This window comes from Hyperoodon ampullatus (assembly GCF_949752795.1).
Source record: "Hyperoodon ampullatus genome assembly, chromosome: X".
Classification (NCBI taxonomy): domain Eukaryota; kingdom Metazoa; phylum Chordata; class Mammalia; order Artiodactyla; family Ziphiidae; genus Hyperoodon; species Hyperoodon ampullatus.
Genome location: NC_136913.1, coordinates 68,581,179 through 68,725,357, shown reverse-complemented (window position 1 = coordinate 68,725,357; position 144,179 = coordinate 68,581,179). Strand labels below are relative to the sequence as shown.

The 144,179-nt window shown below is 36.4% G+C and overlaps 1 protein-coding gene across 1 annotated transcript; it reads right to left on the bottom strand.

The window, feature by feature from the left end:
• Positions 1-140,434: 140,434 nt before the first annotated feature.
• Positions 140,435-141,334, bottom strand: LOC307069728 (TLR adapter interacting with SLC15A4 on the lysosome-like; the record flags this gene model as incomplete). Its single annotated transcript, XM_079728062.1, has 1 exon — positions 140,435-141,334. One exon carries the CDS (start codon positions 141,332-141,334, stop codon positions 140,435-140,437), a length of 900 nt encoding a protein of 299 aa, XP_079584188.1.
• Positions 141,335-144,179: the final 2,845 nt, after the last annotated feature.

Below are 144,179 nucleotides of genomic sequence, written 5' to 3'. Positions count from 1 at the left end.
CGTATATTAACACATATATGTGCAATCTGGAAAATGCTATAGATGATCTTATTTGCATAGCAGAAATAGAGACACAGACATAGTGAGCAAACGTATGGATACCAAGGTGGGAAGGGGGGGTGGGATGAATTTGGAGATTAGGTTTGACATATATACACTACTGTGTATAAAATAGATAACTAATGAGAACTTACCATATAGCACAGGGAACTCCACTCAGTGCTCTGTGTTGACCTAAGTGGGAAGGAAATCTAGAAAAGAGGGGATATATGTATAGTTATAGCTTATTCACTTTGCTGTATAGCAGAAACTGACACAGCAGTGTAAAACAACTATACTCCCTTCTGCCCCTCCTTGTTATTAATCTCCCACTTTGTCAAAGAAAACCACTTTCCTGATTTCTAGCCTCATTTTTTTTATGGTTTGTGAATTTTATGTACATAGAAGCATGCAGTATGTACTGTTTTGTGTTTGCCTTCTTTTGCTTAATATTATGTTTGTGAGATTCATCCACACTTTTGAATATAGCTTTAGTTATTTGTTTTCATTTCTATAGAGTATTTCTTCTTATAACAGTAATGCAATGTATTAATTTATTTGAATGGCTTTGAATATTTTGTTATTATGAAAAATGTCTTTATGAACATTCCTTTTTTTTCCTTTGGCATATAGTTGCTTTACAATTTATTTAATGAAATAAATTTTGTTAAACACGTTAACCAAACAGGGGATGAATGCAAATGTACACTTATCTGATTATTTCCTAAAATTCCTACATCTTTAAATTTTTTTTTTCTTCCAGTTTTGCTAATATAATTGACATACAGCTCTGTTCAAGTTCAAGTTCTACAGAATAAAGATTTGAAAAATTTTATTTCATAATGTGGATAGTTGTGAGAGTATTTACTTGGTGAAAATACATTAAACTAAGCAATCATGATTTATGCACTTTTTCTGAAAGCATGTTGTACTTAAATAAAATAATCATTTTCAAATATATAATACATGGAGTAAGGATAGCAGTTTTCTTGTTGGAAGGGAGAACAAATGGTGCTTCTGGGATGCTTAGCAGTGTTCTGTTCCCTTATTTAGGTGCTTGTTACATAGGTATGTTCAGTTTATGGAAATTTATTGTGTTTTAAGCATTAAAAATGATTGCAATCACATTATATCATACAGACCACATTCTCTACCTACAGTAGGTATCAGTTACAAAGCAGCCATAACTTTCCTTAGGATACTAAAAAATATCCATTACTAAATAATTCAGGTTTAAGAAAATATCATAATGGAAATTATAAAATACATGGAACTAAATAGTCCCTCAAAATTCATAAAGATAACCATCCCTCACGTGTGTTTCTTACAAATTTACAGTACCTTTGTGGTTATAAAAGTCTCTAGTGTAGAATTTAAAGTTGTCTCAGATGGGTAGTGTCCCCATCAGAATAAAATGCAAAGCTTTCAGGAATAACACATTTTTACTCAAGGTCACACAGAATTTCAAAAGATGAAATTCCAAAGAAAATATGTAACTCATATTTCAAAATATCAAAACAAACAAATAAATGAGGTGCCATAAGGGAGAGCCAGCTGAAAAAAAAAGGTTAACAGACATAACAATAATGATTTTAGATTTAGTATTGACTAGGTCAGAATATAATAAGTATGATTAAAATATTAAATAGATAAAAGGAAAACTTGCAAACATTACTGAGGAATGAATAGACTAAGTTGAAAATGAACAAAACACAATATCTAGAAATAAAAAAAATAAACACTGAAATTTAGCCAGTGGATTAAACAACATTTTATGCACATCTAAAGGAGAATTAGTGAACTGAAAAATACTTCCTAAGAAATTATCTCAAATAAAATCCACAGATACAAAAAGTGGAAAATATAAAAGAGAAGTGAAAAGACATGGAGGATAAAGTGAGACAGTCTAACATATATCTAACCCAAATTCTAGAAGGATATTAAAGTGAGAATGGGAAAAGTGAAATATTCAATATATAAAAACATAATGGCTGAGAATTTTTCATAACTGTTGAAGAATAAAAATCCTTAGATCAATGAAGCCCCAGAAACCTTAACAAAAGTATACAAAAATTATAAACTACTTTATTCCTAAATATTTAAAAAACCTAGTGGTAGAAAAATAAAGTTTTCTAAAACTGACTTATGAGGAAACATAAAGCCTAATTAGTCTTACAGCGATGACAAATTGAATCAGGGATTTAAAATCTGTCTGTTAGAAAAACAGTACATCCAGGTGGATTTGAAGGTGGTATATTTGTTAACTGAAATATTATATTCAGTAAAAATGATTGAACTAGATTTACATGCAACAATATAGATGAATTTTACAAACACTGTTTTGAATAAATGAAGCAAGTTGGGAAAATATGTATGATATCATTCCATTTACATGAAGTACAAAAGCAGGCAAAACTAAATAACATGTTGTTCAAGGAAATCTGCATAGAGGCTATAGCTGTACAGGAAAGCAAGAGAGAAATATTCATACAAACTTAAGAGTGCTTACTTCATCTGAGAGGGAAGAAAGGGGTTTCAATTAGATAGAGGCATATGAGGAACTTCTAGGTACTTGTAATATTCTATTTCTTAACTAGATGGTGGGTACATTATTGCTCCTTTTATTATTATTCTCCATCTTTTGTATCTAAAATGTAGTTCATGATATTTTAACGTAAAAATGTATATTTAAAGAAGTAAGTTGGGTGACATTCTAAGCCCAAGAAACAGCATGAATAAAGACATGAAGGCATGTCTTCCCTGTCAAAGTAAAAAGCATTGAAAACAATAGCCTCACAAGGGAAGGAATACTCACTTGTAGCATAGTTCAAGAGGACTGACTAAAGCCAAAAGTTTGCATTATTTTCTGATTCAAAGACTTCATTAAGACCCTCATTTAAAAAGATAGCCAATTTCACTTTTATTCCTACTAAAACTATAGTGATGTAACATAATCACCATATTTTGAACATTTTACCTTGCTTTATTTTACTTCTAATAAATGATACTAAAGTGCCCCACAGGCCATCACCCATAACTTAGATGAGGTGAGAAAATAATGGAAACATATTCCAGGTCCAGCTGCATTTTCCTTTAAGTGCTTTGAGACACAATTTTGAAATGTTAGAATAGTGTAACTTTCTTTCCAAGCTTTAAATGTACAAGAGACTCAATAAAGTATTTTATCATTTGTAAGATGAATTATCCTTATTAAAATCTTATATGTGTATTGAAAACTGTTAATTACACATTTCTAGTTCCAGGTTAGTAGGTACTGTGTACTGAGGAAGAGTAATTAAAACTTTAAAACTTTAATATTATTAGCATACCTTCTGAAGAAATCTGATAAGAAATTATTGACATGCAACAAAATGCCATTATCCAATGCTTACTCTCAGACTTTTTTTTTTTTTTGCGGTACGTGGGCCTCTCACTGTTGCGGCCACTCCCATTGTGGAGCACAGGCTCCGGACGTGCAGGCTCAGGGGACATGGCTCACGGGCCTAGCCGCTCCGTGGCATGTGGGATCCTCCTGGACCGGGGCATGAACCCGTGTCCCCTGCATTGGCAGGTGGACCCTCAACCACTGCAACACCAGGGAAGCCCCCACTCTCAGACTTTTTATAGGTGACTTTACATCTATAAATCTCATCCATCTGAAGTATAGATGAAGTTTCTCTTACATAGATCTCTTTGTGTTAATTTCTTAAAATGTGATTAAGTTTTCAACATTTACTTCCAAATACACTTTTCTGATTAAAAAACTTGATATATTGCCAATGTTCTGTTGAAATTAATATTAAAAACATCAAATGTATTACTAATTCTAGGAAGATAGAGTTTACATCTAATAAGATTTATCATCCTTTATTATATTATCTCTAAAGCCATTAATAATTTTAAATGGAATGATATGGGTATTTTATCTTTCCTTTACAATTTTCCAGGTTTAAAAATGGAAACGACTAGAATACAGGGGTTAGTTTTTATTTATTTATTTATTTATTTATTTATTTATTTATTTATTTGCGGTATGCGGGCCTCTCACTGTTGTGGCCTCTCCCATTGCAGAGCACAGGCTCCGAATGTGCAGGCTCAGCGGCCATGGCTCACTGGCCCAGCCACTCTGTGGCACGTGGAATCTTCCCGGACCGGGGAACGAACTCGTGTCCCCTGCATCGGCAGGCAGACTCTCAACCACTGCGCCACTAGGGAAGCCCTGGGGGGTTAGTTTTTAATATTTATTTTTCTAATTTCACTCTGTATATTAAATTGAATCCTAATTGGCATCATATCACTTTTCAATGGCCAAATATTAGTGCTTCTTTCTACATAAATAAAGGATCCTATGTTTCCCATTATTCCACTCTTTACTTCCTAACTCTGATCAAGTTCTCAGATGTTCAAAGTCACAAAAATGACAATACCCTGAGTCCAAATATTCCCTAAGGAATGTGAGCCACACATCAGCCAACTTAAACTGGAATTCTTATAAATCAAAAAGAAGATTGGCAATTAACAATAGTCTAAGACAATAAAAAGATTAGTACAATAGCAGATAAATCAATTTCTCTGCCACAAAGGTATTTCTCCTATTCTATCCATCTTGCACATTGAGACTAGATTAATCTTCCAAAACCATACACTCATCATGGCCAACACTAGTCTTCACTCTTAGATTAAGAATTTAGAAGGATTCTTTATTGTTTATCAGATCAAGTTTATAATCTTTACTCTGGCATTCAATGCCCTCAGTCAATTTCCTCTACTTTTCTATTCCTTCAATCTCCCCCCACTCTCTCTTCCACTCTCTTTCTCCTTCTCCCTCCCTCCCACCCTCACTCCCTTTACCAATGCTCCTCTCTCCTATTGTTTGAAACAAATCTTATGCCCAAATCACACCAGACACCTTGTTGCCCCGTACACAGGCCACAGTCTTCCCATCTCTATGTCTTTATTTGATGCCATTTCTCACATATCTTGTTCCAACATGCCCAGCATTCTGCCTTCCTTCAGCACAAATCCGAATCTTACCTTTACTAGAAGAGCCAGCTCAAACCTCACAGCTTCCTGCTAATAAGCCTGGCAATCTATCTCAATTTGTCTAATGAAATTGAGGGGATAAAAAGCTATTAAATCACACAGATTGAATCCAGTACAAAAAGGTATTTTACAAATTTCTGTGTGGATATTTCTCTTAAACTGGTTTATTCTACAAACAGTAAATTCCATCTCATTTTAGGAGGAAAAATATGTGAATGGGTGGGGTGACAAGGATGGGGGAAGAAAGTTGTATAGAAAAATATTTTATTCTCAAAATATAAGGGTCCAATAATAATATGAATTACACAAACACACAGTCCACTCTGAATCTTCATACCCTGAGATTCATATGGTCATCATACTCTTTTATATGAGGAAACAATGAAGCTCACATCTCAACGTCTTTCATTCATTAACCTGTATTCCGTTTGAGGTGTTTTGGAGTCAAGCCAAAATACCTCACTGTCACTGGATGAATAAAATTGTCTAGCATCACAGAAAAGTGCATAAAGTATGACTAAAAGATTGTTTATTTAAAATGCATAAACTTTGTTGGACGCTGGTCTCAAGATGGAAATACAGAGGGATATGAGCTCACCCCTTTTATGAAAACATGAAAACCATAACTAACTGCTGAACCACCATTGACAAAAAAACGCTGGAACCTACCAAAAGAGATACCCTACATCCAAAGACAAAGAAGAAGACATAATGAGATGGTAGGAAGGGGGAAATCACGATATAATCAAATCCCATACCCACCAGGTGGACAATCCACAAACCAGAAAATAATTAAACCACAGATGTTCTCCCACAGGAGTGAAAGTCCTGAGTGCCAGGTCAGGGTTCCCAGCCTGGGGATCTGGCAACAGGAAGAGGAGACCCCAGAGAATCTGACTTTGAATGCCAGTAGGAATTGATTACAGGTATTCCACAAGACTGGGGGAAAAGTGAAACTCCACTCATGGAGGGTGCACACGAGTTCTCATGCACATCAGGACCCAGAGAAAAAAGCAGCAACCTCGTGAAACACTGGGTCAGATCTACCTGCTAATACTGAATAGTCTCCTACAGAGCGAGGGGAAACTGTGGCTCACTGTAGAGACAAAGACAAGGACAGCAGTACTTCTGGAGAGTACTCATTGTGTGAGCCCTCCTGGAGCCTGCCATTTCCTCCACAAGACCTAGCCCCAATCAACAGCCTGTAGGCTCCAGTTTTGGGATGCCTCAGGCCAAACAACCAACAGGGTGGGAACACAGCCCCACCCAACAGCAGACAGGCTGCTTAAAGTCTTCCTGAGCACAGCTCTGCTCACTGGAGGTACAAGACCCAGCTCCAACCACAAGTGGTCAGGAACTGGTCTCTCCCATCAGGAAACCCACAGAAGCCTCTTAGACAACCTCATCCACTAGAGCACAGACAGCAAGCAAAAATGACTACAATCCTGCAGCCTGCAGAAATGAGATTACAGAGGAATATGTCCCCGATGAAGGAAAAAGGTAAGACCCCAGAAGAACAACTAAATGAAGTGGACATAGGCAATCTACACAAAAAAGGATACAGAGGAATGATAGTAAAGATGATCCAACATCTTGGTAAAAGTATGGTGACACAGATTCAGAAGATACAAGAAATATTTAATAGAGACCTACCTAGAAGAACTAAAGAACAAAAAAACAGAAGTGAACAATAAAATAACTGAAATGAAAAATACACTGGAAGGAATCCAAAGCAGAACAAGTGAGGCAGAAGAATGGAGAAGTGAGCTGGAAGACAGAATGGTGGAAATCACTGCCATGGAACAGAATGAAGAAAAAAGAATGAACAGAAATGAGACAGTCTAAGAGACCTCTGGGACAACATTAAATGCATGAACATTCACATTACAGGGGTCCCAGAAGAAGAGAGAGAGAAAGGACCTGAGAAAATACTTGAAGATGTAATAGCTGTAAACTTCCCTAACTTGGGAAAGGAAACAGTCACCCAAATCCAAGAAATGTAGAGAGTCTCAGGGAGGATAAACCCAAGGAGGAACATGCCAAGACACATAGTAATCAAACCGAAAAAAAAAATTAAAGACAAAGAAAAAATATTAAATGCAACATGGGAAAGACAACAAATAACATACAAGAGGATTTCCATAAGGTTATCAGCTGATTTCTCAGCAGAAACTCTGCAGGAAAAAAGGGAGCGATATGATATATTTAAGATGATGAAAGGGAAGAACCTACAACCAAGAATACTCTACCCAGCATGGTGCTTATTCAGATTCAGTGGAGAAATCAAAAGCTTTGCATACAAGCAAAAGCTAAGAGAATTCAGCACCACCAGACCAGCTTTGCAACAAATGCTAAAGGAACGTCTCTAGGTGGAAAAGAAAAGGCCACAACAGTAAACAAGAAAATTTTGAATGGAAAAGCTCACTGTTAAAGGCAAACATACAGTCAAGGTAGGAAATCACCTGCATACAAATATGATATCAAAACCAGGAACTGTGAGAAGAGGAGAGCACCAATGCCCAATGCAGGATATTGGAAATGCATTTGAAATTAAAAGAACAGCAACTTAAAACAATATATATATACATATATATATATACATATATCAACTGTTATATCAAAACTTCATGGTAACTGCAAACTGAAAATCTACAGTAGATTCACACACAAAAAGGAAAACAGAATCCAAACACAACATTAAACTTTGTCATCAAATCAAAAGAAAAGAGAAAGGGAAGAAAAAAGACCTATAAAAACAAATCCAGGGTTTCCCTGGTGGCACAGTGGTTGAGAGTCCACCTGCCGACGTAGGGGACATGGGTTCATGATCTGGTCCGGGTAGATCCCACATGCCGCGGAGCGGCTGGGCCCATGAGTCATGGCCGCTGAGCCTGCACGTCTGGAGCCTGTACTGCATAACGGGAGAGGTCACAAGAGTGAGAGGCCCGCGCCAGCCCCCCCCAAGAAAAAAGTCCAAAACAATGAGCAAAATGGAAACAGGAGCATACATATCAATAATTACCTTAAATGTAAATGGCTTAAATGCTCCAACCAAAAGACATAGACTGGCTGAATGGATACAAAAACAAGATATATATATATATATATCTGCTGTCTACAGGAGACCTACTTCAGATCTACAGACACTTAGAGACTGAAAGTGAGGGGATGGAAAAATATTCCGTGCAAATGGAAATCAAAAGAAAGCTGGAGTAGCAATACTCATATCAGACAAAATAGACTTTTGATTTTTATTGGAGTATAATTGCCTTACAATGTTGTATTAGTTTCTGGTGTAAAACGAAGTGAATCAGCTATATGTATACATATATCCCCTCCCTTTTGGACCTCCCTCCCACCCCCACATCCCACCAATCTAGGTTATCACAGAGCACCAAGCTGAGCTCCCTGTGCTATACAGCAGGTTCCCACAACCTATCTATTTTACACATGGTAGTGTATGCATGTCAATCCTAATCTCCCAATTCATCACACCCTCCCCTTCCACCCCTGTGTCCACATGTCCGTTCTCTATGTCTGCATCTCTATTCATGCCCTGCAAATAGGTTCATCTGTAACATTTTTCTAGATTCCACATATATGCATTAATATATGACATTTGTTTTTCTCTTTCAGACTTACTTCACTCTGTATGACACACCCTTGGTACATCCATAAATCTACAAATGACCGAATTTCATTCATTTATATTGCTGAGTAAAATTCCATCGTATATATGTACCACATCTTCCTTATCATTTCATCTGTTGATGGATATTTAGGATGTTTGGCTATTGTACTGGCTATTATAAATAGTGCTGGGTATTGTAAGTAGTGCTGCAATGAACACTGGGGTACATGTGTTTTTTGAATTATTATTTTCTCTAGGTATATGCCCAGTAGTGGGATTGCTGGGTCATATGGTAGTGCTATTTTTAGTTTTTTAAGGAAGTCCATACTGTTCTCCATTGTGGCTGTATCATTTTACATACCCACAAACACAGCTAGTGGGTTCCCATTATTCCACATATTTTCCAGCATTTATTGTTTGCAGATTCTTCATGATGGCCATTTGGACTAGTGTGAGGTGATACCTCATTGGAGTTTTGATTTCAATTTTTCTAATAATTAGTGACATTGAACATCTTTTCATGTGCCTCTTGGCCATCTGTAAGTCTTTGGAGAAATGTCTATTTAGGTTTTCCATCTATTTTTTAACTAGGTTGTTTTGTTTAATATTGCATTGCATTCATTCTCTGTATATCTTGGAGATTAATCCTTTGACAGCTGCTTCATTTTCAAATATTTTCTCCCATTCTGAGGGTTGTCTTGTCATCCTGTTTATGGTTTCCTTTGTTATGAAAAAGCTTTTAATTTAATTAGGCCCCATTTGTGTAATTTTGTGTTTATTTTCATTACTCTAGGAAGTGGTAACAAAAGGAACCTTGAGAAAGAAAAACAGAGTTGGACAAATCAGGCTCCCTGATTTCAGAATATACTACAAAACTATAGTAATCAAGACAGTATGGTACTGTCATAAAAACAGAAATATAGATCTATGGTACAGGATAGAAATCCCAGAGATATACCCACACAACTATGGTAACCTAAGCTATGACAAAAGAGGCAAGAATATACAATGGAGAAAAGATAGTCTCTTCAATAAGTTGTGCTGGGAAAACTGGGCAGCTATATGTAAAAGAATGAAATTAGAACACTACCTAATACCATACACAAAAATAAACTCAAAATGGCTTAAAGACCTAATATAAGGAGAGAGCATAAAGATGGTGGCAGAGTAAGACACAGAGATCACCTTCCTCCCCACAGATACATCAGAAATACATGTACATGTGGAACTGCTCCTATAGAACACCTACTGAACGCTGGCAGAAGAACTCAGACCTCCCCAAAGACAAGAAACTCCCCACGTACCTGGGTAGGGCAAAAGAAAATAGAAAAAACAGAGACAAAAGAATAGGGATGGGACCTGCACCAGTGGGAGGGAGCTGTGAAGGAGGAAAGGTTTCCACACACTAGGGAGCCCCTTCGTGGGCGGAGACTGTGGGGGAACAGAGGGGGTAGCTTCAGAGCCACGGAGGAGGGTGCAGCAACACGGGTGAGGAGGGCAAAATGGAGAGATTCCCGCACAGAAGATCGGTGCCGACCAGCATTCACCAGCCTGAGAGGCTTGTCTGCTCACGTGCTGGGGTGGGCCGGGGCTGGGAGTTGAGGCTCAGGCTTTGGTCAGATCACAGGGAGAAGACAGGGGTTGGTGGCATGAACACAGCCTGAAGGGGTCAAATGCACCAAGGCTAGCCAGGAGGGACTCCGGGAGAAGGTCTGGAACTGTCAAAGAGCAAGAGACTTTTTCTTCCCTCTTTGTTTCCTGGTGCACGAGGAGAGGGGATAAAGAGTGCTGCTTAAAGGAGCTCCAGAGATGGGTGCAAGCCACGGCTATCAGCACGAACACCAGAGAGGGGCATGAGACGCTAAGGCTGCTACTGTAGCCACCACGAAGCCTGTGTGCAAGCACAGGTCACTATCCCCACTTCTCCTCCTGGGAGTCTATGCATCCTGCCACTGCCAGGGTCCCATGATCCAGGGACAACTTCCCCGGGAGAAAGCACGGCAAGCCTCAGGGTGGTGGAACATCATGCCAGCCTCTGCTGCTGCAGGCTCACCCCACATCCGTACCACTCTCTCCACCTGGCCTAAGAGAGCCAGAGCTCACGAATCAGCTGTTCTTTTAACCCCGTCCTGTCTGGGTGAAGAACAGACACCCTCAGGCAACCTACACGCATAGGCAGATCCAAATCCAAAGCTGAACCACGGGAGCTGTGCAAACAAAGCAGAGAAAGGGAATATTCTCCCAGCAGCCTCAGGAGCAGTGGATTAAAGCTCCACAATCAACTTGATGTACTCTGCATCTGTGGAACACCTGAATAGAAAACGAATCAACCCAAATTGAAGAGGTGGATTTTGGGAGCAAAGGTATATTATTTTTTCCACTTTTTCACCTTTTGTGACTGTGTATGTGCATGCTTCAGTGTGTGAGTTTGTCTGTATAGCTTTGCTTTCACCATTTGTCCTACAGTTCTGTCCGTCTTGTTTTTTTATTTTTTTTACTTTTTAAAATTTATTTCTTAATAATTATTTTTAATTTATTTTAATAAATTAATTTTATTTTATTTTATCCACTTTAATTCTTCCTTTCTATTTTTTCCCACTTTTATTCTGAGCTGGATGGATGAAAGGCTCTTGGTGTTCCAGCCACGAGTCAGGGCTATGCCTCTGAGGTGGGAGAACCAACTTCAGGACACTGGTCCACAAGAGAACTCCCAGCCCCATGTAATATCAAATGGAGAAAATCTCCCAGATATCTCCATCTCAACACCAAGACCCAGCTTCACTCAACGACCAGCAAGCTACAGGGCTAGACACCCTATGCCAAACAACTAGCAAGAGAGGAACACAACCCCACCAACTGTCAGAGAGGCTGCCTAAAATCATAATAAGGACACAGACACCCTAAAACACACCATCAGACGTGGAACTACCCACCTGAAAGACAAGATCCAGCCTTACCCACCAGAACTCAGGCACTAGTCCCCTCCACCAGAAAGCCTACACAGCCCACTGAACCAACCTTAGACATTGGGGACAGGCACCAAAAACAACGGTAACTACGAACCTGCAGCCTGCAAAAAGGAGACCACAAACATAGTAAGTTAAGCAAAATGAGAAGACAAAAAATAACCAAACACACAGCAGATGAAGGAGCAAGGTAAAAACCCACCAGACCTAATAAATGATGCGGAAATAGGCAGTCAACTGAAAAAAATTCAGAATGATGATAGTAAAGATGATCCAAAATCTTGGAAATAGAATAGAGAAAATACAAGAAACGTTTAACAAGGACCTAGAAGAACTAAAGAGCAAACAAAAAAATGATGAAAAACATAATAAATGAAATTAAAAATTATCTAGAAGTGATCAATAGCAGAATAAATGAGGCAGAAGAACTGATAACTGACCTGGAAGATAAAATAGTGGAAATAACTACTGCAGAGCAGAATAAAGAAAAAAGAATGAAAAGAACTGAGGACAATCTCAGAGACCTCCGGGAAAACACCAAATGCACCATCATTTGAATTATAGTGGTCCAAGAAGAAGAAGAGAAAAAGAAAGGGACTGAGAAAATATTTGAAAAGATTATAGTTGAAAACTTCCCTAATATGGGAAAGGAAATAGTTACTCAAGTCCAGGAAGCAGAGAGAGTCACATACAGGATAAATCCAAGGAGAAACATGCAGGACACACATTAATCAAACTATCAAAAATTAAATACAAAGAAAACATATTAAAAGGAACAAGGGAAAAACAACAAGTAACACACAAGGGAATCCCCAGAAGGTTAACAGCTGATCTCTCAGCCGAAACTCTACAAGCCAGAAGGGAGTGGCAGGACATAATTAAAGTGATGAAGGAGAAAAAACTGCAACCAAGATTACTCTACCCAGCAAGGATCTCGTTCAGATTTGATGGAGAAATTAAAACCTTTACAGACAAGCAAAAGCTCAGAGAGTTCAGCACCACCAAACCAGCTTTACAACAAATGCTAAAGGAACTTCTCTAGGCAGGAAATACAAGAGAAGGTAAAGACCTACAATAACAAACTCAAAACAATTAAGAAAATGGGACTAAGAACATACATATTGATAAGTACCTGAAATGTAAATGAATTAAATGTTCTCACCAAAAGACAGAGACTCGCTGAATGGCTACAAAAACAAGACCTGTGTATATGCTGTCTACAAGAGACCCACTTCAGACCTAGGGACAGATACAGACTGAAAGTGAGGGGATGGAAAGAGATATTCCATGCAAATGGAAATCAAAAGAAAGCTGGAGTAGCAATTCCCTTATCAGAAATATCGACTTTAAAATAAAGACTATTACAAGAGACAAAGAAGGACACTACATAATGTTCAAGGGATCGATCTAAGAAGAAGATACAACAATTGTAAATATTTATGCCCCCAACATAGGAGAACGTCAATACAGAAGGCAAATACTAACAGACATAAAAGAGGAAATCAACAGTAATGCAATCATAGTATGGAATTTTAGCACCTCACATTCACCAATGGACAGATCAGACAAAATGAAAATAAATAAGGAAACACAAGCTTTAAATGATACATTAAACAAGATGGACTTAATTGATATTTATAGGACATTCCATCCAAAAACAACAGAATGCACATTCTTCTCAAGTGCTCATGGAACATTCTCCAGGATAGATCATATCTGGGCCACAAATCAAGCCTTGGTAAATTTAAGAAAATTGAAATCATATGAAGTATCTTTTCTGACCACAACGCTATAAGACTAGATATCAATTACAGGAAAAGATCTGTAAAAAATACAAACACATGGAGGCAAAACAATACACGACTTAATAACCAAGTGACCACCGTAGAAATCAAAGAGGAAATCAAAAATACCTATAAACAAATGACAATGGAGACACGATGACACAAAACCTATGGATGCAGCAAAAGCAGTTCTAAGGGGGAAGTTTATAGCAATACAATCCTACCTTAAAAAATAGGAAGCATCTCAAATTAACAATGTAATTTTGCACCTAGAGCAACTAGAGAAAGAAGAACAACAACAACAAAAAAAACCAAAGTTGGGATTCCCTGGTGGTGCAGTTGTTGAGAGTCAGCCTGCCGGTCCAAGGAGTATGGGTTCGTGCCCCAGTCCGGGAAGATCCCACATGCCGCGGAGCAACTGGTCCCATGAGCTGTGGCTGCTGAGCCTTTGCATCCGGAGCCTGTGCTGCACAATGGGAGAGGCCACAACAGTAAGAGGCCCACGTACCGGAAAAAAAAGAAAAAAAGAAAAAAAACAAAGAAAAAAAAAGTTAGCAGAAGGATAGAAATCAAAAAAATCAGATCAGAAATAAATGAAAAAAATCAATGAAGGAAACGATAGCAAAGATCAATAAAACTACAAGCTGATTCTTTGAGAAGATACACAAAATTGATGAACCATTAGCCAGACTCATCAACAAAAGAAGGGAGAAGATTCAAATAAATAGAATTAGCAATGAAAAAGGAGAAGTAACAACTGACACTGCAGAAATACAAAGGATCATGAGAGATTACTACAAGCAACTCTACGCCAATAAAATGGACAACCTGGAATAAATGGACAGATTCTTACAAATACACAACCTTCCAAGACTGAATCAGTAAGAAATAGAAAATATGAACAGAACAATCACAAGCACTGAAATTGAAACTGTGATAAAAATCTTACAACAAACAAAAGCCCAGGACCAGGTGGATTCACAGACGAATTCTTTTACATATTTAGAAAAGAGCTAACACCTATGCTTCTCAAATTCTTCCAAAAAAGAGCAGAGGGAGGAACACTGCCAAACTCATTGTACGAGGCCACCATCACCCTGACACCAAAAACAGACAAAGATGTCACAAAGAAAGAAAACTAGAGGCCAATATCACTGATGAACATAGAGGCCAAAATCCTCAACAAAATACTAGCTAAAAGAATCCAACAACACATTAAAAGGATCATTCACAAATATCAAGTGGGGCTTATTCCAAGAGTGCAAGGATTCTCTATACACACAAATCAATCAATGTGATCCACCATATTAACAAATTGAAGGAGAAAAACCATATGATCATCTCAATCGATTCAGAGAAATATTTTGAAAAAATTCAACACACATTTATGATAAAAACCCTCCAGAAAGTAGGCATAGAGGGAACATTCCTCAACATAATAAAGGCCATATATGACAAAACCACAGCCAACATCGTCTTCAATGGTGAAAAACTGAGAGCATTTCCACTAAGATCATGAACAAGAGATGCCTGACCACTTTCACCATTATTATTCAAAATAGTTTTGGAAGTTTAGCCACAGCAATTGGAAAAGAAAAAGAAATAAAAGTAATCCAAATTGGAAAAGGAGAAGTAAAGCTGTCACTGTTTGCAGATGACATGATACTATACATAGAGCATCCTAAAGATGCTACCAGAAAACTACTAGAGCTAATCAATGAATTTTGTAAAGTAGCAGTATACAAAATTAATGCACAGAAATCTCTGGCATTCCTGTATACTAATGATGAAAAATCTGAAAGTGAAATCAGGAAAACACTCCCATTTACCATTCCAACAAAAATAAAATATATAGGAATAAAACTACCTAAACAGACAAAAGATTTGTATGCAGAAAATTATAAGACAGTGATGAAAGAAATTAAAGATGATACAAATAGATAGAGAGATATATCATGATGTTTGATTGCAAGAATCAACATTGTGAAAATGACTCTATTACCCAAAGCAATCTACAGTTTCAATGCAATCCCTATGAAACTACCACTGGCATTTTTCACAGAACTAGAACAAAAAATTTCACAATTTGTATGGAAACTCAAAAGACCCTAAATAGCTAAACCAATACTGAATACGAAAAATGGAGCTGGAGGAATCAGGCTCCCTGACTTCAGAATATACTACAAAGCTATAATAATCAAGACATTATGGTAGTGGCACAAAAACAGAAATATAGATCAATGGAACAGGAGAGAAAGCACAGAGGTAAACCCATGCACATATGATCAACTTATCTTTGATAAAGGAGGCAGGAATATACAATGGAGAAAAGACAGCCTCTTCAATAAGTGGTGCTAGGAAAACTGGACAGGTACATGTAAAAGTATGAAATTAGAACACTCCCTAACACCATAAACAAAAATAAACTCAAAATGGAGTAAACACCTAAACGTAAGGCCAGACACTATCAAACTCTTAGAGGAAAACATAAGCACAACACTCTATGACATAGATCAAAGCAAGATCCTTTTTAACCCACCTCCTAGAGAAATGGAAATAAAAACTAAAATAAACAAAAGGGACCTAATGAAACTTAAAAGCTTTTGCACAACAAAGGAAACCATAAACAAGACCAAAACACAACCCTCAGAATGGGAGAAAATATCTGCAAATGAAGCAACTGTGAAAGAATTAATCTCCAAAATTTACAAGCATCTCATGCAGCTCAATAACAAAAAAAAACAAACAAACAACCCAATCCAAAAATGGGCAGAAGACCTAAACAGACATTTCTCCAAGGAAGATATACAGATTGCCAAAAAAACACATGGAAGAATGCTGAACATCATTAATCATTAGAGAAATGCCAATCAAAACTACAAGGAGATATCATGTCACACCAGTCAGAATGGCCGTCATCAAAAAAATCTAGAAACAATAAATGCTGGAGAGAGTGTGGAGAAAAGGGAACCCTCTTGCACTGTTGGTGGGAATGTCACTATGGAGAACAGTGTGGAGGTTCCTTAAAATTCTAAAAATAGAACTACCTTATGACCCAGCAATCCCAGTACTGGGCATATACCCTGAGAAAACCATAATTTAAAAAGAGTCATGTACCAAAATGTTCATTGCAGCTCTATTTACAATAGCCAGGCTATTTACAATTAGCCACAACAGCCTAAGTGTCCATCAATGGATGAATGGATAAAGAAGGTTTGGCACATATATACAATGGAATATTACTCAGCCATAAAAAGAAACAATTGTTATTTGTAGTCAGGTGGATGGGCCTAGAGTCTGCCATCCAGAGTGAAGTAAGTCAGAAAGAGAAAAACAAATAACATACGCTGACACATGTATGTGGAATCTAAGAAAGATAAAAAAAGGTCATGATGAACTTAGTGGCATGATGGGAATAAAGACACAGATGTACTTGAGAATGGACTTGTAGATATGGGGAGGGGGAAGGGTAAGCTGGGATAAAGTGAGAGAGTAGCATGGACATATATACACTACCAAACATAAAATAGATAGCTAGTCGGAAGCAGCCTCATAGCTAGCAAGATGAGCTTGGTGCTTTGTAACCACCTAGAGTGGTGGGATATGGAGGGTAGGAGGGAGGGAGACACAAGTGGAAAGAGATATGGGAACCTATGTATATGTATAACTGATTCACTTTGTTATAAAACAGAAACTAACACACCATTGTAAAGCAATTATACTTGAATAAAGATGTTAAAAAAAAAAAAAGAAATGAAAATGACCTAATCTAAGACCGGACACTATAAAACTGTTATAGGAGACCATAGGAAAAACAACCTTTGACATAAATCACAGCAAGATATTTTTTGACTCAGACAAAATAGACTTTAATTTAAAGACTGTAACAAGAGACAAAGAAGGACACTACATAATGATCAAATGATCAATCCAAGAAGAAATTATAATGATTGTAAATATATATGCACCCAACATAGGAGCAAATCAATATGTAAGGCAAATACTAACAGACATAAAAGGAGAAATCAACAGTAACACAATAATAATGTGGGACTTTAAAACACCACTTTCATCAAAGTAAAGTTAATCCAGACAGAAAAATAATGTAACACAGGCCTTAATGACACATTAGTCCAGATGGACTAATTGATATTTATAGAGCATTCCATCCAATACCAGCACAATATGCATTCTTATCAAGTGCACATAAATCATTCTCCAAGATAGATCACATGCTGGGCCACAAACAGAGCCTCAGTGAATTCAAGAAAATTGAAATCATATCAAGCATCTTTTCCGACCACAATACTGTGAGATTAGAAATCAACTACATGAAAAAAACTGTAACAAACACAAACACATGGAAGCTAAACAATATGTTGCTAAACAACCAATGGATCACTGAAGAAATCAAAAAGGAAATCGAGAAATACCTAGAAACAAATGCCAATGAAAACATGATGACCCAAAGCCTATTGGCTGTAGTAAAAGCAGTTCTAAAGGGAAGTTTATAGCAATACTGTGGTATCCCAAGAAACAAGAAAAATCTCAAATAAACGACCTAACTTTATACCTAAAGCAACTAGAGAAAAAGAAAAAAACAAAATCCAAAGTGAGTAGAAGGAAAGAAATCCTAAAAATCAGAGCAGAAATAAATGAAATAAAAATGAAGAAAAGAGGAGCAAAGATCAATGAAATTAAAAGCTGGTTCTTTGAGAAGATAAACATATCTTATAAACCTTTAGCCAGACTCATCAAGAAAAAAAGGGACTGTACTCAAATGAACAAAATTAGAAATTAAAAAGAAGTTAGAACTGACACTGCAGAAATACAAAGGATCATAAGAGACTAATACAAACAACTATTTGACAATAAAATGGACAACCTGGAAGAAATGGACAAATTCTTAGAAAAGTACAACCTTCCAAGATTGAGCCAGGAAGAAATAGAAAATATGAACAGACCAATCACCAGTAATGAAATGGAAACTGTGATTAAATTCTTCCAGCAAACAAAAGTCCAGGACAGATGGCTTTAGAGGCAAATTCTATCAAACATTTGGAGAAGAGCTAACACCTATCCCTCTCAAACTCTTCAAATAAATTTCAGAGAGAGGAACACTTCCCAGCTCATTCTATGAGGCCACCATCACCCTGAAACCAAAACAAGACAGAGGTATCACACAAAAAGAAAATTATAGGCTAATATCACTGATGAAGCTAGATGCAAATATCCTCAACAAAATACTAGCAAACCAAATCCAGCAACACATTAAAAAGATCATATACCATGATCAAGTGTATTTATCCTAGGGATGCAAGGATTCTTCAATATATGCAACTCAAACAATGTGATACACCATATTAACAAATTGAAGAATAAAAACTATATGATCTTCTCAATGGATGCAGAAAAAGCCTTTGACAAAATTCAAGACCGATTTCTGATAAAAACTCTCCAGAAAGTGAGCATAGAGGGAACCTACCTCAACATAATAAAGGTCATATATGACAAACATACAGCTAACACCATACTCAACTGAAAACATTTCCTCTAAGATCAGAAACAAGACAAGGATGTCCACTCTTGCCACTTTTATTCAACATAGTTTTGGAAGTGTTAGCCACAGCAATCAGAGAAGAAACAGAAATTTTAAAAATGAAGCTGGAAAAAGAAGAAGTAAAAGTGTCTCTGAAGATGTCATGATACTATAAATAAGAAATATTAGAGATGTTACCTCCAAACTACTAGAACTCATCAACGAATTCAGTAAAGTTGAAGGATATGAAATTAATACATAGAAATCTGTTTCATTTCAATAGATTAAGAACAAAAGATTAGAAAGAGAAGTTAAAGAAACAATTCCATTTACCATCACATCGAAAAGAATAAAATACCTAGGAATAAACCTACCTAAGGAGACAGAAGACTTGTACTCCTAAAGCGATAAGAAGCTGATGAAAGAAATCAAAGATGACACAAAGAGATGGAAAGATATACCATGTTCTTTGATTGGAAGAGTCAACATTTTTAAATTGACTATACTACCCAAGACAATCTACAGATTCAATGCAATCCCTGTCAAATTGCCAATGACATTTTTCACAGAACTAGAAGAAAAAATCTCAAAGTTTGTATGGAGACACAAAGGACTGCGAATAGCCAAACAATCTTGAGAAAGAAAAACGGAGCTGGTGGAATCAGGCTCCCTGACTTCAGACTATGATCCAAATCTACAGTCATCAAAACAGTATGGTACAGGCACAAAAACAGAAATATAGATCAATGGAACAGGATAGAGAGCCCAGAAATAAACCCACACACCTATGGTAAATTAATCTACGAGAAATGAATTAAGGGTATACAATGGAGAAAATACATTCTCTGCAATAAGTGGTGCTGGCAAAACTGGAGAGCTAAATGCAAAAAAAAAGTGAACTTAGAACTTTCCTTAACAGCATACACAAAAATAGACTCAAAATGAATTAAAGACCTAAATGTAAGACCAGAAACTATAAAACTCTTAGAGCAAAACATAGGCAGAACACTCTTTGACATAAATTGCAGCAATACAGCAATATCTTTTTGGATCTGTCTCCTAGAGTAATGAAAATGAAAAGAAAAATAACAAATCGGACCTAATTAAACTCAAAAGCTTTTACACAGCAAAGGAAACCATAAACAAGGCAAAAAGACAACCCACAGAATAGGAGAAAATATTTGCCAATAATTTGACTGACAAGGGATTAGTCTCCAAAATATACAAACAGCTCATGCAGTTCAATTAAAAAAAAAACACACAATCAAAAAGTGGGCAGAGGGCTTCCCTGGTGGTGCAGTGGTTGAGAGTCCGCCTGCCAATGCAGGGGATATGGGTTCGTGCTCCAGTCCGGGAGGATCCCACGTGCCGCGGAGCGGCTGGGCTCGTGAGTCATGGTCGCTGGGCCTGTGCGTCCGGAGACTGTGCTCCACAACGGGAGAGGCCACAACAGTGAGAAGCCCGTGTACCACAAAAAAAAAAAAAAAAAAAAAAAAAGTGGGCAGAACACCTAAACAGACAATTCTCCAAAGAAGACATCCAGAGGGTCAAGTGGCAAATGAAGAGATGCTCAACATCAGTAATTATTAGAGAATTGCATGTCAAAACTAATACAATGAGATAACCCCTCACACCAGTCAGAACTGACATCAAGAAAAATGTACGAACAATAAATTCTAGAAAGGGTGTAGAGAAAAGGGAACACTCCTACACTGTTCATGGGAATGTAAGTTGGTAGAGCCACAATGGAGAACAGTATGTAGTTCCTTTGAAATACCAAAAATGGAGCTACTATATAAACCAGCAATCCCACTCCTGGGCATGTATCTGGAGGAAAACATAGTTTGAAAGGAAATATGCACCCCAGTGTTAATTGCAGCACTGTTTACAATAGCCAAGACATAGAAGCAACCTACCCAAATGCCCATCGACAGATGAATGGATAAAGAAGAAGTGGTACATATATACAATGGAATATTACTCAGCCATTAAAAAGAATGAAATAATGTCATTTGCAGCAACATGGATGAACCTGGAGATAATCTTACTAAGTGAAGTATTTCAGAGAAAGTCAAATATCATATGATATAGCTTATATTTGGAATCTAAAAAATAAAAGTGATACAATGAATTTAGTTACAAAAAAGAAACAGACTCACAGACTTAGAGAACAAATTTATGGTTACCATCAGGGAAGGGTGGCAGGGGATGAATAAGTTGGGAGTTTAGGTTTGACATGTACACACTGCTATTTTTAAAATAGATAACCAACAAGGACCTATTGTATATAGCACACTGTGTATATAGCATATTATGTATATTGTGTATAGCACAGGGAACTCTGCTCAATATTCTGTAATAACCAAAAGAAAAGAATTTGAAAAAGTATATATACATGTATATGTATAACAGAATCAGTTTGCTGTACACCTGAAACTAACACAACATTGTTAATCAAATATACTCAAATATAAAATAAAAATTTAATAAATACATAAATAAAATAATAAAAAATAAAATACATAAACTTTAAAAAATTGATTTCTAGAAATCAAGAAAATATGTGTTAATTTTTCAGACTCTGAGTACACAGTGATAATAATAATATTAATAAAAATAATACTAATCATATTAAGATTGTATTGAGCACTGGTGTATCAGACACTAAGCACTTCACATACATTATCATATTTAATCCTCAAAACAATAACAGTAGTCCAAGTAAAATTATTTTTTCTGTTTTTCAGAGAAATGAATTGAGATTTAAAGTATGAAAATAAAATGCCCAAATTCACAAAACCAGTACCTGAGAGAACTGGGATTTAAATTTAAGCGATCTGAACCTAGGCTCTATGTTGTGAACTACTATTTATTATTACCATTTAATTAACTCTTGGATCAGGAGTTGGTTCAAAAGATACCTATTTTTTCCCCTATATTCCATGGCAAGACCCAAATATGTGTATCTGCTACCATTATTTTTATGCAGTCATATAATAACTTCACTCTTGACCCCCCATCTTGGAACTAAATTATAATAGAGCTTGGTGTTCACTGTTTACATCTACTCATGTCTGAGAATCTCAGAGTGGGCAAACTATAAACTATGGTAGTTCTATCTGTAAGACAGACTACATTTGCCATAGGTGCTCCATCTGAGCAAATATGATTCCTACTGCTCTAATACCACCTAATCCACTAAGGAAGAAACTGGACAACAAATCTCTCTTTGTACTCTCATTGCAACCTAAGCTTCAGTTCCATGGCAAAGGAAACAACTGACCTTTGTCCCAAGGATGACAAATTCATACCATGGTATATTCAGGGATATCAGATAATTTTTGTGTGTGTGTGTGTGTGTGTGGTGCATGGGCCCCTCACTGTTGTGGCTCTCCCGTTGTGGAGCACAGGCTCCAGATGCGCAGCCTCAGCAGCCATGGCTCACAGCCTAGCCGCTCTGCGGCATGTGGGATCTTCCTGGGCTGGGGCACAAACCCGTGTCCCCTGCATCGGCAGGTGGACTCTCAACCACTGCACCACCAGGGAAGCCCTCAGATAGTTTTATAAATCAAGTCCAGCTTCAGCATGCCCAGTAGCTCACATTACTCACTCCTGGTATAGAGTGTAACCTAGTAAGTCAATTCATTCATGCACAAATGCATGTTTTCATCACAGAATTTGAACACCTACACTGAATGCATTTGAATTCTGATTCTTGGATCAGTTATCTACTTTTCCTTACTCATCAGTTTCTTCATTTGTAAAACGGCCATAATAATAGTTACATCAAAGGGAATTGTGACGATTGCATGAGATAATATAAAATGTTTAAAATGGTTACTGAATAGATAGTAAAAATTTAGTTAGTGTTGCTTATGATATCAACACCACTATTATTCATTGCTACATGCTAGGCACTATTGACAGCTGCTGGAGACAGAGTGGTAAACAAGACAATCATAGCCCACTATTTTATGAAATTTAGAATCTAGCCCACAAAGACTATGTACATTGAAGCCAATCACAAACTGCCTAAATTTTCCCCAATTCTTACCTCCTACTAGCAGGATTACTACTTAGAAAATCCAAACCTTAGACTTCACCTCCAAGTTATTCCACTAGCATTGACTGGGGGACCACAGGCCTCCCTTTCTACCTATCTTCCTTCCCTATGTCCATCCTAAATTAATATGGTAGCAACAGGTAGTGTTTCTAAATAAGGAGATAGAAAATATAGTCCTATACCAAGAGTATTAATGAATTATTTATTTGGGATCCAGATCCCAAGGCCCTGCTATATGGTCATATTTAATTCCAATATTCAAACTGAGGCCTTCCAGAACTGTATCAATAATAATTTGTGACAAGAGTAAATCAGACCTTTCACTTCTCCTGTTAAGGCCTGACTACAAAGAAGCTGTTAGAAAGAGTTCAGGTAATCCTATTTCTAGTACAGGGGAGGGAAGGTGCCAAATAAGAACTAATTACAACAGAACAGCTAGAAGAAAGAGAAAACAACTTTATATATACCTCCTTTTGAGACTGATTAGAGTCACTTTGAGAAAGACTTGGTTGCAGACTCTTGTGTCAGTGAATGAGGATTTCCTTTCCTTATTCTGCTGTTCCTGTTTCTCCCGGACGGGTATACCTGTTATATTTTGGAGACTGGTTAAAATATACAACACAGAGGTTCCAGAATTAAAGTGCCAAGAATATGATTATTAATGAATAAACACAATCTATACATAAATAAAATTATTATAACTGTTAATGTGTGAAGGGCATTAGAGTTCATCAAAGAAGTTCAAGAAAATATGAGACTTCTTTTTATCATTTTTTATAAGTCTCCACAGAGCTAAGGAGTGAGGCATAATTCTCAAGCTAAAAAAATACAGAATGTCTGCAGTTAAAAGAGCTCAAAAAATGCAACGGAACAAAAAAAAATACATTTAACAACATTTAAACCATATTTATTTTATAACCATATCACACCTTTAGAGATTTCGAGTGATACTTTTGAAACTGAGTATATATCCCAATTTTGATGACAGAATTAGATCACCATTAAAAAATAATTTTGATTACTTTTTCAAAAAGAAAAAATGGAATTACAAACCACAAGCTAATTAAAAACTCATTATATTTAGGTGGAAGGAAAAAACAGTGCAGGAGGAGATAGCAATTAAAGCTAGACTTATCTGAATGTATCCTGCACTATACATTCAACTGTAGAACCAAGTAACTGTTTTACATAATCTTTAAAAAAATATTAAAAAGGGAAAAAAATTGAAAACAAACTGAGTTCCAGCCAAGATGAAGTAAAAGAGATCAGATTTAACCTCTCTCCTGAAACAAACAAATAAAAAACTATAGGAAACAAGGATGTGCAAAACGCTGTAAATCAAGAAATTTAGGAGAGTGAAGCCAGAAAAATGGGCAGCTAAAGAAATAAGCCATGAAATTGTCTCAGCTAATTGCCTTGAGAGAGCCCCCATGCTCTGAAGCAAGGAGAGGAAGCCTGGAATAAAATGGATCAATTTACAATGATAAAGCAGTCCATCCTGGAGTAACATCAGCAAAGATGGCAGAATAGGAAGTCCCCAGCCCTTGACCTCTACAGAAACACTGATTATTAGTTATCCATAGATGAGAATGCCCTTTGAGGGCTCCAAAATCCAGGGGAGTGATGACAGGACTCTAGGAGAACACAAAAAAATGAGAAAAATACATCCAAAGAGGTTAAGAAAAAAGGTTTACTTTTTTCACATTGTTCTTCCCCCAAATCAGCACAGTACGTCTAAGGATATATACAGTTTGCAATTTCTCTGTTGAGCAAAACATAAACTGAAGTGGAAAATGAACTTTGCCAGCATTTGAGAAAATGCCTCTGAGGCCCATTCCTGTGGCACCTCATGCAGAACACTGAAGGAATTAGTACAGGTAGACTACCTGGGGACACCTAGAAAAAAACTAAAAGGAGCAAGGGATCTCAACAGTAAACATGCACAGATCTCAGAAGTAGCCCTGCAATCTCTCACAGCTGCATGGTAAGATCTTGCCTCCTTCACCTAACTCTCCCTTCCCCCCATCTTCTTCCCCTCTCGCAACCACCACCTTGTTCTCTGTAACTATGACTCAATTTCTGTTTGGTTATGTTTGTTCATTTGTTTTGTTTTTTAGATTCCACATATAAGTGAAATTATACAGTGTTTGTCTTTCTTCATCTGTCTTATTTCTCTTAGCCTAATACCCTCTAGATTTGTCCATGTGGCCACAAATGACAAGATTTTATTCTTTTTAATGGCTGAGCAATATTCCATTATATATATATATATATATATATATATATATATGTGTATATATATATATATATATATTCCATTGTATATAATGCTGCTATATATATATAGGTATATATATTATTGTATACAATGCTGCAATGAACATTGGTGTGCATATATCTTTTTGTATTAGTGTTTTTATTTTTTTTCAGATAAATACCCAGAAGTGGAATTTCTGGATCATATAGTTGTTCTATTTTTAATATTTTTTAGGAATCTCCATAATGTGTTTCATAGTGGCTGCACCAATTTACAGTCCCACCATCAGTGCTAAAGGATTTCCTTTTCTCCATATCATCACTAACACTTGTAATTTGTTGTCTTTTTAATAACAACCATTCTGACAGGTGTGAGGTAATATCTCATTGTGGTTTTGATTTAGATTTCCCTGATGATTAGTGATGTTGAGCATCCTTTTCATGGCCCTATTGGCCATCTGTTTGTCTTTGGAAAAATGTCTATTCAGGTCCTCTGCCCATTTTTTTAATTGGCTTGTTTGTTTTTATGATGCTGACTTGCATGAGTTCTTTGCATATTTTGGATATTAACCCCTTGTCAGATATACCATTTTGTTTGGTATAGTCCAATTTCTTTTGTTATAATCTTCTAGTTTTATCCCCTTGTTGTCAAAAAAGACACTTGAAAATGAATTCCATGTTCTTAAATTTGTTGACATGTTTTTTTATCTAGCATGTGATCTATCCTTGAGAATATTTCATGGGCACTTGAAAAGAAGTTGTATTCTGCTACTATTGTGTGGAATGTTCTGTATATATTTGTTAGGGCCATTTGATCTATAGTATTTTTCAAGTCTGATGTTTCATTATTGATTTTCTGTCTCAGTGATCTGTCCATTATTGTAAGTATTGAATTGAAGTTTCCTACTTTTTTTGAATTGCTGTCACTCTCTCTCTTTAGGTGTGTCACTGTTTGCTATATATATATGTACTTTGATGTTGAGTACATATATATTTATAATTGTCATATCTTCTTGTTGAATTGACCCTTTTGTCACTATGTAATACACTTCTTTGTATCTGTGACAGTTTTTTACTTAAAGTCTATATTTGCTGATATAAGTGAAACCACCCCATATCTATTTTGGTTAAGAGTTGCAATAAATATTTCCATCCTTCCACTTTCAGCCTATGTGTGTCCTTAAATCTAAGGTGGGTCTTTTTTAGACAACATATAGTTTGGTCTTTTTTTTTAAATGCATTCAGCCACTCTAGGTCTTTTGATTGGTGAGTGTAACCCATTTACATTTAAAATAATTATTGATAGTTAAGGACTTACTATTGACATTTTGTTAATTATTTTCCATCTGCTTTGTAGTTCTCTTATTCTTCTCTTCTTCTTTTGCTGTCTTTATTTGTGGTTTGACAATTACTTATAGTGATATGATTTGATTCTCTTCTCTTTGTCTTTTGTGTATTTGTTATAGTATTTTTCTTCATTGTTACCATGAAGCTTGCACCAAACATCTTATAGTTATAATAGACTATGTTACACTCATAACAACTCACCTTCAATTACCATAAAAAGCTCTACACATTTATTCTTGTCCCCACACTCCATATTATTGATGTTAGAGTTTAATTATTTTTATATAGTGTATCCATTAACAAATTTTTGTGGTTATAGTTATTTATAATACTCTTGTATTTTAATGTTATACTAGTAATAAAAGTGATTTACATACAGCCATACTCCCAAAAGGTGTGCTTTTATCCTTTCATAACAGTGCTCCATGATATGTCAGGGTTGTTGGCAGGATTATGGTGTCACTCAGGGACTGAAGGCAGGACTTCAGGGTTAGGTGAGTTGGCTGGATGGGCTTCCTGGTCAGGTGTGGCCACTAATAGAGCTCCATGAATGCGTAGGTAATTATGTATGGGCAGAGCCTACTGGCTGGTTTCTGTAGTCAAGTGGGGCTAGTTGGGCTTTACAGTTGCATGGGGTAACTGGCAGGGTCCGTGGTTTGGTGATGCCACTGGTGGATCTCCATGGGCTGACAGGTGTGGTACGCTTGGTTCCAAATTTGGGTGTAGCTGACTGGCTTGTCTCTACAGTTTCGTGGGTCAGTCTACAGGGACCACTGTTGCATAAAGCTGCTGGTGGTGATACAGTGTTGGGCTATGCTACTGGGAGCTTCCGCTTTTGGGCAGGCCTGTGTGGCACTGTTCTGTGGTTAAGAGAGGTTGCTGTTAGAAGTCAAGATCTGACCACAGATCTTAGCAACAGGCCCAGCCCATCTCTAGTAACCGGCAGCAGTTCTCAGCTACTAGCAGACCCTGGAAGAATGCACTGCCTGCCTATGGACACAGCAAGCTGGCCTTCTCAGAATCCAAGCCTCTGCTGACTAATAGCTCTGCTAAAGTCAGCCTGTAAGACTAGAAGAGGCGACCACATCTTCAAATATTCAAATGCCAACTCAAGTGTACAAGGATCACAGAGAATCAGGGAAACATGATATTGCCAAAGGGAACTAATAAAGCCCCAACAAATAATCCTACAGAAATGGAGATCAATGAACTACCTGACAAATAATTCAAAATAGACATCTTAAATAAATTTAGTGAACTAAAAGAGAACACAGGAAAAACAACACATGAACAAAATGAAAATTTCTACAAAGAAAAGAAAGCATGGGGAAAAAACCCACAGAAATCCAAAAGCTGAATAATATAATTACTGAAAAGAATTCAATACCAAGCTTCAATATCAAATTCATTCAAGAAAAAGAAATAATTAGTGAACTTGAAGCCAGTTTGTTTAAAATTACATAATCAGAAGAACAAAAAGGAAAAATAATAAAAAAGAGTGAAGAAAGTTTATGGGTCTTATCGGAAACCATCAAGTAAAGAAATATATACATGAGAGGGGTAACAGAAGTCGATAAAGGATAGAGGCTTATTTAAAGAAATAATGGCTGAAATATACAAATAATGAGAGATAAATGGACATTCAGATTCATATGAACCCCCAAATATGTTAAACCTTAAGACGTCTATATAGACACATTATAATTAAATTGTCAAAAGTCAAAGACAAAGAGAGAATTTTGAAAATAGCAAGAGAAAAGTGACTCATCACAAATTTAGGAGGACCACTAAAAGAATATGTACTTTTTCTCAGCAGAAATCTTGCAGGCCGGGAGAGAGTGGGATAATGTATTCAAAGTACCAAAAGGAAAATAACGACCAAACAAGCATACTGTGAATGGCAACACTGTTCTGTAAAAACAGAAGGAGAGATAAATAACTTTCCTAAATAAAAAAAGAAATGGACTTTGTCACCACCAGACCTGCCCTACAAGAAGTGCTAAAGGGAATTCTTCAAATAGAAATGAAGAGAAACTAACCAGCAAAATGAAAGCATATGAAAGTATAAATTTCACTGGTAAAGGTAAATGCATAGAAAAACACAGAATATCATAATACTGTAATGGCTGTAGGTAAATCAATTTTACCACTAGTATAAAATTAAAATACAAGAGTATTATAAATAACTATAACCACAAAAATTTGTTAATGGATACACTATATAAAAATAATTAAACTCTAACATCAATAATATGGAGTTTGGGGACAAGAGTAAATGTGTAGAGCTTTTTATGGTAATTGAAGGTGAGTTGTTATGAGTGTAACATAGTCTATTATAACTATAAGATGTTTGGTGCAAGCTTCATGGTAACAATGAAGAAAAATACTATAACAAATACACAAAAGACAAAGAGAAGAGAATCAAATCATATCACTATAAGTAATTGTCAAACCACAAATAAAGACAGCAAAAGAAGAAGAGAAGAATAAGAGAACTACAAAGCAGATGGAAAATAATTAACAAAATGTCAATAGTAAGTCCTTAACTATCAATAATTATTTTAAATGTAAATGGGTTACACTCACCAATCAAAAGACCTAGAGTGGCTGAATGCATTTAAAAAAAAAGACCAAACTATATGTTGTCTAAAAAAGACCCACCTTAGATTTAAGGACACACATAGGCTGAAAGTGGAAGGATGGAAATATTTATTGCAACTCTTAACCAAAATAGATATGGGGTGGTTTCACTTATATCAGCAAATATAGACTTTAAGTAAAAAACTGTCACAGATACAAAGAAGTGTATTACATAGTGACAAAAGGGTCAATTCAACAAGAAGATATGACAATTATAAATATATATGTACTCAACATCAAAGTACATATATATATAGCAAACAGTGACACACCTAAAGAGAGAGAGTGACAGCAATTCAAAAAAAGTAGGAAACTTCAATTCAATACTTACAATAATGGACAGATCACTGAGACAGAAAATCAATAATGAAACATCAGACTTGAAAAATACTATAGATCAAATGGCCCTAACAAATATATACAGAACATTCCACACAATAGTAGCAGAATACAACTTCTTTTCAAGTGCCCATGAAATATTCTCAAGGATAGATCACATGCTAGATAAAAAAACATGTCAACAAATTTAAGAACATGGAATTCATTTTCAAGTGTCTTTTTTGACAACAAGGGGATAAAACTAGAAGATTATAACAAAAGAAATTGGACTATACCAAACAAAATGGTATATCTGACAAGGGGTTAATATCCAAAATATGCAAAGAACTCATGCAAGTCAGCATCATAAAAACAAACAAGCCAATTAAAAAAATGGGCAGAGGACCTGAATAGACATTTTTCCAAAGACAAACAGATGGCCAATAGGGCCATGAAAAGGATGCTCAACATCACTAATCATCAGGGAAATCTAAATCAAAACCACAATGAGATATTACCTCACACCTGTCAGAATGGTTGTTATTAAAAAGACAACAAATTACAAGTGTTAGTGATGATATGGAGAAAAGGAAATCCTTTAGCACTGATGGTGGGACTGTAAATTGGTGCAGCCACTATGAAACACATTATGGAGATTCCTAAAAAATATTAAAAATAGAACAACTATATGATCCAGAAATTCCACTTCTGGGTATTTATCTGAAAAAAAATAAAAACACTAATACAAAAAGATATATGCACACCAATGTTCATTGCAGCATTGTATACAATAATATATATACCTATATATATATAGCAGCATTATATACAATTGAATATATATATATTGCAGCATTATATACAATGGAATATATATATATATAATGGAATATTGCTCAGCCATTAAAAAGAATAAAATTTTGTCATTTGTGGCCACATGGACGAACCTAGAGGGTATTAGGCTAAGAGAAATAAGACAGATGAAGAAAGACAAACACTGTATGATTTCACTTATATGTGGAATCTAAAAAAACAAAACGAATAATCATAATCAAACATAAACAGAGTCATAGATACAGAGAACAAGGTGGTGGTTGCCAGAGGGGAAGGGGATGGGGGGTGGAGAGAAATAGGTGCGGGAGATTAAGAGGTATAATCCTTCAGTTACAAAATAAATGTCATAGGTATGAAATATACAGTGTGGTGAATATAGTCAATAGTTATGTAATATCTTTGTATGGTGATAGATGGTAACTAGACTTATAATGGTATTTATTTTGAAATGCATACACATATCAAACCACTATGTTGTGTACCAGGAACTAACATAGTGATGTAAGTCAATTATACTTCAGAAACAAACAAACTCATAGAAAATATGATCAGATTTGTGGTTACCAGAGATGGAGGTGGGAGGAGGGGGAATTGGATGAAGGCAGTCAAAAAGTAGGAACTTCATTTATAAGATAAATAAGTACTAGGGATGTAATGTACAATATGATATATACATACTGCTGTACCTTATAAATAAAAGTTTCTGGGCTTCCCTGGTGGCGCAGTGGTTGAGAGTCCGCCTGCCGATGCAGGGGAAGCGGGTTCGTGCCCCGGTCTGGGAGGATCCCACATGCCGCGGAGCGGCTGGGCCCGTGAGCCATGGCCGCTGAGCCTGCGCGTCCGGAGCCTGTGCTCCGCAATGGGAGAGGCCACAACAGTGAGAGGCCCGCGTACCACAAAAAAAAAAAAAAAAGTTTCTGAGAGACTAAATCCTAAGAGTTCTCATCACAAGGAAAAAATATATTTTCTATTTCTTAATGTAGTATCTATGTGTGATAATGGATTATTAAAACTATTGCACTGATCATTTCATGATGTACATGTCAAATCATTATGTTGTACACCTTAAACTTATTCAGTGCTGGATGTCAATTATACCTCAATAAAGCTGGAAAAAAACTATAACAATTCTTTAAAATGAGTCTGCCTTAATGAAGAATATAGACAAATTTGTTTACAACACATTGAACATTATAATTACATCATACTCTAATGTAATAGGTAGTATTTAAAAATAAGAAACCCAGGGAACAAAGATATTACATTGATATGCCAATTTGAGAAAATAATTTGGATCATGTGCAAGCTTGCATTAAAAGGGTAGTATTCATTTATTATTATTAGATGTTTATTGCTCTAATTGTTTTCCAGCTTTTTCCTCAAGAGCTCAAAGTGCTTTTCATATCTATTGAGCTTTATTCTCTAAGACTCTCCACCACACAGTAACTCTGTTGTCCGGCATACTACTAAACATAATGCTTTTGACATTTATGTTAACTGGCATTTCCATTACATTCCTTTTTACAGGGTTGCAAAATGCACGCAGGCAAAAAATTGTTTTAACAGCAATGACTTAAAAATATAGAAGTTTAAACTGGGCTGTTTCTAACCTAAAAGCCAACTTTTAAACTTTAAAATGAGATTGCACATACTGATCTGCAGACAAGATTATTTTTCATTGAATAAGGAAAAAAGATAGGATTCTAATGTGCTTAGAACTTTTCAAATTTCTGAATTATTCAATAAATATTACATACTCTCAATATAGACGTATGAGGTCTATTTTATCATGTCTCAATTTTTAAAATTTGGAATTTGGCAGCTCTCTAGTAACCAAAAATAATTTGCTAACTAAAATACCCCATTTTTGTAATATGCTAAATAGAATAGGGTTTACTGTTAAAAAAAAAAAAAGTATACTTAAGAAAATGCCATCATCTCTCAGGACTCTTGGACATCATGTAATGCAGTGCACTGGCAATTAAATAGAAAATGTTAAAGCATTTTCCTATGAATAACAAGTTGGAATGTGACTTAAACACTGACCTGTCATTTCGTTTACCCTGCTAATATTTCTGTGACATATATGGGGCAAGTTTCATTTGGAACTATAAAACGAAAAGAATATAGATTTATTCCATTTGTGTGACAAATAAAGTCATATGTACTGAGAAAGATCTTACCACTCCCTTGATTTTATAAAGGTTTGTGGTATTTCTTGAATATTATCCATAAGATCTTGATCCAGAGGCATTGGGGATGGGGCTGACTTGGCTGTTCCATGACTGTGGCTGCAAAAAAATGTACCTGGATTTATTATGTGCATGCAACACATAAATATACAACTTTCTTAAATGAATTCATGAAAGCTAAACTATCAATAGATGCATTACGAAGGTGGTCTGAAAGGCTAATTGAAGGTGGAGTGGAGAGGGAGGTGTCTAGAAAGGCTCATTGTAAAGAAGAAATCTGAACTTTAAGGGTAGCAAATTCAGACATTCATGGAATTTCTACTTTTATGTCAATTTATCTCAATTTTGGGCTAAAAATATTTCAAAGGACATTTCTCTTTTTGAGTACTAAAATTTTTATAATCCATACCTCTGTTTACTCTATATACAACTAAATAAGTATTTATACAGTATTGATAGTACTTCCACAAAATGGCTTTAATAATGATATAGATTGAATACCTGTTGAAATTTAAGTTAAAGTACTTATTCAATCATGATGCAAGGAAAATGGCAAATTAGTTTAACTACGATGACTGAAACCAGGCATCAGAATTATGCTGTTTCATACTAGCATTTCAAATAGCTTTTGAGATTTTTCTTTTACTTTTTTTCATTTTAAGCATTTTTATAGGTACAGTTCAGTATCATTTAATATATTCACAGCTTTCTGCAACCATCGTCACCATCCATCATTAGAAATTTTTCATCTTCCCCAAATGAAACTGTACCCATTAAATTATAACTCCTGATTCTCACCTTCCCCTAGCCCTGGAAACCACCATTCTGCTTTCTGTCCATGAATTTAACTATTTTAGGTACCTCATATAAGTGGAATCATACAGTATTTATCTTTTTGTAACTGGATTATTTCACTTAGCACAATGTTTTTGAGGTTCATCCATGTTGTAGCATTGTTAAAATTTCTTTCCTTTTTAAGGTTGAATAATATCCCATTGTGTGCATATACCACATATTGTTTATCCGTTCATCAATATCCACTTAGGTCACTTCTACATTTTGCCTACTGTAAATAATGCTGCTGTGAACGAGGGTGTACAAACATCTGTTCAAGTCTCTGCTTTCACATCTTTTGGGTAAATACCCAGGAGTGGAATTGTTAGATCATATGGTAATTCTATGTTTAATTTTTTTGAGGAATCACTGTATCAGCTTCCACAGCAGCTGCACCATTTTACATCCCCAACAGGAATGTACAAGTGTTCCAAACTCAGCACAATCTGGCCAACACTGCTATTTTCTGTTTATTTATTTATTTATTTTTAAATAGCCATCCTAATGGGCATGAAGTGGCTTGAGATTTTTCTTAAGTATGCTACCATCTATTAATAATTGAATTGACTTTTCCTATATATACAAGCCTACAACAATATTTTTATGATAATTATGCAATTAAAGCTTTAGTCTCCATCTAAATTCTGATATATTATCATTAATAATGCCTTATAAATTCCTAAATGTTTATCATACTTCTTATCCTATATTAATGCCAGATTTATACTATTACATCAAAGGGAAATGTCAATATTTCTGTGGTCATTTCAGACAATGATGAAAGCCAGTTTGTGTGATTTACATAAAATGAAATTCACATTTATGGTCCTGAATTCATCAGAATTGCTATATATATAACTCAAATATATCAAATTTATACTTAGCTCTCAACTTTGCTTTGATTACATATACCTGGCTTAATAAAAAATTACTAACATTCCTAATAGGTCCAAAGCCTACTCTATTCAAGGATTTACAGCATACAATTGTTACCCATCTATCTGTCCTTCTCTGTAGCCAGTATACCCTTACCTGATACAGAAGATCCAGCTAATAGCAGAAATACTTTATAGCAGAAAATACTTCAGGAGGTCATCTGGCACAGTTCACATGCAAGACAAAAACTCAACAATAAAAAAAATTATGCTCTAATTAATAATCTTTTAAAACAAAAGTATTTTGTACTATATTTTGATATCCTATTCCAGTGTTTATTTGCTAACTTATTCTTGAAAAGGTATCCCTTAACTTTAGTCAATTGTTTGGAATGCAGAGGATTTGCACTCTTCAACTGCGGAGTTTGGGATTTTTTTTTTTTTTACCTTAAGTTCTGTTTTGCTTTTGATTTTGAATTTCCTTTCCTGGATGCCTTTACATTTTTTTTGTGTGGTTATAAAATTAATATGTACATACACCAAAAATATATGAAAATATAAAGATAATACAAAACTCAAGTAATTACTTAGAGACAATTACAGTTAACTCTTGGTGTATACATTTTTAGAATTTTTATGCACATATACAGATGGAGGTATATAAATTATATTTTCTACAAAAAATGATCATGCTATACTTTCTATTTTTCAACCTTCTTATTCTAATCAACATTGTGTCCTGGATATAGTTCCATGTCAACACATACCATATATATCTAAGGGCTGCAATAGTGTTCTAGCAAATTACTATTAAACAATGGCTAAACTTTAAGGCCTTGACTTCTGAATGTAGAATAGAGAAATGAGTCATCTGCTGGTGAAATATATTCCTGTCAAATCAAGCACTTGCTAGTTGAGAATGATGGGTCCAAGCATAAGTTAGTTAATCCTTTTGTCCTAGGCTAAATACACAACTACAGTTACCTCTTACCCATTAAAACAAATTATTCTGGAAGGATTTTTAAAATTTTATAAAAATTTAATAAAAAGAACCTCCCTGCCTCAAAATCTCATGATGCAGGAAAACACCAATTCCTACTCAAACACCAAATACAATAAATAATTATTTATAGTAATATTTTTTCTTCCTTTATTACTTTCCCTTTGTTATATTTTCCCTTTCCAAGATCTCTCTACAATTGTCTCCTAACAATTGTCTGAAGACCTACATCAAAGAAAACTCCAAATTATATTTCTGTCTATTGACTTTTCCCAGCAAAATAATAATTTATAAAAAACTAAATACATTTTAATACTCAGTTCAGTCCTTAATCAAAAAAAGCTAATGATAAGTTATTTTACCTAACATGAGTCTTTAAATGAAATAAAAATACAAATGTACTTCTTGGAATATAGATAACTCTTTTAAACTTTTAGAAAATAAAGTTCCATAGACAGAGTTTATTTAAGTTTCATTGACAGAGTTTATTTCATTAAGCTTTGTTCACCACTGTATGCTAAACAATGCAGCCTGTGGTACTCAAAGAAATGTTCTCCATTTTATCTAAGCTCCTCTTCATATTTTCCCAGGAGGTGATGCAAGGAAAGACAACTGTGCTTGAAAGGGAAGGAACTTTAAATAATTCTGTAATTTTTTTATGATATCTCATTAAACAAATGAAGACACACAAACATGCACAAACACATGGGTGTGCACATATACACACACACACACTTACAGAAAAGATGTACTAGATGGTGTGTATATTAACTGGCCTGCTTCTGCTAGCTCAATGGCATGTTTTCTTTCAAGCTTTTCTTTTTTTTTTTTTTTTTTTTTATTAGTTTCTGCTTTATAACAAAGTGAATCAGTCATACATATACATCTGTTCCCACATCCCCTCCCTCATGCATCTCCCTCCCTCCCACCCTCCCCATCCCACCCCTCCAGGCGGTCACAAAGCACCGAGCTGATCTCCCTGTGCTCTGCGGCTGCTTCCCACTATCTATCTACCTTACGTTTGGTAGTGTATATATGTCCATGCCTCTCTTTCCCTTTGTCACAGCTTCCCCTTCCCCTTCCCCATATCCTCAAGTCCATTCTCAAGTAGGTCTGTGTCTTTATTCCCGTTTTACCCCTAGGTTCTTCATGACATTTTTTTTTTTTTTAAATTCCATATATATGTGTTAGCATACGGTATTTGTCTTTCTCTTTCTGACTTACTTCACTCTGTATGACAGACTCTAGGTCTATCCACCTCATTACAAATAGCTCAGTTTCGTTTCTTTTTATGGCTGAGTAATATTCCATTGTATATATGTGCCACACCTTCTTTATCCATTCATCCGATGATGGACACTTAGGTTGTTTCCAGCTCCGGGCTATTGTGAATAGAGCTGCAATGAACATTTTGGTACATGTCTCTTTTTGAATTATGGTTTTCTCAGGGTATATGCCTAGTAGTGGGATTGCTGGGTCATATGGTAGTTCTATTTTTAGTTTTTTAAGGAACCTCCATACTGTTCTCCATAGTGGCTGTACCAATTCACATTCCCACCAGCAGTGCAAGAGAAAAGAAGCACAATGCTTGATTTGGGCTGGTCATATTCTCTGAGCAAAATCTTCTGCAGGTACTTGCTGTTGAAATACTCCAATCTGTTCAAGAAGCATATAAAATAAAAATTCCAAAACATTACTGCCATTTTTTTTCAGTACTTTTATACTCTAGCTAGAAGGTCCCAGAACTGGTTCACCCACTGCCTATTCCAAGTGTGCTTTGTTTAGATGGAAAAAATAAACTATTGTGCAAAGAGAAAATAACGTATAAGAAATTTTTACTTAATTTCAAATACATCTTTATTAGGAAGCTGAAGTTTTAGGTTTATCCCATTAATGTCAACCAAGCCAAGGGAAACACAGACTATGAAGATAAAACCTTTGCACCAAAGACAGAAATATTGGCCAAATAGGGTCTATATTTCAGAGAAGGCCATTGAAGGAAGAGGGCTTATATAGTTCATGTCAATGAATGGGAAAAGGAATAGAACAACTGTGTTAAATGTTTGCTTAGGGAATCTGAATTTAAACTCACACAGTAAACTCACAAAATGAAAAATAAATCATGTTAAACCACAGTTTCACAACACCTGAGTGAAAATATTCAGCTAAATATAAATTTATGGCCAATAAGTTCATATTTTAAAAAACATGCACCATAATCTTGAATACTTTCTTGAGGTCTACTTCTTTTTCAAATGTTTACATATTAAAAGGCATTTTCTCTGCACTCTTATTCTATAAAAACAGAAAAATTGGAAACACTCATATTGCCTAACAATAAAATGTGGTTAATTAAGTGCACTACAATCCCTTCATGTCAGGAAATATTTTAAAAACATTTAAAATGATTCTCATTAAGAGTTTTAAGAATTTGTCAAAATGTGTGTAACTATTCTAAGTGAAAAAGAAAAGAAAAATTATATATATGGTATGAGCATAATAATAAAAAAGTAAGCATAGGAAAAAAGACTGGGAAGTACACCAAGTGATTGCTACTTAAGAATAAGATGATATTTTCTACTTTTCTGAATTTTTAAAATTTAAAACAACAAATCAAATTTTACTTCTATAAAGGGAAAAATAAACTGTATTACATTTTAAAAAAAGGCATTTTCTGATGCTCCGGGAGTCTAAGGTCACCTTGACTCTATGCTCAAGTTGTCAACCTGAAATTGGCTCAAGAAGACAATAGGTGGCAGTATCATAAAAACAAAACAAACAAAAAAAGCCTGTAGAATGTTAAATAGCAATTTTTATCAATGAAAAAAAACGGACCCAGAAATTTATGGAGCTTGGTAGAGATGCTATTTTAGAGGAAGAGGATATATGTGAGAATAGGTGAGAGCAAAGGGAAGAAGAAGAAAAGATGACCCAAATCTATGTAACCATGAGGTTTTTTTTAACACCTTTATTGGAGTATAATTGTTTTACAATGTTTGACAATTGTTTTACAAAGCACAGAGCTGATCTCCCTGTGCTATGCGGCTGCTTCCCACTAGCTATCTATTTTACATTTGGTAGTGTATATATGTCTATGCCACTCTCTCACTTTGTCCCAGCTTACCCTTCCCCCTCCCCATATCCTCAAGTGCATTCTCTAGTAGGTCTGCATCTTTATTCCTGTCTTTCCCCTAGGTTCTTCATGAAGTTTTCAAAGTCTGTGTGTGTAGCTCTTCCACAGACAAAAGTCACTGCATAAAACCACATGGAACATAAACAGAAAGACAAGTAATTAGCTCAAACTGTTTATTGTAAAAATATTTAATTGTTTGGACGTTTGAGTTACCAGGAAGGACAAGACAATAAGTATAAATAGTCCCATTCATGGTTTACATCCCTTCTCTGTGATCAAAAACAAACATCCAAATCAAACATGTGGAAAAGACCGATTTTTGTTAGATCTTTTGCATTTACAAGAAGGGTAAATTAATCTATTCTTTATCAGAGTTTAAAATAAACTTGCTTTAGAGGTGACCACTATTATAATTTCTCTTGGTTCTCTGACATTAACTTCAGCTTAGAAAACATCTTTCCTGGATGGTGGTATAAAAGGGTGTTGACAAAGTATCAACCTTACCGCTTGTGCCAAGGGTTTGCTGCTAAAACTGTATCTGCCAAGCGTAAATTGGATAGCTAGTAGGAAGCAGCCACGTAGCACAGGTAGATCAGCTAGGTGGTTTGTGACCGCCTAGAGAGGTGGGATAGGGAGGGTGGGAGGGAGGGAGACGCAGGAGGGAAGAGAAATGGGAACATGTGTATATCTATAACTGATTCACTTTGTTATAAAGCAGAAGCTAACACACCATTGTAAAGCAATTATACTCCAATAAAGTTGTTAAAAAACAAAACAAAACCGTATCTGTTGTTTTACACAGCTCCTTCAAGGAATCTAGACTGAAGCAGCAGATTTAATAAGTGTTGCTACCAGGGCACTTAGGAATAGATCATAATTTAGAATAGTTTAAACATTTGGATTTAAAATCTAGGACTAGATTTAATATCAACATTAAAATGATCCCTTTTATAATTCATTTAATTGTTCATTCAAAAATATTTATTGGATACTTATTACGTGGAAGGAACTTTTCTGAGTGCTGCAGTTACAGAACTTAGGGCAGACAAGGTCTCTGCCCTTTTGCCACTTACATTTTAGTTGGAGAGAAACATACAATAAGAATAATGATATATTTATAAGAATTATAGGGGCTTCCCTGGTGGTGCAGTGGTTGAGAGTCCGCCTGCCAATGCAGGGGACACGGGTTCATGCCCCGGTCCGGGAAGATCCCACATGCTGCGGAGCAGCTGGGCCTGTGAGCCATAGCTGCTGAGCCTGCGCATCCGGAGCCTATGCTCCACAACGGGAGAGGACACAACAGTGAGAGGCCTGCGTACCACAAAAAATATATATATATATATATATATATTTTTTTTCAAATTAAAATAAAATTTTATTTAATAAACAAGATGAGACATTAAAATACTAGAGTTATATGTTATTCAGATAATTACTGTTCATTGATATAATAGAGAATGATTGAGTAGTAAGGGAAGAACTCTTTGAGGAAATGAAATTTTAGCCAAGGCTTAAATGACACGAAGGTACTAGGCATGCAAAGATCAGATAGAAGAGCATTCCAGACAGACGGAACATTACATAAAGGCTTTAAGTTAGAAATGTGCTGAACTTAATGTGTTAGGAAGGACAACATGGGTACAGTGTAGTATGTGGCAGAGAGAACAGAATGAGATGTGGAAGGGAAGCTAACAGTAGCCAGATTTGTAAACTGAGGTAAAAAGTTTGGATTTTTTTTTTTTTTTTTTTTTTTGCAGTATTCAGGCCTCTCACTGTTGTGGCCTCTCTCGTTGTGGAGCACAGGCTCCAGACGCGCAGGCTCAGCAGCCATGGCTCACGGGCCCAGCTGCTCTGCGGCATGTGGGATCTTCCCGGACCGGGGCATGAACCCATGTCCCCTGCATCAGCAGGTGGACTCTCAACCACTGCGCCACCAGGGAAGCCCAAAAGTTTGGATATTTTTTAAGTGACAAGATAATTGAAAATTTAATTAGGATAGAACATGATCTGATGTAAAATCCCTTTCTCTGGAACTGGGCATAATATCCCCTACCCCCAAAAAAGGGAGGTCTGAGAATTTTATGGCACACAATTTAGTTTTGGGGTCTGGACTTGGCATCAGTCATGTCCTTCATGACAAAAAGAAAAAGAAAGATCTTTGTCTTTGTTTTTTAGCTGTCATCATTTTTTATAACATGTGGATGAATAAATCTCAACTATACCCAAGAGAAACATACAGAAAGAGATACAGGCTCACTTCCACTTTTCTATACATGTACATAAGCATATATTTGGCAAATTCTCACTTGTCTTTCCAGTAATATTGTCCCCAGTGTCCCGATATGTCTTCTCTGCCAACCAGCAAATGATCAAATAACTGCAATAGAACAAAACATATGTCTAAATATACAGTATGCATGAGGAACTTGGTCAATTACTACCAAATAAAAGAATCCCTCAAAAGTGTCTTCAAAGTTGTTGATTTCATCCCACTTGCTTATTTTTTTAATCTTAAGCTCTTTTCAGGGTAAGCATAAAAAGGAGCATCCATATTTATATGTAAGAATATCTGCAGTAATTCTAGTATAAGCATTGGAGGCAATCCATTTAAAATTGAAAATACACATATCAATCAGTATATGATAGTTCCATTCATCTACCAAAAATCTGGGCCTGGTAAAGTGAAGGAAATAAAAGTAGTAAAAGGCATGGTCCTTGCCCTTGAAGGACATAAAACCAAATTGAAGAGGCAAGACTTAAAGAAGTGGACAGGGATCAAAGCATGTGCATGATAATACAGTTCAAACTTGTCATGTGTACATGTATAAATGCAACAAGAAAAGGAAAGTTTAGAAAAGAAATAGAAAAAGATGGAGTTAGAGAAGGCTTATATGAAAATGTGCATTGTGAGCTGGCCCTGAAGAAATGGGGTAACATATGGAAAAAATAAATCATTCTATTTAATGGGAACATTGTGAGTAAAATGTGTGGGAGAAAACAAGGAACTATATAAGAGATTTATGAGAAAAAGAAGGTTGTATAGATGTAGGTCAAGGGTGGGGAAGAGAAAATAGTTAAAAAAGGACTTTAAATACTAAGATTAAAAGTTTAATTTGACATAACATCACAAAAAATAACCTGAATATATTTATGAGGAAATAATAAACCCAATTTGAGTGATATTCTACAAAGTAAATTCATGCACTTTTCAAAAATGCCAGTGTCATAAAAAAACAACAAAACGCTGAAAAATAGTTTTAGATTAAATGTAACTAAAAAGATATGACAACTAAATGCAATGCATGATCCTAGATCAGGAGAAAAATGCTATAAAAACATTATTGGGACACTTGGAAAAATTTTGAATATGGAGTTATATTAGATTACACTATTGTTTCAGTTTTAAACTCTGAATTTTATTAAAAAAATATAATTATGTACTAGAATGTCCTTTTACTTAGGAAATATTAATACATGCTGAAATATTTAGCAGTGAATAGTCAGCTGTCTATAACTTAATCTTAAATGATTCAGTAAATGACAATAATAATATATACATATATAGACAGACAGTGGTAAAGCAAAGATGGCAAAGGTTACACTGAATCCAGGTAGAGGGTATATACATATTCATTGAACTATCTTTGAAATCTGTATGCTTGATATTTTTAAAATAAAAAGTTGGAAAAAAGAAAATAAAGTTTGACTCCATCCTATAAATTGGTTAAATAAATTAAATTATGTCTTACCAATATAATATATATTATACAGTCATTAAAAGTCATCCATATGGTAGAAATAATACAGTAAAAAATATGATTTCCCCCCAAAATAGCCTAAAACTGTAATTCCATTATAATAAAAATCCCAACATATGTTTTTATTTTTTACAAATTGGGCAATCAAGTATTAAAATTTGAAGAAAAGAACATACAAAGTTGAATTAGTCATGCTTATCTATACACATTCTTAGGCACATAGTTATTAATAAAACTTAAGTGTTTTATGTATAGAAAGCCATTACATGTCCTGAAAATGTATCTCAGAAAATTATGAACTTTGCCACATTGAAGTTAGAAGCAAGGTAGGCAAGCTAGCTCTTCTCCTCTTTGACTAAAATTCCCAGAGTTTTTTCCACATTGATAAATCTAAGGGTATCTTGAAATCATTCTTAACATTCTCTATATTTCAATACTACTATTGTTATACTTTATAAAAGCCCACTTGGGATAAGCAACAATTCAAATTCTATTTCTATAAGAAGATAAAACCAAGTGATATAGAGTTCACATTTTTAAAATTCTCTGAACTTCTCCTTACTTCTAACGTAGAAATGAGTCATTTTCTTCTCAACTTTGTGTAATTTTGAAACCCTATTTCAAAAAGTATATTTTGAAATTTGAATATGGAAATTTTTAACTTCCTCAATCCTCCATGGTACAAAAAAAAAAAAAAAAAAAAAAAAAAAAAAAAAAAAAAAAAAACTCCACCAAAGACTAAAATACCCCATGAAAAATTTCCAACTACATAAGGATTACACAGGTCAACACAGGTCAGCTTATAAACAATTGCTTTATGATATCAAATAGAGAATTAACTAAGTTACTGCATAATTTAGTCTAGTATTAAGAATTAATATGTTAAACAAACCAAAAACAGTTATAATTTGAAGTAAAATAACTCATAATTCATAGATTATTCAACCTGGATAGGACTTCAGATATCATTTAAACAGCCATTTAAATTTACTGATTAGGAAACCAAGGTGACAAAAACGTTAAAAGACTTTTCTAAGATAATGAGGGAAGATGGATAGTAACAGAGCAAATGCTAGAATTCAGACTTCCATTGTTCTTACCTCTTACCAGAAGAACTGACTTCTTGATTTTCAAATTACAGATTGTCACAATATAACAAATACCTGTTCAGAATTCATAAAATCACGTCTCCTTTTATTAGAGAAATTCAAGTATAAGAAGACCTAACATGTAAGGACCTAATATACAAGGGTTAGTTCCAGTCGACAAAATGACCTACATGATGTATAGACATCTTACCCGAATGAGAATTAGTTCACTCACAGTTGGAGAGGTCTCTCTTCCAGTCACATCTAATAAGTCAACAAGAGGATGAATGGCCATCCCCTACAAAATGAAAAACAGAAAGCTGAATTTCTTTCATATGAAATTAGTGCTTGACTGTTTCCCTGGTGTGTGTGGGTCTATGTGTGTGTCTGTCTGCGTGTCTGTGTGTCTATGTGTGGGTGCATATCTCTTAATCTGGCCATGATAGGAATTTAGAATATTCTCTTAAAATTCAGAGGCAACGTTGGTCTAACACCAGAGAGACGTGTTGTGGTTGTCTCTCACAAAGATCAATGGGGAATATATACATGTATTGTTTACAAATATGTGGGTCATTTAATGAATCCTAAAAAAAAAAAAAAAAATCTGGGGCTTCCCTGGTGACACAGTGGTTGAGAGACTGCCTGCCAACTCAGGGGACACGGGTTTGTGCCCCAGTCTGGGAGGATCCCACATGCCACAGAGCAGCTGGGCCCGTGAGCCATGGTCACTGAGCCTGCACGTCCGGAGCTTGTGCCCCGCAATGGGAGAGGCCACAACAGTGAGAGGCCCGCATACCACAAAAAAAAAAAAAAGAAAAATAATCTACCACTATATTTCAAAAACAGAAAGAAGTAGCCAAATCAGAGAGCCAAAGTGCTGCAAGAGATTTTCATTTCAATTATTGCCAAATATCATTTTGTCTTTATTATTCATCATCCATTATATATGGGATTACAGTCCTCTCCACATGTTACTTTAAATTTTTCTTAAGAGGGATAATAAAAGAAGCAAACATTCTATATTAATAAATATTCATCGAGTTGTGCCACAATATTTATTGAACATGTATTATTGCCAAATTCTATATTAGGCACTGGAGTTACAATGGGAAAGCAAAGTAGAAAGGGCCCATAGCCTTATGGAGGTTACAGTGTAGTATGTCTCAGGGAGAGAGCCATTAGTTTAATAATTGCATTAATGAATGAACAAATACAACTTGAGATAAGTGTTCTGAAGGAAATGAAGCTGGTTTACGACAGAGTAACATAGTTTAAATTGAAGGATAAGTTTTTCCTAAGCTAAAACATAAAGGATGAGCAGACTTTAGCTATATGAAGGGGAAAGAACCATTCCTGGCTGAGGGAATAATAGCACTGATAACGCCCCTTGGCATGGCATATTAGAGAAAATGAAAACCTTGTGTAGTTGGGTTGTAGAGTACAAGGGAGATCATATTATTACTAAGACTGGAGAGAGAGGCTGGGGTTAGACAATGCAAAGATTTCCAGGCTGTGTTAACCATTTTTTAAAAATTTTAAGACTAATTGAAAATTGAAATGGCTTGACCAGATTTGTGCTTTAAAAAGATAACTAGCTGCCGTGTGGAAGAAGTGTTGAAAATGAGCCATAATGGATATGAGGAGACTGTTTAGGAGACCGCTTTTTGTATTCCATGTTAGAGATGGTGATAGCTTAGACAAAGATGATGGCAGAGCATATACAAAGAAACTGACTTAGTGACCAAATAGACATAAAAAAGGGCAGTATGACAGAAAGGATGACACTAAGATTCCATGCTTGAGCAAAAGGAGTAGAGGATGGTAACACTAATCTAAATGAGGACGACTAAAGGTAGGAGCCAGATTGACAGGGAAAATCAAAAGTTCAATTTTAAACATACAAAACTTAAGATCCCTGTGAGATAGCCAAGTGAGGATGTCAAGAAAACCATATGTTCTAGAACTCAGATATTTAGGCTGGAGATATAAATTCATAAGTCATATGTATACAGTCAGTAAATGAAGACGTTATGTGGGTATGGATGAAATCATTAGGGAAAGAGTAAAGAGTGAGAAGAGGAAAGGCTCTACAGGAATCTTTGAGGAACTCTGATATTTAGTGACATAACAATGAGAATAAGCTTGCAAAAGAGACAGAGAAAGAGGAACCAGAGAGGTAAGAGGAAAATCAGAAAGTGAATTGTCACAAAGCACAATAAAAGACAATATTTCAAGAAAGTGGAAGTTTGACTCATGTGGAATCCCTGTGAAAGCTCAAGTGAAATGAGGATTGCAAATGACATTAGTAACCTTAATAAAAGAGATGGGAGCAACAAAGATCTATGAGGTCAAAAGAGAAAATTACTTTAGTTTAGTTGTGTTTTTTGTTTGTTTGTTTGTTTTTGTTTTTTTTTGCGGTACGTGGGCCTCTCACTGTTGCGACCTCTCCCGTTGTGGAGCACAGGCTCCGGACGCGCAGGCCCAGCGGCCATGGCTCACGGGCCCAGCCGCTCCGCGGCATGTGGGATCTTCCCAGACCGGGGCACAAACCCGTGTCCCCTGCATCAGCAGGTGGACTCTCCACCACTGCACCACCAGGGAAGCCCTGTGTTGTGTTTTAAATAGCAGTGACTTGAGCCTGTTTAAAGTTGATGGGAAGGATCTAGTTGAAAAGGAGAGTGTGAATATACATGAGACAAAATAAATGATTGAAAATGCAAGACAAGAAAGGAATAGATTACAGAGCATAGCTTGAGATAGGAGACCCCAGCTCTGTAATAAGAAGAAAGAAAAGGCTAGGAGCAGATGCAGTTATGTTGGGAAGATGAAGGAGCTTCCATGGATGACTACTATAAAACAAGTTGCTTGGGCTTCCCTGGTGGCGCAGTGGTTGAGAGTCCGCCTGCTGATGCAGGGGACGCGGGTTCATGCCCCGGTCCGGGAGGATCCCACATGCCGCAGAGCGGCTGGGCCCATGAGCCATGGCTGTTGAGCCTGCGCGTCCAGAGCCTGTGCTCCACAACGGGAGAGGCCACAACAGTGAGAGGCCCGCGTACCGCAAAACAAAACAAAAACAAGTTGCTCTTTGTAGAGTTCTCTTTTCTTAGTTTTGTTTTGTCTTTTTAAACAAAAGTATGGTTGAATGAAAAGTAAGAGAAGTTGAGATTTGCTCTAACATTTACAAGTGGGAACAAGGAATTTAAGAAAGAAAGCTGTCAACTGAAGTATAAAACATGAGGTGGAATATGGAAAAAAACTGGCTGCAAATAAACAACAAAATCTATTGCTTTCAAAGAACTTCCACACTACTTAGTCATTTTCAAAACACTTTGAAAATGCATCCCCATAAGGCTTCTATTGTCACCTTATTTCAGAGATGTGGAAATAAGCAGATAATAATTCCCATTAATGTTAAGGTTGAAACTTAAAAGAAACTCAAGGTGTCCTAGCTCTTCATCAGCTCTTCAGCACTATTAAATGACAAAAATGCCTTACTTTGGCCCTGGTTTCTTTAACACCCCAAGAGCTTCCTTTACAATTTGGAACGCTGTAATTTTTTGCAAATGCATCTGAATTGCCCAAAGTCAGGGGATCGTCCTATTCACATGGTTTTCATAAGTAATTTTGTGTAATTCCCACTTTTTAGATGACATTTGAGTTGTGCGATTCCACTAAATTCATTCTGACATTTGAAAGTTCATCATACAATGCTTTCATGGGATAGAACTACATCCTTTATCAGTGTTTATCACAGGCAAAAAGCTTCCTGGTGTGAGCAGGTCTGTCTAATGACCTGGCATTTTGAAAGGCTGACTCCATATTTGCATTTTTAAACCCATCCATGCAACTATCCATCTTCACTTAATTTAATTCATTCCATTCAGTCTACCATGGATAGATCAAAATTAATGCTTTTAAAATAAATATGTCAAACCAAACTGACCCAGTGACATCTCCTCTTATAACCCATTTTATGTATTTTGTACTATTATATTCTGGTCTTTTGAACATGTAAAATATAGGTGAGAGACAAAATTTTATTCCACATTTTGAAACTCTGTAGCATGGCTGGTTAAATGAAGTCTTGAGTAAATCAATAAAAGTCATGTTTTTAAAAAAAATTGTCTCAAGTTCAAAGCTCTACTATATATGTTCATAATTTATATTCATACTCCAAATTAACTTTTATTTACTATTTATTCATTTATTTCCTTATTTCACAGATGTTTATTGCACATTTCATTGGAGCCCACACTAGTAGACTCTGAGTATATAGTGGAGAATAAATCATATATGTTTCCTGCATTCATGGAACTCAGCCTAGTAGAGGAGACAGACATCACCCAAGTGGAGAAGAAAACAACTAAAAGATTGATAGATAGGTAGATAGATAGATAGATAGATAGATACATACATACATACATACATATAGTGATACATTCTATGAAAGTGTTCAAAACAATAGGCTCAAAATGGAGATGCTGATACTAAGCCCCACACCATCAAAACAACACATAGTTTAATTACAGTTTCGGCTCTCCCAGCAATAAAATCAAACGCACTTACATAGAAGGTCTGGGAAGGCTTCTCTGAGGAGGTTGTATATAGCTGAGGATTAAAGGATAAAACGAAGACAGATATGCAAGGAACTTAGGAGATAGTGTTTTAGGGAGAAGGAATGACATTTTGGAAAACCCCAAGTTGAGAAAAATTTGTCAAGTTTGAAGCAGTTAAAGAGGCTTTTAAAATACAGTGATCAAGAGGGAGAATGGCCCAAAAATGTGAGGCTTCAAAGGTAGACATGAGCCATATTTGTCACAGCTTATAGTCATCTTAAGTGTTTTGGAATTTATTAAAAGTTCAAAAAGAACCAATAGAAGAATTTTGGAAAGTAATAAAATTTGTGTTTTAAAAATATTACTTTTGATTCAGTGGGGATAACAGATTGAAAGGGGAAAGGAAAATGGAAAATTTTAAGGCAGTTCAGGAAACAGATGATAGTAGCTTGGACTAAGATGATGGCAATAGTAATGGAGAATAGCATAGAGATTCTACAAGGAGACAGATACAAGAATATTTTTGACAACACTATTTGTAAAAACAAAAAAGAAAAAATATATATCAATTGAAAGGACAATGAATAAATAAGTTGGTGTTTAATCATAAAATGCAGTATTGTAGAACACTGAAAATAAATGAGCTACAACTACTCACAACTATGTGAATAAGTATTAGTAATAAAATGTTAATAGACCAAAAAATTCAAGAAGGCTACATGCAAAACATACACATACACCCCCTCCACATACACACTTTCATAAAGTTAGAAAACAATTTAAACTGATCAATATATTGTTTATGTGTGTCTATATGTGTAATATGTGATTTCAAAAACTATTTTTTAAAAGACAAGAGATTGGTAAATGATTCATTTAGGATATCAGTTACTTGTGAGAGAGAGAGAGGTGAAAGAAAACAGGATAGGAAATGCATTGCACGGGTTATTGTTAATTTTCTCAAATTTAGTGCTGGGCTCACAACTGTTAGAAGTATTAACTGAAAGAATGAATGAATGAATGAATGAATGAATAAATGCCATGTATGGGCCAATGATTCTAGTGTATCATAAATAAAAATATATTATTAATACAATTTTGTATATCTAGAAACTTTTTAAAAGTCAAATACATATACTGAAGATATATTTTGGAGTTAGAAACCACAGGGTTTGACATGAAGTATAAGTAAAAGGAAATAATCAAATATGTATTCTATATTTCTAGCCTTAGTAAATGGATGTGTATCAGAGCCATTTACTAAGACAGAAGCAAAACAGATGAGAATCAGATTTATCCTCTGTAGATATATTGCCTGTGTGGACGAAAACAAATGTTGCCTGCCATTCCCATAGACAATGAATGTTGCCTGCCATCAAGCCATCAGCCACTGCAGCTACCCCGAAAGGTATGCCCTGAGGGGAATTCAGGATGGAGAAAAACAGGACAGTGGCCCTAGAAAGTTAAGATGCATATCTAAGGAATAATTTCAATGAGCTCAGACCCTTGCATCTTCCCATACATAGAAAAGCACTAAAATCATTAACTTTAGATGTCTGCTTTTTGTGATTAGCAGCAATGTTTTGATGTTTGACTATATTTTTTTCAGCAAAAACTCCTATATATCCTGGCTCCTCTCTTACCTCTTTGAAATAGTTCCTCAGAGCTATCTGAGAGACTGTCCCCAGGCTATAGTCCTCAGTAAGGTGCCCAAATAAAACATAACTCACAACTTTTAGGCTGTGCTTTTCTTTTCAGTTAACAGCTGTGATATTTTTGTGAGACATCCAAGTGGAAGTATGAAGTAACAGTTGAATGTAAACATCTAGATCTCAGAGTGGATAGCTGGACTACAGGTAAACAGAAGTCATCAGAATTTATACTGCATTTGAAGCCATGAAAATGAATATAAACACCTAATGAAAAAGTATAGGGAGAACAGAATATTCAGGACCTAATACTGAAGAACCCTTACATTTACAGACCCAATAGAAAAGGATCAGCCTGCAAAGATGTCTATGAAATGCCCAGAAAGACAGAAACACTAGCAGGGTATGATGTCAAAAAAAGCAAAAAAAAAAAAAAAAAAAAAAAAAAGCATTTCAAGAAAGAAGTAGCCCACCGTATAAAACTGTGCTGACAAGTTTCATAATGTTAGGACAAAAGAATGTGTCCTAACTTGGCGCTAAGGAGGCCAGCAGAGACATTTTGGCAAGAATAATTTTGGTGGAACAATGAGGGCAGAATCCAAATTGTAGTTAAGTGAAACTGACAAGCTGACGCAGCATGTGAAGATAGACTCCTTGAGTGTGCTCAGTCAGTAATAATAAAAATAATACCTTATAAACACAAATGCTTTCAAACTTATATTACTATTTGATATTTATAACAAACAGCCCTGAAAGATAGGTCCTGTATCCTCTTTCTACAAAAAAAAAAAAAAAAAAAAAAAGATACTGAGTAATCAGTAAAATGTCCAAGATAGAAAGCTCATCTGGAATAAAGTTGTGAATAGCACCCAGGTCTTCTGATTTTAACTCTAGTCCTCTTTTCCCCTCAAGAAGAATAAAGGGGTAAAAATGGCCGGATCACTACAGAGCATGCCAGTGTATCACAGAAAAAAATTGAAAGACATCTTCTACTGATGGTGGACCAGGTACTCATTTGCTTGAAGCACATCATGGCAATTTTATCAATCTCCAACACGTAAAATATAACATTGTACTTTGGGTTCCCCCCCCACAATGGGTCTTAATTTTTAAACAAAATTTAAATTTCTGAAAATATTTTAACCACTAGATGGTGTTAGAATGACATGAGACATTAGTGTACAATCTGTCTACAATTGCAATCATCCAACAATACCTCCCCAAAACACCTAAACTCCCCAATCAGGGTCTTAAATTGATTACAGTATTAATCAATGGGAAAATGTAAATATCAAATGATGAAGTCTCTAGGAATAAGATGCATTTGAACACCTGGAAGAAATGCAAAATTAAAGGAGAACATGAATGTTACTGATAAATTATCAGAGACATTAAGAATTATAAAAGATATAGAAATTGAAAGTTAATCCTTTAAAATGACTTTGCATTTTGAAGTCACATTGTGCTACATGACACACATTAAAGTGAAAATTAGTTAGTGCTTAGATAAAAACACAATTTGATTTGGGACTGGTTTAATACAATTGATTAAGTTTTAAATGAGAAGAAAATAAATGTTCAACCTTAATCAGTCATTTACAAACAAAATAAAACAAAAATTTCAAAGCGTAAGGAATGATCTCATCCATTCTAGAGAAATAATCATTTTGTTTAAGGGAAGCCTGCCAGATTCACATCTTCTGACTTGTCTTATTCCACCACGCACACACACATACGCACACACACACACACAAATATCCACCATCATTATGCTCGTTAAAACATTTTAGCCAAAATTTGAAATACTACCTCACTAAGTTGCTGAATAGGTTTTTAGGCATTTTTTCAATATTCTTTTGCCCAGCTTTATAAAACTGAAGTGAAATGGCAATTAGAGGGAAATGGTGATATGGAGAGGATAAAGAGATAATTCAAGAGAAAAGCTGCCTTAGAATGAAACTCCTAAAGCATTTTATTTATTTCCTCTTCTGTTCTCAACCTCAACCTTATCTTTTTAAGTAGCTAAAATGCAGTCTTTGCTGTAAAGCTATTGGTGTCAACCACTTGAATAAATGGCAATTCTTCCATTCCCCTATTGATTTAAAAATAAGTCTCATCTCAAGTTTTGCAAATGTTCTGTTTGAGTTATGGTAGAGACTATTTCACATGCTATAATTGTCTCTCCTAAATATACACTCATTTCAAGTTTCTGAAGGAGAATGTTGGCCCATTCATATCCATCTAAGTGTAAGGTTTCAAATTGCACTACTTCGTTTTGTTTACCTGAACAATAACAGTAAAGAGGATAACAACTGTGGTTGCTGCAATGAAGAGCTTCTTTCTGGAAAACTCTGGGAGCAGAAAAACAAGGGAGAAACATATTGCTCCCCTCAGTCCTCCACAGGCTATAATAAATTGGTCCTTTCTGGTGACTGTATTCACATGACATTTGTTCACAAAGAAAGTCAGCACAAGAACTCCTAAATTTTCCAATAAGTAGAATACTTGAGTAATCAACAGAAGGAAAATGCTACAAACATGTTATAATATATTAATGTTAAACTAGATTGGAATTCTAAGGATTTGTGATGAATAGTTTAAAAGCCTAAACTAACTAAACTATTTAAAGGTTTATTTCCTCAGAGAGATTTCTTTAAATAGTTACATTTTATTTTGGCTCTGCTTTGGTTTTTCCTTTGATTTTTCTGTTTTTTAGGATGAAAACAGTGCAATTCCCTTCCTTAGGCCCATGTGGACTAATCTGGGGCATTCTGCAAAAATAGTCTCTACAAACAGAATATAACTTTCTCTTCAGTCTTATAAATACTAGTGAGGTGACCCAAGCTGGTGAACTAAAAGTTAAGTAATGTGACCTGTGTTGATTTTAATCTTTAATGAGCCAGGATTTTATGTTCTTCAAGGCTTTGAAAAAAGGTTTATTTTTCCTCCTGTCACCCAGAGTCTAGAGTTCTGAGACTCAAGCCTCAGCCAAAGCTTTTTACTCCTCACATTTGTCTGTAGTCTCAAAAAAGAGCCTTAACCACGAGAGAAGTGCTTGCTCAGGTACTAGTACTATTTGAAGGGCACCAGTTAAACCTTTGTCCCATAGATCTTACTCCCAGTGATTATGTTTTGAACATCTTATTGTGAATGAGATTATCAGATAATTTACTTCAAGACCAGAAAGAGAATGCAAGGTTACTTGACAGATGGGCTGAAAGTGGGGATTGTTACAAAAAGTTTGAGCTGAAATAAGTTGGCTGACAGACAATTTAGCCAAAATTGATTTGTTTGGAAAATATATATATATGGCAATTTGGAGAGCCATGGGAGTACTCTGGCAGCTTCTGTATATGACTAAGAATTTTGGTCCATATTTCTGTTTTTAAAAACATTTTAATTCAATTTAAATATTTTACACAGTGCCAGAAAACAAAACCTTAGTCAAACTATTAGAGCAGTATGATTAAAATAATTGAGAGCTAAATCCACTGAAAATTTTATATCTTTTAATTTTCTTTTAAAAACTGAGTTTCTCTAGCCTTTTAATTTTCTTTCTTATTACTACAAAAGCAAAGGAAGCTCTTAGAGAAAAATACAAATATGCAAAGGAAGCATATAGCACCCATAATCCCATGCATCCAGAAAGAAACTTATTGCTAACACTTTGGAACAAAACCTTCCGAAGCCACACATGATTTTGTATTATTATTTTTCTAATAATAACTACTTCCCCACTCTTGAACATTTAAGTTGTTCCAATACTGCCTAAAGATGTATAATCAAATTTCTAATCATTCTTATGCTGTATTAAAATTACCAGAACTCAAAGCTAGTGACAGGATATTCATTTGAGGCCAAATTACCATTTGGCTAAGTAGAAATTCATCCAGAATACTTTGAGTCAAACTGCATTTTGGCCAGCTTAGGTGTATTGCTTCAGCAATATTGACATATTGCCAGAATGCTGACTTTTCAGTTTTGTTTATTACTTATCCTAAGTGGGTCCCCAAACCAAAAGAATGAGAATATTCTACAGAAATCTTCTAATTTAACAGAAATGCAAATAAATATATCATTTAATATGGCTAAAATCCAAAGGGAAAAAATTCCTAGCCTCATATGGTCTGTATTCAGCTCATCTTTCCTATGTATATCTAGGCACAAAATTAAGCTAAATTGTGATGCCAGGCTTAAAAGAGGTACAGATACCTCATTGACTATTTTATGATAAGGATCTTTTTCCTTTTCTCATACCAGATGTAGTGGCTATCTACACGTTATAATTTAAAAATAAAATGGTATTGGAAAGAGGATTTGTTTCATCTCATGAATTTTCACACGAAACTATACATACAAATCTATAGAAATCCTGGCATTCATCTTTAACATTTGCTCTTGCTAGGTCTTAACATATTACTACTCTTTTTTTTTTTTTTTTTTTTTGCAATTGAAGTATGGTTGATTTACAGTGTTGTGTTAGTTTCTGGTATACAGCAAAGTGATTCAGTTATATGTATACATATATATAGTTTTTCATATCCTTTTCCATTATGGTTTATTACAGGATATTTAATATAGTTCCCTGTACTATACAGTAGGACCTTCTTGTTTATCTATTTTTATATATAATAGTTTGTATCTGCTAATCCCAATCCCTCCCCTATCCCTTCTCCCCTTTGGTAGCCATAAGTTTGTTTTCTATGTCCATGAGTATATTGTGTAAATAACATCATTTGTATCATATTTTAGATGATACATATAAATGATATCATATGGTATTTGTCTTTCTCTTTATGACTTACTAAACTTAGTATGATAATCTCTAAACCAATCCATGTTGTTGCTGGAGGCAGTAGAGGGGGATATCATTGGAGCAAGTGCACACTCATCAGTTGTGCCTCAGGAGTCAAAAGACCTGTATGCAGAATACTATAAGACACTGATGAAGGAAATTAAAGATGATACAAACAGATGGAGAGATAGACAATGTTCTTGGATTGGAAGAATAACATTGTGAAAATAACTATACTACCCAAAGCAATCTGAAGATTCAATGAAATCCTTAACAAACTACCAATGGCATTTATAACAGAACTAGAACAAAAAATTTCATAATTTGTATGGAAACACAAAAGACCCCAAATAGCCAAAGCATTCTTTAATTTTTCTTTTTTTTTTTTTTGTGGTACGCAGGCCTCTCACTGTTGTGGCCTCTCCCGATGTAGAGCACAGGCTCTGGAGGTGCAGGCTCAGCAGCCATGGCTCATGGGCTCAGCCACTCTGCAGCATGTGGTATCCTCCTTGACCGGGGCATGAATCCGTGTCCCCTGCATTGGCAGGCGGACTCTCAACCACTGTGCCACCAGGGAAGCCCCATAACATTCTTGAGAAAGAAAAACGGAGCTGGAGGAATCAGGCTTCCAGACTTCAGACTGTACTACAAAGCTACAGAAGTCAAGACAGTATGGTACTGTCACAAAAACAGAAATATAGATCAATGGAACAGGATAGAAAGCCCAGAGATAAACCTACACACATATGGTCACCTTATTTCTGATAAAGGAGGCAAGAATATACAATGGAGAAAAGACAGACTCTTCAATAAGTGGTGCTGGGAAAACTAGACAGCTACATGTCAAAGAATGAAATGAGAACACTCCCTAACACCATGCACAAAAATAAACTCAAAGTGGATAAAAGACCTAAATGTAAGACCAGACACTAAAACTCTTAGAGGAAAACCAGCACTCAATGACATGACTCACAGAAAGATCCTTTTTGACCCACTTGCTAGAGAAATGGAAATAAAAACAAAAATAAACAAATGGGACCTAATTAAACTTAAAAGCTTTTGCACAGCAAAGGAAACCATAAACAAGAGGAAAAGACAGTCCTCAGAATGGGAGCAAATATTTGTCAATGAAGCAACTGTCAAAGGATTAATCTCCAAAATTTACAAGCAGATTATGCAGCTCAATATCAAAAAAACAAACAACCCAATCCTAAAATGGGCAGAAGACTTAAATAGACATTTATCCAAGGAAGATATACAGATGGTCAACAAACACATTTAAAGATGTTCAACATCACTAATTACTAGAGAAATGCGAATCAAAACTGCAATGCAGTATTACCCTCACACCAATCACAATGGCCATCATCAAAAAATCTACAAACAATAAATGCTGGAGTGGATGAGGAGATAAGGGAACCCTCTTACACTGTTGGTGGGAATGTAAATTGATACAGCCACTATGGAGAACAGTATGGATGGAGGTTCTTTTAAAAAAAACTAAAAATAGAGTTACCATACTATCCAGCAATCCCACTCCTGAGCATATACCCTGAGAAAACCATAGTTAAAAAATATGCATGCACCCCAATGTTCATTGCAACACTATTTACAATAGCCATGGCATGGAAGCAACCTAAATGCCTATCAACAGATTAATGGATAAAGAAGATGTGGACATATTTATAATGGAATATTACTCAGCCATAAAAAGGAACAAAAGTGTGTCATTTGCAGAGACGTGGATGGACATAGAGACTGTCATACAGAGCAAAGTAAGTCAGAAAGAGAAAAACAAAGAACATATATTAACACATATATGTGGAATCTAGAAAAATGGTATAGGTGATCTATTTGCAAAGCAGAAATAGATACTCAGACATAGAGAACAAACTTATGGATATCAAGGGTGATAAGGGGGGTGGGATTAATTGGGAGATTGGGATTGACATATATACACTACTATATATGAAATAGATAACTAATGAGAATCTACTCTATAGCACAGGGAACTCTACTCAGTGGTCTGTGGTGACCTAAATGGGAAAGAAATCCAAAAATGAGGAGATATATGTATACATGTAGCTCATTCACTTTGCTGTACAGCAGAAACTAACACAACATTGTAACGCTACTATACTCCAATAAAAATTCATTTTAAAAAACATCTAAAAATAATTGGGCATCAAAAGGCTTACGTGAACTCTCAAGTGCTAATTAATCTCCAGAGAATATATTTCCTTATTATTTTCACTATGTTTAATAATTTCTTCCAATAAATAGTATTTGGTTACTTAATAATTATAAATTTCTTGTTTTCCAACCTGTTTGTTACATGCAGGTTTTATTCTCATATCCTACTCTGTAAAAAAAAAAAGAAAGAAAAAAAATAAAGCATCTCTATAACCACAAATGTCCATTCTCTTGGGTCAATTTGTGATTGTTTGAGAGAAATGGAATAATGAAATCCTCAGGGAGTAAGATTTACATAGAGCATCTGCTGAAATTCCTGAAATACTACATGCTGTCTGGTGTCTTTCAGCACAAGAGAGTTCTATATTTGCATCTTTGAGGATCTTAGAGGTGGTAACTAATTAAAATATTACCCAGAATATATTATTGCCACCAGACATGCACTATGACCACATCTAAGGCAATTCCCAGTTGATACTGCTTAATATTTTCTGAGCAGTATGGTGCATTGTGTGATTTCTCCCCCATACATAGTTTCTACACTTTTTTTTTAATTGAATTCTATTTATTTATTTTTTTTATACAGCAGGTTCTTATTAGTTATCTATTTTATACATATTAGTGTATATATGTTAATCCTAGTCTCTCAATTCATCCCACTACCACCACCACCCCACTTCCCCCGTTTGGTGCCCATATGCATGTTCTCTACATCTGTGTCTCTATTTCTGCCTTGCAAACCCGTTCATCTGTAACATATTTCTAGATTCTACATATATGCATTAATACACAATATTTGTTTTTCTCTTTCTGACTTACTTCACTCTGGACTCCGAGGTCCATTCACGTCTCTACAAATGACCTAATTTTCTTCTTTTTATGGCTGAGTAATATGCCATTGTATATATGTACCACATTTTCTTTATCCATTCATCTGTCAGTGGACATTTAGGTTGTTTCCATGACCTGGCTATTGTAAATAGTTCTGCAGTGAACACTGGGATGCATGTGTCTTTTTGAATTATGCTTTTCTCTGGGTATATGCACAGTAGTGGGATTGCTGGGTCATATGGTAATTCTATTTTTAGACATGGTTCCTACTCAATCACTTTATGATCTTAGATAACATGAAGTCACTCTGACAGTACATACATTAAGCTAGAAATACAATTTGCATATAAACTGATTATTTTCAAAGATTGATTGTAATTTTTATTTCTATTCTGTTTTCTAACTATAGAAAAACATACATTCATAAATCTCATAAAGAAAGACAATAACCAGATAAAAGATGAATGAAGTAGCTGTGGTTTTAAAGTACCCCCCACAACACTTAGGGCATTTCTAATTCTTTTTTAGAAATGACACCAAAAAGAAGGTATTAAGAGAGGTGAGAGTGAAAGATCAATTATGCAAAACCAGAACTATAATTTGGTAATTTCTTTTAGCTAGGGTAAGAAGAGCTAATGAATGTGGCAATGTCAGGTAAAGGAAAAGCTATTTAAGTAAAATTTGGGGATAAAGCAGGATTAAAATATATTTTGATTTATTAACTATTAAATATAACACATTCCTAATAAAATGTTTAGAACTGTTAATATTGAGTGTCTATTACATGATAGTCACATTTCATGAATTATTCCATTTAATCTTCATAACCTCACAAAATACACAAAATGTAAATAGGTTAACTAACTGGCCCAATGTTAAACAACTAGTAAGTTGCAGAGCATATATTTGAACCCAACTCTAATTCCAATACTTATGGCCTTTCTATCACCCAATGCTACATCATGTTAAAATAGAAAAAAATTATCCTGCATAGATCACTTATTTTTCATATAGTAAATTGTTATTAATATCCTTCTCATACAAAAAAAAGTTACTGTAAGCACCCCAAGACTGTGCTTTATAAGGAAAAAAAGCCAAAGATCTAAAACTCAACAAAATCTAGGTGGAATATAGGCATAACTCAGTGATATTGCAGGTTCTGTACCAGATCACAGTAATAAATTGAATATTGCAATAAAGCAAGTCACATGAAGTTTTCAGTTTCCCAGTGCACATAAAATTGTTTATTCTGTACTGTAATCTATTACATGTACAAGAGCATTATGTCTGAAAATCAATGGAAATACCTTAATTTTAAAAGTATTTATTGCTAAAAATGCTAACCATCAACTGAACTTTCAGTGAGTTGTAATCTTTCTGCTGGTGGAGGGTTTAAAATATTGCAAGAATTATCAAAATGTGACACAGAGACATGAAGTGAGCAAATGCTATTGGATAAACAGCACCAATAGTCTTGCTCAATGCAGGGTTGCCACAAACCTTCAGTTTGTAAAACATGCAATAACTGTGAAGTGTAATAAAATGAAGCACAATAAAGTGAGATATGCTTGTAGTAGACTCAAAAATTTTCAGGTATGTTTTACTTCATAACTCTGTATACCTTATGATTTCTCTTTATGTAACTAACTGTATATGGTGCAATAGTAAATTACTATAAAATTAAGTTGTAACTATTCACCTTTTTGGGTAACGGCTAGGACTAAAATCTACAGTTTAGAACACCTGTCAAAAAAATCCATGTCAGACCTTTAACAGTAATAATCAGATATGGCTCCTGTAGCTCTCCATGCAAAACAAATCAAGCCTGCCTACATAAGTTAAATTTGTGTTCTTATATTGATAGTCTGGCACAGCCCATGTGCTAATTTGGCAATAATTCTCACCTACTTTATAAGGTTTCCTGTCCCTACTTCTTTTATTTCTTTTTCCCTTCACTATCAGCTGTCATCCAACAGACTTTTGGTCACCTTTGTTTTCCTTTTCATTTCTTTCTCTTTTCACTGTACAAATCCGAAGTTTTATTTCAGCAAAACTTTTTAAAAAGGGGAGACAAATAGTATTTTTTTGAAGTACAGCCACTTAGGAATCAAATTCTAATACTAGTTTTTTAAAAAAATTATTATAACAAGGATTTTAAAGTGAGAACAGCTTTCTTTTTAGACCACATAGACTATCAATTTCAACCACTTATTTGCTTTCACCCTTACTATATAAAGTGTTGAAGTAACAGCAAGCTCTAATAATTAAAAAAGGGGTTGTATCTCTGTACACAAATTTTGTATGTAGCACCTAACACTGTAACTTGGGCTACTAGGCATTTAATATTCCTATCAAATTGTAAACAGCTCTTTGCAGGAAACAGACTTTTGCAGGAAGCAGCTCTTTGCAGGAGGCCCTTTGTCCCATCACTTTAGCAGCTGTATTTTAACTTAACCTTACACCAGGTGCCCCCATGCTTCACTAATCTCTGGCCCAAGCATACTTCTCAAATCTTTTGATCACATAATGCCTTGTCTAACCTGTTGATTTTTTTCTTAGACTGAAGAAGTAGGAATGAAGAATAAGTAATTAACCGATGACTAGATCTTTTCACAATTTTCCCTTTCAGTAGTCTCACGAGCAAACTGCATGAACAAGATAGCATCTAAAGAAAGATCACAAGGAGTCAGTAAGTCTGCACACAGTGAAAGATGACCAAGATTCTGACCCCCTCCTCAAATGATTAACTGCAACTAGCTTCCCCTCTCCCCTTTAAAAACTTTCATGGCTGAGCAGAATCTTTGGAATTGGTTTTTGGTCCACCTTCTCCCCAGGTTGCCAGCCTCCTGAATAAAGCAACTTTTCCTTTTCCAACCAACACTTGTGTCTCCAGTATTGGCTTTCAAGAGGCAAGCAGTTGAACCTGAGTTTGGTGACAAAATAACAATATTTTTACCAGTCCCCAAAGCATTTTACCAGTCTAACTTTTCTCTAGGAGTCACACAAAAGTAAAGTAATAATAATACTAAATAAGTAAATTAATAAAACTTATCTTCAATAAATATTTAGCATCTATGGTATGCTAGTTAATTAGTTAAAACAGAAAAATACAGAGGATATTGTCACTATCTTACAGGAGCTCACAATCTTTGGGGGTGGGGATGGATAAAGCATGCTTACATATGCATAAGGTAAAAATAATTAAGTACCTATGGCCACTTTCTGGAAGATATAATAAGTAGCTGGTTACAAATTGTCCTCACACTTAAATCAGTTAATATGAATCAGAAACTGTGCAATATTTAATGGCACTAAAGATTAAAAGAAGTTATTATGGAAGGCAAAAGGAGGAAGCAGGCAGAAAATACTACAGCCTCTAGGTCTTCAGTGTTGAGAGAGCCATGAAACCAGCCTCCTCTTCTCCCTTTTCTATACCCCCGCACCCCACTCTTGCTTTTCCCCTAGGTCTTAGACCTTCCACTCTCCACAAGGAACTCTGGCCCAGGTCAAGGCATGACAGCAGATAAGTGCTCTTCATTGTTACCGTAGATTTGAGTATTACCCATCTTTCTTTCTTGTCAACCTATTATTTCATGTGTATGTTTTTCATCATTAAGTAGATTATAAGATCTCTGAAATCAAGAATTTAATTTTTTTGAAAAGTAATTTTTATCACTCCTAACAATGAGAATAGCACTAAACATACAGGATCTCATAAATACTTGTCTGTTTTTTTAAATTAAATAGTATCTCAGGGACAATGGTAAAAGACTGACTGGAATTCATTCTAACCTGAGAGACCCCCTGTTTCTTTCAGGACTCAACACAGACATGGAAATACTCTCCACATTGCAAAGTTCTTTATAAGTCCAGGGTGCTCAAAAGAAGGAAGCCACTTAAAAGATACTGTATTCAGAGCTTTGGAAAATGCCCTGGATTAGAAGAATTAAATTTAAATTTCCTAATCCAATTCCTTTATTGGATTTTTGAAACATGTATTTCATTGATAGGTAACGCAAACAATAAAAATCAAAGACAATTTAAGCACAAACTACATCCCTCAACAAGTTAAAATGCAATCACCCAGACCCTAGATAGAATGCTTGCTTTCAACCTAGAACATTTTATTTTAAACAGACTAATTTCACGCACTATACTGTGACATTTATCATGTACAGTAATTCCATTTAGAACTTAAAGCAACCTAAAATCAAATGGCATTAGCTCTATAGAACATAATTTAAAAATCAATATTTTCGGGCTTCCCTTGTGGCGCAGTGGTTGACAGTCCACCTGCCGATGTAGGGGACATGGGTTCGTGTCCCGGTCCGGGAAGATCCCACATGCCGCGGAGTGGCTAGGCCCCTGAGCCATGGCTGCTAAGCCTGCGCGTCCAGAGCCTGTGCTCCGCAACAGGAGAGGCCACAACAGTGAGAGGCCTACATACCGGAAAAAAAAAAAATCAATCTTTTCTCTTTTTCTTTTTAAGCTTTCAGAAAACATGCAACATTTGAAAAAAAAAAAGCATTCTATTTCTTTTAAAAACACAGAATGGGATGGTCTGTCTGAACCCTAGTACAAAAGCATTTTGGTGTTAATACTTACCATGTGGGCATTTAGCCTTACAAACTAATTACTAGATATGAGGTACTATCATCATTGGTTAAATGCCAGTGATGGATAAGAAAAAAAAAACATAGCATATGTCATATAATTTACAAAAGTAATAAAATTACTTAATTGTTATGGCAGAAAGTTCATCTATACAAGGACTAATGCCAAGCTTATTTATATGCTGGGCCATCTAATTACTTACCACTGGAATGCTACTGGGCTCAGATAACTAATCCATTAGGAGAAATGATTCTCCCCTGCAAAGACAGAGAACTGCCCTAGGTAGCCCCATGCCAAATTCTCAGCATTTTTGTTGTACAATGAAAGAGTCATACTGACCCCCACCCCAACATAGGCAAGGTAGTTGGGATGTAGTCATTTAATCTCTACAGGGAACCTATGAACTTGACCACAATAACACTTGCAGTGCTATGACTAAGTGACTATTAGAGGTAACAGGAAACCCTAGAAGAACATAAAGGGAGGGTCCTTCTCCCATATCTAGGAAATGCAATTTCCTAGATTTCTAGTGGGAAATCAGACTCAATTCCTAAAAGAAATTCAATAAATCAAAGACTTTTCCAGATACTTATGCCACAATCCCTGAGAGATGGAACATTTCAGCTGTCAGGTAGGAGAGATAGCTATATAAGAAGATAAAGAGAGGTTCGATGACCCGGCTGGTCTTGATAAAGTGTGTGGTAAAGGCAGCAACCATGCCAAACAGGAGCCCAATGAAAATGCCTCCTAATCCAACCAAAAAATACTTTCCTATCCCAGCCAAAATATCCAGTGGTTTGATAGATGGCATTTCAGAGAAAGATTTGAACAACTTATAGAGCACCTTCATAAAAAAAAGTTTAGAGTGAATTTACCAATCAGAAAAGTCTCAACTTATGCCCTATGTATCCTTCTATTTTGAGGTTTCTCAACCTTGAAGTCCTCCAACTCCCCATTTCCTTCCCAACATGAGTTCCCAGAAATCTTCCCTACATCAAAAGATATTTCTACAAGTCAATATTAAATTATGCATGATTCTGTTTGAAAATTGTCTGATGGGCTGTGAATATATGCTTCATGGCTAAAACATTCTTATTTGACATGACTAGAAAGACTGTGGCCTCCAGAAGTTGTATCCTAGTTTTCACTTAATAAACTGATACAAGATTAGTATAGTATCAAAAAAGCATGGTTATTTTTGGAAACATATTAATGACCAGTAAATCATATTCTCTCGACACATAAACTTATTCCTAGGACTAAATTACTCAATCATGGTCTAAACCAGAATTCAATTCTTATCTAAATTTCAAGGGTGACCATAAGGGAACCTAATTAATTACCATGAAAGTTCATGCTTCGGATACTTACAACAGCATCATTAAGGAGGGATTCTCCAAACACCAAAATATGAAACTTTCCATTCACATGAATTTCTTCAAATACAGAGAGTACAGCCACAGGATCTACTGCAGCAATCAAACTACCAAACCAAAAGTTATGGAGCAATGACACATCTTGAAGTTTGAAGTACTTCACCTAACATATGCCATAGAGGAAAAGGCCTATCCCAAATGCATTCCACATGGTTCCAACTACAGAATATGACAGAATGGTCCCTATATTTTCAAAAAATGGCCAACTAGGCATAAAATATCTTGCTTCAAGGACTATTGGTGGAAATAAATACAAGAAAAATATATCACTGTTCATGACTGGGGGGGATTTGTCATTTAAACTGTAAATTAGTCCTCCCATGATGAGACCTACAAATATCAAGAGGCAGCTTTCAGGTACAACTGCAGGTAACTTATTATAGAGGTGAAATCGTAGAAAAGAGAAAAAAGATAGACTATTATAACATCTTTATTATCAGTCATCTCTATATGTCAGCCTTCTTCTCAAGCCTCATGATTTCAGGAAAATAGCTTCTCAGTCATTTTACATTTTACATTTTAATAATGACTTGATAAAAATGCAGAGGCATGAGTGGAGACAATTTTCTTTATAATGGAAAATATTTACTAATAGAATAAAAGTATTCACAGTTAACAGCAAACGATTATTCATGTGTCCACTGAATCATTTTCAAATGTGAGTACATGTTTTAAAATGGAAACAATGCATTTATCAGCTGGCAATATTCTTCTGCTCTTCTCATGATCATAGTGAAAGACATCAGAAACTTAAAAATATAGAAATGACAGCCATAATTCAAACATCTGCTGTGAATAATAATAGTTGAAAAGGGTTTTAGTAATCATAACTAACTCTTCATTGATAAGGAATCATAATTACTTATAAGGAAATTGAGGCCAAAGAAGTAAAATGAGTTTTCATGGCTAAATGGTAATTATGTGGCAGAGCTGAGATGACAACCCAGCCAGGTCTCCTGACTTTTAACTCAGTGTTCCTATAATTACCCTAAACTGTCACTTGGCCTGATTGACAGATGTGGACTTAACACTAATGCTGAATTAATACTGAATTATCAAAATACAATCCCAACTATAAAGTTAGTTTTTTTCTCATACAATGATATGAGTCTTTCATTCCACGAGGGGAATGCAGCCATCTCTAGCAACCCACATAGCAGCAGTTCTCTGTTTTATCCTGTATTCTTTTACCTTTGCCCACGTTATATGCCACATCATCATGCTCTAGCTTACATAAAGCTTATAAATAACGACTCTAAATATCATCAATCCTCCCTGCTATAGAAAGGACTTTAATGGTCATCTGAGCTAATCCATCCCCTTCCTCTCTGCCCCAGTCACCACTAATACACTGCTGAGATCCCTTTCTAAAATATTCGTTAATTAATTTGACTACAACTTTCTCAAGGATTGAAGCTAGTTTTTACATTAATCCCCTAGCACATTGATAGCACATAGAAATAGCTCAACGGATATTATCAAATAAATAATAAATATATTTTTAGAAAAGAAAGACAGTTGGTTCCTAAGCTAGACTTTAAATAGTTTCAAAAGTGCTTTCACATATACTCTTCTATTTGATTCTCTCATCATACCAACACAGCAATGTAAATACTGTTATCCCCATATTAGAAATGATAAATATGAGGGCAAAGAAGTATTTAACTCATCTAACACATATTGATTGCCTATGTGCCAGGCACTGGCTCCTAAATTTGAGCAAATATTAAATAGCTCAAAGTAATCTTATCTTTCCACTAAACCATGCTAGGTCTCTCTTTATCCTCTACAGAACCACTTATTTTCTCTAGGCATTGAAATAATTTGAAAACTCCTCATGGGAAGGATGGGGTCTTATTCATCTCTAGCCCATGGGCCCAATATAATGCTCCACACATAAAATGTGCTCAAAAATATTTGTTGAATGAATGTTAACAAGGAAGATTTTTTTTTGTTTTTTAATTTACATTCTCTTACAAGGTCACAGCAAAAAATTGTCTGTCAGTGATGGCTCAATAAAGTCCTACATATGGGGATGGAAGACCTACTGGGAAGTCCCTTTGCCCTGTTATCCTGAAATTAACATTTAATTAGACTATTTATTATAATCAATATATCTAGTACTGAAAAAATAATTTAAAAGAAACCTAACCCTAATAATCTTAATTATTAACCCTAATAATTTAAAAGAATCCACAGTGCTAACTACTATCACCCAAAACAGCATGTATTTCTAATCAAGGAAGCATGAGACTAGCATTCTAGTTCTGGTTTGTTGAACTTCACAAAGCATCTTCTCTCCCTGGGCCTCAGATTTCCTATCTATAAAATAAAGGAGTTGGGTAAGAATGATTTCTAGGGTTTTTCAGCTCTGACTATCATGCTATGAATCTATGGATTTTCTGTGTCATCATTAAATATTACATTTCATGAATGGTAAAGCTTTGGTATCTATAAAGTCACTTAAATAAAACTTTGAAATGCTGAACATGATTTATTTTAGAATAAATTCATTTTAAAATGACAAAATTCTACACAGTCTTTTATGTTTTCCTGGCATTGTTTTTTGTTCTCAACCTACATAAAAATGTTAACTCCATCATAAATACTTTGAACTGTTAAAGGACTCTCATAATTTTAATACCACCGAGGCAAAGGTCTGATAAATTATTAAAGAACATAAGAGGAATAACTGATAATAAATCTCCTTAAGAGAATCACAACACTAGTAAATCAGGGTGTTCATAAAGGTGAAATAGTTAAAACATAGCAGCTCTTCTTTTCTTGCTGGATTTAGTCTTAGTTTGTGTTTCCACTTAAATTCTGAGTGGTGACAAAAAGGCCTATCTTTTAAAAAATAGGAAATGGACTTGTTCCACTTTCTCTCTACCTGGCAACTATAATAAGCATCCTGTGAGGAAAAAAGGTTGCCTAAAGACTCAGATCAGTTAGAATCATTCTATTAAGATTTTTCTGTTCTCCCTTTTAAAGTTATGCCTCATCTTCTCAACCCTTGAACAGCTGGGACCCTTTGCAATCTAAGTTCCTGTGCTGAGCCCATTCCCACCTCCTTCTGCTGGGAGACCACCAACATTTGAACATAATCACTGCAAGAGGGTTTGAGCTATGAAGATAAAGATCCTTGTGACAGAGCACAGGAGGCAAATATTCCAGTTTGCCTTTCTCTGGTCTATTAAGGAAAAGGTGCCTTTCTTAACATCTGGAAAAGCCCTGAAAGTCCCCTCCCCCATTAGGCAACTCCCTGGGAGAGCCTTGGGAAGTTCCTCACCTATCTTTTTTTTTTCTTTTTTTTTTTTTTGCTGTGCGCGGGCCTCTCACTGTTGTGGCCTCTCCCGTTGCGGAGCACAGGCTCCGGACGCTCAGGCTCAGCGGCCATGGCTCATGGGCCTAGCCGTTCCGTGGCATGTGGGATCTTCCTGGACCGGGGCACGAACCCGTGTGCCCTGCATCGGCAGGCGGACTCTCAACCACTGCGCCACCAGGGAAGCCCACTCACTTACCTATCTTTGCCAGAGAGGCTAACATAATCCAGAGTGTGATCTCGAAAGGAATTTGCACATGCTGGTAATCCAGGGAGAAGAGGAGTGTGTGAGCAGACACCATCGAGGCATTTTCCTGTGTTCTTTTGGGTCCTCAGCTGCTATTTTTTGCCGTCAGGTCCCAGTAGTGCAGCATGTTACCCCCAGAGGTGCCCAGAAGCTGGGAGCAGAGCTGCCCCAGTAGCAGAGGTAAGAGGAGGCCCAGCCCATGGGCCACCACCAGCTCTGCCAGCTGTGTTTGCTAAAGTACTTAATCCCCTCCCCCCAGCTGCAGTTGCTCACAAATGCAGATTGCTGTCCCTGACCCTTAGTCCTGCTGGCTAGCATTTAATGGATCAGTGAAAATTCCAGCAGCTTCCTGGAATCCTAGAAGAGAAATGCTGGGCTGTTATGCCCTGGAATGAAATTAGAGCCAGAGCCAGCAAAGGGAGGAAGCTGGGACAAATTCATTGATTGACATGGAAAAGGATTTTATCCCCAGTCCTAACTCTCAAGGGAAGAAAATCACTGGAACTGGATTCTGGCCACTTAGCAATCTAAGTTTTTACTAAAGATAACTCCAATTCAGAATGGATATGGAAAACTATTCAAGAAGAATTCCTGAATCTCCAGAGACTATAAAGACTTCTGCATATGAGAATCCTAACTAGGATGCCAAATTCAAGCTGCCTTCTGGGGAAATCCCTAGAGGTAGAGCTCCTTATTTCCACAGTGAGAGGCGAAGGGGTCGACAAAATTAAATCAGCTGCTCCTGGAAATTCTAGGAGAAAAGCCTTTTCTTTATTCTGAATAAAAGACCTAGTACTTAAGAGGGGAATAGAAGTACTATTTTTATTTTTTTTACTATAATTCCTATCTCCCATGTGATATCTTTCAATAGAACTTCTAAAAAAGGGCAAGGACCTTCTACTCCAACTTCCATCCCATGTAAATTATGCCTACTTTAATTGTTAATCAATTTTCTCAGATTTCACCATGAAAAACATGTACTGATTGCTTATAAACTCAGTGAGATTTCACTAGAGAGGCCAACCTCCAGAGTAGTTACATATCCTTTTGTATCATTGTGCCCTTTTCATTTCTATTATCCTCAAATTAGGCATGATTTTAAACCTGGTGTCTTCTTTTCTGTTGCTGTCCTTTGTCAAACTCTTTAGAAGACATCTTGTTAAATAGATTACCAAATAGAATAGCATCAAGAATTTAATACTTACATATTTATTTTGCTTGTGGCAATTGGGGAAAAATGTAATTAAAAGTGGAATGTGATGAAATAAATTTTCACATATTGAGGTATGGAGAAGTCATTCTGTCTTATACATAAATAAACTTGAATTTTATGCTAGCTAAAACAGGCTGTTTGTGGCCTATCAAACATACATTGTACATCTGCTTTAATTATTAAAGGAAAGGGCACATTAACCAGAAGTAAAGAATGTCCATGTTAGAAATAAATATTAGCCTCCTTTCCTGAACACTAATGTTGGTACTCCTTTGATGATAAGACTCCCTACCCAGGTGCCAAAGCCATAGTGACTTACTGTGTACGTGCAGATCTGCTTTTGTGAAACTTTGAAGAAATGTATCCCTGACTTGTTTAATGTTCTTTGTTCTGAAAAGATATAAAATTGTACTGAAAACCATGCTTCTCTGGAGCATTTCCTCAGAGTTACTGAGAGGCTGTCTTCCGGGCTATAGTCCTCAGTTCGGCTCAAATAAAACTCTTTTCAATTTCTATTATAAATTGCTTATTGATTATTTTCATCAACAAATGTATTGTGTTATTAGTTTCAGAGAGAGAATAGAGCCAATGTAAAAAAAGAAAAGGTTTTCTGAAATTTCCATGTGATTTCTTTCTCTGAGCTTTCAATGCTAAGCATCCACGTCACATTGTCCATATAACTAAATGTTAGTATGAATAATATACATATGAATCCTGTGACAAGTTGATAAAGATGGTGAATTTTCTCTACTATTGCATTTTTAACTACATCTTTGTATTTGTTCTGTATTATTATAAAATCCTTTATTAGTATTGTTTATTAATTATAAATATTTTGTATTTTCTGCCTGTGAAATTAAATAGACCAGAATAGATCCCCATTTTTTCAGGGTAAAGACATTGCATTATAGACATTGCTTATATAAAGACATATGTTTATATAACAATGCTTGCAATAGGTACTCAATAAAAAAATTCATGTGGGAATGTGATAAGTCTATTTTAAAGTGATGTACACTTTGAGTATTATAGCAAATATAAATATTTGTGATACCAAGGAAAATTAATTTTTCTTGTTTTCTTTGTGCTCAGAATACTGCAAACTTACACAGTAAAATTGGAAAATTATTTTCCTGGTAAATTCTTCTTTTTAATAATAATCATCCTTGCCTTTCTGACAGAGAGCAAAAACTATATATATACATATACACACATAGAAAGGGAGGGAGGAAGAAACAAAGGAAGGCCAAAATAAGTAAATAAGTACTTCACAAAACAGGATGTAGGACTGCTATCATAGTTGACTATTCACAGAGAACACAAGTAATTAAAATACGGGAGCCCTAGCCTATTAGATAAATCGATGACCCATTTTTTTTCTTAGTTGCTTAAACACCATCTATCCTAACAGCTAATGATAAATCAGTGACCCATTTTTCAACAAAAAGGAATAATTTGGAGACACAAGCTCACCAATGCATATGCTTTTGATATGTCAACAAGCAGTCTTCTTGTAAATAAGTCTAATTTTTTAAAGTGGGGTATAAATCAAAAATCTGACAAGTTAAATTTTAATTTCCCTGTAAATTTCTCCATTTTCAATTTCATTTACCATGATCCTGTACACAGCATTTAGCTATTTACTTTATTTTTAGATCAGAGACTGCAAATTTGACACTAACCACTATTCTCAGTAATTATTTTCCAGGTTTACATTAGACCAAGTTCTGGAGTAATCATATTAGGTGTGGAATATTCAATATTGGTGTCCCTCATTAGCTAGGTCTAGATTTTTATATAAGAGGCATATAATGTGATTTTAGGATCTATGGAAGGTTATTCCATGAAAAGAAAAGCACCTCTCCATTCTTTTCTCGTTTTATTGATTATAATTTATATTTAATAAAATGCACAGTTCTTAAGTGTTCAACTTGATGTTTTGGCAATTTATATACACCTTTATAACTACTACCCAAAGAAAGATATTAAACCTTCGTCTCATGCTCCTTTTCAGCTTATCCCCACCTTAACACACAGACAACCACTGTTCTGATTTTTTTTCAATAGATTAGTTTTTGCCTATTATTGAACTCCATATGAATTGAATCAGAAAAATATCTACTCTCTTGTGTCTGGCTTCTTTCGATCACCATAGTATCTGTGGTAATTATCCACGTTGTTATATGTATCAGTTGTTCAATCCTTTTTACTGCCAAGGGCTGTTCCATTGTACAAATATCCCACAATTTGTTTATCCATTCTTATGTTGATGGACATCTGTGTTGTTACTAGCTTTGGCAACTGTGAAAAAGGCTGCTATGGATATTATTGAACAAGCTTTGTGTGAACACATGTTTTTATTTATTTTGGGTAATTGTTTATGCATGTAATTGATAGGTATTTCCCTCCTTTTAAAAAAATACAAGACAAATATTTAATTCTATAACCCATTGTTATTAAGACATATAATGTAAATCTGTAAAGAATATAATTATTAACTTAAATTCATAATATGGGGACTTTCCTGGTGGCGCAGTGGTTATGAATCTGCCTGCCAATGCAGGGGACACGGGTTCAAGCCCTGGTCCTGGAAGATCCCACATGCCGCGGAGCATATACGCCCATGCACCACAACTACTGAGCCTGCATTCTACAGCCTGCGAGCCACAACTACTGAGCCTGCGTGCCACAACTACTGAAGTCCACATGGCTGAACCCATGCTCTGCAACAAGAGAAGCCATCACGATGAGAAGCCCCAACACCACAATGAAGAATAGCCTCTGCTCACCACAACTAGGGAAAGCCGGTGGACAGCAATGAAGACCCAATGCAGCCAAAAACAAATTAATAAATTAATTAATTGAAAAAAAATCATAGTATGGGATAGATGACTGGACACAGAGGACTTGGTAAATATAAAAGTACAATAAACTATGAATTAGAAGACCTCGATTCTAGTGCCACCATTAGGTGCTAGTTCTGATTTCGGATGCACGCAGCAAGAAGCGGCAGCTTGCAGCAAGCAGCAGTGAGTAGTAGCTGGAAGCAAGATCCTAGTTCCCAGACCAGGAGTCCTAACTGCAAGACCACAGAGGCCAGCGGCTAGCGCCTGGATCCCCCTGTTCTTGCCTGCCTTGTCAGGAAAGAAGTCGGGCGAGGAGACAGAAGAAGGTAAAGAGAAAAGTTAAAAGTTTATTGGAAAAGTAGAGTACATGTGGAAAGACACACGGGCAAACTCAGAGAGAGAGAGTCGCCCCTTTGGGAAGTTTAAATTCTTTATAAAGGGGTGTCTTGCTGGGTCTTTGTCTCCCATCTGGCCAATCATATTGTTTTGTCCCCCTTGGCTAATTTGTCTCAGGACCCTCCCCTTAGGTGTGCATGCACCTCTCAGCCAAGTTGGATCTTGACGTGAAAGGGTCTGGGAGAAGCAAGACTCACAGTGGCCTGGCAGTGTCCCCCGACTTTTGACCCCCAAGGACCTCTTCTGCACATGTGCAGTGTCTCTCTTATCTCAAGGAAGGGAAATATATAACGTCTTGATCTTTACTCAAACGGGGTTTAGCCCCTCTCTGTCCCTGTCATGACTGTTATCTTAAGGTGTCCACAGGAGACAAAGGCTGACTATTTATCCTGTTTCTGTTGTTACTTCCATTTTGGAGAGCAAACAGGAGGCTGATTGTAAATGCCTAACCTGGAGCCCACCTATCTCCTGTCTCAGGAAATGCAAACAGGAGGTTAGTTGTAAGTGCCTGGCCTGAAACCCATCTTTTTCTCACCCCAAGAAATGTAAATAGGAGGCCAGTTGTAAATGCCTAGCCTGGAGCCCATCTATCTCCTGCCTCATTTCTATGACCTTAGACAGTTTACTTAACCTTTGTGAACTTCTATTCACTCCTCGTCAAAAATAAGATTTAGGGCTTCCCTGGTGGTGCAGTGGTTGAGAGTCCGCCTGCCGATGCAGGGGACGTGGGTTCGTGCCCCGATCCGGAAGGATCCCACATGCCGCAGAGCGGCTGGGCCTGTGAGCCATGGCTGCTGAGCCTGCATGTCCGGAGCCTGTGTTCCGCAACGGGAGAGGCCACAACAGTGAGAGGCCCGCGTACCGCAAAAAAAAAAAAAAAAAAAAAAAAAAAAAAAGTTTTAGTGTTCTAAATCATTTGTATCTTCTACGCACCTATTATGCTATGTGGGGATCGAACTAGATGCTGTAGACATGAGGGGTAACACTGATTCCCTGCAATCAAGGAGCTTATGAGTTAGTGGGAGAAATAGACACATCAACCTGAAAGGTCGTTAGAATATAATAAGTGAGGTTCATTCAACAATAAGAATATAACCAACAGGTATCTATTGAGTGTCTACCTTGTATTTCCTGCTAGGTATTTGGTGTATGATGCAAAATACTTCCAATATAGGTTTGGCCTTTGTGGTACAGACTAATGGGAGACACAAATTAAAAATCCAATCCTAATGTAGTACAACTAGATACTGGGAGATTACACAACACATGGGAGCACAGAATCAAGGTTCTTAATCCAGACTAAAAGCAGAAAGAAGACAGAGAAAACGTTCTGGAAAAAGTCTGAACTGAGACTCAAAGGAAGAAAAGTTGGAGATAGTCTCACAAAAAGGGATGTGTTTCACTAGCAAAGCAAAATAGAGACATAAACAACCAGAGAAAGATCATGGCAAATTCCAAGAATGAAAAAAAAAATGTGTGACTGCATCTTAATTGAGGGGCATGAATAAAGACTTTGAGACCGATTAGGAGATGACAGTAACCTGAAATAGAGACACAACAATAAAAACATAAAGTTAACAGATTAGAAAGATTAGAAGCAACAAGAAGCTGCTACTACCCCTTGGCTGAAGAGACAAAGAGAGGAGATGGAAACTTATCACAGAGGCCAGAATAACCTGGCAGAAACTAAAACATTAGCAGTAATGTTCAATGAGAGCTAGAGTCATGAACAGTTGCTGCCAGAGACCTCTCCAAGGAAAATAATAGAGAGAGAGAAATACTCTGGTCTCTCTCTTCTCTTTCTCCAAATTCCCATCAGTACCTACAATTATACGAGTCCACCAGGAAGCCAGCTGACACAGGAGCCTGAGAAACACAACCTAGAGGAGTCTGCCACTCTGCAAACAGAGCAAAACAAGCAAATGTCAAGGAATGGATCTGAGAGCAAACAGGCCCAAGACTGGCACACAGTTCTAATTACTATATACTAATACTAATACAAATACAAATAGTAATACTAATACTAATACTATCCCAGCTGAATGTGAGAAAAAAAAGGAGAAAAAAGAAGACATCCAAAAAAGAGCAAACACACAAGTAAGAAGTGAAAGCTTTCAATCTCTTCCCTTTGAATAGGAGAGGCCTGAGTGTACCCACACATAGACTGAAATCTTTATTTCTACACTCAATCAGTTAAGAATATGACACATCCCATCAAAATATGCGGCTCAGCAGAGTAGTGATTTGCAAACAAGGTAGTGGAGATGGAAATATTAGGTATTCCAGAGGTTATGTGTAGTTTGAAGTGCCTCCCCAGCTTTGATGCATGCTCTTACACACACACGTGCATGCACACACACACATGCACATGCACTCAGAATCACTACACTTTTTTATTGATAACATCCACCTTATTAAAGAGGTCAGTATCAGAAAATCCCTGCCTGTACTTTTTCAGAATCCTTTTGTTATACCGAGATATTCCTGCCTGTAGAAATGACTCTATTCTAAGAAAATAGGATGGAGCATCTATTACTGACAGAAATAGAAAAGAAGAGGAAATTGATAAGTAGTCAGCCACGGGGCATATCCCAGACATGGGAATGTACAGGCACTGGAATATCCCTAAAGCAGATGAGCTTTCCCAAGAATTCACAAAGGGGAATAACCATGGAGAATAAGTTTGAATTTGCACATATGGCACATCATGAGGGCATTTGGTGCCAAAATGCACTGGAGCATTCCAGTAAGATATATTTTCTTCCCCTCACCTCCCCTTCAAACCCCAATCCTCCTGCATGAGCTAGAGGCAGCCAAACAAAGAGGGAAAGAAGGCATAAAAAGGAACTTAAAGGAATAGGAAAGAAGCCATCCACACATAACCTCCTCTCTACCACCACCTCTCACTGCATGCTTCCAAACATGAGTCAGACCCAAATATAGGAAGAGAGACAGAGAGATTAAAAATATAGTAATAGACTAGATTGATATTTGTCATACCTAAAATTAGACTGTTGATCCCTGAAAGTGACCAGTAAAGCAATGAGATATGCCCAAGATATAAACCATAAGCAGAATATGGATATTCTACAGAGCTAAGTTAAAAGGTAATAAGGAGAATAAAATAGAGGAAGAAAATATAGAGCAAAGAAAACTCAGTCAACTTAAAGAAGATTGTCAACTTAACAAAGATCAAAAAAGATAGGAAAAAACTCTAGAAACTGCAAATAGGAAGGCACAAAATAAGATATAGGTATAGGTCTAAATATAATCATGATAGGCAATGTAAGTGGGATAAATTCATTATTAAATGGCAGATGCTCTCAGATTGGAGTTGCTAAATCCAGCTATATGTTGTTAACAAGAGATAAGCCTCAAATAAAAGTTGCAAAGAAAAAGATAGAAAAAATATGCAAAGCAAATTGCTGTAAAAATGAAATATAGCAATATTAATATCTCACAAAAGAGATTCAAGGAAAAAACTATTTGATATAAAGCTGGAGATGACACTGATATTGAAAGACCTGAAATACTGTTATTGTTCTCTGAATAAGACAGGAGCTTAAGGAGACCAGGATGATATGTGGAGTACTGGCCTAAGTCCATCTGAAAATGGGTCCAAAGTTTCTATGGACCTACGTTGTTGTTATTTCTCCAGTCCCTGGGTAATAATTGGGTTGGAATATTCAACATTTGGCAGAAATCTTATATTGGATCCCCTTCCAATATAAAAGCAATGCAGTGATCGGTGGTCCTCACTGAATGTTGGATGCAGTAGTATATCACACTTGGAAATATTGTCCTTACCCATTTATCAAGAGATTTAAAAGGCACAGTTTTGAGTAGGGCTCTGAGCAGTAAGAGAGGGTGTTTTAATTGCTTCCCATTCACCCCATTGGTGAGAAACTCCCTAGAGTTGTGACAATGACCAAAAATACAACAACCAACACTGGACAGATGAAATCAACAGCAGTTTAAGAGTCATATATACTCACAGCCCAGGGGAGGAGGACACCATATGCCACATAAGACTACCTGGGTGTTGCAACCTGGAATGGAGTGAACAAGAAAGGGCTGTGGAAGACAGGCTTTATAGTATCAAGAGAGTGAGGTGCTGCCTAGTTCCTGTCAGAAGATGAAATGTGTTTGTTTGAATAATTCTATAGGCTGGTGAAGAACTGAAACCCACTACCCAGGGATAAGCAGGAATTGTGCCTGGCACCCTTGAAAAGGAGGGTGGACTAACTAGGAGACCTTATCCACAAGGCAGAATACAGAGGGGAACTTTTCATTTAAGCCAAAGGGGCCTTTCTGGTTTCAGATATCAAGGCAGTATATAATATTGGGCCTTAATTTTAGACTTTATATCACAGAAGCTATGAAAAAGATCCAGGTGAAAGCAGCCCTTTTCTCAGGTCATATGACCTAGCAGATTTGATGGTGTGAGAGGTATCTGTAGTAGATGGGATGCTGTGTGCACTCTATAGCCCCAATTAGAGAGTTATAACACAGACCCCAGGGGTTATGGAACAAGGTCGTGCCTTCTGCAGCAGATAACTCCTTGATGTTTGAAAAGAAGACCTAGATGTGCTACTAAACCCTAGTAGAGACTAAACACATGACTAAGGGACATCAGTGACTACCACTAAAGCTGACCATCATGAGCTGGTTATTATCAGATCCACCAAGTCAATAGCAATCCATCATTCAATAGACTGGTCCAAAAATAAGTTGCACAAACAGAAGGCCTAGACTTCTTGTCACTTATCTGTTGCACTGATGTCTCTCCCTCACCTAGGGTACCCTATGACCGGCTGTAAAAAAAAAAAAAAGAAATAGACACAGAGAGAGAGAGAATATTCCAGGGCCTGGCCCACATATGGTAGGCTCAGTATACTGTTGTAAACCAAAAGTAGCCTGTTACTGCATCTATCAGCCACATATATAGATGTCCTTAAAGGGGAGAAATAAATGAAAATCCTTCCAGTTGGCAAAGTTTTATGTAATACACCTGGTTATTGATTTTATGTGTATAATGCATTAATTATAAAAATGTCCGCAATTCTTTACCCTGTTCTTTCTGACTTTTCAACTCCTCCCATTAACAGGTAAAGTCTATTTCTCCATCCCTTGAGAATGGGCTGGACTTGTGATTTGTTTGGCCCGTTGCATGAAGCATTAAGTAACAATTTAGGGCCTAGTACTCAAGAGGCTTTCTATGCTTCCCCCTTCTCTCAAAACCGTTATATGACTATATGAACAAGTCCAGGATAGTTTGCTGGAAGATGAGTTGCATGTGGCCCCCAATTATCCTAGCCAATAGGCAACAAATTACCATACATGTGAGCAAAGCCCTTCTAGACCAGCCATCTCCCAGCTGATGTAATAGTTGACCACAGATGCATAAACAAGCCCAGCTGAGATTAACCAAGCATGATCTAGAAAAACAGAATCATCCAGGTGACCAAAATCTCATGAGCAAAAATATATGTCTATTGTTTTAAACAGCTGAATTTGGGGGTGATTTATTATGTAACAATAGCTAACTGATACAATGTGGAAGGAAAACTGGATGGAAATATGGATAACCATGGACTTCTGGGCAGTGATAATGGCTTGGCCAGCTGGTCAGAGGCCTGGAAATAGCAAGATTAAAATATTGGAGAAAAGGAAGTCTAGGGTTGTGGTATGTGAATGACACATAGGAATGGGCAAAACATGAAAAAGTTTGTAACACACATTAATGTTGAGGATGTCCTCAACTTTTAAGTGAATTGGATAATTCACCCTATAGCTATCAGCCAACCTCTCTTCTAGGCTATCCCAGTGCTCTTGTAATGGAACCATGAATAAAGTGGCTACAATAGTAGCACTGAGAGCTACTGAAAGGCTTTTCTTAACCAAGGCTGATATAGCTACCTCTACTGCTGAATGACCAATCTACCAGCAGTAGAGACTGATATTGAACTCCTGATATAGTATGATCCCTTCAAAGAGACCAGCCAGCCACTGTTGGTGGTTAATGACATAATTCTTCTTCCATCTGAGGTCTACTAGTTCTACCATATGTCACATCATCTGAGATCAGTCAGCTTAATTAAAAGGCCTAGTAGATGTTCAATGAATGTTCCATTTGGAAACTACACCACACAAGGTTGAGGCACAATCTTCTAGTATAAAGCATATTCCTTGAAGAAATAGCTGATATATGGTTCTTATCCTCAATACTAGAATAAATTGGTCCAGTGGATAATGGGATTGGCTCCTCTCTCCAACCCTTGTGGGCTGACTTTCTATTCTTAAATTCTTAGGCTCTGCCAGGTTCAAAGCCCTGGTTTCAACTGGGAAACAATGTTTCTAAAAAAGAGGAGAGTGTAGGGTGCCACTGAACATGAAACTACAACACCCACCTAGTCAGTTAGGACTTCTGATAAAAGTAGACCAGCAGGCAAAGGAAGAATTTAACATTAATGGTGGAAATTGACCATATTACTATGAAGAGCTAAGGTTACTCTTATATGAGTGAGGTAGGGAGAAATTTCTAGAATCCAGGGAATTTTACTAGGGTGTCTCTTTGTGTTCCCACACCTCATAATGATGATTAATAGACAATTACAGTTATTATAGCCGGGCAAGGGCAAGTGAACTAAGGATTCAGACCTCTTAAGATTGAAAGTTTGTATAATCTCACCAGACAAGGAACCTATCCCAACTAAAATACTGACTGAGAGTGAGGGAAAAATAGACTGCAGGTGGAGGAGTGAGACAGTAAATATCAATATGGACTTGGGACCAGTGGTAATGGAATGGACAGTAGTAGCATGTTCCATTAATCTCCCCCATGTATTGTCATTTTTAGAGAATACAGTTGGCCACTGCATTAAAAACTTAAGGGAGAGAATGAGAGACAGAGAATGCAAAGGGTGGACTCTATAGGACACATCTTGAGCAGTATGTCACAGAATCTCACCCTCAGGTCTGATTCCAGCCACATACTGACAAAAAGTGTTTTGCAAGCTTTGATCCCACTTCATGCTGCCAGTACCTCATCTCAATAGCATAATCCTCAACTAAATTAGGACCAGGAGTCAATGGAAAGATGATACCCCTTAGACAGGTTGTCATTCTGAGGGGCATTCTATATATCTCCTCAGAATGGTCTATCTAGATTGAATATTAACTATCCACAGTAGTAACCAACTTGATTCCACATAATTGGATTTTCCTTCTTCCTTGTTTTACTCTCTCTGGTCCCTCATTCTCACTGCCCAGAATCACTTCCCAAACAAACTATCTGCATGAAAAAGCTTTTGAATCAGGCTCAGCTTTCAAGGTAACCCAGGATAAGGCATATGTATTTCATTCTTGCTGTATTTTTCCCTTTCTTGGTCCTTCTAGTCTCAGGGAAGGGTTGGAATTCAGTGTTAAACACAGAAGTTGCTTTCAGAAATTATAACATTCATAGTTTTTGTTTTCCAGAAGCCTAAGTAACCTGAGGTAAGTAAGCTTGGAAACAAAAAATAGAATGTATAAATTTTAGGAGAGAGAAGCATAAGCAGCAAAAGAGAATAAAATTTCCCAAGACAAGAAAGGGATTATGGTTTGGAGTTCTATAAGCAGCAGAAGACTATGCCCTGAATTTGATGCCTTAGAAAGATGCCATGACTCCTTGGGAGTAGGGGTGTGATAGAATAATCTAGGGAAGGTGGATCCTAGACAGGACAGCTTCCAAACTTGGCAAATAAAGTCAGGCCAAATTTGACACAAATGCAACAGGTCTTCAAGGTATCATGTAGATTCAGATGATGAACAAGTCAATAACATCAACATTGCAGCAAAGACAAGATTTCCAGGAACAATATATAACCTCCAGAATTTTCTGAGATTCTAAGGAGGGGGAAACGTCCTCAAACACACACACACACACACACAAACACACACACACAAACACACACACACAAACACACACACACGTATGCATACATGCAAAACACAGTGACTGAGATTGAAACACCAGTTGATTAGTATGTGTCCTCAAAAATCAACTTTAGTTTGACTTTTTAAAGTAAGTAGTGTGACATTTATGGCATGCCCAAGACTGTGTTAGCAATTTCACACAACTATATATCTCTCCTAGCTCAATGCAGGGCTTAGGTCTTCTTTATATATGCTGTTTCTACAAGCATGTGAACATGCTTCTGTACACACACACACACATGCACAGACACCCCATCTGTCCCAACCTTCCCCATGGACCAAAAAGAAGTCTAAATGCATTCAAATGTTCCCCTCAAAAAGCATCAAGACTGAAATGGAAACATTTATAGCCAGAGACCTATATCATTTAAAAAAATACTCATTTCTTAAAGCATATTACAATGTTTATAAACTCCACCCTCCAACTCAACCTGTTCAGAATTGGATATATTACCTCATATTTTCTTACTCTAACCCAGATTTTCTTCCTGTATTCCCTATATCAGCTAGCAGTACCACCATGTCAAACATGCTAGAAACCTGGGAGTTATTCTTTACATTTCTCCCTTACCTTATATATCTAACCTATTACAAATCCTGTTAATTTCATTTCTGATCCCTTTCTCATATCTTTCTCCTCTTCTCTATTTTCACTGTATCAGTTTGTGACCTCAACATCTCTCCCAGGACCAGTGTAATGGCCTCCTAGCAGCTCTTCCTAAATCTGGTTTCATCATCATCCAAACCATTCAATATATTGCTTGCCAAAATTATATTTCTAAAATATAAAATTGATAATGTCAATCCCTGTCTAAAACACATCACTGACTCCCAACAATGAAAAGAATAAAATTCAAACATATGAAAAATGTTGGTCATTACTTCACTTATACACACCTATCCACTCTCATTTTCTACCAATTTCTTTCTCTAATTTAATGCTTTAATGACACCAAAATATTTGTGGTTGCTTTCATACAACATGGTATTCCTCACCTCTCTGCTGTGGTTATATGGTTATTTGTTTCCAGAAAGCCATTCCTACCTTTCTTCTCTGGATAATTTTTATTCTTCCTTTAAGATGTAATTCAGATGTCATTTTCTTCAGGAAATTAAATTGTATTAAGTACTACACCTCAATGTCCCATATGACACCATGCCTCTATCACCATATTTTACTTGCTATATTGAAATTATTTTTATTCTCTACTGTCCCTTACACTATACTGTGAGCACATTCAGGGCAATAACTTATTAATTTATAGATTCCTTGTTCTTAGCATTGTGCCTGGCACATAGGAGTGTTTATCAATATTTACTGAACTAAATAGTTAAGTGACCTACCTCTCCAGACTTATGCTCTACCATCACTTTCAATATACACTGTACTCTACTCTTGATAAACTACTTTCTGTTTTCTAGACTTGGAATACAGAGTATCACAAGCTTCTGGAACAAAAATTCACAAGCAGAAAACTTTCCTGGGGCAAATACCAGGGTAGGAAAATGTAAACTTCAATTGACAAATTCCTAGAGGATCAGTGTGGATATGTCTAAAATTTTAAAACTCTTTTTTGGGGGGGAGTTATAAAGGGGTTCCCCTGATTTAACTCCAGAAGATCTACAAGGTTCTCACAGTGAATATGGAAGAAGGGAAAAATCCCTCTGTGCTACCGGCAGGGGTAAAGGGAAAAATAATCATTTTGAAATACACCAGAACATTCTGTTCTTTTAAACAAAGCCTGTCCTTAGGAAAAACTATTTTATCAAAGCCTAAGCTATTAGGAGACTAACTGACCTGGAGGAACTCGAGTCCTCTCTAGTCTTCCTCAAGGGGGAAGAGAAATAACCAACTTCTGCCCATGCTAGTTATCCTGTCCCACATAAGAAGGAGAAGAAACTGATAAGTACTTGTGAGGTGCATAGCCCAGAGACACACACTCATTGAAAAACTGAGACCTAATCATAGAACTATAGACTGCTTCCCTCCCCCCATACCTTACCACTGTACCACCAAAAACCTATTTACCACAATGTGTTAACCCTAGTATATCATGTCTGGCTTTCAAAAAAATTAAAAGACATACTAAAAGGCCAAAAACACAGTTTGAAGAGACAGAGCAAACATTAGATCCTAACTCAGATGTGGCAGGGATGTTGGAATTATCAGACTGAGAATTGAAAACAACTATTCTTATTTTGCTAAGAGGGGTAAAGAAAAAAGTAGACAACATGCAAGAAGAGTTAGACAGTATAAGCAAAGAGATCAAAATTCAAAGAAACAATCAAAAAGAAATGATAGAGATAAAAAAACAGAAATGAAGGATGCATTTAATGGGCTAATTAGTAGAATGAGCACAGCTGAGGAAAGAATCTCTGAGCTGGACGATATGACCACAATAGAAACTTCCAAAACTGAAAAGCAAAAGTACAAAAACTGAAAAAAATGGAACAGAATATCCAAGAACTGTAGGACAGATACAAAAAAAATGTATCATATGCATAACAGGAATAAAAGGAGAATAGAGAAAATAACAGAAGAATTTTTGAAACAATAATGAAAAATGAAGAAGAAGAATGAATAATGAATAAATAAGAATAATGAAGAATTAATGTCACACAATAATTCAATAGATCCATGAAGCACAGAGAATACAAAAGAGAATACATGCCCAAAACCTAAACCTAGGCATAGAATATTCAAACTACATAAAACAGAGTGGAGCAAAATACTGTGTTGAGAGGAAAAAAAAAAATACCCACACACACAAACTTAAAATTCTGTGTCCTGCAACATTATTCTTGAAATGTGAAGAAGAAATAATTTCTCACACAAATAAAAATTGAGAGAAACTGTTGCCAGTACACCTGTCTTTCAAGAAATGTTAAAAGACATTATTCAGAGAGAATAAAATGATATATGTCAGAAACTCATATCTATATAAATAAAGACAGAAAACTGGAGAAGGAATAAAAAGAAACTTTTTTTCTTATTCTTAATGGATCCAATGGGTAACAGTTTGTTCAAAATAATAATAACAACAATGTATTCAATTTTGTATGCTTATGTATATTTATATACCTATGTATTTTATGTATAAGTAAAATGAATAATAGCAATGATGCAAAAAATGAGAGGGAGGAATTAGGAATGTTTTTAAGTGAAAAAAGGAAGTATAACTAATATGTTAAGAAAGAAAAGTAAATGGAACCATACAAAATTTTCAATTAAAGCCCACAAAAGGCAGAAAAAGAGTAAAGAGTGAAAGACAAATATAAGAATAAAGAACAAAGACAATAAATAGACAACAATATTAAATACGGTAAATATTAATACAGATATATCAATAATCATTTTAATGTTAATGGTCTAACACACCAAATAAAAGATAGAGCTTGTGAGAGTGGGCCAAAATGAAGATCCAGATATATGCACTGAACAACAGAGCATCAAAATATGCAAGAAAAAAATGTTAGAACTGCAAGGAGAAATAGCAAAATTCACTATTATAGTTAAAGACTTCAGCGCCCCTCTATCAGAAATGAACTGATCCAGGAGGCTGAAAATCAGTAGGGACATAGTTGAACTCCACAGCACCATCAATCAACTGAATATAATTGACTTCTATAGACTACTTCATCCAAAAACAGTAGAATACACATTCATCTCAAACCCATATGGGACATTCATCAATATAAACCACATTCTGAGCCATAAAACATACCTTAAATATTTTAAAATAATATATATCATACAATGTTTACTTTTAATCACAGTGGAGTTAAACTAGAAATCAATAACAGAAAGACAGGTGGAAAATCCTCAAATAATTGGAATTTCAACAACACACTTCTAAATAACACAAGTCAGGGGCAGAGTCAAGATGGCAGAGTAGGAAGACATGGAGTTCATGTCTCCACACAAGTACAACAAGAATGCATCAGAGCAATTCTCACAGGGCACCTACTGGACACTTGTGAGGGACCTCAGACACCTAAGGGGACTGGAAGAATCCCTGCATAACCAGGTAAGACATGGGAGGGAAGGTGGGGGTTGAAAAGTGGAAGCAGGATGGGACTGGCGACCCTCAGAGGTGGCTTGGGCAGAAGAGTTGTTCCCACACTCAGAGGGGGCCACTCATGGCAGGGGGGATCAGCAGGGATGAAGAGGAGCCTTCAGGGGATCAGAGGGAATATGGCTGGGGTCTCCCCTGCCCACTTGGGCCCTGGCGAGGCTGCTAGGGTCCTGGGCCTGAGACCCCAGGCCTGAGCCCTGCTCCCACCATGGCCTCTTCCAGCCGCACAGGTCCCAAGCCTGCCAAACCCCCAAGGCCCCTTCTGGCTGCCCAGGTCCTGGGCTTGAGCCCCCACCCCAAGGCCTTCTCCAGCTCTGCAGCTCCTGGACCTAAGCACCAGCCCTACTAAAGCCTGTGATGGCCACGTGGGTCCTGGGCATAAAACCCAACCCTGCCAATGCCTCCAAGGGCTGCACAGGTCTAGGGCCTGAGCCCTGCCTCTGCCAAATCTTGCTTTGGCTGTACGGGTCTGGGCAGCCCAAGGCTGCCCCTAACAGGGCCTCATCTGCCACACAGGGCCAGACGGGCAGAGTGCTGTCCCCCTCCGAGACCTCCTCAGGTTGCACCAGCCCCTGCAGGCATCCCTGTGGAGGAATGTGCCCCAGCTAGCCTGCACAGTCACATGTGCTCCAGGCCACCTTCAGGAGCAGACACTGGTGAGAGGAACAAGCGCAGAGGTGGGGCTGACACAGCGGGTCCAGCAACCTACCTAGAGGTCTTGGAGGATGTACTGGGGAGGTGTGATTGGCATTAGCTCACCGTGGAGGCAAGGAAACTGATATTGGAGGCACCAGGGAAATTTTTATTTTTTTATTCTTACCTTTTAATTTTATTTTTTATTGTCTTGCTGCTGTGGTTCTCTTTTGTTTTGTTGTTGTTATTTAATTTTCATTATTTTTCAAATATATTTTTATTATTTTTCTAATTTATTTTATTTGTTATTCTTTGTTAATTTTATGCTCTTTAAAAGCCCCCTGACACCTGGGGGGTCAGGCCTGAGTTCCTGTGGTGGGAGCGCTGGGTCCAAGCTGTTGGACTAACAGAGATTTCAGGCCCCAGGGAATATTAATAGGCCTGAGCTCTCCCAGAGGTCCTCATCTCAGCATCAAGACCCGGCTCCACCCAACTGCCTGCAAACTGCAGTGCTGGATGCCACAGGGAAAAAACACAACAAGACAAGAACACAGCCCCACCCATCAAAAAAATGAGACAACAAAAAACTATGTTACAGACAAAGGATCAAGGTAGGAACCTATGAGACCAAATAAATGAAGAGGAAATAGGCAACCTACATGAAAGAGAATTCACAGTAATGATAGTAAAAATGATCCAAGATCTCAGAAATAGAATGAAGGTATGGATCCAGAAGATAAAATAAATGTTTAACAAGGACCTAGAAAAACTAAAGAACAAACAGTGATAAACAACACAATACCTCTAATGAAAAACACACTAGAAGGAATCAATAGCAGAATAACTGAGGCAGAAGAAAGAATAAGTGAGATGGGAGACAGAAAGGTGGAAATAACTGCCAAGGAGCTGAATAAAGAAAAAATAATGAAAAGAAAAGAAGACAGTATCAGAAACTTCTGGGACAACATTAAAAGCACTAACATTCAAATAATACGGGTCCCAAAAGAAGAAGAGACCGAGACAGGATCTGAGAAAATATGTGAAAACTTCCCTAACATGGGAAAGGAAATAATGTCCCAAGTCCAGGAAGCACAGAGAGTCCCATACAGGATAAACCCAAGGAGAAACACGCTGAAACACATATAATAAACAAACAAACAAACAAATAAATAAATAAATAAAAATTAAATGCAGCAAGGGAAAATCAATAAATAACATACATGAAGATTTCCATAAGGAAATCAGCTGATTTTTCAGCAGAAACTCTGAAGGCCAGAAGGGAGTGGCATGATATATTTAAAGTCATGCAAAGGAAAAACCTACAACCAAGATTACTCTAACCAGCAAGGATCTCATTCAGATTCGACAGAGAAATCAAAAACTTTACAGACAAACAAAAGCTAAGAGAATTCAGCACCACCAAACTAGCTTTACAACAAATGCTAAAGGAACTTCTCTAGGCAGGAAACACAAGAGAAGAGAAAGACATACAAAAACAAACCCAAAACAATTAAGAAAATGGTAATAAGAACACACATATTGTAAAGCAATTATACTCCATTAAAGATGTTAAAAAAAGAAAGAACACAAATATTGATAATTACCTTGAAGGTAAATGGATTAAATTCTCCAACCAAAAGACACAGACTGGCTGAATGGGTACGAAAACAAGACACATATATAAGCTGTCTACAAGAGACCTACTTCAGACCCAGGGACACATACAGTCTGAAAGTGAGGAAATGGAAAAATATTCCATGCAAATGTAAATCAGAAGAAAACTGGTGAAGCAATACTCATATCAGATAAAATATACTTTAAAATAAAGACTGTTACAAAAGACAAGAAAGAACACTACATAATGGTCAAGGGATCAATCCAAGAAAAATATATAACAATTGTAAATATTTATGCACCCAATTTATGAGCCTGAATACCTAAGGCATGTGCTAACAACCATAAAATGGGAAGTTGACAGTAACACAATAATAATGTGGGAATTTAACATCCCAGTTATACCAAAGGACAGATCAGCCAGACAGAAAATTAATACGGAAACAAAAGCTTTAAATGACACAATAGACCAGATAGACTTAATTGATATTTCTAAGACATTCTAGCCAAAAGAAGCAGAATACGCTTTCTTCTCAAGTGCACATGGAACATTCTCCAGGATAGAACACATCTTTAGTCACAAATCAAGCCTCAGTAAATTTAAGAAAATTGAACTTGTATCAAGCATCTTTTCTGACCAGAAAGCTATGAGATTAGAAAATGTTATAAGCAAAAAACTGTAAAAAACACAAACAAATGGAGGTTAATCAATATGTTACTAAATAACCAAGAGTTCACTGGAAAAATCAAAGAGGAAATCCAAAAAAAAAAAAAATACATGGATACAAATGACAACGAAAACACGACGATCCAAAACCTACAGGATGCAGCAAAAGCAGTTGTAAGAGGGAAGTTTAGAGCAATACAATCCTAACTCAAGAAACAAGAAAAAATCTGAAATAAATCACCTATCAGTACACCTAAAGCAACAGGAGAAAGATGAACAAACAAAATCCAAAGTTAGTAGAAGGAATAAAACTATGAAATTCAGAGCAGAAGTAAATAAAATAGAAATGAAGAAAACAACAGCAAAAAATCAGTGAAACTAAAACTTGGTTCTTTGAGAAGTTAAGCAAGATTGATAAGCATTTAGCCAGACTCATCAAGAAAAAAAAGGAGAGGACTCAAATCAATAAAATTAGAAATGAAAAGGAGAAATTACAACAGACACTGAAGAAATACAAAGAATCATAAGAGACTACTACAAGTAATTATATGTCAATAAAATGGACAACTTGTAAGAAATGGACAAATTATTAGAAAGGCAAAACCTTCCAACACTGAACCAGGAAGAAATAGAAAATATGAAGAGACCAATCACAAGTAATGAAATTAAAACTGTGATTAAAAATCTTCGAAACTGTCACTGTTTGCAGATGATATGATACTCTACATAGAAAATCCTAAAGGTGCCAACAGAAAACTACTACAGCTAATCAGTGAATTTGGTAAAGTCGCAAGATACGAAATTAATACAGAGAAATCTCTTGCTTTCTTATAGACTAACAATGAATGATCAGAAACAGAAATTAAGGAAACAATCCAATTTACCACTGCAGCGAAAAGAATAAATTACCTAGGAATAAACCTACCTAAGGTGACAAAATACCCGAACACAGAAAACTAGAAGATACTGATGAAAGAAATCAAAGAGGACACCAATAGGTGGAGAGATATACCATGTTCCTGGATTGGAAGAATCAGTAATGTGAAAAAGACTCTACTACACAAAGCATTCTACAGATTCAGTGCAATTCCCATCAAACTACTAATGGCATTTTTCACAGAACTAGAACAAAAATTTTCAGAATTTGTGTAGGAACACAAAAGACCCCAAATAGCCAAGGTAATCTTGAGAAAGAAAAATGGAGCTGGAGGAATCAGGCTCTCAGACTTCAGACTATACTACAAAGCTACAGTCATCAAGACAGTATGGTATTGGCACAAAAAACAGAAATATAGATTAATGGAACAGGATACAAAGCCCAGAGATAAACCCACATACAGATGGTCACATTATCTTTGATAAAGGAGGGAAGAATATAAAATGGAGAAAAGACAGCCTCTTCAATAAGTGGTGCTGGGAAAACTGGACAGCTACATATAAAAGAATGAAATTAGAACACTCCCCAATACCATACACATAAATAAACTCAAAATGCATTAAACCTAAATGTAAGTCCAGAAACTATAACACTTAGAGGAAAACATAGGCAGAACATACTTTGACATAAATCACAGCAAGATCCTTTTTGACACACATACTAGAGTAATGAAAATAAAAACAAAAAATAAAAAATGGGACCTAATTAAACTTAAAAGATTTTGTACAGCAAGGGAGACCATAAATCTGATGAAAAGACACCCCTCAGAATGGGAGAAAATATTTACAACAACTAACTGAGGTTTACTCTCCAAAATGTACAAACAGCTCATGCAGCTCAATATCAAAAAATAAGCGACCCAATCAACCAATGGGCAGAAGACGTAAATAGACGTTTCTCCAAAGAAGACATACAGTTGGCCAACAAACTGAATAACTGCTCAACAACACTAATTATTAGAGAAATGCAAATCAAAACTAAAATGAGGTATCACCTCACACCCGTCCAAATGGCCATCATAGAAATTTCTATGAAAAATAAATGCTGGAGAGGGTGTGGAGAAAAGGGAACCCTTTTACACTGTTGTTGGGAATGTAAATTGATAGAGCCACTATGGGGAAAACTATGGAGGTTCCTTAAAAAGCTAAAAATAGAACTATCATATGACCCAGTGATCACACTGCTGGGCATATACCCATAACTTAAAAAGATACATACACTCCAATGTTCATAGCAGCACTACTTACATTAGCCAGCACATGGAAGCCACCTAAATGTTCACTGACAGATGAATGGATAAAGAAGATGTGGTATATATATATATATACAATGGAATATTACTCAACCATTAAAATTAACAAAATAGGGTTAATTGTAGAGACATGGATGGACCTAGAGACTGTCATTCAGAGTGAAGTTAGTCAGAAAAGAAAAACTAATATCATATATTAATGCACATATGTGGAATCTGAAAAAAAATTGTATAGACAATGTTATTTACAAAGCAGAAATAGAGACACAGACATAGACAACAAACATATGGATACCAAGGAGGAAAGGGAGGGGGTGGAATGAATTGGGATTGACATGTATACACTATTTCTTTTTGAATTTTATTTTATTTTATTATTTATATTTTATATTTTTATTATAATTTTTATACAGCAGATTCTTATTAGTTATCTATTTTATACATATTAGTGTGTATATGTCAATCCCAATCTCCCAATTCACTATTGATACTACGTATAAAATAGATAACTAATTGAAAACTACTGTATAGCTCAGGGAACTCTACAAAATGATCTGTGGTGACCTAAATGGGAAGGAAATCCAAAAAATGGGATATATGTATATGTATAGCTGATTCACTTTGCTGTACAGTAAAAACTAATACAATATTGTAAAGCAACTATACTCCAATAAATTTTTTTAAAAAATCTTGCAAAATACAAAAGTACCGGACAAGATGACTTCACAGGCGAATTCTATCAAACATTTAGAGAAGAACTAACACCTATCCTTCTCAAATTCTTCCAAAAAATTGCAGATGGAGGAACACTCCCAAGCTCACCATGAGACCACCATCACCCTGACAGGAAAACCAGGCAAATATATCACAAAAAATTAAATTATAGACCAATATCACTGTTGAACATAGGGGCAAAAATCCTCTAAAAAATACTAGCAAATAAAATCCATCAACACATTAAAAGGATCATACACCATTATCAAGTAGGATTTATCCCAGGGAGGCAAGGATTTTTCAATATATGCAAATCAGTCAATGTGATACACCATATTAACAAATGGAAAAATAAAACCATATGATCATGTCAATATATGCAGAAAAGCTTTTGACAAATTTCAACATGCATTTATTATAAAAACTCTCCAGAAAATGGGCATAGAGGGAATCTACTTCAACATAATAAAGGCCATGTATGACAAACCCACAGTAAACATCATACTCAGTGGTGAAAAATTGAAAGCATTTCCTCTAAGATCAGGAACCAGAGAAGGATATCCACTGTTGCCACTATAATTCAACATAGTTTTGGAAGTCCTAGCCAAGGCTATCAAGAAAAAAAAAAAAAGAAAGAAAAGTAATCAAACATGGCAAAGAAGAAGTAAAGCCATCACTCTTTGCAGATGACATGATACTATCCATAGAAAATCCTAGAGATATCACCAGAAAACTACTAGAGCTCCTCAATGAATTTGGTAAAGTTGTAGGATACAAAATTAATGCACAGCAATCTCTTGCATTCCTACATACTAACAATAAAAAATCAGAAAGAGAATTTAAGGAATCAATCCCATTTACCATTGCAACCAAAAGAATAAAATACTTAGGAATAAACCTACAAAAGGAGGCCAAAGACCTGTACTCAGAAAACTATAACATGCTGATGAAAGAAATCAAAGATGACACAAACAGATGGAGAGATAAACCATGTTCTTGGATCAGAAGAATCAATATTGTGAAAATGACTATACTACCCAAAGCAATGTACAGATTCAATGCAATCCCTATCAAATTACCAAGGGCATTTTTCACAGAATTAGAAAAAAATATTAAAGACCCTGAATACCCAAAGTAATCTTGATAAAGAAAAAAGAGCAGGAGGAATGAGGCTCCCTAACTTCAGACTATGCTATAAAGCTACAGTCTTCAAGACAGTATGGTACTGTCACAAAAACAGAAATATAGGTTAATGGAAAAGGAGAGAAAGCCCAGACATAAACCCATGCATGTATGGCCACCTAATCTATGAAAGAAGAGGCAGGAAAGTACAATGTAGAAAACACAGCCTTTTCAATAGGTGGTATTGGGAAAATTGGACAGCAACATGTAAAAGAATGAAATTAGAACACTCCATAATACCATACACAAAAATAAGCTCAAAATGGATTAAAGAGCTAAATGTAAGGTCGGACATTATAAAACTCTTAGAGGAAAATGTAAGCAGAAGACCTTGACATAAATTACAGCAAGATCATTTTTAACCCACCTCCTAGAGTAATGAAAAGGTAAACAAAATAAACAAATGGGACCTAATTAGCCTTAAAATATTTTGCACAGCAAAGGAAACCATAAACAAGATGAAATGACAATCCTCAGAATGGGAGAAAATAATTTCAAATGAAGCAACTGACAAGGGATTAACCTCCAAGTATATACAAAAAGCTCATGCAGCTCACTATCAAAAAAAAATACCATTAATAAATGGGCAGAAGTCTTTAATAGATATTTCTACAAAGAAGACATACAGCTGGCCAACAAAGACATGATAAAATACTCAACATAACTAATTATTAGAGAAATGCAAATTGAAATTGCAATGAGGTATCACCTCACACCCATCAGAGTGGCCATGATAAAAAAATCTACAAACGATAAATGCTGGAGAGGGTGTGGAGAAAAGGGAAACCTCTTACTCTGCTGCTGGGAATGTAACTGATATAGCCACTATGGAGAAGAGCATGGAGTTTCCTTAAAAAACTAAAATTAAAGTTACCCTATGATCCTGCAATCCCACTCCAGGGCACACTCCCTGAGAAAACCATAAATTAAAAAGACACATGAACCCTAATGTTTATTGCAGCACTATTTACACTAACCAGGTCATAGAAGCAATCTGAATATCTGTCGACAGATGAATGGATAAAGAAGATGTGGTACATGTATGCAATGGAATATTACTCATAGATAAAAAGGAACAAAATTGGGTCATTTGTAGAGACATGGATGGAGCTAGAGACTGTCATACAGAGTGTAGTAAGTCAGAAAGAGAAAAACAAATAGCGTATATTACCACATATATGTGGAATCTAGAAAAATGGTATGGATGAACCTGTTTGCAAAGCAGAAATAGAGACACAGATTTAGAGAACAAACATATGGGTACCAAGGGGGGAAGGAGGTGATAGGATGGATTGGGAGATTGGGACTGAAATGTACACTAGTATGTATAAAGTAGATAACTAATGAGAAAATGCTGTATAGCACAGGGAACTCTACTCTGTACTCTGTGCTGACATAAATTGGAAGGAAATCCAAAAATGAGAGGATATATGTACACATATAGCTAATTCACTTTGCTGTACAGTAGAAACTAACATGACATTGTAAAGAAACTATACCCCAATAAAAAGAAAGAGAGAAAGAAGGAAAGAAAGAAAGAAAGAAAGAAAGAAAGAAGGAAAGAAGGAAAGAAGGAAAGAAAGAAAGAAAGAAAGAAAGGAAGGAAGGAAGGAGGGAGGGAAGGAAGGAAGGAAGGACGGAAGGAAGAAAGAAAGAAAGGACATGTGAGTCAAAGAAGAACTCTGAAGAGCAATTTTTTAAGTTTTTTGAAATAAATAACTCTGAAAATAAGCTTACCAAAATTTGTGGGATGCAGTGAAGGCAGTGCTTAGAGAAAAATTCATATCATCAAATGCATATATTAGAAAATTAGAAAGATCTAAAATCAATAACCTAAGTTTCTACTGTAGAAAACTAGAAATAAAAGAGCAAATTAAATTCAAAGTAAATATATATATATATATATATATATATATATATATATATATATATATATATATATAAAATAAATGTTAGAGTAGAAACCAATGAAATTGGAAAAAATAGTAATCAATATAGTAAATTTAAAAAAACTGGTAATTTGAAAATATTATTAAATTGAAAAAGCCTCTAGAAAGACTAAGAAAAAAAAATAAAGACACAAATTACTAATAATAGAAATGAAAGCCAATACATCATTACAGATCCTATGGATAGGATAATAATGGAATAACTTGAACAACTCTATGCCCACACATTTGATAAGCTAGTTGAAATGGACCAATTCCTCGTAAGACACAATCTGCCAAAATTTATGTAAGAAGAAAGAGACTATCTGAATAGGTCTATATCTATTAAATAAATTGAATCAATAATTAATAAGATTTCAAAACATAGACCACCAGGCCCAATTGTCTTCACAGGTGAATTTTACCAAATATTTAAAGAAGGAACTATATCCTGTTCTCTATAATCTCTTCTAGAGGATAGAAGCAGAAGGAATACCTCCTAATTCATTCTGTGAAGCCAGTATTACCTTAATGTCAAAACCAGAAAAAGACATTGTAATAAGACAAAACTGGTGATCAACATATCATAAACACAGATGCAAAAATCTTCCATAAAATATTAGCAAATTGAATCAACAATGTATTAACAAATATACAGCACAAAATAAACAAGATTTTTTCCAGATACTCAAGCCTTGTTCAGCATTGGAAAATCAGTTAATGTACAGCCATACCACTCTTTATTGTGTTCACCCTACTGTGCTTTGCATATATGTGGCAGCCCTATTTCAAGCAAGTATATTGATACCACTTTTCCAACATATTTGCTCACTTTGTATCTCTGTGTCACGTTTTGGTAAATTTTTAAATATTTCAAAGTTTTGCATTATTTTTATATTTGTTATGGTGATCTGTGATCAGTAATCTTTGATGTTACTATTTTAATTATTTTTGGGTGTCATGAACCATGCTCATATAAGCTGACAAACATAATAAATGGGGTGTGTGTTCTGACTGCTCCACCTACCAGTCTTTCCCCCATCTCTTTTCCTATCCTCACGCCTCCCCATTCCCTGAGACACAATAATATTGAAATTAGGCCAATTAATAACACTACAATGGCCTCTAAGTGTTCAAGTGAAAGGAAGAGTCACACATCTCTCACTTTAAATCTAAAGCTAGAAATTATTAAGCTTAGTGAAGAAAGTATGTCAAAAGCCGAGTTTTTTTTTAAGATTCCATATATATATGTGTTAGCATATGGTATTTGTTTTTCTCTTTCTTTCTGACTTACGTCACTCTGTATGACAGACTCTAGGTCCATCCACCTCATTACAAATAACTCAATTTAGTTTCTTTTGATGGCTGAGTAATATTCCATTGTATATATTTGCCACATCTTCTTTATCCATTCATCTGTTGATGGACACTTAGGTTGCTTCCATGTCCTGGCTATTGTAAATAGGGCTACAATGAACATTTTGATACATGACTCTTTTGAATTACGGTTTTCTCAGGGTATATGCCCAGTAGTGGGATTGCTGGGTCGTATGGTAGCTCTAGTTTTAGTTTTTTAAGGAACCTCCATACTGTTCTCTATAGTGGCTGTATCAATTTACATTCCCACCAACAGTGCAAGAGGGTTCCCTTTTCTCCACACTCTCTCCAGCATTTATTGTTTGTAGATTTTTTGAGGATGGCCATTTTGACCGGTGTGAGATGATGATATTTCACTGTAGTTTTGATTTGCATTTCTCTAATGATTAATGATGTTGAGCATCCTTTCATGTGTTTGTTGGCAATCTGTATATCTTCTTTGGAGAAATGGTCATGAAGAACCTAGGGGCAAGGCAGGAATAAAGACACAGACCTACTAGAGAATGGACTTGAGGATATGGGGAGGGGGAATGGTAAGCTGGGACAAAGTGAGAGAGTGGCATGGACATATATACACTACCAAACATAAAATAGATAGCTATTATGGAAGCAGCCACATAGCACAGGGAGATCAGCTCAGTGGTTTGTGACCATCTACAAGGGTGGCATAGGGAGGGCGGGAGGGAGGGAGATGCAAGAGGAAAGAGATATGGGGACATACATATATGTATAACTGATTCACTTTGTTATAAAGCAGAAAATAACACACTATTGTAAAACAATTATACTCCAATAAAGATGTTAAAAAAAAAAAGCTGAGGTAGGCTGAAAGCTAGGCTTCTTGTGACAAACAGCCAAGTTGTGAATGCAAAGAAAAAAATTCTTGTAGAAAATTAAAAGGCCCTAACTCTTTCAATTCTATGAAGGCTGAGAGAAGTGAGGAAGCTGCAAAAGAAAAGTTTGAAGATAACAGAGGTTGGTTCATGTGGTTTAAGGAAATAACCCATCTCCATAACATAAAATTTCAAGGTGAAGCAGCAAGTGCAGATGTAGAAGTTGTAGCAAGTATCCAGCTGATCTAGCTAAGACAATTACTGAAAGTGGCTACACTCAAAAATAAATTTTAAATGCAGATGAAACAAACTTATATTGGAAGAAGATGCCATCTAGGACTTTCATAGCTAGAGAGAAGGCAATGTCTGTCTTTCAAAGCCTCAGAGCACAGGCTGACTCGCTTACTCTGGGCTAATGCAACTGGGAGCTTTAAGTTGAAGCCAATGCTCATTTACCATTCTGAAAAACCCTGAAGCCCTTAAGAATTATGCTATATCTACTCTGCCTGTGTTCTATAAATGGAACAACAAAGCCTGGATGGCAACACATCTGTTTACAACATGGTTTATTTACTGAATATTTTAAGCCCAGTATTGAGACCTACTGCTCAGAAAAGAAAATCCTTTCAAAATATTACTGTTCATTGACAAGGCACCTAGTCACCCCAGAGCTCTGATGGAGATGTACAATGAGATTAATATTGTTTTCCTGCCTGAAAACACAACTTCCATTATGTAGTCCATGGATCCAGGAATAATTTTGACTTTTAAGTCTTATTCTTTAAGAAATACATTTCATAAGGCTATAGCTGCCATAGAGTAATTCCCCTGAGGCACCTGGGAAAAACAAGTTGAAAACTTTCTGGAAAGGATTCACTATTCCATATGTGATTAAGAACATTCATAATTCATGGGAAGTGGTCAAAATGTCAACATTAGCCAGAGTTTAGAAGAAGTTGATTCCAAACCTCATGGATGACTTTGAAGGGTTCAAGACTTCAATAGAGGAAATAACTGCAGATATAGTGGAAATAGCAAGAGAACTAGAATTAGTAGTGGAGCTTGAAGATGTGACTGAATTGCTGCAATCTCGTGATAAAACTTTAGTGGATGAGGAGGTGTTTCTTTTGGATGAGCAAAGAAGTTGGCTTCTTGAGATGGAATCTACTCCTGGTGAAGATACTGTGAAGATTGTGAAATGACAACAAAGGATTTAGAATATTACATAAAGTTAGTTAATAAAGCAGCAGCAGGGTTTGAGAGGATTGACTACAATTTTGAAAGAAATTCTACTGTGAGTGAAATGGAACCAAACAACATTGCATGCTACAGAGGAATCATTCATGAAAGGAAGAGTCAATCAATGCAGCAAAATTTATTGCTGTCTTATTTTAAGAAATTGCCACAGCCACCCTAATCTTTAGGAATCATCACTCTAAACAGTCAGTAGTCATCAATATCAAGGCAAACCCTCCACCAGCAAAAAGATTATGACTCACTAAAAGCTCATATGATGGTTAGCTTTTTTAGCAATAAAGTAGGTTTTAATTGAGATGTACATTGCTTTTAGACATAATGCTATTGCACACTTAATAGACTACAGTATAGTATAATCATAATTTTGTATGCCCTAGGAAACCAAAAAATTCATGTGATTCACTTTATTGCAGTATTTACTTTATTGTGCTGGCCTGGAACCAAACTTACCATATCTCCAAGGTATGCCTGTAATCCATCATGTCAACAGGTAATAGGAGAAAAATCAAATGATACAATCATTTGACAAAATGCAGATGTGGAGAATGCATTTGGCCAAATCCAACACCCATTCATGATAAAAACTCTCAGAAATCTAAGAATAGAGGACAACTTTCCTAACTTAATAAAGAATATCTACAAAAAAACTACAGTTAACATCCTACTTAATCATGAGAAACTCAAATCTTTCCCACTAAGATCAGGAGCAAAGCAAGGATATTCCTCTCATCACTTTTTTTCAACACTCTACTGGAACTTCTATCTAATGCAATATGACAAGAAGAGGAAACAAAAGGTATACAGATTGAGAAAGAAGATATAAAACTGTTTCAGTTCACAGATGCCATAATTGTCTGTGTAGAAAATCTAAAAGAATTGGTGAAAAAACTCCTGGAACTATGAAATGATCATAGCAAGGTTGCAGGATACAAGATTAATATACAAAAAAACAATCTCTTTCCTACTCTAGCAATGAACTAGTGGAATTTGAAGTTAAAAACACAATACCATTTACCTAAAAAATGAAAAAAAATACATATAAATATAACAAAATATGTACAAGATTTATATGCAGATAACTACAAAATTCTGTTGAAAGAAATCATAGAATAACCAAATAAATGGAGATATAGCTCATGTTCATAGATAGGGAAGACTCAATGTTGTCAATCTTCAAGCTATTCCCAATCTCATTGATAGATTCAATGCAATTCCAATCAAAATTCCAGCAAGTTTTTTTGATATCAGAAATTGATTCCAATAGGTATATAGAGACAAAAGATACAGAATAGTTAATACAATATTGAAGGAGAACAAAGTTGGAAGACTGACACTACTTGACTTCTAGACTTAATACAAAGCTATGGCAATCAAGACACTGTGGTATTGGTGAAAGAATCGACAAATAGATCAATGAAACAGAATAGAGAGCCCAGAAATAGATCCACATACATATAGTCAACTGATCTTTTGACAAAGGAGTGAAGGCAATACAATGGGGAAAAGATAAATTTTTCAGCAAAAGGTGTTGGAACAACTGGACACTCATGACAAAAAAAAGAAGAATCTAGACACAGACCTTAAACTCTTCACAAAAATCAACCCAAGATTGATCATAGACCTAAATGTAAAATGAAAAACTATAAAACTTCTACAGGCTAACATAGGATAAAATCTGGACAATTTTGGTTATGGTGATGACTTTTTAGATATAACACCAAAGGCACAGTCCATGAAAGAAAAAGATTTATAAACTGAACTTAAGTAAAATTAAGAACATCTGCTATGCAAAAGACATTTTCAAGAGAATAAGACAAGTGGCAGACTGGGATAAAATATTTGCAAAAGACATCTCTCACGAAAGATTGTTATCCAAAACATACAAAGAACACTTAAATATGAGACTGAAGGAGAGGAGTCAAGATTGCAGAATAAGAGGATGCAGAATTTGCCTCTCCTCACAAGTACATCAAGCATACATCTACAAATGGAACAATTCTCACAGAGCTGAACACTAGTGGAAGACCTCAGACTCCTAAAAGAACAAGAAAAATCCCCACGCAACTGGGTAGGATGAAAGAAAGGAAAAAAAGAAAAGAGGAAACCAGAAGGAACCAGCACCCCTGGTGGGGACCTGAAAGTGAGGAGAGGTTCCCGCACTCAGAAATGCCCCATCACAGCAGGGAAAACAGATGGGGCAGAAATGGACCTTCCGGGATTGGAGGGGAACACAGCAACCGGTCTGTGGAAGGCAGGACAAAGTAAGAACAGCACCCATGGTCTGTGCCACAGCCCTGTGCACCCCAGCCTGAGTCGTGTGCCTCCTGGTGAGAAGTTGTCTGGATGCTGGAAAGTGGGGTTTGGAGAGCCAACCCAGGGAGGGGACAACCAAGATTACTCTACCCAGCAAGGATCTCATTAAGATTCAACAGAGGGGAGCCGGAGGAAGATGGCGGAAGAGTAAGACGCGGAGATCACCTTCCTCCCCACAGATACATCAGAAATTCATCTACACGTGGAACAACTCCAACAGAACACCTACTGAACGCTGACAGAAGACCTCAGACCCCCCAAAAGGCAAGAAACTCCCCACATACCTGGGTAGGTCAAAAGAAAAAAAGAACAAACAGAGACAATAGGATATGGACGGGACCTGCACCAGTGGGAGGGAGCCGTGAAGGAGGGAAGGTTTCTACACACTACAAGCCCCTTCGAGGGCGGAGACTGCAGGTGGCGGAGGGGGAAAGCTTCGGAGTAGCGGAGGAGAGCACAGCAACAGGGGTGTGGAGGGCAAAGCAGAGAGATTTTGGCAGAGAGGATCGGTGCCCTCAGGCACACACCAGCCCGAGAGACTTGTCTGCTCGGCCGCCAGGGCGGGCGGGGCTGGGAGCTGAGGCTCGGGTATCGGCTTTCAGTCGGAGCGCAGGGAGAGGTCTGGGGCTGGCGGCAGGAAGAGAGCCTGAAGGGGTTAGTGCTAGCCCGGAGGGAGTCCGGGGAAAGGGTCTGGAGCTACCGGAGAGGCAAGAGACTTTTTTCCCTTTTGTTGCCTGGTGCGCGAGGAGAGGGCATTCCCCTCCCTCCCCTCTGCCTGAGTGAGCCAGAGCCCCCGAATCAGCGGCTCCTTTAAACCCGTCCTGCCTGAGCGAAGAACGGACGCCCTCCGGCGACCTACGCGCAGAGGCGGGGCCAGGTCCAAGGCTGAGACCCGGGAGCTGTGAGAGCAGAGACAGGGAAATCTCTCTGTGCAGCCTCCGAGGCAGCGGATTAAAGCTCCACGGTCCATTTGATGTGCCCTGCGTCTGTGGAGTGCATAAATGGACAGCGAATCATCCCAAATTGAGGAAGTGGACCTTGAGGACAAGATTTAAGACTTCCCCCCCCCTTTTTTTTTTCCTCTTTTTACAACGAATTATCTCAAATTAAGGAGGTGGACTTAGCAAGATTTCAGACTTTTCGCCCTTTTCCTCTTTTTACAACGAATTATCCCAAATCGAGGAGGTGGACTTGGAGAGCAAGATTTTTGATTTTTCCCCCTGCTCTCTTTTTGTGAATGTGTATGTGTAATCTTCTGTGTAAGATTCTCTCTGTATAGCTTTGCTTCCACCATATGTCCCAGGGTTCTTTCGGTCCGTGTTTTTTTTCAATAATTACTTTTTAATTTTAATAACGCTACTATATTTCATACTTTATTCTATTTTACTTTACCTGCTCTTTCTTTTTTTCCTCCCTTCCCTTCCTCCCTCCCTCCCTCCGCTCCTCCTTTCCTTCTTTCTTTTTCTTTCCTCCATCCCTCCCTCCCTCCCACCCTTCTTCTTTCCACTTTCTTTTTCTTTCCTTCCTCCCTCCCTCCCTCCCTCCTGTCTTTCTTTCTTTCTTTCCTTCCTCCCTCCCTCCCTCTCTTCTTCCATTCACTCTTCCTTTTGCTTTCATTCCTCCCTCCCTCCCTCCTTTCTTTCCTTTCTTTCCATCCTTCCTCCCTCCCTCCTTTCTTTCTTTCTTCCTTCCTTCCTTCCTTACTTCCCTTCTTCCTTTCTTTCAATCTCTCTTTCTTTCTTCTACTAATTATTTCTTTCTACTTTTTCTCACTGTTATTCTGAGCCGGGTGGATGAAAGGCTCTTGGTGCTGCAGCCAGGAGTTAGTGCTGTGCCTCTGAAGTGGGAGAGCCAACTTCAGGACACGGGTCCACAAGAGACCTCCCAGCTCCACATAATATCAAGCAGCGAAAATCTCCCAGGGATCTCCATCTCAACACCAGCACCCAGCTTCAGTCAACGACCAGCAAGCTACAGTGCTGGTCACCCTATGCCAAGCAACTAGCAAGGCAGGAACACAACCCCACCCATTAGCAGAGAGGATACCTAAAAACATAATAAGGCCACAGGCACCCCAAAACACACCACCAGACGTGGACCTGTCCACCAGAAAGACAAGATCGAGCTTCAACCACCAGAACACAGGCATTAGTCCCCCCCACCAGGAAGCCTACACAACCTACTGAAACAACCTTAGCCACGGGGGACAGACACCAAAAACAACGGGAACTACGAATCTGCAGCCTGCAAAAAGGAGACCCCAAACACAGTAACATAAGCAAAATGAGAAAGCAGAAAAACACACAGCAGGTGAAGGAGCAAGATAAAAACCTACCAGACCTAACAAATGAAGAGGTAATAGGCAGTCTACCTGAAAAAGAATTCAGAATAATGATAGTAAAGCTGATCCAAGATTCTATTTCCCAGATCCAAAATCTTGGAAATAGAATAGACAATATGCAAGAAACAGTTAACAAGGACCTAGAAGAACTAAAGATGAATCAAGCATCGATTAAAAACACAATAAATGAAATGAAAAATACTCTAGATGGGATCAATAGCAGAATAACTGAGGCAGAAGAACGGATAAGTGAGGTGGAAGATAAAATAGTGGAAATAACTGATGCAGAGCAAAATAAAGAAAAAAGAATGAAAAGAACAGAGGACAGTCTCAGAGACCTCTGGGACAACATTAAACGCACCAACATTCGAATTATAGGGGTTCCAGAAGAAGAAGAGAAAAAGAAAGGGACTGAGAAAATATTTGAAGAGATTATAGTTGAAAACTTCCCTAATATGGGAAAGGAAATAGTTAATCAAGTCCAGGAGGCACAGAGAGTCCCATACAGAATAAATCCAAGGAGAAATACGCCAAGACACATATTAATCAAACTGTCAAAAATTAAACACAAAGAAATCATATTAAAAGCAGCAAGGGAAAAACAACAAATAACACACAAGGGAATCCCCATCAGGTTAACAGCTGATCTCTCAGCAGAAACTCTACAAGCCAGAAGGGAGTGGCAGGACATAATTAAAGTGATGAAGGAGAGAAACCTGCAAACAAGATTACTCTACCCAGCAAGGATCTCATTCAGATTTGATGGAGAAATTAAAACGTTTACAGACAAGCAAAAGCTGAGAGAGTTCAGCACCACCAAACCAGCTTTACAACAAATGCTAAAGGAACTTCTCTAGGCAAGAAACACAACAGAAGGACTATACCTACAGTAACGAACCCAAAGCCATTAAGGAAATGGGAATAGGAACATACATATCAATAATTACCTTAAATGTAAATGGACTAAATGCTCCCACCAAAAGACACAGAGTGGCTGAATGGATACAAAAACAAGACCCATATATATGCTGTCTACAAGAGACCCACTTCAGACCTAGAGACACATACAGATTGAAAGTAAGGGGATGGAAAAAGATATTCCATGCAAATGGAAATCAAAAGAAAGCTGGAGTAGCAATTCTTATATCAGACAAAATAGACTTTAAAATAAAGACTATTAGAAGAGACAAAGAAGGACACTACATAACGATAAAGGGATCGATCCAAGAAGAAGATATAACAATTGTAAATATTTATGCACCCAACATAGGAGCACCTCAATACATAAGGCAAATACTAACAGCCATAAAAGGGGAAATCGACAGTAACACAATCATAGTAGGGGACTTTAACACCCCACTTTCACCAATGGACAGATCATCCAAAATGAAAATAAATAAGGAAACACAAGCTTTAAATGATACATTAAACAAGATGGACTTAGTTGATATTTATAGGACATTCCACCCCAAAACAACAGAATACACATTTTTCTCAAGTGCTCATGGAACATTCTCCAGGATAGATCATATCTTGGGTCACAAATCAAGCCTTGGTAAATTTAAGAAAATTGAAATTGTATCAAGTATCTTTTCCGACCACAATGCTATGAGACTAGACATCAATTACAGGAAAAGATCTGTAAAAAATACAAACACATGGAGGCTAAACAATACACTACTCAATAATGAAGTGATCGCTGAAGAAATCAAAGAGGAAATTAAGAAATACTTAGAAACAAATGACAATGGAGACACGACGACCCAAAACCTATGGGACGCAGCAAAAGCAGTTCTAAGGGGGACGTTTATAGCAATACAATCCCACCTTAAGAAACAGGAAACATTTCAAGTAAACAACCTGACCCTGCACCTAAAGCAATTAGAGAAAGAAGAACAAAAAACCCCCAAAGTTAGCAGAAGGAAAGAAATCATAAAGATCAGATCAGAAATAAATGAAAAAGAAATGAAGGAAACGATAGCAAAATCAACCAAACTAAAAGCTGGTTCTTTGAGAAGATAAACAAAATTGACAAACCATTAGCCAGACTCATCAAGAAAAGAAGGGAGAAGACTCAAATCAGTAGAATTAGAAATGAAAAAGGAGAAGTAACAACTGACACTGCAGAAATACAAAAGATCATGAGAGATTACTATAAGCAACTCTATGCCAATAAAATGGACAACCTGGAAGAAATGGACAAATTCTTAGAAATGCACAACCTACCAAGACTGACTCAGGAAGAAATAGAAAATATGAATAGACCAATCACAAGCACTGAAATTGAAACTGTGATTAAAAATCTTCCATCAAACCAAAGCCCAGGACCAGATGGCTTCACAGGCGAATTCTATCAAACATTTAGAGAAGAGCTAACACCCATCCTTCTCAAACTCTTCCAAACAATATCAGAGGAAGGAACACTCCCAAACTCATTCTACGAGGCCACCATCACCTTGATACCAAAACCAGGCAAGGATGTCACAAAGAAAGAAAACTACAGGCCAATATCACTGATGAACATAGATGCAAAAATCCTCAACAAAATACTAGCAAACAGAATCCAACAGCACATTAAAAGGATCATACACCATGATCAAGTGGGGTTTATTCCAGGAATGCAAGGATTCTTCAATATACGCAAATCAATCAATGTGATACACCATATTAACAAGTTGAAGGAGAAAAACCATATGATCATCTCAATAGATGCAGAGAAAGCTTTCGACAAAATTCAACACCCATTTATGATAAAAACCCTGCAGAAAGTAGGCATAGAGGGAATTTTCCTCAACATAATAAAGGCCATATATGACAAACCCACAGCCAACATTGTCCTCAACGGTGAAAAACTGAAACCATTTCCATTAAGATCAGGAACAAGACAAGGCTGCCCACTCTCACCATTCTTATTCAACATAGTTTTGGAAGTTTTAGCCACAGCAATCAGAGAAGAAAAGGAAATAAAAGGAATCCAAATTGGAAAAGAAGAAGTAAAGCTGTCACTGTTTGCAGATGACATGATACTATACATAGAGAATCCTAAAGATGCTACCGAAAAACTACTAGAGCTAATCAATGAATTTGGTAAAGTAGCAGGATACAAAATTAATGCACAGAAATCTCTGGCATTCCTGTACACTAATGATGAAAAATCTGAAAATGAAATCAAGAAAACACTCCCATTTACCATCGCAACAAAAAGAATAAAATATCTAGGAATAAACCTACCTAAGGAGACAAAACACCTGTATGCAGAAAATTATAAGACACTGATGAAAGAAATTAAAGATGATATAAATAGATGGAGAGATATACCATGCTCCTGGATTGGAAGAATCAATATTGTGAAAATGACTCTACTACCCAAAGCAATCTACAGATTCAATGCAATCCCTATCAAACTACCACTGGCATTTTTCACAGAAGTAGAACAAAAAATTTCAAAATTTGTTTGGAAAAACAAAAGACCCCGAATAGCCAAAGCAATCTTGAGAACAAAAAACGGAGCTGGAGGAATCAGGCTGCCTGACTTCAGACTATACTACAAAGCTACAGTAATTAAGACAGTGTGGTACTGGCATAAAAACAGAAAGATAGATCAGTGGATCAGGATAGAAAGCCCAGAGATAAACCCACGCACATATGGCCAACTTATCTTTGATAAAGGAGGCAGGAATGTACAGTGGAGAAAGGACAGCCTCTTCAATAAGTGGTGCTGGGAAAACTGGACAGGGACATGTAAAAGTATGAGATTAGATCATTCCCTAACACCATACACAAAAATAAGCTCAAAATGGATTAAAGACCTAAATGTAAGGCCAGAAACTATCAAACTCTTAGAGGAAAACATAGGTAGAACACTCTATGACATAAATCACAGCAAGATCCTTTTGGACCTACCTCCTAGAGAAATGGAACTAAAAACAAAGATAAACAAATGGGACCTAATGAAACTTCAAAGCTTTTGCACAACAAAGGAAACCATAAACAAGACCAAAAGACAACCCTCAGAATGGGAGAAAATATTTGCAAATGAAGCAACTGACAAAGGATTAATCTCCAAAATTTATAAACAGCTCATGCAGCTCAATAGCAAAAAAACAAACAACCCAATCCAAAAATGGGCAGAAGACTTAAATAGGCATTTCTCCAAAGAAGATATACAGACTGCCAACAAACACATGAAAGAATGCTCAACATCATTAATCATTAGAGAAATGCAAATCAAAACTACAATGAGATATCATCTCACACCAGTCAGAATGGCCATCATCAAGAAATCTAGAAACAATAAATGCTGGAGAGGGTGTGGAGAAAAGGGAACACTCTTGCACTGCTGGTGGGAATGTGAATTGGTACAGCCACTATGGAGAACAGTATGGAGGTTCCTTAAAAAACTAAAAATAGAACTACCATATGACCCAGCAATCCCACTACTAGGCATATACCCTGAGAAAACCATAATTCCAAAAGAGTCATGTACCAAAATGTTCATTGCAGCTCTATTCACAATAGCCCGGAGCTGGAAACAACCTAAGTGTCCATCATCGGATGAATGGATAAAGAAGATGTGGCACATATATACAATGGAATATTACTCAGCCATAAAAAGAAACGAAACTGAGCTATTTGTAATGAGGTGGATAGACCTAGAGTCTGTCATACAGAGTGAAGTAAGTCAGAAAGAGAAAGACAAATACCGTATGCTAACACATATATATGGAATTTAAAAAAAAAAAAATGTCATGAAGAACCTAGGGGTAAAACGGGAATAAAGACACAGACCTACTTGAGAATGGACTTGAGGATATGGGGAAGGGGAAGGGTAAGCTGTGACAAAGGGAAAGAGAGGCATGGACATATATACACTACCAAACGTAAGGTAGATAGATAGTGGGAAGCAGCCGCAGAGCACAGGGAGATCAGCTCAGTGCTTTGTGACCGCCTGGAGGGGTGGGATGGGGAGGGTGGGAGGGAGGGAGATGCATGAGGGAGGGGATGTGGGAACAGATGTATATGTATGACTGATTCACTTTGTTATAAAGCAGAAACTAATAAAAACAATTAAAAAAAAAAAAGATTCAACAGAGGAATCAAAAGCTTTACAGACAAGCAAAAGCTAAGAGAATTCAGCACCACCAAAACCAGCTCTACAACAAATGCTAAAGGAACTTCTCTAGGTGTGAAACACAGGAAAAGAAAAATACTTACAAAACAAAACCAAAACTATTAAGAAAATGGTAATAGTAACATACGTATCAAAAGTTACCTTAAATATAAAAGGATTAAATGCTCCAACCAAAAGATACAGACTGGTTGAATGGACACAAAAACAAGACGCATATATATGCTGTCTACAAGAGACTCACTTCAGAGCCAGTGACACATACAGACTGAAAGTGAGGGGATGGAAAAAGATATTCCATGTAAATGGGAATAAAAATAAAGCTGGAGCAGCAATACTCATATCAGACAAAATAGATTTTAAAATAAAGACTATGACAGGAGACAAGGAAGAACACTACATAATGATCAAGGGATCAATCCAAGAAGAAGATAAAACAAATATAAATATTTTTTCACCCATCATAGGAGCATCTCAAACAGCCATAAAGGGGAAAGCTAACAGACATAAAAGGGAAATTGATACTAACACAATAATAGTGGGGGATTTTAATACCCCACTTATACCAATGGACAGATCAACCAGACAGAAAATTAATAAGGAAACACAAGCCTTAAATGACACATTAGACCAGGTACACTTATATTTCTAAGACATTCCAACTGAAAGCAGCAGAATACACTTTCTTCTCAAGTGCACATGGAACATTCTCTCAGGTAGATCACATCTTGGCTCACAAATCAAGCCTTGGTAAATTTAAGAAAATTGAAATCATATCAAGCATCTTTTCCAACTGCAACGCTATGAGATTACAAATCAGTTACAGGAAAAAAATGTAAAAAATACAAACGTGCAGGCTAAAAAATGTGCTACTGAATAACTAAGAGGTCACTGAAGAAATCAAAGAGGAAATCAAAATTACCTAGAAACAAATGACAACAAAAACATATGATCATCCCAATAGATGGAGATAAAGCTTTTGACAAAATTCAACATGCATTTATGACAAAATCCCTCCAGAGAGTGGGCATAGAGGGAACCGACCTCAGCATAATAAAGGCCATATATATGACAATCCAGAGCAAACATCATTCTCAATGGTTAAAAACTGAACGCATTTCCTCTAAGTTCAGAAACAAGTCAAGGAAGGGTGTCCTCTCTTGCCACTATTATTCAACATAGTTTTGGAAGTCCTAGCCAGGGCTATCAGAGAAGAAAAAGAAATAAAATTAATCCAAATTGGAAAAGAAGTGAAACTTCCACTGTTTGCAGATGATATGATACTATACATAAAAACTCCTAAAGATGCCACCAGAAAACAACTAGAGCTACTCAATGAAATTGGTAAAGTGACAGGATACAAAATTAATGCACAGAATCTCTTGCATTCCTATACACTAACAATGCAAGTTCAGAAAGAGAAAAAAAGGAAACAATGCCATTTGCCATTACAACCAAAGGAAAAAAAAAACTAGAAATAAACCTACCTAAGGAGATAAAAGACCTGTACTCAGAAAACTATAAGATGCTGATGAAAGAAATCAAAGATGACACAAACAGATGGATAGATACCATATTCTTGGATTGGAAGAATCAACATTGTGAAAATGAGTATACTACCTAAAGCAATCTACAGATTCAATGCAATCCCTATCAAATTACCAAGGACATTTTTCACAGAATTAGAAAAAAGATTTTTAAAATTTATATAGAACAGAAAAGACCCTGAATAGCCAAAGCAATCTTAAGAAGGAAAAATGGAGCTGGAGGAATCAGACTCCCTGACTTCAGACCATACTATAAAGCTACAGTAATGAAGACAGAATGACACTGGCACAAAAACAGAAATATAGATCAATGTAACAGGATAGAAACCCAGAGATAAACCCATGCACCTATGGTCACCTACTCTATGACATAGGAGGCAAGAATATACAAAGGAGAAAAGATGTTCTCTTCAGTAAATGGTGCTGGGAAAGCTGGACAGCTATATATAAGAGAATGAAATGAGAACACTCCCTAACACCATACACAAAAATAAACTGAGAATTGTTTAAAGACCTAAATGTAAGACCTGATACTATAAAACTCTTAGAGGACAACATAGGCAGAACACTCTTTGACATAAATCACAGCAGATTTTTTTGACCCACCTCATAGAGTAAAGAAAACAAAAACAAAAATATAAAAATCAGAGCTAATTAAACTTAAAAGATTTTTCACAGCAGAGGAAACCATAATCAAAGATGAAAAGCCAACCCTCAGAATGGAAGAAAATATTTGCAAACAAAGCAGCTGACAAGGTATTAATCTCCAGAATATATAAACAACTCATGCAGCTCAATATCAAACAAATAACCCAACCAAAAACTGGGTGGAAGACCTAAATAGCTATTTCTCCAAAGAAGACATACAGATGGCCAAAAAACACATGAAAATATGCTCAGCATTACTAATTATCAGAGAAATGCAGACCAAAACTACAATGAGTTATCACCTCATGCCTTGCAGAATGGCTATCATTAAAAATCTATAAACAGTAAATGCTAGAGAGGGTGTGGAGAAAAGGGAACGCTCTTACACTGATGGTGGGAATGTAAATTGATACAGCCACTATGGAGAACAGTATGGAGTTTCCTTAAAAAACTAAAAATAGAACTACCATACGATCCAGCAATCCCACTCCTGGACATATACCTGGAGAAAACCATAATTCAAAAAGATACATGCACCCCAATGTTCACTGCAGTGCTATTTACCATAGCCAGGACATGGAAACAACCTAAATGTCCATCAACAGAAGAATGGATAAAGAAGATGTGGTACATATACACAATGGAATATTACTCAGCCATAAAAGGGAACAAAATTTTGCCATTTTCAGAGACATGGATGGATGTAGAGACTGTCATACAGAGTGAAGTAAGTCAGAAAGAGAAAAACAAATTTCATATAATACCACTTATATGTAGAATCTACAAAAATGATAAGATGAACTTATTTTCAAAGCAGGAATACAGACACAGACACAGGGAATGCACATATGGATACCAGGGAGAAAGGGGGTTGGGACGATATGAGAGATTGGGGTTGACATATAAACATTATTGATATGATGTATAAAATATGCAACTAAATGAGAACCTACTGTATAGCACTGGGAACTTGGTGCTCTACGGTGACCTAGAGAGGAAGGATATCCAAAAAAGAAGGTATATATGTATATGTATAGCTGATACACTTTGCTGTACAGCAGAAATAAGACAACATTGTAAAGCAATTATACCCCAATAAAATTCAATTTAAAAATGAGACTGAGGGCTACCCTGGTGGTGCAGTGGTTGAGAATCAGCCTGCCGATGCAGGGGACACGGGTTAGTGCCCCAGTCCAGGAGGATCCCACATGCCGCGGAGTGGCTGGGCCTGTGAGCCTTGGTTGCTGAGCCTGTGCATCCGGAGCCTGTGCTCCACAATGGGAGAGGCCACAACAGTGAGAGGCCCACGTACCACAAAAAAATAAATAAATAAAAATAAATTTTAAAAAGTAAACAAATAAAAAAATAAAAATGAGATTGAAAATCTTGATTTTTTTGGCCAAAAATTTCCATTACAACAAATGACAAGTTTAATATCATTTTTCATTCTACTTCTCCACCCTCCTGAAGACTGATATTGCCCCCTGTTCTATCTCCCTAACCTTACACCCTCCTGAAAGGAATGATCATAGCCCGTTTGTTAAGAGTTTCTGTTTTGGATCCAGGAAGATTGAGATTCAAATGTTCGAACTGAGAATTGTCTTTTCATCCTGTTTATGGTTTCCTTTGCTGTGCAAAAGCTTTTAAGTTTCATTAGGTCCCATTTGTTTATTTTTGTTTATATTTCCATTTCTCTAGGAGGTGGGTCCAAAAGGACCTTGCTGTGATTGATGTCATAGAGTGTTCTGCCTATGTTTTCCTCTAAGAGTTTTATAGTGTCTGGCCTTACGTTTAGGTCTTTAATCCATTTTTAGTTTATTTTTTTATAGTGTTAGGGAGTGTTCTAATTTCATTCTTTTACATGTAGCTGTCCAGTTTTCCCAGCACCACTTATTGAAGAGGCTATCTTTTCTCCATTGTATATTCTTGCCTCCTTTATCAAAAATAAGGTGACCATATGTGCATTGGTTTATCTCTGGGCTTTCTATCCTGTTCCCTTGATCTATAGGGAGAAAATATTTGCAGATGAAGCAACTGACAAAGGATTAATCTCCAAAATTTACAAGCAGCTCATGCAGCTCAATATCAAAAAGATAAAAAACCCAATCCAAAAATGGGCAGAAGACCTAAATAGACATTTCTCCAAAGAAGATATACAGATTACCAACAAACACATGAAAGAATGCTGAACATCACTAACCATAAGAGAAATGCAAATCAAAACTACAATGAGGTATAACCTCACAGCAGTCAGAATTGCCATTATCAAAATATCTACAAACAATAAACCCTGGAGAGGGTGTGAAGGAAAGGGAACCCTCTTGCACTGTTGGTGGAAACGTAAATTGATACAGCCACTATGGAGAACAGTATGGAGGTTCCTTAAAAAACTACAAATAGAAATACCATACCACCCAGCAATCCTACCACTAGGCATATACCCTGCACAAACCATAATTCAAAAAGAGTCACGTACTATAATGTTCATTGCAGCTCTATTTACATTAGCCAGGACATGGAAGCAACCTAAGAGTCCATCAACAGATGAATGGATAAAGAAGATGTGGCACATATATACAATGGAATATTACTCAGCCATCAAAAGAAACTAAATTGAGTTATTTGTAGTGAGGTGGATGGACCTAGAGTCTGTGATACGGAGTGAAGTAAGTCAGAAAGAGAAAAACAAATACCGTATGCTAACACATATATGTGGAATCTAAAAAAAAAGTTATGAAGAACCTAGGGGCAGGCAGGAATAAAGGCGCAGAGGGAGAGAATGGACTTGAGGACACGGAGAGGGGTAAGGGTAAGCTGGGACGAAGTGAAAGAGTGGCATGGACTTATACATACTACCAAATGTAAAATAGATAGCTAGTGGGAAGCAGCTGCATAGCACAGGGAAATCAGCTCAGTGCTTTGTGACCACCTAAAGGGGTGGGATAGGGAGGGTGGGATAGGGAGGGTGGGAGGGAGACACTAGAGGGAGGAGATAAGGGGATATATGTATAGCTGATTCACTTTGTTATAAAGCAGAAACTAACACACCATTGTAAAGCAATTATACTCCAATAAAGATGTTAAAAAATAAAATGTCCGAACTGCAACTTCTTACCTTAGAGCTTTGGTTTCATACGGTATTACCTTACAAGGTAAGATAAGATGATGAATTGTAAATACACAATAATTGTAGCTATTACTGTGTACCATGTATAACCCTGTGTACTCATAGAGACAAAGAGCGGATTTCATTTTGAAAAGCAGAGAATACTGTAAATCATATGAAATGCAGTTTCAACATGATGGTTGATGGAAACCCTAATGGAAACAAAACTGGTGAAAATAGGTCATATATTTATCTTCATTCATATTCCTCAGTTTGGTTTATTTGTCTCCATTTAAAAAGTAATATGTATTTATCATGAATAATTTACAAAGAAGAATAAAAGATTACTCACTAGCTTCTAAAGATTTTAAGTACAAACCCACAATTCCCACATTTTCCCAGTAGATGACAGTAGTGGGTAAAATAGAATGGTGATTTTGTCAGTATTTCCTAAAGTGAGGCGTGCATCCAGGTTATTTTCTGGTATTGGGTCAAATGTGAGAAGGAGAGAGAAAGAGAGAGAGAGATGCATAGCTCTAAGGTACAATCAAATTAGTGCATCTACAAAGTTTGAAGAAGCAAAGCAGAAAATGCCTGCTTAATATAGATTAGGAGAGGAATCAAAATATTTTAGGCATGTATTTGAGGATTTTCAATTGAGCATAAAGCAACAAAAATCATAACTTCAAAATTTCTTGAATATGTGTTTCAAACATATGTTTGAAAATATATTACGAGATAATAAAAATTTAATAATCTAAAATGTTTCTCTTTATCATTTGGCAGCCAGAATGCTCAGAGCAAAATTTAATAGCAGTAACTATCCCCATTCCTTTTTTCTGTTTTCTTTGTTATATCTCTTTTTTTTTTTTTTTTTTTTTTTTGCGGTACTCGGGCCTCTCACTGTTGCGGCCTCTCCCATTGCGGAGCACAGGCTCCGGACGCGCAGACTCAGCGGCCATGGCTCATGGGCCCAGCCGCTCCGCGGCATGTGGGATCTTCCCAGACCGGGGCACGAACCCGTGTCCCCTGCATCGGCAGGTGGACTCTCAACCGCTGCGCCACCAGGGAAGCCCTGTTATATCTCTTTTAAGCTTCTTTGTAACATTAAATGTTTGTGACATTCATTTAAAGCCATCTCCAATATTATCAGAAGTGCTTGGAGGAGAAATTACAGGCTTAATATATTGCAATTATACATAAAAATGATAAAGATTGCTACATAAAGTAAGTCAGACTCTAAATGCCAAGAAGACAATTTTCTCAGATATTTTTTTGCTTTACACTTAAATAACGCCTTGTTATTTTACGCTCATTAAGCTGATGTATTTTTTTAAAGTCAGTAATACCCAATACCTTTTATGAGTTTGGGGTAACAATGGTACATTGCTGGTGGCACTATAAATATGTACAATTTTTATTCAGACCAATATGATAATATGTATCAGAAACTATTAAATATTCATTACTGATGTACCTGGAGCAGATACAGACTTGAGGAAATTTGGAACCATATATACAATATAGAGTCCAAAAATGTAGTAGAGAAACTGGAAACTGTGTGTAGCAAAAAACTTGGAAACTAAGTTAGTTTCAAAGGCTGGTTCAATCAAGAGCATGTAAATAGTGTTTTATCAGAGAGGATCCAATCTGCAGAACAGAGTCCAGCAATGGAGATGTGGTAAGTAACAGGCAATAACACAGTGGGAGTATGGATATATACTAGTTATGGAAGGGTTCCCAATGTCCTCATGGGAAAATTTCCCAACTAATAAATAGCATGAGAGATGAGGAATAGAATTCATCCCCTCAGTCAAGGAAAGCATTAGCACAAGCTAGACAATGTATGAGGAAACCCCAAAGAGATGGGATCCTAAGAAAGATTCATTTTCTAGAAGAAAACTAGAATGCTGAACAAGACAAATTACATAGTTGGGTTCAGAACAAACCCCAATTCTGTGGACTGAAAAAATTGGACACGGGTTATGCTGTAATTTGGTTGTTGACAGAATGTGTAGGACTCGGCCTTTACCAACTTAGAGCCTGCCCAGCCACATTACCACTTAAGGCCCTACCAAATATTGGAGCTGAGGTTATTTAGATAATTTCTGATTCCATTGTAATAGACTCAGATGGGGGAATAAAGACATCACTCTTAAAGGGCACACACAATATCTCTCAAGCTCCAGGTCCCAGGGCAGAAGTAGTAATTTGATAGAAGCCTAAGTGAGACTTACCTGCTTATGTCGGAGAGTATCCTGGAGAGGGAAGGAGCAACTGCAGCTGACCTTGGGGACATAGACACTGGAAGCAACCATTTATGTGAGCTCCTTCTGCCATGTGGACACTGGTGCTAGCAAGCGCCCCTGTGGAATCCTCCCTCTAGCTTACTAGCCCCAGGACACAGCATTGCCTTGGCCCAACAGCTTGTATGTGTCAGCGTTAGAATGCCTCAGACCAAGCAAGAAACTGGGTGGGGAAACAGCTCAACCCATCGGCAGACAGGTTGCCTCAAGACCCTATGAGCACACAGCCACCTCTAGACACAGCCCTGTCCACCAGAGGGCCCAGGACCCAGATCCACCCAGCAGTAGGCAGGTACCAGCCCCCAAATCTTCTGGGCCCTGACCCTGCCCTCCAGGGAGACTATTATGAGCCAGCCTCATCTGACAGGGTGCAGAAACAAGACACAAGAAAATCACAATCCCACAGCCTGCAGACCTGACCCTCACTCCAGCAAGCCAACACAAGCTTCAGGACACCCCAAAACCTGTACCCAAATGTGTCAGGAACTGGCGCCTCCACCAGTGATCCAACACCAGCTCTGGGACCCCTGGTCCTTAAAACCAGACTCCAGGACCCAGCTCTGCCTGTCAGTAGGCTGGCACTAACAACAGGACCTGGCTTCACTCACCAGTGGGGAGGCAACATCCCATGAGTTCTTCTGGACCCTGACTCCATGCACTATTGAATCAAAAACAATAAAATGCTTAGGAATAAACTTACCTAAGAAGGTAAAAGACCTGTACTTGGAAAACTATAAGATACTGATGAAAAATTTGAAGACAACACAAAGAGATGGAAAGATACACCATGTTCATGGACTGGAAGAACTAACATTGTTAAAATGACCATACTATCCAAGGCAATCTATAGATTCAGTGCAATCCCTATCAAAATACCAAGAGCAATTTTCACAAATATAAAACAAATAATTGTAAAATTTGTATGGAAGCACAAAATACAATGAATAGACAGAACAATCTTGAGGAAGAAGAACACAGCTGGAGGAATCATGCTCCCTGACTTCAAACTATACTAAAAAGCTACAGTAATCAAAACAGTATGGTACTGGCACAAAAAACAGACACATAGATTAGTGGAACAGAATAGAGAGCCCAGAAATAAACCTATGCATATCTGTTCAATTATGTACAACAAAGGAGCCAAGAATATACAATGGGGAAATAACAGTCTCTTCATTAAATGGTGTTGAGAAAACTGGACAGCTACACACCGAAGAATGAAACTGGACCACTATCTTACACCATATACAACATTAACTCAAAATGAATTAAATACTTTAATTAAAGGTCTGAAACCATAAAACTCCTAGAAGAAACATAAGTCCTTGACATCAGTCTTGACTATATATTTTTTGGATTTGATATCCAAAGCAAAGGTAACAAAAGAAAAATCAACAAGTGGGACTACTCAAATGGAAAAGCTTGTGCACAGCAAAGGAAACCATCAACAAAATGAAAAGACAATTTATTAAATGGGAAAAATATTTGCAAATCATATATCTGATAAACAGCTAATAGTCAAAATATATGAAGGATGCATAAAACTCAGCATTTAAAAAAAAGGAAATTTGATTAATAAATAGGCAGAAAATCTGAATAGACATTTTTCTAAAGATACAGTTGGCCAGATGGCAAACAGGTACATGAAAAGGTGCTCAACAACACTAATCATCAGGGAAATGTGAATCCACACCACAATAAGGTATCACTTCACATCTGTTACAATGGCTAGTATCAAAAAGACAAGAAATAAATGCAAGAGAGGATGTGAAGAAGAGAGAACTATTGTACACTGTTTGTGGGAATTTAAATTACTAAAGTCACTGTGGAAAACAGGATGGAGGTTCCTCAAAAAAAAAAAAAAAGCTGGATGTAACAAGGCGTGATCACAGCCAGTCTGTGTCTCCCATGCCATATCTTATACATCCACAGGACATTTCCACATCCCTGCAATTCTTATCCATGCAGAAACTAGGTTTTGCCTTGTTTGGCAATAAATATCCAGCACTGCCTGAGGGCAACTTTCACCAAAATAATTAGATAAATAAAAATAAAAACAGAACGACCATATGATCTAGCAATTTCACTTCTGGGTATTTATCTGAAGGAAATAAAAACACTAACTTTGAAAAGATATCTATATATTCAGATACTCCCATGTTCATTGCAGCATTATTTATAATAACCAAGACATAAAAACAACTAGGTGCGTCCATCAACAGATGAATGGATAAAGAAAGTGTGAAATATATATATATATATATATATATATATATATATATATATATGTATGCTTGTGTGTGTGTGCATAATGGAATATTATTCAACTATGAAAAAGGAATCTTGCCATTTTCAACAACATGGATGAACATTGACAGCAGTTTGCTAAGTGAAATAATTCAGATAGAGAAAGACAAATATGGTGTGATCTCACACGTGGAATATTTAAAAAAAAAAAAAAAGCTCATAGATATAGAGAACAGATTGGCGGTTACCAAAACCTGGGGTTGAGGGGTGCAGTGAGTGAAAAGAGTGAAGGTAGTCAAAAGATACAAATTTCCAGTTATAAAATAAACAAGTCCTGAAGAAGTAATGTACAGAGTGGTAGCTATAGTTAGCAAACTACTGTATATTTGAAAGTTAATAAGAGAGTAAATCTTGAAAGTTCTCATAAGAAAAAAATTGTAAATATTTGTGGTGAGCATGTTAACTAGACCTATTGTGGTGATCATTTCACAATATATCATTTCACAATATATACATGTATTGAATCAATATATTGTACACCTGAAACTAATATAATACTGTATCTCAGTTGTATCTCAATTTTAAAAATACCCAGCATTTCCACTCCTAGGTATATACACAAGAGGGATGAAAACATATGTCCACACAAAGACTTGTGTAACAATGTTCATAGCAGCATTATCCATAATAGCAAAAACTGTTAACAATCCAAATGTCCATCAACTGATGAATGGGTAAACAAAAGGTTGTATATGCATAATATGAAGTATTATTTAGCCATAAAAGGAATGAAATACTAATACATGCTGCAACATGAATGAACCTTGAAAAGATTTTACTAAGTGAAAGAAGCCAATCATAAAATGCCACATATTATCTGATTCCATTTATGTGAAATGTCCAACATAGGCAAATTCGTAGATACAGAAAGTAGATTAGTGGCTGTCTGGGACTTGAGGGAAAGAATAATGAGGAATGACTGCTAATGGACATGGAGTTTATTTCAGGGGTGACGAAAATATTCTGAAATTAGATAGTGGTGATGGTGGCAAAACTCTATGAATATATTAAAAACAAATGAATTACACATTTTAAATGGGTATAATTTATAGTTTGAAGTATATCTCAACAAGTCTGTTATTAAAAATACTCTAGGCATCAATAGACAAAATTATGTTATAAATAATAGTTTTGAGAATAATGAAAGGTGTAAAAGGTATATTTCTACCTCATATTTCATAAGAACTTCATAAGGGAGAAGAAGAATCAGAGAAAATAATAGAGTCTGATTCTAGATATGGTTTCTTAGAAGGAGCCCTGAGAACAGAACCTCTGAGAAATTGGGGAATTTGTGTCCTTCTTTACATTTAGAATCCTAGGAGACAATAGCTTCACAGAGATTCCCTGCAGCAATATATTATCAAGGATGGAAGGAACTTCACATTGCCCAGAGTGACACAGGGGAAATTCCAATTTTTCATATTACCAAGGAAAATGATGAAGTGTGCTGAGAGAGAGAGAGAGAGAGAGAATACCATGAAGGATTATGAAGAATTGTAATTTTGATTTATTTTGAGATGTAATCACTGCAAGGAGTGGGGGTTGGGAAGAAGTACAAATAAAAGGTAGGTGTAACTGAAGCCATCTCAGCAGGTGCCAGCCAGCATAGAAGGGAAACATTAGCCAAGGAGAGAAGGATTTCTATGCTTTAGTGGATGCTAGTATGGGCAGACGCTAAGGACTAAATGCCTCTCCCAGATGCCGTGGTACTATTTGAGCAGCTGGAAATGTATATGCCACCTCAAGGGGAGACCGATGAGATGAGGACAAGTTCTGCATAGACTGAATTGAACCCTGAAATAACTGAGAAAACCTGAAAATGACCTGAACTTACTCAGAATTGACTAATAGCAAGCTTCTGCCAGTAGGTGGAATCAAGGCTAAGTGTTGAAGGGAAGTTTGGTTATAGAAAAATAATGACTTTTTGGAACACATGAATAAATCGTGTATGAAAATCATACTTGCTGCATAAAGTGTACTAATTGATATGATCAAAAAATAAACAGAAGAGACTTTATTAAATTTAAATGTATAATCAAAGGCATAGGGCTTCCCTGGTGTCGCAGTGGTTGAGGGTCCGCCTGCTGATGCAGGGGACACGGGTTCATGCCCTGTTCTGGGAAGATCCCACATACTGAGGAGTGGCTGGGCCCATGAGCCATGGCCACTGAGCCTGTGCGTCCAGAGCCTGTGCTCCGCAATGGGAGAAGACACACAGTGAGAGGCCCACATACTGGAAAAAAAAAAAAGGCATATTTCCTTCTTCCATGAATGATCTTCCTGCCCCTTAAGTAATTTTTATTTCCAGATAACAGAATCTAGATTTAAATAAGACTTAAGAAAGAGCTATTCCATAGTATTCTCCTTAAATATACCTAGGCCCTCCTGGAACATCTCTGGTGACATAGAAATTCATAATTTACAGTAAAGCCTATTCTGTCTTGGACATTCTAATTGTTAGAATGATTTTTAATGATCCAAAATCTACCTCTAATGTCTGAAAATTAGTCTTAATTCTGGTCTTATTAATGTATTTACTCACTTAATAAATATGTGATGGAGACCATGTTAGGCACTGGTGTTGCAACAGGAAACAAGACAGGAACAGTATAGTGGGTAAGGCAGACGTTAACCATCGATCAAGCACCCTGATTTTTCCTGGCTTCTGTGAAGCCATTGGTTTATAAAGGAATGCAGGAGAAAACAAATACAACAGATAACATTTTCATACGTAGTACCTAGTGTCAAAATAGCTATTGAAATGGTTCATGGAATCAAAGATGGATGGGGAGCAAAGTAAAAAATAGGAGGAGGTTACTTAGATAAGAGCAAGTTATTTAGATAAGAGCAAGTTAGAGATATCAATGGACGAGAATTTAAAAAACACTTATGGTGGGAGAAGTTAACAAGCAATCTGGGAAGGTAGATAGCAGACTGTAATGAGAAAATCGGATGTTCATGTGGATTAGAGCATTTTGAGATAATGACCATGGCTGATGTAGAATAAGCCACTGGAGAAAAAAGTGAGAGTATTCGGGGTAGAAAGACGTTGAACCATGTATCATAGTCTTCTATAAAAGAGGGAAGTAGCCAAGGTATAGGAGATAGTGGTATAGAAGGATGCCATGTGGCTCAAAGGAGCAGAGGATTTCTTTAAGACAGTGGGAGACTACTGGGCTGGAAGGGACGATGGGGAACAGCTGAGTAAAAAAAACACCTCCTGATCCTGAAGAAGCAATGCTCTCAAAGGAGAACAGAGACACTGTTAAGACGGGGAGATGACTGGGACATTCCCAGAAGGAGCTGAATATATGGGTAAATTTGCCAATTATGGGGTAAAATTTCATGAGAGTACAGTGATAGGAAGCTGGGTGAAGAGAAGCACCTTGATCAAAAGCAAAGAAATGCAGCACAATATAAGTTTGATGGTGTCTTAGAACACTGGGCATCAAAGTAGAGTCTGCATAACCAGAGGATGGGCACTTGGTGAGAGGTGAGAAGCTACATAATATAATCCATTAAGGTGTGGAAAGAAAATATTAGAGCTTCTATTTATATTGTTGGTTCATATTCAATTTTTTTTTACTGTTTTGAAACCTACTTCCATAGAGAATTTCTGGTCAGAACTACTACTTTATGTTCTGAATGTTAAAACAGAGATCAGAGGCATGAAAAATTAGTCCCAAAAATTTTCATGAGGAGCATGGGCACTGAGCTTAGTGACTTCCAATCTTGAGGTGATTGTATGCTCAGCAATGGCAGTTGCAGCATCCATGACTTACAATAATGTATGTCTGCACACCTCGTATGCAATGGATCTGAGTTTAAATAAGAGAGATACATCTTCACTGTAAACCAGTATTTATTTGTCAATATATATTTTATTTATTTTACTGAAGCTGGTATAGATAATGGACAAATGAAATTCATATTCCAGGGAAAAAAATAAATTTTTGCTGCTATATAATTTTCTGCTATATAGTTTTCAACAATAATTTCCACTAATTTATAGCAGAAAATTATTATCACTCTTCTGTGATCTGCTGACAAGTTTTTTGGGAGGTATGTATGTCTCTTCAGTAATACCGTCTCTAGATTTAGTCATTATTGCAACTTGATCTAACATATTCATTTCCAGCCTAGAAGCTATATTCTGATCTACGGTGAAAAACACAGCTTCAAATATTGTTTTTCCACCTTTTAGATAGTTGTGAGGAATAAATGAGTTATTTGCGGTAAATCACTTAAAAACATTGCCTGTCACATAATAAACACTCAATAGATATTACTATTGCTATTATTATTACTATTATTATTATTATCTTTACTTCAATCTCTGAAATGAGTCACAAGAACCATAAAAAAAAGTTGAGAATTTTGGAGGGGAAGGATCACTGTAAGCTAGAAAAAACTGTATTAATACTTTATTAACATTTGTATAGGCCTTATAGTTAGTTTACAAAGCACTCCCAAACATGTTTATATATATATATACATATATTTTTTAATTTGCACAGTATTCCTGTGAGGTACAAGTAACACAGGTACAAATCTGATTTTACAAATGGGGAAGTAAGTGACTTCTAAAAGCTCTGATAAGAGGCAAGCTATCATGTGAGCCTGAGTCATCTCACCTTAAGTCTTGTGCTCTATTTGCTACTGTCTCCCTTGATATTAATAGAAATGAAAAAGAAACCTTAAAAAGTGAGTTGGTTCCATACAGTCTAAGTTAAAATGAAAAGCAGGAAGTCTAAAATCATTATTCAGAACCTTATTGTTACTTTCTTAATGACTTTGTAAAACTCCCTCAGGGAAGGAAGACTTCTCCCTGGCTTACCTACTGTTTTCTGTACCTGTTCCTCAGAACTGTGTTCTTACTGTCCCTTTCAGCTGAAGAGTTAATCCTGTGATCAATAGTTCTTCCCACACATGAGACCCCCACATCCCTTTCTTCCTTTTATGCAACAGAAACATCTCCCTTTGAGAAGAAAACTCTTTCTTGCTCTTTAAAGAATACATACTATCTTCAGTCTTCTACTATGCTCCTTTAACACCAAGTCTTGTACCATTTTAGAGTGAATCCATTAACATTAGGTACATTCTTTGTCTAATGTGTTCTTAGTGTATTAGGTATGTGATATTCCTTGGATCACCTGAAATTTTATATCACTTGCTTTGTATCAAATTAATGCTAAATATGAAGCTAAAAAGTCACTCTTCTGCTGTGGCTAAGATAAAAAAGACTTTTAAGAGGACACTCTGAATAATCATTCTTAGGTGGAGAATTATAAAAGCAATAGGTCTATGAGGAAATTTTTTCACTAGTTAAATGATGAATACCACAATGCACAACTGAAAGTTTGTTCCTCAAGAACTTTTTAAATAATAATACAATAAAATAGCTACTATCTTGGATGAAAGATTTATTGATAGATCTTCAGCAGCTTGAAAGTAATACACTGAAAATTATGACCTAACATCGTTTTTCTTTTTGGTGTAATTACTCTATGATATAACCCAAGTAAATAATATTAATACCCTGCATATAATGTACTCCATTGATATTATCACAGTAGTCTCAAGGTACAAGTACAAGGAATATTCCTAATTGAAAAACTAATGATTAAACAGCAGCAACCCACATGACTAAAGTTAGAAGTTCCCAGTGAAGGTGGCCTTACAACTGTGACCTCTTTATTACAATAAACTGAACTATGTAGACCATATCCAAGGAATGAAAAACAATAAATAAACTAAGTAAATAACATTATAAATTGCACCTGCATTTCAGAGTCACACTTCAACAGATTCTGGTCTTTCCCATGAAATTCTGTATGACTGATTCTGCAAAGACCCTTCATACAGTATTGCATGGGAAATAAATATAGGACCCTGTATCCATCTGTATCTTTCAGTATTGGGTGTGTATACGAATTTCTCACTGTCCCCAACCTCTCCTGGAAAAAATATAAGCTGTATTGAATTGTTTTCTAGTTGTTTAATGTGTCTTAACCTTGTCTTACCCCTGAAAATGTAAACCTCTCTGAGATAGTGGAACCCTTTGGTATCACTTACTTCCCTCTCCCCCAACATTCACTGTTCATAAATACAGATGAAAAGAAAAATGTGACCTTCAACAAGTCACTTACCCTTTCTAACTCTAGGTTTATCTTTACAGTGAAGGAGTTGATCTAAACCTAGATGAGAGGTTCTTCATCAAATGTTTGTATCAGAACCTAGATAATATTTTCAAGCCCAAACCTCAGATTCAGATTTGGTAGATATGTGGTGAAAGCCAAGAAAATTTATCTCAGAGAAGTTCCTCAGATGGTTTTGATGAAGACTCCAAGTTGAGAAATAAGCTGTAAGAAACGTACCATTCTACAAATATATTATTTCTCTGTAGACCACATGAAAATATTTTCTAACCATTCATGAGAAATTTTTGAGTCTAGGACTCTTCACAATGGTTAGTTCAGCCACTGCACTTCATCAGCCAGCTATCACTTTTCACAGCCTGGTCTATCCAGATCCCTAAAGGTAAAAAGTAATGAAATTTATCTTGTCCTACTTTCTCTGGACACTAGCACTACTGAATAAGGTGCCCCTTATATAATTATATATTAAAGAGCAGTTTTAATATCCTGCAATGGCAGTAGAAAAGAAAGCAAATATATTTACCTGCTTTTTCTAACAAATAATGGTGGCTTGACTCATTTTTAATGGATTTGTTTTCCTCTTAGGAAAATATAGTCACTGCATTTTAAAATCTTTTCCACTTTATGAATACTCTATTGCTCATTTGATTATTTCCTCACCACTGCCCAGGGAGCAAAACTAAGCAAGTGGGGAAATTGTCAGATCCAATGCTGTTATTTCCCTTTGAAAGGAAGTTCCAAAAAAAAGAATAAGTTTACAAAATACATGGTGATTCATCCCTAAATCTTAGTGGATCTGGGGGTAGGGGATGAGAAATGATGAGTGACTGCCAATGGTTGTGTGACAAACAACCCCTGTGGTGGTTTCAGGCCAGAAGCAGCAGTTTATGTCATCCTTGAGAGGAGTATTTGGAAGCAGCAATAAGACCTTATACCACTATATGGGAGTACATGTCACTTGGTAAAATTTCTTATAGTTCTTGTTGATAATAGCAATTATGATGATGATGATGACATTCTGGTCCCAGCATATAGAATACTGGTATTTTGACTTATTTAAGAAAAGGAGGGAGAAGCAGAGGAAGATGGCAGAAGAGTAAGATGTGGAGATCACCTGCCTCCCCACAGTTACATCAGAAATACATCTACATGTGGAACTGCTCCTATAGAACACCTACTGAACGCTGGCAGAAGACCTCAGGCATCCCAAAAGGCAAGAAACTCCCCACGTACCTGGGTAGGGCAAAAGAAAAAGAAAAAAAACAGAGACAAAAGAATAAGGATGGGACCTGCACCAGTGGGAGGGAGCTGTGATGGACGAAAGGTTTCCACACACACTAGGAAGCCCCTTGGTGGGCAGAGACTGCGGGGGGCAGAGGGGGGAAGCAATGGAGCTGCAGAGGAGGGTGCAGCAACACGGGTGAGGAGGGCAAAGCACAGAGATTCCCACACAGAGGAATGGTGAGGACAGGCACTCACCAGCCAGAGAGGCTTGTCGGCTCACCTGCCGGGGCAGGCAGGGGCTGGGAGCTGAGGCTCAGACTTCAGTCAGAGCACAGGGAGAGGACTGGGGTTGGTGGTGTGAACACAGCCTGAAGGGGTTACTACACCATGCCTAGCCGGGAGGGAGTCCGGGAAAAGTCTGGACCTGATGAAGAGGGAAGAGACTTTTTCTTCCCTCTTTGTTTCCTGGTGCACGAGGAGAGGGGATTAAGAGCACTGCTTAAAGGAGCTCCAGAGACAGGCACGAGCCGCGGCTGTCAGCACAGACCACACAGACGGGCATGAGATGCTAAGGCTGCTCCTGCTGCCACCAAGAAGCCTGTGTGCGAGCACAGGTCACTATCCACACTCCCCTTCTGGGGAGCCTGTGCAGGCTGCCACTGCCAGGGTCCCTTGATCCAGGGACAACTTCCCCAGGAGAATGCATGGTTTGCCTCAGGCTGGTGCAATGTCACGCCGGACTCTGCTGCCACAGGCTCGACCCACATCCGCACCCCTCCCTCCCCCCGGCCTGAGTGAGCCACAGCCCCTGAATCAGCCGCTCCTTTAACCCCACCCCATCTGAGTGAAGAACAGACGCCCTCAGGCGACCTATAAACAGAGGAGGGGCCAAATCCAAAGCTGAAACCTGGGAGCGATGTGACCAAAGAAGATAAAGGGAAATTTCTCCCAGCAACCTCAGGAGCAGTGGACTCAATCTCCACAATCAACTTGATGTACCCTGCATCTGTGGAATACCTGAATATACAACAAATCATCCCAAATTGAGGAGGTGGACTTTGGGAGCAAGATATATTATTTTTTCCCCTTTTCCTCTTTTTGTGAGTGAGTTTGTGTATGCGTCGGTGTGAAATTTTGTCTGTATAGGTTTGCTTTCACCATTTGTCCTAGGGTTCTGTCCATCTGTTTTTGTTGTTGTTTTGTTTCATTTTGTTTTTTAAATTTTTTTCTTAATAATTATTTTTTAATTTTTTATTTCAATAATGTTGTTTTATTTTATCTTACTTTATTTTATTGTATCCTCTTTCTTTCTTTCTTTCTAATTTTTCTCCCTTTTATTCTGAGCCGTGTGGATGAAAGGCTCTTGGTGCTCCAGCCAGGAGTCAGTGCTGTGCCTCTGAGGTGGGAGAGCCAACTCCAGGACACTGGTCCACAAGAGACCTCCCAGCTCCACATAATATCAAATGGCAAAAATCTCCCAGAGATCTTCATCTCAACACCAAGACCCAGATTCACTCAATGACAAGCAAGCTACAGTGCTGGACACCCTAAGCCAAACAATTAGCATGGCAGGAACACTGCCTCATCCATTAGCAGAGAGGCTGCCTAAAATTTTAATAAGGCCACAGACACCCCAAAACAGACCACCAGACGTGGACATGCCCACCAGAAAGAGAAGATCCAGTTTAATCCACCACAACACAGGCACTAGTCCCCTCCACCAGGAAGCCTACACAACCAACTGAACCCACCTAAGCCACTGGGGACAGACAAAAAAAAAAAAAACAATGGGAACTACAAACCTTCAGCCTGCAAAAAGGAGACCCCAAACATAGTAAGATAAGCAAAATGAAAAGACAGAAAAACACACAGGAGATGAAGGAGCAAGGTAAAAACCCACCAGACATAACAAATGAAGAGGAAATAGTCAGTCTACCTGAAAAAGAATTCAGAATAATGATAGCAAAGATGATCCAAAATCTTGGAAATAGTATAGAGAAATTGAAAGAAACATTTAACAAGGACCTAGAAGAAATAAAGAGGAAACAAGCAATGATGAACAACAAAATAAATGAAATTAAAAATACTCCAGAAGGGATCAATAATAGAAAAACTGCGTCAGAAGAACGGATTAGTGACCTGGAGGATAAAATAGTGGAAATAATTACTGCAGAGCAGAAGAAAGAAGAAAGAATGAAAAGAACAGAAGACAGTCTCAGAGACCTCTGGGACAACATTAAACGCACCAACATTCGAATTATAGGGGTTCCAGAAGAAGAAGAGAAAAAGAAAGGGACTGAGAAAATATTTGAAGAGATTATAGTTGAAAACTTGCCTAATATGGGGAAGGAAAGAGTTAATCAAGTCCAGGAGGCACAGAGAGTCTCATACAGGATAAATCCAAGGAGAAAAATGCCAAGACACATATTAATCAAGCTATGAAAAATTAAATAAAATGAAAACATATTAAAATCATCAAGGAAAAAACAACAAATAACACCCAAGAGAATCCCCATAAGGTTAACAGCTGATCTTTCAGCAGAAACTCTGCAAGCCAGAAAGGAGTGGCAGGACAAATTTAAAGTGATGAAGGAGAAAAACCTGCAACCAAGATTACTCTATCCAGCAAGGAACTCATTCAGATGTGATGGAGGACTTAAAACCTTTACAGACAAGCAAAACATGAGAGAGTTCAGCACCACCAAACAGCATTACAACAAATGCTAAAGGAACTTCTCTCGGAAAGAAACACAAGAGAAGGAAAAGACCTACAATAACAAACCCAAAACAATTAAGAAAATGGGAAGAGGGACATACATCTCCACATTTACCTTAAATGTAAATGGATAAATGCTCCCAACAAAAGACACAGACTGGCTCAATGGATACAAAAACATGACCCGTTTATATGCTGTCTACAAGAGACCCACTTCAGACCTAAGGACACATGGAGAGTGAAACTGAGGGGATGGAAAAAGATATTCCATGCAAATGTAAATCAAAAGAAAGCTGGAGAAGGAATTCTCATATCAGACAAAATACACTTTAAAATAAAGACTATTACAAGAGACAAAGAAAGACACTACATAATGATCAAGGGATCAATCCAAGAAGAAGATATAACAATTTTAAATATTTATGCACCAAACATAGGAGCACGTCAATACATAAGGCAAATACTAAGAACCATAAAAGGGGAAATTGACTGTAACACAATCATAGTCAGGGATTTTAATACCCCACTTTCACCAATGGAGAGATCATCCAAAATAAAAATAAATAAGGAAACACAAGCTTTAAATGATATGTTAAACAAGATGGACTTAATTGATATTTATAGGACATTCCATCCAAAAACAACAGAATACACATTTTTCTCAAGTACTCATCGAATATTCTCCAGGATAGATCTTATCTTGGGTCAAAAATCAAGCCTTGGTACATTTAAGAAAATTGAAATAGTATCCAGTATCATTTCCGACCACAGTGCTATGAGACTAGATATCAATTACAGGAAAGGATCTGTAAAAAATACAAACACATGGAGGCTAAACAATACACGACTTAATAACCAAGTCATCACTGAAGAAATCAAAGAGAAAATCAAAAATACCTATAAACAAATGACAATGGAGACACAACGACACAAAACCTATGGGATACAGCAAAAGCAGTTCTAAGGGGGAAGTTTATAGCAATCCAAGCCTACCTTAAGAAACAGGAAACATCTCAAATAAACAAACTAACCTTGCACTTAAAGCAATTGGAGAAAGAAGAACACAAAAACACCAAAGTTAGCAGAAGGAAAGAAATCATGAAGATAAGATCAGAAATAAATTAAAAAGAAATGAAGGGAAGGATAGCAAAGATCAATAAATGTAAAAGCTGTTTCTATGAGAAGATAAACAAAATTGATAAACCATTAGCCAGACTCATCAAGAAAAAAGGGGAGATGACTCAGATCAATAGAATTAGAAATGAAAAAGTAGAACTAACAAGTGACACTGCAGAAATACAAAGGATCATGAGAGATTACTACAAGCAACTCTGTGCCAATAAAATGGACAACCTGGTACAAATGGACAAATTCTTAGAAATGCACAACCTGCCAATACTGAACCAGGAAGAAATAGAAAATATGAACAGACCGATCACAACACTGAAATTGAAACTGTGATTAAAAATCTTCCAACAAACAAGCCCAGGACCAGATGGCTTCACAGGCAAATTCTATCAAATATTTAGAGAAGAGCTAACACCTATCCTTCTCAAACTCTTCCAAAATAGAGCAGAGGGTGTAACACTCCCAAACTCATTCTACGAGGTCGCCATCACACTGACACCAAAACCAGACAAAGATGTCACAAAGAAAGAAAACTACAGGCCAATATCTCTGATGAAAATTGATGCAAAAATCCTTAACGAAATACTAGCAAACAGAATTGAACAGCACATTAAAAGGATCATACACTATGATCAAGTGGGGTTTATTCCAGGAATGCAAGGATTCTTCAATATACACAAATCAATCAACATGATACACCATATTAACAAACTGAAAGAGAAAAAACATATGATCATCTCAATAGATGCAGAGAAAGCTTTCGACAAAATTCAACACCCATTTATGAGACAAACCCTCCAGAAAATTGGCATAGAGGGAACTTTCCTCAACATAATAAAGGCCGTATATGACAAACCCACAGCCAACATCATCCTCAATGGTGAAAAACTGAAACCGTTTCCACTAAGATCAGGAACAAGACAAGGTTGCCCACTCTCACCACTCTTAATCAACATAGTTTTGGAAGTTTCAGCCACAGCAATCCTAGAAGACAAAAAATCATAAAACGAATCCAAATCAGCAAAGAAGACGTAAAGCTGTCACTGTTCACACATGACATGATACCCTACGTAGAGAAACCTAAAGATGCTACAAGAAAATTACTAGAGCTAATCAATGAATTTGGTGAAGTAGCAGGATACAAAATTAATGCACAGAAATCTCTTGCATTCCTATACACTAATGATGAAAAATCTGAAAGTGAAATTCAGAAAACACTCCTATTTACCATTGCAACAAAAAGAATAAAATATCTAGGAACAAACCTACCTAAGGAGATAAATGACCTGTATGCAGAAAATTATAAGACACTGATGAAAGAAATTAAAGATGATACAAATAGATGGAGAGATATACCATGCTCTTGGATTGGAAGAATCAACATTGTGAAAATGACTCTACTACCCAAAGCAATCTACAGATTCAATGCAATCCCTATCAAACTACCACTGGCATTTTTCAAAGAACTAGAACAAAAAATTTCACAATTTGTATGGAAATGCAAAAGACCCCGAACAGCCAAAGCAATCTTGAGAACGAAAAACAGAGCTGGAGAAAGCAGGCTCCCTGTCTTCAGACTATACTACAAAGCTACAGTAATCAAGACAGTATGGTACTGGCACACAAACAGAAGTATAGATCAATGGAACAGGATAGAAAACCCAGAGATAAACCCATGCACATATGGTCACCTTATCTTTGATAAAGGAGGCAAGAATATACAGTGGAGAAAAGACAGCCTTTTCCATAAGTGGTGCTGGGAAAACTGGACTGGTACATGTAAAAGTATGAAATTAGAACACTCCCTAACACCATGCACAAAAATAAACTCAAAATGGATTAAAGACCTAAATGCAATATCAGACACTTTCAAACTCTTAGAAGAAAACATAGGCAGAACACTGTATGACATAAGCCACAGCAAGATCCTTTTAGACCCACCTCCTAGAGAAATGGAAATAAAAACAAAAATAAACTAATTGGACCTAATGAAACTTAAAAGCTTTTGCACAGCAAAGGAAACCATAAACAAGACCAAAAGACAACCCTCAGAATGGGAGAAAATATTTCCAAATGAAGCAATTGACAAAGGATTAATCTCCAAAATTTACAAGCAGCTCATGCAGCTCAATGACAAAAAAAACAAACAACCCAATCCAAAAATGGGCAGAAGACCTAAATAGACATTTCTCCAAAGAAGATATATAGATTGCTAACAAACACATGAAAGAATGCTCAACATCATTAATCATTAGAGAAATGCAAATCAAAACTACAATGAGATATCATCTCACACTAGTCAGAATGGCCATCATCAAAATATGTAAAAACAATAAATGTTGGAGAAGGTGTTGAGAAAAGGGAACCCTCTTGCTCTGCTGGTGGTTATGAACATTGATACAGCCACTATGGAGAACAGTATGGAGGCTCCTTAAAAATCTAAAAACAGAATTACCATACGACCCAGCAATCCCACTACTGGGCCTATACCCTGCAAAAACCATAATTCAAAAAGAGTCATGGACCAAAATGTTCATTGCATCTCTAATTACAATAGAAAGGACTTGGAAGCAACTTAAGTGTCCATCAACAAATGAATTGATAAAGAAGATGTGGCACATATATACAATGGAATATCACTCAGCCATAAAAAGAAACGAAATTGAGTTATTTGTAGTGAGGTGGTTGGACCTATAGTCTGTCATACAGAGTTAAGTAAGTCAGAAAGAGAAAAATATATACCATACACTAACATATATATATGGAATCTAAGGGGAAAAAAAAAGGTCATGAAGAACCTAGGGTAAGATGGGAATAAAGACACAGACCCTGCTAGAGAATGGACTTGAGGATATGGTGAGGGGGAAGGGTAAGCTCTGACAAAGTGAGAGAATCACATGGAAATATATACACTACCAAACGTAAAATAAATAGCTAGTGGGAAGCAGCTGCATAGCACAGGGAGATCAGCTCCGTGGTTTGTGACCGCCTAGCGGGTTGGGATAGGGAGTGTGGGAGAGAGGGAGATACAAGAGGGAAGAGATATCGGAACACATGTATATATATAACTGATTCACTTTGTTATAAATCAGAAACTAACACACCATTGTAAAACAATTATACTCCAATAAAGATGTTAAAAAAAAAAGGAAAGGAAAGTAAACTGAACTGGGAATCAGAATGCCTAGGTGTCAGTGCCAGTTTTGTCCTTCACTAACTGCTTGAACAAATTTTCCATGTCTTTGGGTATCATTTTTAATCTATAAAATAAGAGTGCTAGATTAGATCAAGAATTTTCAAACTATTATGAGGAGCCCCCTCAAGGGTTGCCTTAATGTGGGCAAAATGTGAGCATCTTTATTCTTCCTCTTTCAATCGGAGCAACTCTTCAAATATCTGTTTTACATATTGAGCTATTGTAAGTGTGTGTGTGTGTCTGTGTGTGTGAGAGAGAGAGAGAGAGAGAGCACAGACAGTAGGGAGAGAGGTATTTAGTTCTCTGGAGTTTTTAGAAGTGAAAATCCATCTAGATAATCTCTGTGGAACTTTATATCTATGATGTCCTAGAATTCTACAGTACCTAAACTTAAAAAGCAAAGACCTTCCAAGAGCTCACAATATATCCTCCCTTATTTTTCCTCTATCATATTTGTTGCTATTGTTGTCATATATTTCTGAAAGCCCTCCATTTACATCTTCCTGAGCCTGAAGTCTTAAGACATTGCCTAAGGAAGGAGCACTGGCTCCTATTTATAAAATGACCCTGCTGCCCCCACAGGACTTACTTTATACCTAAACAGGTCCTGGGATGCCTAGGTAGTAAAATTTTGAGGAACTAGGATAAGAGGGTCAAATCCTTGTCCCATAGGTATCTGGATGAAGCTTGAATGTCTTTTTTTCTAGAGAATAGAACCTGTTGTTACACACTGGGAATTTAGGCTTATCATGTAGACCCCTATGGAAGAAAGAACACTGACATATTTGCAGTCAGTTAGAAACGACTCTTGTACAACATGTTATATATGAAAGTTGTTAAGAGAGTAAATCCTGAGTTCTTAGCAAAAGAAAAAGTTTTTTCTATTTCTTTAATTTTATATCTATATGAGATGTTGGGTGTTCACTAAACTTGTGATAATCACTTCATGATGCATGTAAATAAAATCATTATGCTGTATGCTTTAATCTTAATACATTTTTGTCAACTATATCTCATTAAAACTGGAAGAAAAAAAGAAAGAAAAGACTTTTGTCTGAGATCAAGCTTTTTAAAAATTTTTTATTGGAGTATAATTAATTTACAATGTTGTGTTAGTTTCAGATGTACAGCAAAGTGAATCAGTTATATATATACATATATCCACACTTTTTTTTAAAGATTCTTTTCTAATATAGGCCATTACAGGGCACTGAGTAGAGTTCCCTGTGCTATACAGCAGGTTCTTATTAGTTATCTATTTTATATATAGTAGTGTGTATATGTCAATCCCAATCTCCCAATTTATCCCTCCCCCCTTATCCCCTGGTAATCACAAGTTTATTTTCTACATCCATGACTCTACTTTTGTAAATAAGTTTATTTGTACCTTTTTTTAAGATTCCACATATAAGCGATATAATATGGTATTTGTCTTTCTCTGTCTGACTTACTTCACTCAGTATGACAATCTCTAGGTCCATCCATGTTGCTGCAAATGGCATTATTTTGTTCTTTTTTATGGCTGAGTAATATTCAATTGTATATATGTACCACATCTTCTTTATCCATTCCTCTGTTGATGGACATCTGGGTTACTTCTATGTCCTGGCTATTGTAAATAGTGCTGCAACGAATATTGGTGTGCATGTATCTTTTTGAATTATGGTTTTCTCCAGGTATATGCCCAACAGTGGGATTGTTGGGTCACATGGTAGTTCTAATTTTAGTTATTTAAAGAACCTCCATACTGTTGTCCATAGTGGCTGTATCAATTTACATCCCCACCAACAGTGCAAGAGTGTTCCCTTTTCTCCACACCCTCTCCAGCATTTACTGTATTTAGACTTTTTGATGATGGCCATTCTGATCCGTGTGAGGTGACACTTGACTTACACTACCTCATTTCTTTCTCACAACAGTCTTATAAGGTAGGTGAATTACCTATTGCAATTATAAGGACTCCATTATTTCTAACTTATTCTCATTACCATTACAAATTTTATAATTGAAAGGGACTGGAATGAGGAAACTAGAGGAACAAATTTCACCTACTGCACAGTCCTGCTGTCACACTTCCTTAACGGCATAGAGTCACCTCTCTCTTTCAGGTAGTACCCTATTCTCTGCCAATGTTACATTCTCTTGGGGTGGGGGTGGGAAACTACTGTAGCTACAGCATTTGCTGTTGAAACCTAACACCCCTTCAGTGACTCTTCCACAAAAGCTCTCACTGGTCTCACTACACTTCATTGTAGTAGGAGATACTGTGCATTAAGCTTAAAAAGTTTCTGTTTCTCTCATCCAACATTTATAGCATGATTTGTCTTTAAAAAGCATTTACTATGATTTCCTCCATCAGAAACAAAAAAAATAAATAAACCAAAATGCTGTAAAGTTTCTCAGGCACTTGGAAAAAGGCAGGCAAATATTTTTCTTCTTTTAATATGTCCCTGTAGAACACGAAACTGTCCCCTCCCAGCAGTAAACACTAACAGTTTGTGTGGACTCTCATCTCTTATTTTACATTTAAATGGTCCTGTTAAGTAATCAGAAGGGATTTATTACAAGTGTTAACTATATTGGCAAAAAATAAATCTTTACTCCACCCCAACGTTATACGTGATGATTGATTTTTTACAATTGTACTGATTTTTTATAAAAAGGACATATAATAATACTCTTTAACTACTTACCAAATCTTTTCACCTCCTTTTAATCCTCTTAACAGTCCTCTGATATAGTCGGGGCAAGTGTTGCTATCCTCATTTTCTAGGTAAGGACATTGAGACTCGGAGAAGCAAAGTGCCTTGCCAGGCGTTTAGTGAGTGGATGAGTTGGAACTTTATTAAAACACAAATCTTATCATTGCAAGTCCTCTGCTCTTTCTAGCTCTCTTTCTGCCTGTTTTACTCATGTAACAGAATTAAAAGTTTTATCTCGACACAATTACAATAAATGAAAAAATTATTTTAAAGTCCTCAGGAGACAAAACTTTCTCCCCAACTCTCCTTCAAGTAATGACTTTATAAAATGGTACCTTCCATTTACAGCCTCCAGAATTCTTGGTCTTTCCCCCCTTATTTGTGTCCCTCACTTCTCTCCCACTGCCATCATGTTCTGCACCACTGCTCTCCCTCCACTATCAATGTTTCACTCTGTTTTAATCACCCTGGAAAAAGCAAAGGGTAGTGTTTAAGGTAGGGTTGCCATGTAAAATACAGAATGCCAGGATGCCCAACTAAATTTGAATTTCAGATAAATGAACAATGTTTTTAAAATAAGTGTGCCCCAAATATTGCATGGGGATATATTTACACTAAAAAGTAATTTGTTGTTTTCCTGAAATTCAAATTTAACTAGACACTTTAAATTTTTTATATGCTAAATCTGGCAACTCTAGGTTAACAGCATAGGTTCTGATGTCAGAATGACCTGATTTGAATAATGACTCTTACTCTGAGTAGCTGTAGGATTTTAGGCAAAAAAGTTTTACATCTCAACTTTAATTTCCTCCTGTCTAAAATGAGGATAATGATATTACTTATCTAATAAGATTGTTGGAATAATTAAATAAGATATGTGAGTAAAGCACTTCCCTGGTGGTGCAGTAGTTGAGAGTCTGCCTGCCAATGCAGGGGACGGGTTCGTGCCCTGGTCCGGGAAGATCCCACATGCCGTGGAGCGGCTATGACCGTGAGCCATGGCCGCTGAGCCTGCGCATCCGGAGCCTGTGCTCCACAACAGGAGAGGCCACAACAGTGAGAGGCCCGCATACCGCAAAAAAAAGAAATAAAATTTAAAAGTAAATAAATAAATAAAGATATGTGAGTAAAGTTCTTAGTAGAGTGCCTATCATATAATAGATACTCAAAATGGTAGCCATTGATATTACTAAATGACAATAACTAATAATAGCATTCTTCGTGTTAGGTAGATGGACATTTAACAGGTAATAAAATCTTCAGTTACATGGATAAAGCTCTATAGTAGAAATTTAGAGAACTTCACATAGACAGCCAGTCTTCTCAAGGCATGGACATTTTTCATACTTAAGCTTTAAAGTACAGCTCCTCCGTGTCTGAAACAAAAGTAGCTGTTTTTTTTTTTTTTTTTATGAAGCACAATGCAATACCAGTAGCTTTTAGGTCTGAGGCAACATATAAAACTCGGGTAATAGAAAGTAGAATATTCAAGGTAATCAACATCCGACACCCAAGACATGGTCCTCTCTTTTGTGTCTTGAGTCCCTTGATTTGGTCAACAGATGGCAAGCAATAATCTCATAAGTCACCCTGTATCTGGTTAGTATATCAAGAAGAAAATGACATTAGAGAAGAACACAACAATAAAGATTCAAAACAAGGCAAGAGAGAATGAAAGAAAATGACTAACAGTAAGGAAGACCAGTCAAAAGATTCGGTGTTCATGAATATATCGTCACTTACTTAAGAGTTGCAAGAAAAAAGCAGAGCCCAATTCTAGGAATAATAGCGTTACTGAGTGGGTTTTGTAACAGGAATCTCAATATTAAAGTAGGTACAAGCAGAAGTGAAGATCAACATATTTAATAACTCATATGAATAGGAAGTGTAGTAGGCAGCATTAGAGCTGAGTATTAAAGGCCCTTCATTTGTCTGTTTAGTTGCTGAATCATAAGGAGATACAAGGGTCCAGAGGGAAGAGTCAGAGTCACTAAGGTAATTACAGGGGAAGTAGGACTTGGAGGGGCAGCTTCATACCAGTTGGTACAGAAATATTTCAACATGTTTAATAATCAGCAGAGGTACACTGGTGGATGACAACCAAATAGCAGCCCTGGATACAAGATTCAAGCTAGAGTATGAGTAGGCCAAGCAGGCAGAGCTACGAGCAGAGATTATCTAGAGCTATATGTTATAACATTCATGACCCTAAATTTGGATTGCAGTGGTTTACTTTTGTTCTTTGGTTCTATATCAACTGATCTGTAAAGTAGTAATGGTATCATTTTGTTCATCATTTGTCAGGATTGCCTATCACAGTGCTTAATAAATATTTGTTTAATGAATAAAGAGCCAGTCAGTTTCTCCTAGTGCCTGGAGTTCCCTGAGGATAGATTGTTCTAAAGGATGAAAAGCTCTGAGAATTAATTCTGATCTTGAACTGGACTTGGAGGTCTGCTCAAGACATAAGCTGGTCCCTATCATTTGAACTCTTGGATATCAATTCCTAAGCCTTACCTAAGGAGAGTACAAGGGTGCTCTACAATTACATGGCTTCCCTAAAACAGAACTGAACATTTAAAGGAGAGGGGCAGAACCACACAAGTCACTGGGATCCTGACTTATTTCTTAAACTTTTTCAATCCCACTCAAAGGTCTATTTAGCAAATATGGGTCCAGTTTACAACAATAGAGAGAAATAAATTTCAGGAAATAGCCTACTTTTGAACTTCAGTCACTCTCAGCTAAACCAACGTCTTATGACAATTTATGTTTCTCATGATAAACTGCCTCTATTAATTTGGGGAAGTAAAAACCAGAACTATACTGCAATTCTGTAAGCTAGAAATTTCTCAGCTTTAAATAGAAATAGCAGAACAATTCAAAGAATTATCTGCCCATAGCAATGATTCAGTATTTTTAATTGATGTCAATAAACCTTATTTGGTTCTCATCATTTTTATAGATATGTTCTTAAATATAATTATTAAAAGGCTATTTCAAACCCATGCACATATGGTCACCCAATATATGACAAAGCAGTCAAGAACATACAATGGAGAAAAGACATTCTCTTCAATAAGTGGTTCTGGGAAAACTGGACAGGTACATAAAAAAAGAATGAACTTAGAACACTCCCTAACACCATACACAAAAATAAAACTCAAAATGGATTAAAGACCTGAATGTAAGGCCAGACACTAAAAGTCTAAGAGGAAAACATAGGCAGAACACTCTTTCACATAAATTGCAGCAGGATTTTTTAGACCCACCTCCTATAGTAATGAAAATAAAAACAAAAATTAACAAATGGGACCTAATTTAAAACTTAAAAGCTTTTGCGCAAAAGAAACCATAAACAAGATGAAAAGAGAACCCTCAGAATGGGAGAAAATATTTGCAAATGAAGCAACTGACAAAGGATTAATCTCCCAAATATACAAACAGCTCATGAAGTTCAATAACAAAAAAACAAACAACCCAATCAAAAAATGTGCAGAAGCCCTAAATAGACATTTCTCCAAAGAAGGCACACAGATGGCCAACAAACACATGAAAAGATGTTCAACATCACTAATTATTAGATAAATGAAAATCAAAACCACAATGAAGTATCACCTCACACCCCTCACAATGACCATCATTAAAAAATCTACAAGCAGTAAATGCTGGAGATGGTGTGTAGAAAGGGAACCCTCTTGCACTGTTGGTGGGAATGTAAATTGATACAGCCACTCTGCAGAACAGTATGAAGGTTCCTTAAAAAATTAAAACTAGAGCTACCATATGACCCAGCAATCCCACTGCTTGGCGTATACCCAGAGAAAAGCATAATTCAAAAAGACACATGCACCCCAATGTTTATTGCAGCACTATTTATAATACCCAGGACATGGAAGCAACCTAAATGTCTATCAACAGAGGAATAAAGAAGATGTGGTATGTACATACAATGGAATATTACTCAGCCATAAAAAGGAATGAAATTGGGTCATTTGTAGAGATGTGGATGGACCTAGAGACTGTCATACACAGTGAAGTAAGCCAGAAAGAGGAAAACAAATATTGTATAATGCCGCTTTTATGTGGAATCTAGAAAGTGATACAAATTAACTTGTTTGCAAAGCAGAAATAGAGACACAGACGTAGGGAACGGACATATGGATACTGTGGGGGGAAGGGGAAGGTGGAATGTATTGGGAGATTGGGATTCACTTATACACTATTGATACTATGTATAAAATAGATAGCTAAAGAGAACCTACTGTATAGCTCAGGGAACGCTACTCAGTGCTCTGTGGTGACCTAAATGGGAAGGAAATCCTAAAAAGAGGGGGTACAGGTATACATATAGCTGATTCTCTTTGCTGTACAGTAGAAACTAACACAACATTGTAAAGCAACCATATTCCAATAAAAATTAATTATAAAAATTTTTTAAAAATGAATTAATCAAGAAAAAATAAAGGATATTTCATAAAATTTCAAGTGGTGCTGTACATTTATACCATAATAAATATGAAACCAACATTTTTACAAATTTCTACTAAACCTTGAAGAAAAGTACACTACATGAATGGGAATCAAAATTCCCAAATTTCCAATGAACATTTTTCAAAAGGACAGTTATCTTTACTTTATCATTATGAGAACATTTTTTGCCATCATTTCTTGTTTTGCTTTCAAATATTATTTTGCTTTTCATGGATTTTCGCACATACATAGATAATTGGCTAATTTTCCATGCAAATGACCAGCATGAAAACTTTACGGTTTTCTTTCCTTCCTGTACTAACTGAAAACAATTGCCCACTTAACTGCGTAATTATTCCAGTCTATTATACATACTAATCCTCATCAAATCACCCCTCCACCGTTCATCCAAGCATGCATTATGTAGTAATGTTATATTAGTCAGATTACCTGAAAAGTAATTCATTTTATTTTAATATAAACATGTGTGTGTGTGTGTGTGTGTGTGTGTGTGTGTATATATATATATATATATATATATATATATATATATATATAAAGATCTACTCGACCCTTGCCCTAAAGCAGCCCCACAAAAAGGATAATTGCATGTGAAAAGATATCCCTAGAAAACTATTTATTTTGTTTCTTCACTTCCAAAAACCAGTTTTAATAAGACCTAAATGTTAAGGGTAAGATTGGAAAGAGCCAGAAATTCTGCTTACAACTTTGAATGGACCAGGTTAGTATTATCTCTGGTCTTAAACCTCTGGGGAAAAAAAAAAAAAAAAAAGGAACCTGAGGGAGACTGGCTTCTTTTGGCCACTAACCCATGAGACAGAGAGATGTAGCCTAAAAGTTCCAGGAGTCCAGTATAGTCTATCTCTTGAATTGCTTTTAATGATTCAAGGATGTTCCTGACAGAAAATTACTTGAGACTGGGTCAAACCCACTCTGGGCCCTCCAACAATGACATGAAATCCAAATATGGGATATAAATTAAACTGACCTATACAGGTAGGGAGCAACATTATATTGGGCGTCATTCTTAACCTGCTGAAATTCTTCCCTACCCAGAAATGATGATTCTCCCACACTGCTGAATCAATAACATTCTCCATTTTCATAGAAGCACAAAAGTAATACTTTCAACTCCCAAAAAAAGTGAGACAGAAAGAAATTTATCATTCCATACTTTTTTTTTTTTTTTGCGGTACGCGGGCCCCCCACTGCCATGGCCTCTCCCGCCGCGGAGCACAGGCCCTGGACGTGCAGGCTCAGCGGTCATGGCTCACGGGCCCAGCCGCTCTGCGGCATGTGGGATCCTCCCGGACAGGGGCACGAACCCGCATCCCCTGCATCGGCAGGCTGACTCCCAACCACTGCACCACCAGGGAAGCCCATTCCATACATTTTAAATAACATTTCAAAATGGAACTGCATTGTCATATAAGTGAAACCCATGATGAAAGATAGAATGAAGAATGCCTACTTAGGATCCAAACATGCTAAACCACAACCCCTTATGCACATTTCATTCAAGCATTGAAGGCAGCAAGTATGAGGTCAAGATGAAAATAACACTAAGAATTTTGATGACATAAGCAAGAGGGAAAAATTGAAATATTAGAGTAATAATTAAATGCACTTCTAAATTTGGTACTTGCTAAATATTGTGTTTTTTAATATAATACTATGTAGTCTTAATACTATTATGAATATATCTTCTTTGTAAAGTATTAATACATATTACAATCTCTAAGAAAACTTCACACCAATAATGTTGCCCAATGATGTTTAATTCACTTTAGAAAAGATAAAGTTTAACATTAATATTTTATCATTTTGGTAACTCATATTAAAATGCACAAATTTAGCAATATATAAAACTATATACACACAACTGATTTTCTGTATCTATAAGACATTAAGTCGGTTGTTCCAAAACCCTTATCCATTGTCTCTTCAGAATCAAATGTCAGAATGGTGGAAATGAATTGGGAGGCTTATTGGAGAAGATGTTGGAGAAAGGACTGATGAACAGGAAACAAATCAGGGGTACGTATTATTAGATCATAGAAAGTTGAAGACAGTGAAAATAAACTAAAGATTGTGTGATCAAAAAGAACAAATTATAAGGGCATCTGAGTAATTTATTCTTTAAAATTTAATCAAAGACCAAAGAGATAATTGGAACAGAATATGTGAGTACTAAGGTACAAATCTTATTAATATAAAATGCAACCATAACAATTCCATAACATAAATTCATACCATTTCATTTTACAAGCAAAATACATGTCAATCATTTTACTATACCTGGGAGAGAAGTGTGAGCTATAAAGTATAGGGTCTTGTTTCCAAGTCTGCAGTAAACTATACCATTCTTAGGTATGTTTTGTTAATTAATTAATTAATTTTAATTCCAAAATTGCTATAACTCCCTGCTTTTATCCTAATCCAGGATCTTGATTGAGGATAATCTGAGAAGTGTAAATATTGCCAGGATATCCTCTTCATTTCTAGATGGTGGTTCTCTATGCACTTTGTTCACTCTATGTATATGCTTTCCTGCCTCCTATCGCTGAAAACCACCATGCATGACAGAGTGATATATAATAGTTGATGCTTGTCCCAAGAAAGTTCAAAAGCATCAAGTTCAATTGCAAATCTTAATGGCAAATTCTCCATTTTTCCTTAAGCCCTCCTTCCACATTTCTGTCAAATATCATTTAAATCCAACTTTTGTTTGAAGAATTTCTGATTGTCAGTGTGAAAGATTCTGTATGTTGAAAATAAAAAGAAAGATATTTAAGCACTACTCATATGTCTTTAACCACTTTTGTGGAGAAAGAAATGTCCCTGTCTGATACAGTTTCTAGTTGTCTTTTCAGTATCTGAGAGCAATAATTCTCTCCTCATCTCATTTTCTTTAACCACTTTTGTGGTAAATAAATCTGATGAGTGAGATTAAGGTAATCAATTTGGGATGCTGGTGGCAATTAGATAAGCATATATGGAATATACAAACTTGAATGTAGCAACCATTAAAGATGTCAAAACAATTAAAAATATGGTCATAAAACTCAATCATTTAAATTGTCGTCTACAAGAATTCAGATGTACCATTGGTCAAATAATTTCTCAAAAAATGTAATAACCACACCACAAAGGGGTCTGATGTGACACAATAAGCCAGAGGAGACTGCTGTTACTCCAGTCTCATAAGCTAGTCCAAGCAACCTACAGTTGGTTCTTATTGCAGATGTGATACAAGTTCCCTACTTCTCTTGTTTGAAATTTGTAAGTTAGGAGTGCTAAATTCGGAACTATTTCCGTGGGAAATGTTACAGAGATTCCATCTTGCTAAAGAATGTAAGAGAACTTCCCGAGCTTTCGATGCCTCTGTGTTCTGCTCTTGAGAGATTTGAAGGCTAATCTGATTTACATTATTCATTAACAAATTAGAAGCCATAAGATTGGTTATAGAGCAGCACCTAGTGAGATTTTCTTCCAAAAACTGTTTGTAGAGTTCGTCCACTTTTTTTTCCATATAACTATTAAGCATAGAATTAGAGAGGGGCTGCTTATGAAACAACATACTTTTTTCTCGAATTTCATCCCCATTCAAAAGCTTTGAGGCAGGTAGTTTCTCTAGAGCTTCACTGATGGGAGCATGACCCAACGGTACATCTACTGAAAGTAAAAGAGGACCATTAAAAGCATCATCACGTATGTGTTCCACAAAGCAGCCGGAATCATACATGTTACCCACGTGGTCTCCTCCAATCTGTAGGTCCGGATAATTCTGGCAGATACTTGTACATGAACAAGATCGGTATAAATCTAGTTGTTTTTCATCATGTTCTCTCTTTGGAATGGGCAACGCAGCAGAAACATTTCCTGGAAGGGATGCACTTTTGCATTTTGCTACAGTTACCTCATCCACAGATTTTATTTTATTTTTATCATCACTTTGCTCTGTTAAACTTTCTTTCATGACCTTATTTTGATTTTCCATTTTATCAGGGGAAAGTGAATTGTCTTCTATATCTAAAAGCTGCTTTTTCCAAGTTTCCTTTTCATCATTTGAGATTTTCTCACATGTAAATGGTTCTTTGTATAGGAGTTCAATTAAGAAGGATTCGCCAAGCATTTTATTAGACAAGGTTTCTAAACAGAAGAGTGCAATATATTCCTGTAATATAAAAAAAAACTCATTAAGGCAACGTACATTAAAATGTCTAATGAAGATTTAACTCTTAGATGAAAACACAAATGATTTAGGGAGGCACTATTGCTCAAAGGGTAGAGAATAGGACCAGGAGTAAAGAGACTTGGGTTCTGACTCTGTCATTAACTATTTACCATAAGGTAATGTATTTATCATTCCTGGGTCTCAATTTTCCTATTAATTAAATGGTAATAATAATGCTCCCTAGACTTCTTGACAAGGTTATTGTCAGGATATTATATGGTATACAAATGTTTTTAAAGTACAAAATTATATAAATGTATAATTATTTCAATATATTCCACTGCCATAAATGATTTATTTTAAAATTATTAGTTAAAGTGCTTAACCCTTTATCTTCAAATAGTCTGCTAAAAATCAAGTCTGCTTTCAAGGAATTGGTCTTAACTGTGCTTTAATTAATATTGTTTGAGTCATATTGAAAACAATTACTATACCTTAGAATGTGTTTGAGAGATGAATAGTTATATATAGTTTGGATTTATGCAAACTGATTTAAACTATTAATATACCCACTGATTTTTCAGTAATCTAAATGCAAATAGGTTTATCAAATTCACTACCGTCCTTTTTTATTTTTATTTTCTTTCCCTTCCTCTCTTCCTTCCCTCTTTCCTTCATTCTGTTCTTTTCTTTTGGACTTAAAACTTATTTCCCAAAGTACTTATGTCAGTCTTTTGCATGAATCTTTAGTGCAATTTTAAGACTTCCAATTTTCCCTACAAACTCTACAAGAGTACAAAAGGAAAAAGCAGATTTGATTCAAGACACAATTTTCCTTTAATAGGTCCGTAGTGTCTACTAAAAATGTTTCCAGGAAACCTACTTATTCATATATAAAGGTTTTTGAGTAGAAAATAAAACAATACAAACTAAAATACATGAGAACTTAGACTTACCTTTTCCGAATGTCAGGATACCTAAAGAAAGATTCAGTCTTCTGAGATTCCAACAGTCCAAACACAGGAAAAGTCCCTTTTAGCTTGTTTTTTCTCAGCTCTTGCTTATACCTCAGAAAGATAACTTTAACCGCACAAAATGAAACGGTTCTGCTTTCCATTCATACCTTAGGGCTGAACCAACTAATAGAAGAATAATGTGGGTTGAACACATATATGGTATGGTAATGATCACATACTAAAAGAGGATCTTGAAAGTGTTTATTCAAGATGCAAATGAGAATGACAGTGGGAAATGTTAACAGCAATAGCTTTCTTCATTCAAATGAAGATAGAGACAAGGATGTTTTAATTTTTTTAAGTAGAAAAAAGAAGTATGGTAACCAGCATATTTTGTAACACTGAATAATTAAAAATAACTTAAATAGCCATCAAAAAGACAATGGTTAACTTATGATACATCTATTGTATGAAATACTAAACTGAGGATTTTTAATGATGGAATGACACTAAAAATAAGGAATTACTACATAACAGTCATTCTAAATGTTCTACATATATGACTTAATTTAAAACAAAAACTATTATCTCCATTTTACAGAGGAAACAAAGACAGAGGAATGTTATATACTTATTGAAGTTCACAAAGTTAATAAATGGTGGAACTAGGATTTGCACCAAGCAATTGGATTCAGAATCCATACTCAATCACTACACTGTATTACCTCTATGTTTATTGATGGAATGCAAGTTGCAGAACCATATAAACAGTACGATTCCATCATGTGTTGTGTGTGTACTATGTGCCAAGCTCTTTTCTAAATACTTCACATATACTAATTTAATCCTGTTAACATCTATATGAAACTGATATGATAATTACCATTTATCTATGAAGAAACTGAGGGACAGAAAGGCTACATAAGATGTCCAATATCACACAGTTCTAAGTGGTAGACTCTGGATTAGAACCCAGGCAGCCTGGCTTTAAATACTGTGTGCTTAACTTTCCTGCTACAACAGATTTTTTCTCCCTTTTAATTGACTTAATATATGTAATCATGTTGTGGAAAAGAATACAAATCAAACTGTTAACCGTGGTTTCTTCTGGGAGGGGGTTGGCAGGGAGAAGGTGAAGGGGTAATTTTATTTTTTACTCCCTATACTTCTATACGGTTTGAATTATTCTACAATGTGCATGTATTCATGTATTATTTGCATGATTGAAAAAGAGTCCACATACATAAAAGGACAAGAAAAAAACAATGTTAATTTCTTTGAATGTATTTTCTTAATCTCACAGGAGTCTGACCCACTCTTTAGAATGATTTTAAACCCAGATACAAACTGCCAAAGTAGATTGGAAAGCATGAACAACATTTCTGCCTAGTTGATACTTACAGCTACAATTATCAATACAGCTTTTGTTTTACAAATAATTATTTCAGAATAGTTATCACAAACATCTTACAGAATAGGTTAATTCTAATTTTGTATACCATACCAACCACTTTTTCTTAGGTTGTCAAAGACAACCTCTTGTAAGAAATAGTGTATTAATTTAGCATGGATGCGAGGGAATGGCTCACAGCAAAATGAGAAAATACTTCACAACCCCACACCAGAAAGATAATGAAAACAACTGAAAAAAAAAAGATTTTTCTACCACTGCTATCACAAAGGAATAGTAGAAAATGGAGATCTCAAATTGTTTCTAACCTAAACTCCTTCACTTGTTACACCCCATTTCCTTTGCCTTACTCATCTCTATATCTGGCTGATCCAAATTTTAGCAGTCCTCTGTCCTAAATATCTCTGCCTTTCACTACTGTCATTTTGTTCTTGGA